At 35.3% G+C, this 110,452-nt stretch overlaps 4 protein-coding genes and 1 long non-coding RNA gene across 10 annotated transcripts; 1 reads left to right on the top strand and 4 right to left on the bottom strand.

Moving 5' to 3' along the window:
- Window positions 1-548: 548 nt before the first annotated feature.
- LOC132279899 (probable protein phosphatase 2C 51) lies at window positions 549-75,435 on the bottom strand. Of its 4 annotated transcripts, none has more exons than XM_059781959.1 (6): window positions 75,234-75,435; window positions 73,868-74,463; window positions 73,473-73,701; window positions 69,734-69,843; window positions 69,492-69,629; window positions 549-821 (listed from the first exon to the last, which is right to left on the bottom strand). In XM_059781959.1, the coding sequence occupies exons 2-6, from the start codon at window positions 74,139-74,141 to the stop codon at window positions 712-714; spliced, it is 861 nt and encodes a 286-aa protein (XP_059637942.1). In that variant the 5' UTR covers window positions 74,142-74,463; window positions 75,234-75,435; the 3' UTR covers window positions 549-711. The 4 variants fall into 4 exon arrangements, with proteins under 4 accessions (XP_059637942.1, XP_059637941.1, XP_059637943.1 ...); XM_059781958.1 differs by having other exon boundaries at window positions 73,868-74,168; XM_059781960.1 differs by lacking the exon at window positions 75,234-75,435 and having other exon boundaries at window positions 73,868-73,964; window positions 74,060-74,124.
- LOC132279901 (uncharacterized) lies at window positions 5,179-9,946 on the bottom strand. Of its 3 annotated transcripts, XR_009471422.1 has the most exons (4): window positions 9,734-9,942; window positions 7,086-7,381; window positions 6,690-6,918; window positions 5,179-5,531 (listed from the first exon to the last, which is right to left on the bottom strand). It is a non-coding gene; the product is annotated as an uncharacterized LOC132279901 (long non-coding RNA). The 3 variants fall into 3 exon arrangements; XR_009471423.1 differs by lacking the exon at window positions 5,179-5,531 and having other exon boundaries at window positions 6,627-6,918; window positions 7,086-9,111; window positions 9,734-9,946; XR_009471421.1 differs by lacking the exon at window positions 5,179-5,531 and having other exon boundaries at window positions 6,627-6,918.
- LOC132279900 (putative protein phosphatase 2C 50) lies at window positions 71,098-73,321 on the bottom strand. Its single transcript, XM_059781961.1, has 4 exons — window positions 72,245-73,321; window positions 72,003-72,140; window positions 71,641-71,827; window positions 71,098-71,507 (listed from the first exon to the last, which is right to left on the bottom strand). The coding sequence occupies exons 1-4, from the start codon at window positions 72,345-72,347 to the stop codon at window positions 71,366-71,368; spliced, it is 570 nt and encodes a 189-aa protein (XP_059637944.1). The 5' UTR covers window positions 72,348-73,321; the 3' UTR covers window positions 71,098-71,365.
- Window positions 75,436-79,231: 3,796 nt separating the features above from the next.
- LOC132278098 (uncharacterized) lies at window positions 79,232-80,072 on the bottom strand. Its single transcript, XM_059779921.1, has 3 exons — window positions 80,052-80,072; window positions 79,860-79,935; window positions 79,232-79,695 (listed from the first exon to the last, which is right to left on the bottom strand). Exons 1-3 carry the CDS (start codon window positions 80,070-80,072, stop codon window positions 79,232-79,234), a joined length of 561 nt encoding a protein of 186 aa, XP_059635904.1.
- A 4,810-nt stretch (window positions 80,073-84,882) lies between these two features.
- Window positions 84,883-86,413, top strand: LOC132279894 (uncharacterized). Its single transcript, XM_059781950.1, has 3 exons — window positions 84,883-85,627; window positions 85,797-85,969; window positions 86,102-86,413. The coding sequence occupies exons 1-3, from the start codon at window positions 85,010-85,012 to the stop codon at window positions 86,259-86,261; spliced, it is 951 nt and encodes a 316-aa protein (XP_059637933.1). The 5' UTR covers window positions 84,883-85,009; the 3' UTR covers window positions 86,262-86,413.
- The last annotated feature ends 24,039 nt before the right edge of the window (window positions 86,414-110,452 follow it).

Raw genomic sequence — 110,452 nt, 5'->3', positions numbered from 1 at the left:
TTGGCCGAACTTACATTGGCTTGTGCACCCTCATCACATTTCCGCTTGGAGATTGGCTCTGATACCATTTGTCACGACTCGCCTACCCTATGTAGACACTGTCCGCTTTGCACACTCTTGTTTCGGTGCTCATGGTTTTCAAAACGCGTTTACACAGTTGGGAGACATCCACACAAATAAGCGTCATCAAACCTCTCCCCCAAGCTGTGTGGGACGTCACAAAAAGGATATGAGCAGTCTTTGTTCTAAAGTAATTAGGAGAATAAACATAAGAAGAGGAAGAAATATTATATAAAAATAGAAGAGAAAATAGAAAATGAAGAAAAAGAAAGAAACTAAGCAATCACAATTTCCCAATTAAGGCACCAAGGCTGCAAGTCCTCATTTCCATTCTACTAGCTTCAAAAGAATGATTATATCATCTTTAGAGCACTAAAGTAATAAATTTTCACCTTAACCCAAACTAACTTCAAACTTAATTAAAATTCAATAAAAGAAGCTTAAACTTGAATATGATTCGAACTAGATCATTTCTACGACAGCAAGTATAGTAACTCTCCATAATATGAACTGTTAATTTATTACAGTTGCATAATAGTTACGTCAATGCTCTATAATATTGCCAAACTAATTTGATCACCATGATTATAGAAAAGGGCATGGTTGTACAGATGGCTGGACAATGCCTTTCTTCGTTTTGATCTATGGCATTCATGTTTTCAGAATTAAGCCACTGTGCTTAGGGCACTTGATCTGTGCGGACTGCAGTATTGCACTTGACTTGACCCTCATTCTGTTAGTTCTCAGGCCCTTTAACCCTCCTTTATACAAAAAAAATAAATAAAAGTAGAAAGTCACTAGAAAAGTCCACTGCAGTAACTTAAAATACTTCAGAGTTTCAATTATGAAAAGTTGAAACTGTGCAAAAACAAAGTTTATTTTAATACAAATCATTTTTTAAAAATAAAAAATAAAAGGACCTAAGCTCATATGGATATGTTTTCTTCAAGGAAAATGACTGCCTGCCTGAATAGGGTCCAGAGCCTTAAAGTTAGAGAAGGTCGTAGGTATTTTCAAACTGGGAAATGGCTATGGTATCATAGTGCTCTTGACCTCCATGCCCTTAACCTGTGCATCAAGTTGTATTGCCAGACTTTGCCTCCCTAACTGGAATGTTGTTTTCTGCTTCTTTTTCATACAGTTTGTCTTATGTGTGTGTGTGTGTGTGTGTTTTGTCATCTGGTCTATAGTTTGATTAACAATGTAGTAACATAATATGATGCATCAATCTTGGTGAAAAAAAATAACGTTATATACTATTTCATCACATTTATCTAGATGCCTATATAATCAAATTACTTTGAAGAAAATAACCTCCTGCCATAAGGAGGGGGGATTTTGCTGAAATTTTGTATTCAATCATAATTTCAGGGGAATAGCAATGTCTATATTTTGCATTGACATTCCATGGGCTCGGCATTATCAGGGAAACACTGTAAGTTCTCTTCATTTTTTAATCAAACTTCTGCAATTTCAAGCTTATCAACTTATAACATGTCATCTTTTATGTAAGTGTGTGTGTGCATACATTTGTATGAACATACAACAAGATGCACACAAGGCATCTTGTTTCGATTCTGATAATTTTGTTTTCTTTTTGGAATAAAGAAATGTTCAGATGCAAAATTCTCTCAAATCGTAAAAAGCAGAGATCCTCTTCATCTAGGGTAACTTTCTGATATCATGAACATTATTTCATAATGTAATCACATTTTATGATTTCTACTTTATGTTTTGTTTAAAATGGTTACTGATTCGCCATAAATTTGTTTGCAACTTTTAGGTTTCCTGATGTCCTGCTTGTGAAGTTAGCACGCCAACTATTAACCGCAAATCCTGTAAGTCATTAAACTTGGAAAAAAATTTCATCTCATTTTAAAGAGGGAAATGCAAGGATTGAAATGCCACCTTTCATAGCTTTATTAAAATGTCGATCATGACATTAGAGACTCACCAAAATTATTATTTTTGTTGTGTGCATAATGAATTCTTTTTCCTTGATGATTACTTTGGTTTGTGAGTCATTGAGCCATCTCATGGAAGAAAAAAAAAAAAAAAAAATCAGCATACAGTTTTTACTCTTTTTAGAGAAACAGAAATGTTTTTGAGTAAGTCCTCATAGTTTATTAGAAAAAAGAAATCCTTATGTAGTGTCTTCAAATTATTAGCCAACAAAAGTAAGTAATAAATATATGCTAAAGAATATCTAAAATGCTAGACATTTCAAGTCTTTCTATAAAGCTTGAGATTCATTTATATAAGCATTGAATGAGAAAGTCAACAAACAAGTAGCCTGAAAATGAAATGGACGAGAAAACACCAAAAATCAATGGTATATTGACAAGGTCATACAAAATTAGGTTTTTACTATCATGGTGGATTAGTAAAAATTAGGGAATGATGATCAAAGTGAACGACAGATTGAATGGACAGCAAGTTTTTGTATAAGAAAAGGTGATACATAGAACAGAAAATTATAATGGAAATGAAAAAAGAAAGAAAGGGAGTCCATCAAAAGGGAGAGCACAACGCGATCACCCAAAGCCCTTTTTGAGGGAGGCCACATTGTTTTTGGTAAGAACCTCTTAGCCATCTTAAAATATATTCCTCAAAAGAGCATAGGAAAGGGGAAAGAGAGAAAGAAATTGAATAGAAGATGGAGAAAAAGAAAGAAGGAAAGTTGGTGTAAGCTTGACTTTAAATGTATTAAGAAAGAGGAGAGAAAAGAGAATGAAAAGAAAAGGCTTAGGGAGAGAGGACATGATATGTATTCCATGCCATGTGTGTTTAAACTTCAAAGGCAGAAGTGGGAGACAATGAGACAGGACAAAAGAATTTAGATCAAGTACTCAGAGAGGACCTGATAACTTGAACCTATCAATTTGCATCATTTTCTTATGGATCATATGTCAAATGAGGTTTTGAAGCTTATAATATGATTAAAAAACTGTCAACTACCAATTTAATGAGTGAATTAACTTTACTTTTTAAGTTTTCTAAAATATTGATGAAAAAATAAGAGAAGGAAAAGATAAGAGAGGGAGGGTGCAGAAAGTCTTTCAATCTTTAATTTGTGGAGGAGCAATAAGAGGCGAGTGAAGCAAAGAATGGGAGTGCGAGGGCACTGAAGGATTTGTCTTGCACTTATAAAGGCAAACATACTTCACAGAACAGAACAGAACAGAACAGGAATGCAAAACACAGAAACATAACGGGGTAACAAACATAAGTACACTTGAACCAAATACCTCAGGAATAAAGGCTTAAGGCTAAGGCTACCAATTACCTTAAAAGCTTATCTTGTTAGTAAAATGACTGGTAAGGATAGTAAGAATCAACTATCAAGCAAATAACATCTAGCAAGCTTTTACACACTTCCTCACGCGCCATCTTGTCTTGTAAATGTGAGGGAAACGGACAAAATGGAACATAGTGCAAATCGGAAAACGGTCGAGCAACAGACATAGAGGTTGAAACTCAAACGGTAGACCTCAGAGAACCAAGGTTTTGATACCATGTTAAAGTTCCAATCTCCTCAACAACTTAAGCAATAAGAAACAGACAACCCTCTTACTTTTACTTCCCTCTTCTTCTCAAGCATCCTCATTTTGCTCTTCCTTGTGATTTCCTTTATATAATTATTATCTTTCTTTTTATTGCTGAGCAATGTGTGGGAGAGGGGGAACTGGTAATTATATGGGATTCACTTACAAATTATTAGTATTTCGACATATTTACATCTATAACTTCAATTAGTTTTTATACAACTTTTTCACTGTTTGGAAGATAGAAAATCAGAAATACAAAATCCAAAAATTGAATGCTGAAAATTAAAAACCAAGGCCCCGCCCCCAAACCACCCCCCTGCGGCGCCCAATTCGGTAAAAATAAAATTTAAAGTACATCATGCTTTGTGTAGGACACTTTATGTGGACTAACAATCATGAAAATCAGATAATTTTAGATTATGTAGGTTTTTGGTTTTACTAGAGTAGGAGGAGAAGTTTTCAAATGAGATGCAAAATTTTTGCCTTTGCCTATTTTGGAATTGGATCAGATGCTAATTCTTAGGGCCTATCTTCAAATTTGGTAACATGTGATGCAAGAGGTGTCATGACGTGAGGTCAGCTGGAGTTAGAGGCAGAAGTTGAAGGAATTTGATAGACCTCCATGTATTTCTAAAAATTCGCTAACATTCTCAAGAGGTGGAACTGTAACCGAAAAGGTGATTATAATTAGGGAGGAATAGGTTAGTTTTAGAAATATCAAATTTATGAGAGACTGGTCTAAGCTGAGGTGAGGAAGCCCAGAGTTGACGGTAAGGAATAATTATAAGGATAATGATTCTAAAGTTCTTTCAGTTGAAGAAGATCCATCTGTACTGATAAGTGGTTGAAATCAGGTAATTTACGGTGGTTTGAAGTATTGGCAGTACGTGAGGGATGTCTTTGTCATTTCCACTAGGTTGTGGGTTTGATTCTCATTTTGCATTATTCCTCAAGTAGCTTGGTGGATTCTTGCCAAGCTAATTAATATATTGATTCTCATGACAATATATTAATATATATATTGTGTTTTTTTTGTCTATTCTTCTGTTTATGGTCTTTTCCCTTCTGATATGTGCATAACTTCTAATTTTTGCACATGATAAATTGTGGCCGTGCAGGGAAAAAAATACTCAGAGGATGAGGCTGAGCTCTGAGACTGGACCTTCCTTCTTTTTGTATAATGTAAATACATAGTTCGTATCAAACTTTCTCAATTGATTTTGTTGCTTTAGTATACAAGGACAGTTAAATCTTTGTAGTCATTTAGATAATGCATTACAGAATCAATAATGATGGAGAGGACTAAGATTAGTTCCTTGCATTCCCAAAATCTGACAATTCCTAGTCCAATTTTGAAAAGATTGGGTGTCTGTTTAAGGGTTATAAAAAAATTGTACAATTGCATAGGATTCTGACCACGAAGGCTCTAATTTCTGTCTGTCTTATAGAAGCCCATTATTAGAACATACCAATGAAATCCAAAACGGACGCACATCTTTTCACCGTCTGATTTGCACACTCACGTTTTTATTAGGAAATCTAGTGACCCATAAAAATAAACAGTGAAAAAAAAAAAACCATTCAAAAATCAATTTGAACTTCTATTCAATCACATTGTATGTTCTGAACATCTATATAATGGAATTGAGAACTAATAGATCATAATTTAATACATTAACCAAGCGATCTATCTATACCGATAAAGTCTAAAGAAAAAAAAAAAAAAAAAAAAAGGGCCAAAAACAATCAATCTATATTCATTTCATCATGATTCATGACATCTGTTCATGGGTGAAACCAGCTGATCTCAGGGGCACCACAATAACAGATAAGTTATCGGCATCGCCTTCCAAAAATGCAGTCCAATAAAGGCAGTCAGAATCCTTGGTCAAGAAGGAACAGTGATTTTCAGTTACATTAGAACTGCAGTAACATAAAAAAATAAGTTTAACAAATTAAATATGAATCTAAGTATTTAAGCAGACTTTTGAACATCACAACTATAGTTTGGGTTACATATACTTTTTTTTTTTGATAAGTATATAGTTTAGGTTACATATTAAGTTCACTTTTAAAAGAACAAGCATGAGAAGATTTACTCTCTGTGGGCAACATTTTTTCTTACAACATATTGAAACCTAAAATAGACTAACAATGGTTGACACAAAACAACCAGAATGCATATACGGAGGAGTTTAAATTCAATAAGGATCAATCACAAATCCCCAGAATTTTCTAACTGTCATTCTTCACTATGATATCTAATGTAAGAGCTTAAGCAATGTCCTGAAAAATACTTGATATTTGCTTCTTAGTTTTTACAGTTACAACAATACAGAGGTCCAAGAAAAATGGTAGACAAGGCACAAATTTTTTGAACCTCTGTCGACAGCTTTCTTTCTACATGATGTAGAAGTACAATGCATAAAAAAGGGCATAAATAAACTTGACCTTTTCAACAAGAGCTGGGATGGCAATTCGTGTTGCCAGGACACTTTTGTGTTGTGTCAACTTAATAGTATATTGTTTATATAGGTTAACCTGTGATCACGGCTTGTTTATTAAACTGGGAACTAACACTAACCTTGTAACTCGTTTAATTACTGGGTCGCGTAACTCACAACACAACATGATCCATTTAAAAAAATGTTCATGAAAATGAGGACAAAATCATTATCACCAAAAAAAAGGACGACACAATATCCATATTTGATATATACTACTATAATAATAAAATGTTTGTGGTAACAGGGTTAAAATAAGTTACATAATTAGGTTAAACTAACACAATTATGACATAATTAATTAAACGGGTCTAATTGATTTAAACTGGTTGGGCCATAAAAGACGAACAAGAGACACCTAAATAAACATGTTAATTGGATTGACACGATTATAACAAATCACAATCAAGGTCAATCAAATCCCGCTAACTTCGTGTCCTGTTGACCGGTCATGTTGAATTTTGCCACCCCTAAATAGTGAGCACACTTAAAGTCCACAAAGAGGAGCAGAAAAGAATAATTTCCCATGTCTTTTATTTTCATGATAAAGTCATGATACAATGAAAAGAAGACGGACCTCACAAGAATTGAATTATATTGCTCTGGTTTTTCATCTTTGTTAGGTTCTTCAGCAACCATGACATGTTCTTCCTCAAATTGTAACATTCCCTCATCAGCAATATATGTAGAGTGCACTGAAAAATAATCCAATAAAAGTTTAGAAGCCATCTCACTAGCTTCATAACCATTATGACCATCAAATACTGCAACCACACCAACCCTGACCTCTTCATGCCCATTTTTACCTGCACCAACATTTACGCTTAACATAAACTTTCTTTACATTTAGTCAAGTAAACTCAGACTATAAAATACAATAAAGGGAAGTTCAATTGTTGCAGTGATTTACATAATGCATTAAGTACTAGATAATGAAATAACAGCAACGATAATGATAGAGGGCTCAGATTACCAGGAAATAGGATCTGCAAATCAAGGTTACATGATAGCCGATCATCATCTTTGTGATCAAATCGTCCATGAATATATGAAAATTGGCAATTCCTAGTCCGGTTTTTAAAAGGAAGTTTAAAGGTAATCCAATCAGAACATTCTGGAGATTGAAGAACAGCACGAAGACCACCTTCAAACCATCTTACATGGTTCAGATATGCCAAAGGAAGATGGAATTGCAAAGAGAAAAGCTGCTAATAAGAGCAATACTATCTTGAATCCTTCCATCTCTAATTTGGTGATAAAACTTGACTCCTAAAAAAGATACAGACAAGACAGGAAAAGAACGTACTCGGCATTTTGTAAGTAAAGAGATGGAGAATTGAAAGAACATAAATAAATGAAATAAGAGAACACTACATGTGAAATAACAGTGGAACGAATTTTACATTTGGGGCAATTAATTGAACAGAATGAAACTTGTATATATGATGTATTCCATTTGGTTAACAATTGGTTGTCATCCAAGGGAAATTGCACGTAAGCTAATAATTACGGGATTGTGTAATGCCTGACATTCTTTATCCATATCCTGAGTTTCACAAGAGTCCTAGATTTTTATATGTTTATCTTTACAAAAATTAAGAAACACAATACACCTAAGTAATACACATCATTCCACCTCTTAATTCAATATATTTTATTCAAGAAGGTTGTCAGTCAAACATGTTATTGTTCCATATTTCTTTCAAGATAAAACTCAGATTTCGCTTGATTCACAACAGCATTAAGTTGCTTTTCTAATGTAGGAAAACAAAGTCCGGCAGGAATAGGTATTATTACATATTAAAAGAATTATGAATTCAAGTACCCATTGACATACCATGAGATGTGAGAAGTAACCAAAATTGATAGAAATATAGCAAAAAAGGTAACACATGTACACCATAACACTGATGATCATCGATGAACATCATGAATTAATGAATCAGAAGTTCTGAACGTAAATTAGAACGAATGGAAGTGAAGAAGACTATAAAATTAACTTCAAAGTTTCCTTAGAAACCTAAAGCTACCCAAAGATGCAAGAAATTTCCCAGTGAAAACAACTACTACAACTCTGCAAAACAACTCTCAAAATATATAAACTTTTAACAAAAACTAGGCTTTTCAATCTCAGTGCGACATCTTGCAAGTGGTTTCCCAAAGAAATAGATGTTGAAGACAAATATGTCCTGTTTTGGTACATGAGCAAATATGTCACCAATAAATACTTCCTATACAAGGATTCTTACTATATTACACATATTTGGGATGGGAAAGAGGAGTAAAAATAAAATAAATTAATAGTTTTAAATATTAATTTGTAATTATAATCAACCACAATAATTCATTAATTTTCTTCTTTGTTATAGAAGCTGCAAAATTAAGCACATGAAAGAATGCTTTTCTATCAACTTTCTTTTATAATATACTATCATGGAAACTTATAGCATACAGTAATGGTAGGAATGCTTGGGTAGCCACATGTTAGGTTGGAGGGGAGGGGGAGACAATTGAATTTATCCTCTTCAAAGTGAAGGCATTGAGTAAAATTGTCACTCTAATATTACAAATGGATCGAGGCATTTGTAAAACTGATACAATTATATTGTGCAAAAAATCTCCCTGCAAGTGGTGACTAACTAAAAGGATGGTCAAGAATGAAGGGCCAATTTAGTATTGGTTTTGCATTTTTGAACATAAAGATTATACAATATCGAAAACAAGTCACTTCTAAAAATTTTTAGTTTCTAATGGATTTGAGTGTTGAAAGCATATTGTGTAAAAAAAAAAAAATCTAATTTTTTTCTTTTTTGGAAAAAGAGAGACCTATATTAAGAAAAGCTGCGAAAAAGGCCCAGCATGGTTAGCTTTTTCATTGTATATCGATGCAAGAAGAACAAACCGAGAAACATCAATTACAGAATTTGAAGGTCTATCAAATATACAGACCTTTTCCTTTCCATAGGTATTTCCTGCCAGTTAGATCCTTTAACATCCTCCTACATTGTCCGACCAAAATTCCTCCTTAGTACATTAAAAATCCAGTCACTTGTTTTCAATTTGTACAACATCACAAGCATTTTAAATTGCTCTCCCATTAAGTGACAAACACTCAGACTCACCACTTAAAAAATCCCACCAAAGTTCACAAAATTTCGTTTGACAGCACTAATCAACTGTTTACTAATCAATTTTTTCAATTCCCTTCTCTAAAAGTTTTAATTTTTTTTTCTTTTCCTGCAAAAAATAGTGCCATTTATGGATTTTGAGCCCAAAGACAGACCTACCCTCCAGTGTTCCCATCCTCCATCATGTTTATTCTTCTCTTTGTTTTCTAAAAATTAGTTCATTCAATCAAAGCATATGAAATTCAGAATTGACAAAGAGTCATAAGAGCCATGAATCTAACTGAAGGCCACATAGGTATAGATTGAAGAAAAATAAACACCACCTTAATATATATAAGAAGACAAATAAATGTGCTAAACAGAAATCAAATAGCAAGTTTATTTTACCATATGATTATTAAACCAAACAGCAACCGTGAACGACCAAGAAAAAACATCATCGACATGTTAGATATTCTTATAAACTGCAAAAACGAAAGCGGCACAAACTTACCTCAAAAATCCCAGGAACAGGAATCTACGACAATCCCAGGAAGCAAATAAAGAAAGACCTAGACTTTCAAACTTCAAGACCGTCATGCTACAAGATAATTTATAGGAAAACTTCTCTGTTTCCAACTATACCTAGTAAACTCACGATTTAGATCCACAATCTATCTAGAACTGTACTAAATATTTCAAAACGGTTTAGGATAAAGAGTAGTGTCCTTATTGGGCCTCCTTTCTTATCAGGAGAAACTTCCTCCTAAGTGTGATGTGGACCAATGAAAGAATTGGAGTTGACAACTTTATTGATAAATTTTTAATTAACTTGACTCCCATTCTTAATTATTTTTCATGATAAATAGTTATTCAAAAGGTCTAAATTAATTGAAAACTTTATTATTTTTTAATATATTTTATTACTAATTTTTTATTATTTAATTATTTTATAAAATAAAGGGTCCAACCTATAATTTGATATTTTCTTGAAGAATTTTCATTCTAACCAAATACATACTATAAAATCAATTTTATTTTCATTTTTCATTTCTTTTCCTTTCTTGCTATTTCCATCTAACCAAACGGAGCCATAAAGAAAAAAAGTTGTAATGCCATAATGAAGAAACAACTAATAAGGGTTAATTTCATTGACACCCTCTCAGGTTTTGCCAAATATAAGCTTGAAATAACTTTCGAAAATTATTATCACTCATGTTGCAAACATTTTGTTCCATTTTTCACTCACATCCCAACTGTTATCTTTAGACATCTGGCACCATATAAAATGATTTAAATGCCCTTTGACTTTGTCAAAAAAAATTTAACCTAAAGAAATATACTAAAAGACTAAACTATCCCTAATTGTTTTGCAAATTTACAATATTATATATATATCTCATATATATATATATATATATATTTATTTATTTAGGTTAAAGTTTTTTTTTTTTTGACAAAGTCAAAGGGCATTTAAATCATTTTATATGGTGCCAAAAATAATAGTTGAGACGTGAGATATATGTGTGTGTATGTGTGAGTATTATATAGTGTGTGTATATATATTTGATGTACTATATATATATATATATATATATATATATGAGGTAATATCGTTACACCACCACCGTCGCAACTGGTAGTCGTCGCATCACCACCACGGCAGTGGCAATACCATCCCCATCCCATAACGGCCACCACCACCATCACACCCAACAACTAACAGCGGAAGAAAACGTGTTTTTTTTTTTTTTTTTTTTGTTAAATATATATATATATATTTTTGAAAAACAATTGAAAGCTCTTCTATTGCCTTTTGAAATATCTGACAATGAAAAGAGGTTTTTTTTGGTTCTTCGTTTGGATACGCAAAGAATAATCAAGATTTATGATGTACAATAAAAGGTTTGTATGTATATAAATCACTAAAGTAGAAGGGTAATTTTCTAAAGTTGTTTATCTATTCTCATGTTAATGGAAAACAAAATATAGTTCATAATTTTGATTGATTACAGTTTTTTTTTTTTGAATAAATTATTTTTTGAAATTGAGAATAAAAAAAAGAAGAAGAAATATAAGTTTCGCATTTGGTTTTTTGTTTTGATATTATGTTAAAATTATTAAAACCAAAATAAAAAATTTATTTTTTGTAAGTTTTTTATTCTACATAATGGCATATCAACTTTGAGAATGATTTTGTGGGCATTCTTAATTAGTTTATGAGCACATCACAGGTATTTATGATGTACTCATATTAGTTGTCTTCTTTGAATATTATAACTTTTTAATTACATTGTTTTCTTTTAAAATTATATCATTGTGACTTTAAATTTAAATGTGCATGTTACCAAATTGGAATTTTTTAAAAAATTCAAACTGTAATTATAAAAATAAAAAGGGTAAAGTACACAGACACCCCCTGATGTTTGGGGTAAGGACAAGCAGATGAAAGTTTGGCTATTTTTGGACAATCACACCCCCTTGTTAAATTTGCCATCCAAACAGGGCCTTAAAACATGTGAAAAGTCTATTTTACCCTTTTCTATTTTATTAATTTAAATTATAAAATTTTAAAATACTTAACGGACCAAATTACCCTTATATATATATATATATATATATATACCCCCACACAACAGTGACCACTAGCACCAACAATAGATCCACTGATCGTCAATCTAGGCACGGCAATACCGGAGGGAGACGAAGCAGGAGCGTCGGAGGTTGGGGGAGCAGGCGGAGAAGCAATCAGAGAGGTCGGGGCAGTACTGCCTGCGGCGGAGAAGACGACAGCGAGGACGACAAGCCGAAACGCCACACCCGACCATTCGGTCTTGAATTAGTTCAGAGGTCCCGTTATTGATCAGGAGATATATGTTGGGCATCGAGGTCTTGAATTGGTACCCAAATCGAAACCCAATTGATGAAATCAGAAGAACAACTGGGTTGTTGGTGAGAGGAGGAGCAAAATTTTCAATTGATTCAGAGGTTTGATTGGGGTGGGATTGAGATTGATATTCACATCATCAAAACCCATCTTTCCAACCAGCCTATACTGGTGGGATTAAGATTGAGCCGCACCTTGTCGGCTCCCTTCACCGGAACCTTTTATGCATAATGAAGAGCATGGACTGAACTGGTAAAATACTGCCCGGCGATGGCTTCACGGAGAGCATGGATTGAATATACCGGCGGTGAAGCTAGACTGACCGGCGAGGAGCGGGCCACGACTGTCGGCAGAGCTCTCTGCCATGGAAAAGCCGGAACTCTGTGGAAGATCATGCGTAGGCGAGGAGTGGGCCACGGCCGTCGGCGGAGCTCTCCGCCACGGCCGTCGGCGGAGCTCTCCGCCATGGACTCGTCGAAGCTCTGTACAAGAATCATACGCCGGCGAGGAGCAGGCCACAGATTATTATGTGTATATACAGATTAGAGTCAAAACCATTATGTGTACAAGCTATATTTTGGCACCATAACTTCTCCAAATTCAATCCACAAGTCTGAAACTGCTCCGTCGGTCGGAGACACACAAGTCTGAAACTGCTCAAAACCCATCATCATGAAGCCAACGTCAAATTCAGATTATTATGTGTATACTCAAAACCATTAGAATCATCAGCAATTCCGGGAAAATTATTTAACAATTTGAATGCGAAATCAGAACCATTATTAATAAAGAATGATATGGGCATCAAATCAATACCCATTATAAAGCAAAACTCTGTTTTTCTTCATTATTTGTTTGAAATTCTTTCTTCTATAATTTAATTTTGCAATAGACAAAAAAATAAGTTGATATATATTGGTTTATAATTGAGACCAGACCAATAATATATATACTCCGTATATATACACACACATTTTGGGTGTAATCCGAGAATGAATTATTCCAGAAGATTTACATATATACCAATAAGGAAAGAAAGAAAATTAAAAAAGAAAAAATAAATAACAAATTATATTTGTTAATGAGAAATTTTAAAGATGGAAACAATTTTATTGACTATTAGTTTCAATGTGTAAAAATAAAAAAAAATAAAAAAAAGGATATGATAAATTTCGTTTAAAGAAAAAATAGAAAATTCTCTTTACTTTCTAATATATATTACTTATGATCATATTTTAGCAACCACCGAACAAACTGGGCACAAATTCTCATCCCGAATCAACTCATCGGTCGGAGACACACAAGTCTGAAACTGCTCCGCTGAAAGAAGCTATATTTTGGCACCATAACTCCTCCAAATTCAATCCACAATGGTCCCTCTTCTCCCCATAAGCGCACCAATCTGTCCCACCACTGCAACCCTCTCAAAAACATTAACCAGAGCCTCCTGAGATTGTGATACATAGCACTCCTCTTCTTGTGTGATCTTCTTGTAAATAGCTGGATAGCCGATGATGTTTACACGCTCAAGGCAACGGGTTATCATAACTTTGACTCTAATTTTGGCTCTGATTTCGCATTCAAATTGTTTAATAATTTTCCCGGAATTGCCGATGACTCTAATCATACGTCGGCGGGTTCTTTCCGTTGATTATATGTGTATATACAGATTATTGAGAGATAAATATATATATATATATATATATAGAGGTTAAAAATGTAATTTCAACATTCAATTTGGTCAATATAAAAGTCAAAGGGCAGAAATGTCAACTCATTACCATTGGGGTGTCTTTGGTTATTATATCAAACTTGAGGGGGTGTGTTTGTCCCAAAATAGGCTAAGTTTCATCTGGCTGTCCTTATCCCAAACCTCAGGGGGTGTCAGTGTACTTTACCCAAATAAAAAATAAAAAAAAATTTATTTTTTGTTTTAACTTCAAATGGTTAAATTAATTTAGACACCTAAAAAAGAATAATAAAATATTAATATAGGACAGGGGCAATATATAATATGATGATTACTATACTTAAGAAGAGTTGATGTGTGAGTGACTGAGTGAGGGTGAGGGGGGTAATTTTGTTCTTATAGGTTTTAAAATAAAAGACATTAAAAAATGAGGGTAAAAAAGTCATTTCATACCCATGTTAACGGTGTTAGTAACGAAAAAGTGATTTGGGGTGTGAGCGATAATATTTTTCAAAAGATATTTTAAGGTAATATTTGGTCAAACTTGAAGGTATGTCAATGAAATTAACCCAACTAATAAAAGTAAATAGCATATGAAAAAAAATAAAGAGAAAAAAAATAAAAATAAATAAATAGAGGCGGGAATGGGCTGTGGAAAATCCAAGCTACATCAGCTTTGCATCATAGTCCAAAACATGCTTTAGTGGCATGATATGCGGGCATCACTATAATTAATATAGAGAACATATACAAAGTAACCGTTAGGGTATCCGCACCAGCCTTATAGAATTTTTGCTTTCTAAAAATATCACTTCAATTTTTCTAAGAGTTATATCAACAATTTCCAGAGCCACGTCTGTAGCTTTGGCTTTCCGGAAACAGGTGCTATATCAGGCTTTCTAAATTTTCACTCTCCAAAAAAATATTATAATTTTTTATTTTTTAACTTGTTCCTAATAGCTATTAGTGCGTAGGAGTTGGGGTATTTTTAGAAGATAAATGAATTTTTTAAAGTTTTTTTAAAAAAAGGTTAAAAAATCAAAATTTTAAAATTATTACCTTTAAGGAAATGTTTGTGTCAGCCAAACATAGCCTTAATGGCCATAAGTGTACGTGCATAACTTAAAAAAAATGAAACAAAAAAAGTTAAAAAAAAAAAAAATCAATTTTTAAGGGGGAAAAAAAGGGCTTTTTAATTTACTTTTGGCCAAAATTAAAATGTTTTTTTTGGACAAACAGTGCTTAAACAATATATTTTTCATTTAATGAATTTATTTTTTTATTTTTTTAAAAAAAGAGCTCAAAATAATCCGTATTTGAGTTTTTTTTCCCAAAAACTCATTGTGCCAAACCTGGGCACTATTCAAGACTTGGGTGCCAGAGTTAAAAAAAAAAAAACAAAAACTTGTTTGCGCCAAAACGATGTAGTTTTGCTAAAAGTAAATTCTGTGCTCGGGCATGGGCTTGCGCTTTTCCGCGAGCCCTTGGAATTAAAGACTTGGAAGTTTAGTTTTCAATTTCAGAATATATGTTTTACAAGTTTATTAACGCTTTTAAAACTTTTCTTCTTTTGTTCTAATAATATAGGTCTCTTTTCTGAAAGAAGAGAGTTGATGGGTATGGGTTAAGTAGGGAAAAAGAAAATAAGTATGTTTATGTGCATATAATATCATAACATTTTAAAATATGTACAAATTATCCTTTAACATCTCTCTACCCTAAACCATCTATCCCGTTACTTTCTCTCTCCACTCTTTTCATACTAAAACATGCTCTCGATCAAAATCTATTCCTCAATCAACTTAGAAAGATATTTTTAAGTTGGAAAGATATTTCTTTACCAAATGAATGGTTCCTTGAGCATGAAAATCATCCATTAAAAATACAAAATGATATCTGTAGTCTTGATAGAGTCCAGGAATATATTGATGGAACAGTTAGAATAAGCTTTGATGAACAACGCCTTCTAACCCGTTCCCGTCCTTCTACTTCCTCTAGACTAGATCAGGACAAAGAAAGTAACTCAGTTTCTCCTCTTGGAAGAAAGAATTCAAGACTTAACCCACAGTTCAAAGATCTCAAGTTAAAAGGTGTTCACATTGAAGAACAAATTAGTCATCCTGGTTATGAACAAACTCCTCCGGCCAAGGCTCAATCTGCACCTAATTCACCTACCCCTTCAGATTTCATTGGTAACATCAACCCAGTTGATCCCTTGTTAAACACCATTAGTAAACCTTTTAAATATAATCTCCCTAAGTTACATGAAGAATATTCCTCTCAACAAAACAAATCTACCGAATTTATTATAAGACCTAGAGGTTGTGAACCAGAGAGCATTTTGTAACCAGAAGTTTTAATATTAAGGGTTAAGGCTTTTAATAAATGAGGATCAGTTAGACTGAGGGTTAGATCAGGGTAACAATTAAAATGAACTGACCAATATGATGTATTCTTCAGAGTAGAATAATTTTACCAATAGGAGAAGCGCACAATAACTTAAAACAAGTTAAACATTAAATTAAATAAGGCGGTGTTAAACATTAAATTAAATAGGGCGGTGTATAACCAACCAATATAACAAGATAAATAACCGAGGCGGTGTATAACTGACCAATATAACAAGATAAATAACCGAATATTAAACTGATATTAAAATCAAAAAGTAATTACAAAAGGTTACTGAAATAAACTTACAAATTAATGTAACTGATAGAGGTCTGAAAAATACATCATATTGGTGAAGTATTCTACTCAGAAAGGGTAAATAAACAAGAACTGAATATTACAAATAGAATTGGATATTGAAGCCTGAATTCTCTCTCTTTAAATCTGGAAGAGTAGCCTGAATGAAGCCTGAACTCCAATGGGACTGACCACTGCATTTATAGGCGAGGCTGGAGACATCTGAGGCGTGATTCTCGGCTTTCAAAAAGTAACTTTTGACTATTTGTAATTGTTGGTGAATAGTGGGTTACTGTTCTTGTCATTTGTGCCGACGGTTACTGTAGATGAATAGTTCTTTGTCGGGAGCACTGTTGAAATAGTGATTCTGCCGACAGTTACTGTAAATAGTGACTTGGACCTGTTACTGTAGCATTGTTGACTTTTCCTGAAAATCATCAGTAAGGATCATCATAGGGATTTTGACTATCTTGGAAGACTGAGACATCATATAGGTTAACCGGGTGACTAGACTCAGCTTCAGAAGATGCATCATCAGCTTCTTCCTCTTCTTGGGAGAGTTCTTGGAGGCGATCAGTTAAGGAAGCAGCCATTTTCTTGAGCTCTTCAATCTCCGATTTTGGAGTTTTCTTGGATTTGGAGGTGGTTGCAGAAGAAGAGGTCTGTTTATGTTGAGTTACTGGTTGTGGTTGTGAAACTACTGTGACTGGTGTTGTGACTGGTGTTGGTGACTACTGGGGAAATTCGCCCTCAATGTAACCAATGATTCTGTCAATTTGGAATGCGTCCCACCATTTAACATAGTGACGACGGATAACTCTGGTACCTTGGATATCATATTGCCATTGAAAATCTGTAATACCCCGTATTTTATTAAAAAGTTTAGTTTATTTAAATTCATTTATGTGTGGATTTCTTTACCTATTATCGTGCATGCTACATTATTATATTAAGTTCATTTAATGGTGCATGTAAATTAATTGTATATGTTAAAATAGTAAATTTATTCATTTAATTGTGCATGTATTATTATTAACAATTTTATTTGTTGATTATGTTTAATTAAGCAATATTAGTTAATTAAAGTATTATATTTATGTTATAAAGTATTATGATGATATAATGTATTCTTATGTAGTAATAATAATAATTATAATAGTTATTAATAATAATAATAATATAATAATATTAATTGTAATAGTTTATTAATAATAATAATAATAGTTATAATAATAATAATAGTATTAAATCATAAGTCATGATGAAATTAGAGATTAGGATAGGATTTCATTAATATTTATAGGTAAGACTTGAAGCCATATGGTTGGGAATGTGGTGAGTTTAATGTAAATTTAGATATTTGTAATATTTAAATTATATAAGTTATTTATATATAGAAGTTAGCCCTTTAGTTGAGGATTCACATAAGTTGAAGAAGGAAATAATAAAAGTGAGTTCTTGTATAAGACCGAAAGGAAAAGAGAGAAAGAAAGGAGCCTGGACCAGTGTAGGGAATTTACCCGATTACGCGCAACCGGCGGATTTATTTTAAATCCAAAAAGGCAAGTTATTATCTACTTTTCCCCTTTGAGTCCATAAATTATTCATTACATTTATTCGGCTATTTTTTTGAGGTTAGAAACCATGCTAGGACAATGAGAAATTAATTATTTAATTTATTAAAATAATGAGATATTAATTACTTAAGGGTTAAATAATTTATTATTAGCCTAGGTAATTATTTGAAACTTAGGAAATTGTTATTTAAGGCTTTAGAATTTTTTTTAGAATTTTTGGGCAATTTTCGGAATTTTTCTGTATTTTCCGGCGACCCTCCGGCGAGTTTTCCGGTTGCCGGCAATGGGGGAGATGACCGGAGTGATCCGGTGTGTTGCGGCGTACTGCAGGTTGGTGTGCGCGCACATCCTGGCCCTTGGGAGTGTTAGATTGATCTGGTGCATCGCGGTCCATGTTAGCGCGATACACCCGGATCAATAACCGTTGGATTAGGTGTAAGGTGATAGATGGATCCGGTGTAGCGCGCTTGCAGCAAAGCCCATGCAACCAACGAATCAGGATCCGCCACGTCTGCAGTAGCCTTCATCGCGCGCGTGGGAGCGCGTGCGCGCGCGTGGCTGATGCCAGACGCGCGTGGAGGCGCGTGTAAGCGCGTGCGCGTGTGAGGAAAGTGGCGGCGCGTGTAGGAAGCTCTGGGAGGCGCGTGAGGGCGCGTGTGGGGTCTCTGCAGCTGCTGAAAAAGTCCAGAATACCCCTAAGGACTGATTTGTAATTTCCAGAGTCTTCGACTTGCATTTTTGGGCCTCGGGTTGGTATTTTCGGGATTAGCGGGACATTAAATTATTATTGTACTACCCGTTAATTATTATTATGTCCGATTACTATTTCTAAATATTAATTGTATCATTTTCAGTACGGGTCGCTATTAAACAGATGTAATTAATTTAATGACATTGTTAAATATTAATTGTGTCATTATTTTATTAAATGGTATTAATGGTTAATGTTCAATTAAATGATTACCTGGTTTTATAAATTGTCCATTATACATTACGGGATTATTTATGTTGTTAATGATATACAAATCATTATTACTATGCTGTGTGCATTTCAGGAGGTAAATGGACTGCTAAATAAATTATGTCGCATTTATATTATATGGATGTGTTGCCATATAGAACCATGTGAGCTGACTAATAAGTTGAGACTCATTTATACCTTATGCATTCGTTGCCATAGACAGATATGTGGCTGTCGGGGTATGTGGTTTAATATTATTGGCATGTGTTGCCTAATTTATATGCTCAGTATATCCATCAGTACTTTGAGAGGTGTTATCATTGTGTAGTTCGTTATAGTCTGTGTTGCCAGTACCGTGCACCATGTATAATAGCTGATTTCCCGGGTAGGGAAAGGCGACACTTAACCACCTAGTGTGAGTCTAAGTGATCACCGTCTATTCTGGTTGAGGTCATGTTATACATTGGATAGTTCCCTTAGGATGTATACAGATATAGTACTCATCCGATTCTTAATGATTAATTTATTTGATTCTCTGATTTGGGTCATAGTAGAGAGGACTTGCTCGTGGGGTTGACCCACCATTGTTGTTATTTCAGGATACGGTCAGTACCCGTTCCAAGGTTGAGGTTAGCAGTGTGGGACCACCATCCGAACTCATCTACTCTTACGATCCAGTTCAGGGTAGAAGTTTTATGTATTACTTCAGTTTCAGTTTTTATTTACTTTTGACGTTAAACTCTCAGGGTTATATTTAGGGATCCTTGACATAGGATTTCCAAGTTGTAATGAAGTACTGTATTAAATAAAGGATGGATGGATGTTGTATTATTTAGTGTTCCTAACCTGTCTAAATTCTTTTATTATCATCATTTTGTATTCCATGCTTGTATATTGCCAATTGTTTTTGATATCCCTCGTTTTTCGTGTATAAGCCTGATCAACTTATGCATAGAAAATGTGGGGGGTGTTTACAAAATCCAAGTAATTTTGTATTTGCAGGAGAACATGAGGAGGATAGGGAACTAAGAATTGTGTTTACTGACTTTGTGCACAGTGTGGAAATATTTAATTTGGTTGGCAAGAGTTAGGGGCAAGATTTTCGAAATGGAGCCATACTGAGACCACCATTTCAAAAACCAAGGAGGGAGTGGAGTTTTGTAATTGAATTGGTTATCAAAATTGAGAAACCAAGAATGTGTAAATGACTCATTTTGGTGAAGCAGGATGGTGAACTAGGCATTCATGTAGTTATGGTAATTAAACACATAATCATTATCAGGCAAGGGTTTGCATTGAGCATGATAACCACCCCATTCTTCTAAGTACATGATTTTTTGTATATAGAGAGAATGGTAGAGAACCTTTGTCTTATCAATTTTATCAAAAATTTTGTTAATACGGATGGATTTGGTGGAATACAGAATATTTCTGTAATATAGAAGTGACTTGAAGGGATGACTGGAAAGGTAATGAATATTAGGAGGAAAAAAGGACCGGGCTAGTTCAATGGGGTCCTGTATGTGACTAAGAGAGGGCTCAATGTAAAATAAGCCATAAACTGGTTTTTCAATGTAGTCACTAGGTGCTTTTGAGGTAGGCCTTGTGGCAAATGACTGGGGGTAGCGTGTAGGAGTGACTTCGAAGGGATCAGGGGCAGGGTTAACTAGAGCAAACTTGAAGGTTGGTAACTGGGAAGCAAGGGGTTGAAATCTATTGGTGACTGCTAAGGCAGAAGATTGTGACTTGGTAACTGGGGTGTTGCCGGAGCAAAGATCAAAAGGTTTAACTCGGGGCCTCTGGGGAGGCTGTCTTTCTGCCATCAGATTTCTGCAAGAATTCTCTGGTAAGAAAATTTGGAATAGAATTGTTACTGCCTTTGATATATTCTATATCAAAATCGAATATACTTAATATAGCTTGCCACCGGGCAAAAATTTGTTTAGAAGCAATATTTTTAACATCTTTTTCTAAAACATATTTTGCACTTTGACAATCAACTCTGAGTAAAAACTTTTGATTCAAAATATCATCTTGAAATTTACTAATACACAAAACAACAGATAAAATTTCTTTCTTAATAGTACTATAGTTACTTTGTGCTTTTGTCCAAACACCATAATGGAATCGAACTAATTGTTCAGGTGCATTTGGACTGACTCGCTGCTTTAGGATGCCACCATATCCAATGTCAGAGGCATCAGTTTCAATTATTTTAAAAGAATCAGTAGTCGGAATGCCAAGACAAGGCAAAGACTTGACATAACGCTTAATAGATTTGACTATATCAGTATGGACAGAAGTCCATGGAGGGGGGTTACTCTGAAGTCGATCAAATAGGGGTTTACAATGCTTGCGAAAATCTTTGTAAAAATCAGCAATGTAATTTAGAGACCCTAAGAATCTCTGTAACTGTGATTTCTCTAAAATTTGATCGGGGAATTTATCAGCAAATTGAAGAGACCTATCAATGGGAATAATTTGACCTTGATAGATATGGTAACCAAGAAACCTGATGTTGGTTTGGAATAACTTGATTTTTGTAGCAGAAACAATAAGACCATTTTTTTGAATTGTGCCTAGAAACGATTTCAAATGTTTCCAGTGTTCATCAATGGACTTGGAATAGATAAGAACATCATCAATATAAACAATGGAAAAGTGACTATAAGGATTGAAAATATCATTCATGATATTTTGAAATTCACTAGGAGCATTTTTTAATCCGAAGGGCATGATTGTCCATTCATAATGACCAAAAGGAGTAGTGAAGGCAGTTTTGTATCTGTCTTTTTTGCGGAGGCGAATCTGCCAAAAGCCTGATTTCATATCAAATTTGGAAAAAATAACTGCTTGACTAAGACGACTAATAAGATCTTTTTTATTGGGAATAGGATACCTAATCCACTCTAAGACCTTATTTAGTGGTTTATAATTGATGACTAAGCGAGGAACACCTCTTTCTAGTTCAGAATTTTTCTGAACATAAAAAGCTGGACATGACCAAGGTGACTTGTTTTTCTTAATAATCTTCTTATGTAGAAGATCATTAATTTCTGTTTTGCAGAATTCCATGACTTCATGACTCATTTGTATTGGTCTGGCTTTAGTAGGAATATGCCTTCGCTTGAATCCTTTAATATAAGGTAATTTCATAGAATGTCTTTTTCTATGCCAAAAAGCAGTAGGTAGATCAGAACAAACTGTATTTTTAATTTGTTGTTCAAAATCTTGAATTTTTGTTTGGAGAACTGGTTCATTTAACTGAACGTCAATTCTTTTGCAATTAATTTCTTTCTTCAAAAAACTCAACTATTGAGTTTTACTTTGAAGTAAGTTGATTGATTTAGACACGGATGAATCAAATACTGATTTCAATTCGTTCCTGGAAGGAGGACTAAGAAATTTGAAGTGAACTTGGTGTCCGAAAGGGCGAGTGACTAATCCTTCATTGTCAGTGGTAAATGGGTAGAGGAGGTAAATGAATGGAACACCTAATATGAGCTTATCAGTCATATTTTTGACCAAGACAAATGATGTCTTAAAACATATATTGTTCTGGCAAATATGAGCTTTGGAAAGCTTGTATTTTATGTCCATTTTACTACCATTAGCTGAGCTTAGCCTTTCGGAGGTTTTCTCATAGTATTTAGTTGGTATGAGGCCTTCCTGAATGCAATTAAGATCAGCTCCTGTATCAACCAAAGCAACGACTTCAAGTTTGAAATCTTTGTTGATGATAGGAGTAACTTTAGTATACCATTTTTGAAATGAAATGTGACTCAAAGTTTGGAGTTTGTTAGAAGATTCAGAATCAAAAGAATTTGAATGTTTTGATTCTGAATGAGTAGAAGTTTCTTCATCAGAGGACTCAGAAGAGTCTTTTCCTGTAAAGGAAAAAGTAGAATGTTGTTTTAGTTCTTGTATATCATTTTTCATGACTTGGTGATCTGTTTTGAGATTCTTAATCTCATTTTCGACTATGTTAATTTCTGTTTGCAAATCTTGGATAGTAATTTCTTTTGGTCTGTTATTAAATCTTTCTAAAGTTTTATATAGACTAAAATTAGGCTTACTAACTGTCGGGGCTTCAGGTTCTGAGTTACCTAGTAATACCTTAAGTTTTTTAAGATATAGATTTTTTAACTCAAGGTCATCAACTTTACTGATTAAATCAATAAGTAGATGTTCTTGTTCATCATTTTTTGTGAGAACATTAAGTGACTTAGTAGGATTACAGCAACTATCTTTGCATCCTAATGTAATATTGGGTGAACTAGGAGAAGTATCAGATGATTGTAAGGAGGAGCCAGCTTCTGGATCGCTACTACTGTCATCGGTGTCTTCTAACTGAAGAATTTGGTAAATAGATTCCTTAATATTATTAGGGATTTGTAACTGATTGATCTTTGTCTTTGCATAATAATCTTTTGCAAAGTGACCTTGACGACCACACTTGTGGCATTTATCTTTACTAATATTTGGGTTACTAGGGGTATTCTTTTTAAAGCTCTTTTTCCTAAATTTCTTTTTAGGTTTAGGCTTTTGAGAATAATATTCATTTTAAGGAAAGACTGGGTTCCTATTCTTGTAATTTCTACGGTAACCTTTGTAATTTTGCCAATGTGATTTAGGGTTTTGTCTGGAAGGAGTTATGGGTGGAAGACCATTGTGATACCCCTCGGATCCGAGACATGGGTTGATCAGGCCCAGGCCCAAACCCGAGGGAATATCAAAACAATTAAAGTATTTTAAAGCGAACACAGATGACAAAATGAAATAATAAAGATGGAATAAAACTGAAAGAAACATTAATTATAAAACCCTCCATGCATAACTGAAATAATAAAACTCCAATCCTCCCAAAACTTCAAGGTTACAACTTGGGAATCCACTGGTGGACCCCTAACCAAAAGTTCAACTGAAACTGAAAATTTAAAATAGAAAATGCTAGAAACATCGAGAAAATCCTACGTAATCAGATGAATGTGAGACTGTCCTTGACAAGCACAATCAAGCTCTAAGGCTGGAACCGTTCTGTACCTGAAAAGAATAATAAAGGAGTAGGTCAGACCCACGAGCAAGTTCTAATCTAACTGCAATCCATACAATGACCCGATACGCAGATACACCGTAGACACCTCACAATATCTATCTAGTCCATAAGTATAAATATATCCACACTAAGGGACATTCACTAGTCTATAATAGGGGTCTCAACCTGAATAGAAGGTAACATGCTAATACGCACCCAAAGGTAGGCATGAGTACCTAGACCTAACAGGGTACACCTCAACCTATTATAACCAGCTATGCATCCACCGCATATACACACCCTAACCAACGAGTCTGAGACTCAAGCTCAGCTCGTGGTACCATAAACATATATATAACATCCATCCAAATCCAGGGTATGTAGTTCAAATATTTAATAAACTGACATACAACAAACCAACTGGTTAGTCACCCAACTTATTTAGTTGATGTGACTTAACCTCCGTCCATTAATCCAAGAAACCACTCAACTTAGTTGCAGTTGACATGTCTTAACCAAAATTAGGATTCAACATTTATAAATCCATTCCTTAAATCCGTTAGGTTAGGTTTAGGTGTTTGGAGCTAAACCGTCACCAGTATGTCACCGTCCCATACCGATGCATACTATCCTCCATATCCAGGTAAATTACAATGTAATGTATACATAATGAACAAGTAATTTACAGTCCAAAACCACCATCCAAATAATTGCAGAAAAATATTTAAGATTTCAGCAATTTAAATCCCAGAATTAAACCATGTAGTTGCAGGAAACAGTTTAATAGTTTACACAACTAGCATCCAAAGCATGCATAGACCCAATCCAATATATCAATGACTCTCTCATGCATTTAGAACAAATTTTATAATCCCATTATAGTCCAACAAATTGCTAAATTAACCTAAACAATTTATTTCGTCCCATCCGATAACAGTGTACTAAGTCATACGCTTTTATACTGTTTTATCCTTTCTCTTAGAGACTTAAACCATGCATCAACTAGTTTAATCACACTTAGAATCAAGTAATTAAATCCTCTGAAAAGTCCCCACAATCCATTAGAAGCATCCCAAGGCTCAAACAGTGTCCAGAATACTAAACAGTGCCTTAAAACTAAAAAAAAATAAAAATTAATCGTATATTGCAAAGGGAGCCTGCTCCAAATTTTGGGAGCAGGCTCTTTCAGCCTAGAGCCGGCTCTAGGAGTCCTTAGAGCCGGCTCTACTTGTTGTGGGAGCTGGCTCCCACATCCATAGAGCCGGCTCTCACCTCCTTTGAGAGCCTCTGTCCCCGTTGCTTCGTTTCAGTCCATCTGCTCCTTCTCTGATCAATTCTTACCACTCTGTTGGTTTCTAAAATAGATTTTAAGCATCTTATTAACACCCATGAGCATCCCAAAGGTTTGATAACAACCATTAGAATCAATTACAGAGGTTAAATTGGCTACCGAACTAACACGCGTTAGAAACAAATCTGCAACTATTTTGCAATAACAGTTCTAGTCCAACCCCTCTGTTCCTCTTCACTATTGATCTTTAGAGTCCTATAACACCCCATAATCATCCCCATGATTTATTTACAGAGGTTCAAAACAATTATAGAAACTAAAATTGCTAACAACAAAACATGTTTAAACAGAGAACTGAAACATGACTTGCAAACATTTAACAGAATTTATTTTAACACGCAGAGATCATCAATATTTTATATGGTAAGCATTTAAGTTCTGATTTAATAATTAATTAAACCCTAGAGATTATCTAGGTGCACAGAACACAAGCCAGATGGAAGGAGGAAGAGAAGAACTTGCCTGTAGTTTTAGACTCAAAACTTGTCGCCGTCGTCCTAACTTCCGGCAACCACAAACTACCTTCTAGCCTCCTCTGGTTCTGGTCTAATCCACCAAAATTCTCCCTTGGTACTCACTGTTCTTCTCCTTGACAATTCTTACAGTGCCTCCGTTCACAACCCTTTGTGCTAAGAACTTACTTCACGTTTATGTAATCGGAATTATGATTGTAAACCCTAGGCTAAAGCATAATGGTTGTATTTAAAGGTTTAATTCTAAAACCCTAATCCTTGTAATTTTAGAGACAGAGCCCTAATCTTAATCCTAGTCAGCCCATAAACAAAACCTATGATTAAATTCTATGTTGATGCCCAAAAGAAACTGTGAGTCAATTAATGTATTTAAAAACTCACGTAACTTAATTTTAACATTACAAGAATTATAGTAAGTTAATTTCCTAAGTTTAAAACAGTGAATTACAAATAATACAATTAATAATTTACGAAAATAGACACAACAATTAAGAATTTAAATAAACCAAATAATGCACATAAAACCAATTTAATTCAAATTTCAATAACCAATTAAGCAAATGAAAAACAATAAAATAAATAAAAATGCAATAAAGACAATAAAATAAATAAAAATGCAATACAATAAATATTAAAAATGCCGAGACTATCCTTTTAAAATTAGGGGTATTACAACCATATTGTTCGCAAAAGGTTCCCATTTCATACTTAGCTTTTTTCCTATCATCTCGTAATTGGTTACTAATTTTCATGTCAATACACATCCTTAATCCTTCCTTCTGGATTAAGCTGATGATATTGGCATATGTGAGGTTATCATAATCAATGTTACCTGTGGCTTTACTAAGAGTATCTCGAATTTTATGAGCAAAAAGGTTGGGTAAACCATTAATGAATTTTTCTTTCCAAAATGGTTCATTACTGTCGTCTCTTAGCATAACTCTGGACAGGAATACATCTTTATACCATCTGAAATCACTCATGATTGGTTAGCTGGTCATGTATTCTAGAGGTGATGTTACTAGGAGTACCTATAAAATGGTCAACTATGATGTAAACTAAGGTATTGACTCCGTCAGGAATGGCTCGGCCTATGGTTTCATCAAAAATAGGAATACCATCATTATTTTTTTGAATAGCATTTTTGATTCCTGTTCGAGAATCTTCAGTCAGATGTTTTTCCCACCAAGATTTTAACATTCCTGAAAATCCTAAAGCAAGAAGATCAACTATTTCGGGTTGACTAAAATTATGTGTGGTAACATAATTATTGGCCACCATGGAAATATGACTGAGTTTATTAAGGATTTCCTGTTCTGATAAACCATCAATATTCCATTCATAGAGTTTATCAGAGGAAACAGAAAATTGATTTTGAATATTTCTTTCCAATCTAACCCAGTATATATATATATATATATATATATATATATATATATATATATATATATCCTTCTTTCTTTCTCCTCTGACTCTATTTATACATGTATAGAGAGAAGACTGAAGATTAAATTTTTAGATTGGAAAAACTGAAAAAATTAGTTGTTTGAGGTACATAAAGATTCAATAAGAATTCGGATGGTTAGATGACTCAAAGTAGCCGGTGAAAAAAGACTTACGAAAACTTTTTTGATAAATCATTTTTAGTCATTTGGAGTAAAACGATTTTCATGTAAAGTAATTCTTAATCTTGAAGTCTCTCAAACACCGATAAATGAAAAAAAATATATATATATATATTACAATCACAGGGGTTCAATGTGTACAGTTTTACGAAACATTAAACAGGTTTGGATAGGTCTAGGCCTATTAAAGCTCTTTGGCACATATGATTATAGTTGACGATTGTTAGTGACTTTGTTTTGCATTGCACAAACAGTGTTAAGATAAATGACCGATATATTAATCACAGCTATTTCCATCATTTCCACAAACAGTTCAAATCAAATAATTTTTAAGCAAAGCTAAATGTTGGCTTCATTTAGGGGTGGTAAAATGGATCAGAAACTATCAACCTGTCCATATTCGTTTGTTTTTTAATAGTTATGAATGAACCATATTTAAGATGGATCAAAAATTGATTTGATAATTTTTAACCACTTAATTTGAGGACTAAGATGGATTGGATATGATTACCCATATTTTACCCATCACATAATAGATGCACAACACACATCTATTATATATTACACTCAACTCATTTCTCTCTCTCACGAAGGGCTGCAAATGGGGCTGGCCCAACACAGTTCGGTCCAGCCCATATTCTGGTTTCACGGGTAAAATTTTTTTTTTTAAAAAAATTATTGGAGACTTTGGTTATTTTAATTGGAGTTTTATGTCATTTATGGGAGCTTTGGGGGTTTTTGTGCAATTAGATAAAACTATGGGAGATATATTAGAGGTCTTTGCGTAATAAATTAGTTAGTGGTGGAGGTTTTGGTATTTTTATAGAATTTATTTAGTGGACCTTATGTGGCATTTTCTTACAAAGTCTTGTGACACATGCCCCCATTCATGCACCCCTTGCCCATGACTCCATCCATTTATCTTGCTATACACCATGCCAATCTTATCACAATGCTAGTGCATTCCAAATTGTTCTGCCATTATCTCAACTATTTCATCTTGTTGCCTAAAGGTAGGGTTCTCTATAACTCTTGTTGCTTTGAGAGCTTTTTGTTTGCAAATTCTTTTATTATTTCTTTTGTTGTATTTATATTTAATTGAGGATTACATTTGAATTGTTGGGTTACTATTATAGACATAGGGGTCTGTGTATTGGAGTTGTGTGGTTGGAAAATCGGGGGTTAAACGATGAGATTGTAAGTTATACCAACTTGTATATTTACCATGTGTATCAATGTTCTTAAGATCATTGGTTAATTAATAGGTTTATGTTTGAATTGATTTCTGTTTTGTGTCTTTACATTTGTACGAGCTCAAATTGATGAGAAAAATGACCTTATCGTATATATTTCCACGCCTATATTACATTATGAACAACCAAGCGAATTCGCCCATCGTACACATTTCTACATGTGTATTACCTTGATTTGCAGATCCTATTTCCTGGTAATCTCAGTCCTCTATCATTATCGTTGCTATTATATCATTATCTAGTACTTAATGCATTATGTAAATCACTGCAACAATTGAACTTCACTTTATTGTATTTTATAGTCTGAGTTTACATGACAAAAAGCAAAGAAAGTTTATGTTAAGCGTAAATGTTGGTGCACGTAAAAATGGGCATGAAGATGTCAGGGTTGGTGTGGTTGCAGTATTTGATGCTCATAATGGTTACGAAGCCAGTGAGATGGCTTCTAAACTTTTATTGGATTATTTTTCATTGCACTATACATTTATTGTTGATGAGGGAATGTTACAATTTGAGGAAGAAAATGTCATGGTTGGTGAAGAACCTAATAAAGCTGAAAAACCAGAGCAGTATAATTCAATTCTTGTGAGGTCTGTCTTCTTTTCATCGTATCATGACTTAATCATGAAAATAAAGGACATACGAAATTATTCTTTTCTGCTCCTCTTTGTGGACTTTAAGTGTGCTCACAATTTAGGGGTGGCAAAATTCAGCATGATCAGTCAACATGACACGAAGTTAGTGAGTTTGGATTGACCTTGATTGTGATCATGTTATAATCGTGTCAATTCAGTTTACATATTTATTTAGTTGTGTCGTATTCGTCTTTTAGGGCTCAACCAATTTAACTCAATTAGACCTATTTAATTAATTATGTCATAATTGCTGTTTAATTAAGGGGGAAGTGCAGAAAACACACCTGAACTATAATTTTAGTAGCATTTTTACCCCTTATTTAAAAAAGTGTGCAATAAACACCCATAATCTTTTGAAATTGTACAAAATTATCCCTTTGTGCAATAAATACCCTTAAATTATTAAGGCAATACCCATTTTACCCTTTTAATCTTACGAAAATACCCATCCTTCTTTCTATACTCTCTGCCGTCTTCTTCTTCTTCTTCAACCACCGCTTGATGGTGACCATGAAAGCCATCGCCCACAGTGACGTTGCTGCTGAAACAGAGCTTCGTGTGATCAACGGCAGTGGTGAGATCCACCTACCAACCACCACAACGACATCAGAAATGCCAACCACCACTCTCCACCAATCACCATCAACCATCGTTCTCTCATCTCTGTATCTTCGCAAAAATTCATGGTAACTAAAGCATGGTACCTTCGCCGGACTTTCATGGTCACTAAAACCCCGTTAGATCGCCGTTCATCTGATTTATAAAACTATCTATATTTTTGGTGTTTGGTCCTCAATTGGGTATATATTGTTTTAACACATAGGGTTTCCTATATTTCAGTATATTTTACAAGTAAAAGTGTTTTATTTCTTCCTCCTCCTCTTTGTTTATTTTTTATATTTATTTTTGAATTATGACAATTATTTGGAGTAGCTAAATATGAAAAGGTTGACACTTAATTTGGAATTAAAGGAATACCATCTGACAAATTCTACCATTGTTCATTATTGCAACTTTTTGAAATTTAGAACAAATATATTGAAACATGTTTTAGTTGTGTTGGCATCTCTTTTCAACATTATTATTTATAATTTTAAATCAATTAAAATGTGTTTCAATATATTAATTCCGTATTTAAAATTTAGCAAAAGCCCCTACAGTAAAGGATCCGGAGTCTGGGCTCGGAGTGTTAACAGGCTTGGGCCTATCGAAGACTGGTCTAATGTGTCATATCAAGTCTATGTTCTAGGAAGTGTAAGGACCCTATTTGGGAATATGACCACATTACAGCCCCACTGGCCCATATGTCTCTACCATATTAAAAAACGAAAAAGAAAGAGAGAGAGAGAGAGAGAGAGAGAGAGAGAGAGAGAGAGAGAGTAATTAAAACCTCCCAAAGAATCTCCATTTTTATCAAGGAATTCAGAAGGAGCCATATTTTGTTTCATTGACATATATATATATATATATATATATTGTCAAACAGGAATCTTGTGCATTAATAAGAAAGAAAGGGTTAATGGTTATTCTCAAGTCGTGAGTAACGTATAAATTAGAGATTTAAAATCCTTTCTTCAATAATAAAATATGACAATTGAACAATTTTTACTTTTTTGATGTAGTTGAAAAATGATCCCACTCAAATCAAAACAGTAGGATGGTCTAATTTTATTTTCAAATAGTATGTATTTTATGACGTGAACAAATAACCACTAAAGGTCATGGTGAGTACAAGCATGCAAATGTAGAGAGATCTAACTGTACTTTGAATAAAATTGTTTGGCTCACAAAGTGGTTGAATGTCGCTCTATGAATGGCTTACTTGAAATGCAGGCGTGCCAAAGTTCTAATGGACTTGAATATTTCTTGCCAAGCTATTTTTATCGGGTTAGGTCAAGGGCAGAATCAGGATTTCATTTTAGGGGGGCGTAATGTATTTGACGACGAAAAAAAAAAAAAAAAAAAAAAAACCACCATAGCAAAATCATAAAATTCTCAAGTAATAGCATAATATTCTTGATATAATTTAATACCAATACTGATTTAAAGTAAAAAAAGAATTACCTATGTATGTTGAGATACCAATTGAATTTTAAGCCATGCCAAATTAATCATACTCTATCTCTAAGCACTACGTGAATCCTAACAACCAAAGCAAACAAATTTTATTTAATTATTTATATCTTAAACTAACAAGGAAACAAGATGTTTTTCAATAATGTGAATAAAAATTTAAATAAAAGAATTCATTATTCAAGTGAAAAGAACAAAATAATATAAAAACCAGAAGTTTACTTGACAAATATAAGAACCAAAATATAGATTCTGATAATATTTTCATTGAATGCATTACAACTGTCCTTGACGGGATTTCATTTTTTGAAAGCGCTGCATGATAGCCTCATTATCTATGCTCCTAAATATATCATTCATAAATTGATCTCCCATATCCAACCAAGCTATTATTCATAAATTGATCTCCCATCCGATTACGCAATTCATTCTTTACAATATTCATAGCAGAAAATGCCCTTTCCACCGTGGCAATCGCAACTGGTAAGATAAACCTCCTTTTTTGCCTCTACCATTTTTTTTGCAAGAGTAGAAATCCCTTTCAATCCTTCAAAACTACTATTAGGGCGCACATCAAGAATATAAGTCTCAAGTTGACTATGAAGTTCTTTCAGCTGGAATGTAGAAAATTTTTTAGGATAATATTCAGCAAAGCGAATTATCTTTTGCTTGTCAAAAGTAAAGAATGAATCATTTGGATATAAACATGCCATACAAAGAAGTAACTTGGTATTAGTCTTATTGGGGGAGAAATCCACACGCTCCGATACGACACCGTTTTCCTGCAAAGAAAAGAGTAGAAGATCTATGAATCTTGACGGCACCGGTATGGTGCCTGCCAAGAGCTCTCCGACGATCAAGTCAGTCATCGGAGGTTTAAAAGAAAGGCAGGAATTTAATAATCGTTTTTTGTCGTACCTCTATTGAATGGTAGGATCTCATTCCTATAGTCGTTCTCCCTTAGTTCATTTGCAGGATCAGAGAAGATCCGCTTGTGCGAGATCAGAGGAGATCCGTTTGTTGCCAGATTTGTTGGGGATATGATTTACCCCTTTGACTTCCTCAAATTATGCTAAGGTTATCCTTACCCTGTTGAACCACGCCATCTTTCATTATCTTTGATAATGAAATATTATCATTCTTATCCAATGGAAATATCATCATTCAAACCTCGGAGGAGGTCTAGCGGCTGGTCAACACTTAGTTGCCTCTATCATTAGGTCAAGGTAGGTTAGGTTTATTTTTCCCTATCAGTTGTCCCCTATTCCCAAGCTTGCTCGTCTAGCTTTGGGAATGTGAATTTTTTTTTTTTTTTGGCCCTGGGCACTGTTCCCTCGGGTATTGTTTACTTGAACGGTAATTTTATTTTATTTATTTATTTGCCTTGGGCACTGTTCCTTTGGGAAGAGTGCCCGCTGGTACTGTTCACTTGAACAATGATTTTATTTATTATTATTAAAATTTTTTTTTGCCCTGGGCACTGTTCCCTCTGGAAGAGTGCCCGCGGGTACTGTTCACTTGAACAATATTTTTTTTTTTTTGGTACTCTTCCCTTGGGTAATGTTCCTTTAGGTATTCTTCCCTTGGGTACTCTTCCCTTGGGTAATCGTCCCTTGCGTACTCTTCCCTTGGATAATCGTCCCTTGGGTACTCTTCCCTTGGGTAATGTTCCCGTGGGTACTATTTCATTGGGTAATCTTCCCTTGGGTAATGTTCCCTTAGGTAATTTTCCCTTGGGTAATCTTCCTAATGGTGGAATTAATACAGATACCAAATCAAGGTTCTGTTTTGGAAGGGTATGGATTCAAACCCATGGTCAATGACTCTTAGTGATGTAAAACTGGATTTTTCTTTTAAAAATCCGATCTACTAGTTGTAAACTTTATGGGTTTCAATTTGCCCATCCCTTTGGCAAGGGAATAAATTTTACGAGTTTCACTCAGCTCATCACTCCTTTAATAAGGGAACGAGCTTCACTCAGTTCGTCCCTTTAGTAAGACAATTAAATTTTACGAGCTTTACTCAGCTCGTCCCTTTAGTAAGGGAATTAAATTTTACAAGTTTCACTCAGCTCGTCCCTTTAGTATGGGAATTAGGTTTTACGAGCTTCACTCAGTTCGTCCCTTTAGTAAGAGAATTAAGTTTTACGAGCTTCACTCAGCTCGTCCTTTAGTAAGGGAATTAGGTTTTATGAGCTTCACTCAGTTCGTCCCTTTAGTAAAGGAATTAGATTTTTGTCAAGCGTCGGGAATGCCAAGTCCTACTAAGCTAAACATGCTTGATGATTACTTTTTTGCCCTTTTTTAATAAGGGAAGTAAATTTGCTCGAGCGTTGTGAGCTCACCCTTTAATAAGGGAGTAGTTAACCCCTCGTCTCTTTACAGAGGGAAGAAGATGAAGTTGACTCTTCATTCCATTATGGAGGAATGAGGTGTAGTCTGAAGGAGGGTGACCCTTTTAATACGAGAGATAGTCATCTCGTCTCTCTAGTAAATGAAGGAAACTTTAATTATCTCACCTTTCTGTGTGGAAGGAGTAGTCGGATTCTTATCCCTTTAATGAGAGAATAATGTGTTGTTAGCCATTGGTCCCTTTTAATGAGAAAACCTTTAATAAGGTGTAATCGGCCTCTTGTCCCTTTAATAAGGGAAGTAGATTAATACGAGCTTAATATTACCACATAGGTAGGTAACTGAAAATGTAATATTTTATTGCGTAAAAACTGAGGGTCATCTATCTCATTGGTGATGGTGACTTTATTGGAAAACAAAATAACACGTGAGGGAGCTACCCTCTATTTAAAATGTTGAACTGAGATGCCCCCAGTCTTTATTTTGAATGACTTGCTAAGGCTAATTCCAACTGTGAGACAATTGTTAGTCGGTATACTTATCTGAGTCCTTATCACAATATGTCCTATCATTTTGGCTGAGGAATGATCTCTTATAATTGGTATCCTTTTCATCCCCGGTGAGAGGGGCTGGCCTCTTCTTGTCCTCTCCTTCTTTTCCCTCCCGTGTATTCATGACGTCTTCAGTGTTCATGTGTTTCTGCGCTCTGATCAACAACTATGCCATGCTAGTGGGAGGTTTTTTTGATAAGGCAAACAAGAATCTGGAGGTTTGGAGTCCTTCTATGAAAGCGGTCAAAGCCACCTTATCGTCTACCTCTTCTACCTGCAACATCTCTGTGTTGAATCGGGTGATGTATTCCCAGATCGACTCTCCCTTCTGTTGTTTCACGGTAAGCAGGTAGGTGGCCGACCTCCTATGTCTCTGACTTGCAATGAAGTGGCTCACAAATTGCTTACTTAGTTCTTTGAAGGTGTTGATGGTTCCTGGCTTCAGCTTGTTAAACCAAACTCTTGTCGATCCCTTAAGTGTAGTGGGAAAAGCTCAGCACATGATTTCATCTGGCACAGCGTGTAAATGCATAAAAGCTTGAAAGGTCTCCAGGTGATCGAAGGGATCTTTGGTCCCATCAAAGCTTTCGAACAAGGGCATCCTTAACTTGCTAGGCAGGGGGCATTTCATAAAGACGGGGTTAAACGGCAAATTGGTCCTCTGCACCAGGTCATCTATGGTGGCAGGACCTTTCCCTTTCATAGCTTGCATTACATCTTCCATTTTCGCCTTGAGATCCTTGATCTGTAGGCCGAAATAGGCAACTTTCTCTATCTTTTCCTTAACACAGAAGGTTGTGCCTATTTGAGGCTGGGGATTCCGCGGAGGCGGGGAAGGAGGTTCTCTGTATCGGTTTTTGACTTGGCTTTATTCTGCCTTGAACTTGTGAGGAGGATCATTTTCTCAGTCTTTCTCATGTTGTCCCCCATCATTCAGATTGGAAGGATATAGGTTGGATAATTCTTGTTAAGGTAGTGGTCCCGCTGGGATAAGATGTTATAGGATTTCTGCATTTTGCTGGATCAACTGGTCCATACCCATTCTAAAATTAATATAAGTTAAAGGTCATTCAAAGTTTGGACCTGTAGTTCTAACGCTGTAAGCAGTTCCTGGTCATTCGGGACGTCTGGGTGTTCACCCGACCCTTTTCTTTGACTGGATCCTTACAACGATGTTTCTTTTCCAGTTACCATACCGAACCGCAAGTGCATATACCCAACCGAGTAATTTATTAATTTAAGGGAATCGTCGTTTCCCACAGACGGCGCCAACTGTTGGGGGAGAAATCTACACGGTCCGATATGACACCGTTTTTCTGCAAAGAAAAGAGTAAAAACTCGATGAATCTTGACGACACTAGTGTGGTGCCTGCCAAGAGCTCTCCGACGATCAAGTCAGTCACCGAAGGTTTAAAAAAAAGGCATGAATTTAATAATCATTTTTTGTCATACCTCTATTGAATGGTTGGATCTTATCCTTATAGTCGCTCTTTCTCAGTTCATTTGCGGGATCAGAGGAGATCCGTTTGTTGCCAGATTTGTCGAGGATATGATTTACCCCTTTGACTTCCTCAAACTGTGCCAAGGTTATCTTTACCCTGTTGAACCACGTAATCTTTTATTATCCTTGATAATGAAATATTATCATTCTTATCCAATGGAAATATCATCGTTCGAACCTCGGAGGAGGTCTGGCGGTTGGTCAACACTTAGTTGCCTCTATCATTAGGTCAAGGTAGGTTAGGTTTATTTTTCCCTATCAAGTCTCACTAAAATGACTGTTTAACTCTTGAAGTTGCATATTTATCACAGAATAAAACAACTTAACACGATAGTAATGCAAGTTTCTCATTTCTTTCACATTCTGTCGTCGTCGACCTTGAGTAAAGAAAATGTCATCATGTTGGAAACATCAATCCCATGTCTCTCACAAAATGAAGAAACTTCTTCGAGTAAATAATCCCATCCATCATCCCTCATCATTTGTAGTCGTTGCTTACATTTTTTAACTAAACACATAGCATTCACGATATCTTGATCTTTTCTTTGTAGTGCTTTTGATAATTAGTTTGTCATTTCTAACACTGCCTTCATCAAATGGAGACTAAATACAAAATTAAAGGATTGTATTGTCCCAAGTAGAATAGTTGTTTTACCTCTTTGATCGGATCTAAATCCATCTGTTTCGATAATCTAAAGAACATCAATTACAGATGAGAACATTGTAATTAAGCTCATTAAAGTACCATAATGTGAGCTCCAACGAGTGTCTCCTGCATGTATAAGAGAAGTACTCTGATTTAAGCCTTGCCCACTTAAAAGTTCACCATTGTTAATTCCTTCAATAACTTTTGCAATTTGTTTTTCTCGAAGCATATCACGATGTTTACACGAGGCTCCAACTACATTCACCACATTAGCAACAAATAAGAAAAAAAGTGAAAATCTGACTATGATTCTTTGCTACAAAAACAAGTGTAACGACCCACTCCACCACATGGTATGATATTGTCCACTTTGGGCCTGAGTCCGCATGATTTTGCTCTTGAGCTTCATCCCAAAAGGCCTCATACTAATTGGAGATGACATACTTACATATAAGCACTTCACATTTCCTTTACCCAGGCAATGTGGAACTGTGCACCCATAGCTCGCTAGTGTGGTAGCCTGACAGTGTCTCTCGCACCCACCCACGGGATATCCGCCCACAAGGTCATCACAATCCACCCCCCTTGGAGGCCCGACGTCCCCGTCGGCACACTTCCGGCTGGGTCAGGCTCTGATACCATTTGTAACGACCCACTCCACCACATGGTATGATGTTGTCCGTTTTGGGCCTTAGCCCGCATGGTTTTGCTCTTGGGCTTCACCCCAAAAGGCCTCATACCAATTGGAGATGACACACTTACATATAAGTACTTCACCTTTCCTCTACCCAGGCGATGTGGGACTTGTCCACCCGTAGCTCGCCAGTGTGGTAACCTGTCAGTGTCTCTCGCACCCGCCCACGACACACCCTCCCACAGGGTCATCACAATCCACCCCCCTTGGAGGGCCGACGTCCTCTTCAGCACACTTCCGGCTGGTTCAGGCTCTGATACCATTTATAACGACCCACTCCACCACATGGTATGATATTATCCACTTTGGGCCTGAGCCCGCACGGTTTTGCTCTTGGGCTTTACCCCAAAATGTCTCATACCAATTGGAGATGACACACTTACATATAAGCACTTCATCTTTCCTCTACCCAGGCGATATGGGACTGTGCACCTGTAGCTCGCCAGTGTGGTAGCCTGACAATATCTCTCCCACCCGTCCACGGCACACCCGCCCACAAGTTCATCACAATCCACCTCCTTTGGAGGCCCGACGTCCCCGTCGGTACACTTCCAGTTGGGTTAGGCTCTGATACCATTTATAACGACCCACTCCACCACATGGTATGATATTATCCGCTTTGGGTCTGAGCACGCACGGTTTTGTTCTTGGACTTTATCCCAAAAGGCCTCATACCAATTAGAGATAACACCACCACATATAAGCACTTCACCTTTCCTCTACCCAGGCGATGTGGGACTTTTGCACCCGTAGCTCGCCAGTGTGGTAGTCTGCCAGTGTCTCTCGCACCCACTCACGGCACACCCGCATACAGGATCATCACAATCCACCCCCCTTGAAGACCCGACGCCCTCATCGGCACACTTCTGGCTGGGTAAGGCTCTTATACCATTTGTAACGACCCACTCTACCACATGGTATTATATTGTTCGCTTTGGGCTTGAGCCCGCACGGTTTTGCTCTTGGGCTTTACCCCAAAAGGCCTCATACCAATTGGAGATGACACACTTATATATAAGTACTTCACCTTTCCTCTACCCAAGCTATATGGGACTGTGCACCCGTAGCTCGCCAGTATGGTAGTCTGACAGTGTCTCTCGCACCCGACCACGGCATACCCGCCTACAAGGTCATCACAATCCACCCCCCTTGGAGGCCCGACGTCCCCGTCGGCACACTTCCGACTGGGTTAGGCTCTGATATCATTTATAACGACCCACTCCACCACATTGTATGAAATTGCCCGCTTTGGGCTTGAACCCGCACGGTTTTGTTCTTGGGCTTTACCCTAAAAGGCCTCATACCAGTTGGAGATAATACCACCAGGTTCAAATCCCCACTCCATCATTAAGTTAAATATAAACAATTAATTAATTTATTTATTGAATATTATTTTTTTGGATTGTGATGACTTTGTGGGCGGATGTGCCGTGGGCGGGTGCGAGAGACATTGTCAGGTTACCACACTGGCGAGCTATGGGTGCACAGTCCCACATGCCTGGGTAGAGGAAAAGTGAAGTGTTTATATGTAAGTGAGTCATCTCCAATTGGAGGCCTTTTGGGATGAAGTCCAAGAGCAAAACTGTGGGCTCAGGCCTAAAGCGGATAATATCATACCATGTGGTAGAGTGAGTCATTACAACAAGAGCCAACTGAAGCTGGTGAGCAAAGCAATGAACAAAAAAGGTACATTCATTCTCTTTCAGAATAAGCGTTTTGAGACCGTTGAACTCGCCTTGCATATTGTTAGCCCCATCATAACCTTGCCCACGCAATCTATAAATGCTCAATCCATGTGTAGAAAATACATTATCAATCGCTGCCTTAAGTGAGAGAACAGTTGTATTTGTAACATATACCATACCAATAAAACGCTCAATGATACTCCCATTCTTCACATAACGTAACACAATAGTCATTTGCTCCTTTATTGATACATCACAAGACTCATCAATTAAAATAGAGAAAAATGCATCTCCAATATCTCTAATAATAAAATTGATTATCTCTGTTACAATGGAATTAATAATTTCTTTTTGAATCTCGGGTAATGTTAATTTCATATTTGTAGGAGCATTTTCCAATACGACAGCTTTAACATCCTTATTGTGATGAGTATGAAATCTCAAAAGTGTAAGAAAGTTCCCTTGATTGTTTGAATCGTTAGCTTCATCGTGGCCACGAAATATAAGTCCTTGCTGTAAAAGAAATCGGATACAATAAACTGATGCAGTCAAACGAGTTCGATATTTAATTCTAGCTTGGTCTGACTGCTTAAAAAAAATTGATTGAATGTGTTGCTTTTGGTTCACCAAAGCTTCACAAGATCTATAAGCTTGGTTGTGGGCACTATTGGGACCTCCAACATAAACTTTGAGTTTTTACTTCTTCTTCCAATTTGAAAACCCCTCACCCACAAAGGAGTCACCTCCTGATTGTTCTCCAATATCTGGCTTGAAAAGGAAGCAGCATAGGCAAAATACTACGGCTTTGCTTAGATTGAATTTCAGAGAATAGTTCTCAAGAACAGTTCTCGAGAACAACTTTCAGAGAACAGTTTTCAATTTTTTCATATTTCAAGCATGTTTGGTTAAGAGAATTTACAAAACAATTTCCGAAAAACAAAAACTCATAAAACTACTTGGTTGTAAGTTTTTTAAAATAGTTTTCTGAACTAAAAAAATAAATAAAAATATTATTGTACATCACTCTTTTATTTCTTTAATTTATGATATTAACTATTAATGTGTGTGTGTGTGTATATATATATATATATATATATATATATATATATATATATATATATATATATATATATATATATATAAGTGTTGGAGGTGAATTCATTTTAGCAAGTATACTTAATAAAAGTTGCACAAATACAATATATCAAGTTAATTAAAATTTGACCAAATTTAAATACAATAAAAGAGTTACATTAATTACTTCAAGTGTCATATGCACTTTTAGTTGTACAAACATTAATTTTAGTCATACATAACCAAAACAAAATATTAGAGAATTACACAAATAGGTAATCAAAACAAAACATTGGAGAATTATAAAAATAACTTCATCTACCATTGTCTTTGAATGATGCCCACATTTGATTTGCCAGATGAGTTCTAAGGGCTCCTATTTGTGGTGCACCATCATCAGATAAATTAAGTGCATTAAGTAGACCAGCATTACTACTGTTACCATTCTGTGTCCATCTTGATTTTCCAAGAACCTAGACAAAACAAAGTTGATGTGCTATAATTAAACTAAAAAATTGAAGAACAGTTTTTTGTAACTCCCAAGACATAAAACTGTTTTTTGTAAACCCTTTTTTAGCAATGGAATTAGTCAAAAGAACACCTTTTTTTTCTTTCTTTTTTACTGGGGATAAGAAGCAATTTTAACGAAGAATGACCTATAATTAAACTTTCACAATAATCTTACACAGAATTTCCTTCATGCCCATAAAGTAATCCACCTCTGAACAAAATTTCTAATCCAAATTGATAATGCTAATCTAACAGTTAAGAATCAAACAAGCTTTAAATATTTAGAAACACCAGTAAAATAAGATAATGCAACACCATCAGGTATCATCATTAAATTATAAATGTGTTATTTTTCAAGTTTTGCCTTAGTTGTTTCCTTTCCTTGAGGCTGGAATCAGTTTCATACCGAGTAATTATATGGTGCTTAATGCAAATATGCTTTCTAAAATCACAAAGTATTGATAATAGTTCATTTCTTCTTTTTCTTTTCTCATACTGTATCGTTACCAAAAATTTCTAATCGTTTATATAATGTATTAGTTTATATTGTGTTGTATGGAATATTTGAACTCACTGAGAGGTAGCTGTTTGAGAATTTTTACCATACTTGCCTAGTAATTTTATGCAATGCAAATCATTATATTGCTGCACTTTTTTTGGAGTTCTTATCCAGGCCTCCCTAGGTTACTTGTTACAATTGAGGAACTCATTTAAACATTTCGTGTGTAAATTATGAGAAAAGTTGTTTCCTCACTCTATCATCCTGTTGGTTTGTTAGCCTAAAACTATTTATTGGCAGACCCGCAATGGAAGCAGAGAGATGTTTTTAACTGTAGATTTCAAATCCCTGTTCTTATGGTGCTAGGCCAGGTTGAGACCCTCAATCGTGCCCATAGAGTCAAAGAATGTCTAATAGTGCCAATGATGTTTGGGCACAGAAGTCTACCTTATTCCAATCAACACCCGGTACCGTCTCTTAGATCAGGTATGTAACTATATCATACCAATCAATTAAAAAATCATTTTAATCAATCTTGAAATTTTAACAAAAACAAGAAGTTGGCCCAATCCGTTAGTTGATGGTTAACTCCATCAAAATAATTTTTTGCAATACCTCAAGCTTTTAACATAAAGTTGTCTGATAAGTGCTTAAATGTTGCACATTTCAGCACCTAAACTAGGGTATTTTAGTCCTTGCATCTATCTTATTTTCATGTTTTAGTTCTAATTTATGTTTTTGTCAATTTCAGATCAATAAGGTTTAAACGGACTAATTCCAGTTCATTAAAGCCTTTTTGGAGACAAGTAAAGATATTCGGAAAAATTCAGAAAATGGCAAAAAGTGGTCGAGGCCCATTGTTCGTATAGTGTGTTTATTCTTCAAAAGCGGTCAATTCTACCTTTTTCGTGCCTTTAATGATGTTTCCAAATATGAAGAAGTAAACCAATTAGCCCGGGGCCAAAATGGAACTAAATTAGGTGTAAAAGAAAATCCCAGATCGATCTCCCACTATTCACAGAACTAAAAATGCCCTTGGGGGATCGATCCCCAAGGCTTCCCCCAGCACCTGGCAGCATTGCAGGATTGATGTTTACTTGACTACGTGATTTTCTTGTTTTGGGCTTATTTTGTAACTTATTGGTCTCCAATAAGGCTTATTTAAGGAAACTAATACCCATTAGTTTATGGGGAGTTTTTATTATTATTTTATTATTAAGTTTTTTTTTTTCTCTGTAATCGATATATCGATATTCTCTCTGGAAAACACGAAAAGGAAGAAAAAAGTTAGGGTTCTTGGAAAAAGCACAGAGAAGAAGAAAAACTCAGAGAAGATGAAGCAGATGATGGAACTTGTTCTGTCTTCGAATTCATCAACCATGAGTGGCTGATTCTTCTACTTAGGGTTGGACAAACCCTAAGCATGTAACCTATTCTTTCTCTCTTTTCACTTTTTGGGGATTAATTTATGTAATTAGTGTATAGTCTTGAATATTATGAATTAAATTCTTCTAATTGATTATCTGTATTAATCTCATATTGTCTTATGTGTGGTTGATTGATAAAAAAATTTTACGCTTGAATTATTTGTTAATTGATTCTTGTGATGGCTATGCATGGTATAGATTAGTTGTAATTGTGTTTCAAATTGATGAAAAATACTTCTACTTGATGGATGGCACTACATGTTTAGGTTAATTCATTGTCTAATTAGTTTTAATTTCATGTTTAATTAGTTTAATTGCAATTTAATTTTTAGGTAAGTATACCATCTATACTTGTGTTTGAATTTCATGTTCTTTGTGACAAATGCATTACCCTCTTAATTGATGTATGTTAAAATTGTAACTTGAATTGAGGAGTCATGCTTTGGATTGATGAATTATACTACACCTAGTTTAATTGTCATTAAGTAGGTAATTCAAACTTGAAATTGATGATTCATGCTTTTCTTTGCAAATGCTAACTACATTATAATTACGTAGTATTTTTCCCCCAATTAGTTGAAAGTTAGTGAGTTAGGAAATGTACATAGTGGTGAATCATACACCGTAAGTCTCTTTCCAATCTCTTAAACTCTATTTCTTTATTGCAATCATTTAGTTTAAAATTAGTTTTCATCATAAACAAAACCCTTTTAGCAATCACATAAGCACTAAAGTAGAATCCAATTCCGAAAACTAATAATTGTTTAGATCTCTTGGGACGATCCCTACTCACTTTATACTCCATAGTATAAGTGCTTAGTGGTTTTATAAATTATAAAATATGATGCCCACTTGACATTATTTCTAAACCTAAAGTGATGTGCATTATTTTGTGCACACGCTAGGTAGCATCATTGTCTCCTCTCTCTTTCTTCCAAATCCCTAAATTGAAAACCAAATCCCTAAACTGAAAACCCCAAATCCTTAAACTGAAAATGAAATCCACAACAAAACTCACACAACCAACAAAATCCATCAATATTTCCCAAAAAAAATTAGAAATAAAATTAAAACAAAAGCTTCTCAATAATCACAAAAGCAATTAATATAATGGATAAAAACTGAAAGAAGGTTCTAGAAATTTTAATCCACAAAATACTAATACAAATGCAAAGAGAGACTGAGAGAGAGAGATTGAAGGATTACCTAAAGAAAGAGAGCTTGACGAACCAGATCCACCCTTTTTGTGTAAATAACGATCTTTAAGAATCAGATCTACCTTCTTTTAGTTGCAGAGAGGTTGAAGAGAGAGAAGATGCCGTTGCAGAGAGGTTTAAGAGAGAGAAGATGGGTTATAGAGAGGTCGAGCAGAGGCAAAGAGGTTGAGGAGAGAAAAAATGGATGTGTTCCAAGTTAATGTCGAAATGGCTTTGCTTTAAACTATCATCATTTATCTCTATAGAAGAGTTGGTGTCATTTCTCTCTATAGAAGATGTCAACTCTGACTTTCTTTTACATAATTGATCAATTTTTTCTTGCATAACTATTTAAAAAAGAAATCGATTATTTAGGGGAAAAAAAAGAGAAGAAATTTATGATTGTAAATTGCAATCACGCGCTCTATTTATCATATTAATTATTAAGGATAGATGTTCCCAAATGCAAATTATATTTCTTTTCAAATTTTAGAGAACTCAATTATAATATGTGGGATGTTGAGATGTGACGAAATATGCAGATAATCAAGAATAAAATAGGACAAAAAAAATTAACTATTGATCTTATGAAATGATGAAAGTGAAAACTAGAGATGGCTCACACATCTACGTAACAAAATCTTTATACGAATAATTCATCAATGAATTGATAGAAAGCTAGATCAATATCAATATATAGTTTGAGAAAGTTCAAATTATAACTCTTTTCATACATCACTACTGTAATACCCCTAATTTCAAAAGGATAGTCCTGGTATTTTATAAATTGTTTAAATTGCATTTATATTTGTTTAATTGTTTATTTGTTAATTTAATGGAGTTATGTGATTTATTTGTTTGTTTTTTATTTATTTATTTTTTAATTTTATTTAACTGACATTTGTTTAGTTAGTACTGGTTTAATTATGTGCTTATGTGGCTATTTAAATATACAGTTTTTTTAATTTAACTGTGGTCCGTGTTTTGGTTTCCATATATATTAATATTAGGGTTTTAGTTTTCTTTTAGGATTCACGTTGAGCTGACTTGTAGTTGGTTTATGATTTAATTTAGGGTTTCAAATAAAACCTATAAATACCTAAGTATACGTCGGCCAAGGGTTTTGTTAATCCTATTCACGTAACAGAGAGATACAGAAAGTTGTGAGGGCAGAGAAACAGAGAGGGAGCTTGAGTAATTTACAGAGAGGCTTAAGGAGGAAGGAGTGGAGTGCTTCTGGGTTGAACCAAGAGCACCGGAGGTGGTGAACGGCAACCTAGGACGTTGACGAAAAATTCAGAGACGACAGTTAGAGATTTAAAACCAAAGTCTCGAAGGCAAGTCTCTGTTCTATTCTTTCCCTTTAATCTGTGTTCTGTGCATGCCTAGCTAGACTCCAAGGGATTATTACATGCTAAAATTGATTAGTCATGCATGCTTAATTGGATTAAAACAGAGGGTATATGTTTTTAGTTTCAATTTCTTATTTTGAATGATTCTGAAATTCTTGATGCATAATTTATGTTTAAATTTAAATATTTGCATGTAAAAATATCTAAAATAACTTAGTATAGACGTATGGGGCTTAGGTTGAAGCTTAGAGGCCTTAACAATGGAGTTTTAGGGTTTACAGAGGCTGAACAGACGGAGAACAGACAAAGAAGACGATGTCAGCATAAACTCAGCCAACTGAGTTGGGGACTCAGCCGACTGAGTTGGCAGTTCAGCCGGCTCAGTTGGACCGTGACCTGGATCCTCGTTTTAATTGCCCAGAATTGTTTTGGAACCTATTTTAAGTAATCTAAATGGGTTAAATGGACTTTGGATGGTTCTAAAATGCATAATACACTTCTTATGCTTAGGAAATTTGACAATACGGATATGTAAATAATTTTTACAAATTATTTAAAGGATGAATCAGTATAAAAGTATACAACTTAGCATACTGATAATGGATGGAAAGAACCAAATTGCTTTGTTAAATTTTGGGTAACATAATGGATTATAATAAGATTATAAATCTTATATTGGATGCATGATAGATCATTTTATTTTTAAGATTTAAACTATGCATGCTCTGGATGTTCATTGTTGGAATATCAAATTCTCTAGTGCAATTACATGAATTAATGCTGGGATTTATATTGCTGAAATTTTAAATACTTTTCTGCAATGATATGGATAATGGTTTGGATTGTAAATTACTAGCTTATTATTATGTTTTGTAATTTACATAGATATGGAGGATTGTATGCATCGGTATGGGACGGTGACATACTAGGGACGGTTTAGCTCAAAACGCTTAAACCTACCCTAATGGATTAAAGGATGGATTGAAAAATATTGAATCTAAATTGCGATTGAGTCAGATCAACTGCGACTAAGTTGAATGGCTTCCTGAAGTAATGGATGGTAGTTAAGTCATATCAACTGAATAAGTTGAGTGACTAACTAGTTTTGTATATTGTATGTCATCTCAATAAGTATTTGAATGACATACCCTAGTTTTTGACGGACTTTATATATATGTTTATAGTACTACGAGATGAGCTTGAGTTTCAGACTCGTTGGTTAGGGTGCATATATGCAGTGGATGCGTAACTGGTTAAATTAGGTTGAGGTATACCCTGTTAGGTCTAGGTACTCATGCCCACCTTTGGGTGCGTTTTCACATGTTGCCTTCTATTCAGGTTGAGACCCCTACTGTAGTCCAGTGAATATCCCTTAGTGTTGATATATATATGTATGGACTAGATAGATATTGTTGAGCTATCTAGGATGTATCTGCGTATCGGATTACTGTTTGGATCGTAGTAGGATAGGACTTGCATGTGGGCCTGACCTACTTTTTATTTTTTAGGTGTCCGTCAGTTCTAGGGTTAGAGCTTGGACGTGCAGAGCAGATACAGATATTCATTCCTCCAACTACGTATGAATCTTTTTTATGTTTAGCTTTAGATTCTATTTCAGATATTATAGTTTCTATTGGGTTTTAATAAGGGGTCCACTGGATGGATTCCCGAGTTGTAAACTTATGAAGTTTTGGATTAACGGATTTAAATAATTATGTTTTGAAGATTTTTGTTCTAGTTTCTTTCAGCTTATTATTTTTATTTCTTATTACATTATTTTGTATTCCGTATTCATTTTAACATATTAATTATTTGATATTCCCTCGGGTTTAGGCCTGGGCCTGATCAACCCGTGTCTCGGATCCGAGGGGTATTACAATTACTCAGTCTCCTAAAAATAACTCTCTCACGCGTCTACAATGTCAAAGTCATCCTTTACCCTTCTTTTCTTTAAACTTAATACACCCTCCAATTATATATAACACAGCCAAATGGCCCAAATACATATTCCCTATCTTTGGATAGTATTCACAGAATCACACACACACATACTTCTCTCTCTACACACACACAATCACACACACACACTAATACACACATGAGTTTAAATACATAATATACATTTATGAGTTTCTTAAGTGAATTCTTGAACTTTATTTTGGATTACTTCACTAGCTTTAATTCTTGATTAATTCACAATAAAATGTTTCCTGCAAAATTTAAAAGTTCAAGGATGGCTGTAGCTAGTGAAGGAATATCTTTGGAAAATTGGAGCAGACGCCCACATGGGCCACATGGGTTGTTGCTATTGTTTGTTTTGTTTTAATTTCGATTTCAAATTTTCAATTGTCATCAAACACATCATCTATCTCATATGACAGGCATGAACCATTTCAAGATCGATATGTCACATATAATATTATCACGTTATATAAAATCAACATAAATTCGCTTATAAATAATAAATTTTGTTATATATATTCACAATTCAAGTAAGATCAAAACTAAAATAGATGTGAATCATGTGATTGATGTGAAATTGTGACCAAAAAAAAAAAAAATAGGCTTTCCAAATTGTATATAAAAAAAAAGAAGTAAGTTTTACCTAGGGAATCAATGACAGAATGATAGCAAAACAAGGCTAATTCTCTTTTGATTTTGTTGATGGAGTTTAGAAGAATCCGAATAGCAAAAGTGGATGTAAAGTGGAATATATTACTTTGCCTTTCCAGTTTCCCGAAACAAAAAGAACAGCTTATGAAGTTATGCCGATCTCTTATCCTTCAATATTATATAAGTTGAATGATTGAATCACCCCTCAATATGTAAACAAATTTTTTTTTAGGGGGGGGGGGCAAATTTGAAAATTTTATAAAATTTATATATAATAATAATAATAATAATAATAATAATAATAATAATAATAATAATAATAATAAAATTTCGGGGGGGGGGGGGGGGGGAGGCGCCCCCGTAGGCACTGGGTCCCTCCGCCCTTAGGTTGGGTCACCGACCTAATGTAATTCAGGCGAAAGTTGGAGAGTAGGAACGACCCTCTCCTTAAGGTCGTTATTGTCTTTAAGAAAGCACTTTAAACATTCAAGATATGTATTAATTAAAAGCAAATTAATTGAGTAATAAATATACCTGAATCTGCAAACCTTTCTTTATTGAACATGAGTGATTACAATGACGAATGAATTACAAACTCTTAATTAAAATGGAAACTAAAGTATTGAATGCTGAAAGATGAACTAAGTACTAAACTGATAGTAATAAACTGAACTTGAGCAAATAAAAACTAAATGCTAAGTGATATGAATGCTAAAGGCTTAAACTTTAGAAATTGTGCTGAACCCTTCCTTGTGAGAATTTAGTGGTTATTTATAGAGGTTTCAGCCTGGTGCTGTCTCTTTCAATCCGTTTTTGAAAAAATTAATTGGTTGCAAGCTGAAAACGACTTTTTCTAACCATCTTGCTAAGCTGGTCAAGTTGATTGACTTGCACATCTCTCCATGGGCAGATACAAATGTGTCTGGCATAGTAATTTTTACTAAATGGTGCAAATTCTTTCATATCTAATGATTTTGGTCTTCAGGCCATTTTCAATTATCTACACCTGTCATGCTTGGCTTGATATGTACATTGGCTTGGAATCATTTGATTGCTGACAATTCTAATTTTCTTCATCAGATGTAGGTGAGAATCTTCCATCTATAGTTCTGAATCTCTAGACCTCTGACATGGTCAAGTTGTCATTTTCTATTTCAAGTTTTCTTTAAGTTTCCAGACCAGACTTGTTGGGTTCTTGAAACATTGAGATTTACATTCGGTCTTCATTTGAATTACACCAAATATTCTTCAAATGACTAAGACCCGAAGAGATATTAGATCCATCTCAATATGAGCTTGTCCATCAATTAGGCGTACTCTCGATCATTGGTAGAGACTCTCGACCCTTGTAATACCCCGTAATTTTAAAGAATGTATTTAAATTAATTTTGTGTTAGGTTAATTAATTTTATTTATTTGTGCATACTACATTATTTTATTAAATTCATTTAATTGTGCATGTAAATTAATTGTGTATGTTAAAATAGTAATATTATTCATTTAATTGTGCATGTATTATTTTAATTACTTTTATTTGTTGATTATGTTTAATTAAGCAATATTAGTTAATTAGAGTATTATATTTGTGTTATAAAGTATTATGATGATATAATATATTATTTTGTAATAACAATAATAATAATTATATTAGTTTAATAATAATAATAATAAGAATATAATAATAATAATAATAAAAGTTTATTAATAATAATATTAGTAATAAAAATAATAATAGTTATAATAATAATAATAGTATTAAACCAAAGTCATGATGAAATTAGAGATTAGGATAGGATTGCATCAATGGTTATGGTTGGAATTGAAGCCATATGATTGGGAGGATGGTTAGTTGATGAAAAAATAAGATATTTGTAATATTTATATTATATATTTTGTATATAAATTAACTAGCTTGCCTTAGAAGAAAATAAAAGGGAGTTAGAAGCAAAGTATAAATTCTAGAGAGCTATTTTATAAGAGTGAAAGGAAAAGAGAAAGAGAAAGAAGCTTGGACCGGTGTAGGCAATTTTACCCGACTACGCGCAGACCGGCGGATTTATTTTAAATCCAAAAAGGCAAGTTATTATCTACTTTTCCCCTTTGAATTAATAAATTAATTGTTTAGCTTATTTTTATGCATAGAGCCAAGGTTTGGAGGTTAATAAATTATTAATTTTATTTTATTAAATTAATGGAATTTTAATCATATAGGATGGTATATATTTATTTAATGTCCTATGAAATTAATAATGGCTAAAAATAATTAAATAAGACTTTAGGGATTTTTCTAGAATTTTCTAGATTTTTCCGGGCATTTTCTGCAATTTCCGGCGACCTTCCGGCGAGTTTTCCGGTCGCCGGCAGTGGGGGAGACGACCGGAGTGATCCGGTGCGACGCGGCGCACCATAGGAGGGTGTACGCGTGCATCCTGGCCATTAGTGGAGTCTGATTGATCCGGTGCATCGCGGTCCATGATACCGCGGTACACCCGGATCCGTGGACGTTGGATGAAGGAGATGTAGGTGGATTGATCCGGTGTGGCGCGCACGTAGGAAATCTGATGCAACCGACCAACCAGCACACGCCGCGTCAGCAAGGCACCCCTAGTGCGCGCGTGGCAGCGCGTGCATGCGCGTGGGACTCTCCAGACGCGCGTGGGAGCACGTGGCTGATGCCAGACGCGCGTGGAGGCGCGTGGGAGAGTGGGGAAGGTTGGGCTGCGCGTGGGGAGGCTCTGGGAGGCGCGTGAGGGCGCGTGTGGGGTCCCTACAGCTGCTGGAAATTACCAGAATACCCCTAGGGCCTGTTTTGTAAATTCCAGAACCTTAAAACTTGGATTTTTAGGTACTGTGTTGGTAATTACGGGTTTAACGGGCCACGAAATTATTGTTTTAACACCCGTTACTTATTCTTATGGCCGATTAATCTTTTCTAAGCATTTATTGGCTCGTTCGCAGTACGGATACTAATGTGATTTATTTAAACGACATTGTTAAATATAAATAGTGTTATTATCGTATTTAATGGTATCAAACATTACTATTAAATTAAATAAGGCCATGGTTTTAATCAGATAAATTATCCATGATATCTTATAGGATGTTTATACTGTTAATTGATATATAAACCATGAATATTATGCTGTGTGCATTTCAGGAAATAAATGGACTGTTTAATTATGTCGCATTTATATTATATGGATGTGTTGCCATATAGAACCATATGAGCTGGCTAATAAGTTTAGACTCATTTATACCTTATGCATTCGTTGCGATAGACAGATGTGTGGCTGTCGGGGTATGTGGTTTAATATTATTGGCATGTGTTGCCTAATTGACATACTCGGTATATTTATTAATATTGTTGACATGTGTTGCCTAATTGATATGCTCAGTATATTCATCAGTACTTTGCGAGGTGTTATCACTGTGTAGTTCGTTATAGTCTGTGTTGTCAGTACCGTGCACCATGTATAATAGCTGATTTCCCGGGTAGGGAAAGGCGACACTTGACCACCTAGTGTGAGTCTAAGTGATCACCGTCTATTCTGGTTGAGGTCATGTTATACATTGGATAGTTCCCATAGGATGTATACAGATATAGTACTCATCCGATTCATAATGATTAATTTATTTGATTCTCTGATTTGGGTCATAGTAGAGAGGACTTGCTCGTGGGGTTGACCCACCATTGTTGTTATTTCAGGATACGGTCAGTATCCGTTTCAAGGCTGAGGTTAGCAGTGTGGGACCATCATCCGAACTCATCTACTCCTACGATCCAGTGCAGGGTAGAAGTTTTATGTAGTATTTCAGTTTCAGTTTTTATTTACTTTTGACGTTGAACTCTCAGGGTTATATTTAGGGATCCCTGACGTAGGATTTCCAAGTTGTAATGAAGTACTGTATTAAATAAAGGATGGATGGATGTTGTATTATTTAATGTTTCTTTCCTGTCTAAATTCTTTTATTTCCATCATTTTGTATTCCATGCTTGTATATTGCCAATTGTTTTTGATATCCCTCGTTTTTCGTGTATAAGCCTGATCAACTTATGCGTGGGAAATGTGGGGGTGTTACAACCCTAGTTGGTCGAGAACTTTTTTAGGTCATAATGACTAAGAGATAAATGCCTGAAACTCCTGATCATGACCATAGTTGGCTATGATTCTTGGTCATAATCATAGAGACTGAGAATAATGGTCGAGACTCCTGATCATAACCATAGTGATTAAGAGTCTTGGTTAAGACTCTGGATCATGACCATAGTGACTCTGAGAGATAATAGTCGAGATCCCTGATCATGACCATAGTGATTGAGAGTCTTGGTTGAGACTCTGGATCATAACCATATTGACTCTGAAAGATAATGGTCGAGACTCCTTATTATAACCATAGTGACTGAGAGTCTTGGTTGAGACTCTGGATCATGACCATAGTGACTCTGAGATATAATGGTCGAGACTCCTGATCATGACCACAGTGACTGAGAGTCTTGGTTGAGACTCTGGATCATGACCATAGTGACTTAGCATCTTGATCATGGCCATTTTTCTTATGCTGCGTTTGGTGTGCATGAATAGAATGGAATACCCATTCCAACTATTCCTTTGTTTGGTATGCAATTTAAAGTGGGAACGGCCATTCCATTGGAATGAAAATCCATTTCACAATTAAACTTATGGAATGACAATTCCATTCCCAAGTAAATTTTTTAAAAAAATCAACTTCCCAAAAAACTCTCATGTTCCAAATCTAAAAATCACCATTGTCTTCCACCACAACCACCTTTACCTCTCACCACCACTATCACCGCCTTCCACCACTGCCATCGACTTTCACCACCACTCACCGCTTTCCACTACTACCACTGTCTTTCACCACCGACTCCCATTCCTTTGCCCCAACCATCGCCGCCGCCGCCACCTTTCACCACTGCTACCGCCACCACCTTCCACCATCACCACCGCCATCACCACCACCATCGCCGCCAACGCCCCGCCTTTCACCACCATCGCCGCCGCCATCGCCCTGCCTTTTACCATCACCACCACCACCGTTGCCACCTTCCATCACCACCTTTCGCCACCACTACCATCGCCACTGCCACCATCTTACACCACCGCTGCCGCCTTCCATCACTACCGCCATCACCGTCTTCCGCCACCACCTTTCACCACCACCTTCCACTACCTCCGCCGCCGCCGCCGCCACCGCCACCGCCATCTCCTTCTACCACCACTGCCGCCGCCTTTCACCACCGCCACCGTCATTGCCTTCCACCACCTTCTATCACCACCACCGCTACCTCATTCCACCACCGCCACAACATTCCACCACCGCCACCTCCACTACCAACACTATTGCCACTGCCTTTCATCACTGCTGCCTTTCACCAACATCGCCACCTTCCAATAGCACCACCTCCACCACTACCGCTTTCCACCTCCATTACTATCTACCACTACCACTATCACCATTTATCTTTAAAAAATTATAGAAGAATGTCATTTTGTTAATTTAATTTATTTTTTACTAACAGGGATATTTTGCAGAACTTAATTTGAAATTTATTACATACTAAATTTAATATTATCCAACCAAACATTAGAATAGTTATTATCATTCCATCTCTACATATTTCATATTTACAACCAAATAATAGAATGAGAATGACCATTCTATTCCATTCCTACTTGTATTCCATTTTATTCTTGCATACCAAACACAATATTAATTCATGACCTTAATTCTGATCACCGGAATTTTTGACCACATGGCATGATTACTTCGGATTATATTTTAGGTGTTAACAACTACCCCCAACCAAGGGTGGATATAAGGGTGGGCTCAAGCCCACTCCAAATTATTATTATTATTCTTACTATACTAATTTTAGCCCAGCAAAATAATAATAATAATAATAATTAATAGAATTAGTTTACCCAATCAAGTCCAAATCAACTCAGCCACCATATTAAAATAAAGGCCAAGCCAAAGAAGCCCAGAGCCCAAACCAAGGCGAGGGCCGACCCTAAACCAAGGCGACAAACTAGGGCCTCAAAATTTATGGGCCCATGGATGATGGGTCACCAAAAAAACAAAATACAGTATTACGTATTTTTAGGGCAAATCATTTCAGCCTCTCCCCCAATCGCCTCCATCTCTATTCTCGTTATCAACTCTGAACTTGCTCTCTCTCTCTCCCTGCAACCGCAAGCTACAAAATCTACAAGAATCAGAAGTTCAAAACCCATATATTTCAGTATATCTATCTGTCTTCAAGAATCAAAAGTTCAAAACCCATATCGGCATATCATTTCAGATTGTTCAAAAAATCAAAACCCATATATTTCAGTTTCCATTGCCCGCTGTTCTAGTTCGGGTTCGCCGTTCACAAACTTCAGCCGCTGGGCCGCTGCCTCTCAACTCTCAAGCTTGCCCCCCTCTCTATCTGGAACTGCTAACTTGTGTTTTAATTTTTTTTCTAAATCAACTAATCAAGGTCTGTAATTCTTGTTTTGCAAACTAAATCCTATTTGGTGAAATTTTTTATGATATATTTTTTTACAATATAAAGTAACAAAATTTGCATTGCATTTTGAGGTAATCACCGCAATATTTCAGCAAAACAAATATATATATTTTAATTTCTATAACTTCTATTTTTTTTTTTTTTTTTTTTTTTTTTTTTTTTTTGTGTCAAATATGTCTACAAGAAAATTTGAAGCTGGGCATGAAAAAAGGAAAAAAAAAAAAAAAAAAAGAATCTGAATTGGATTATAAATCTGCAGAGATTGAATCTTAAACAATTTTATCAACATGCCAAGCTTTTTGAAGATGAAAATCTTTTCAGAACTAAAAAAAAAAAATCATAACAAAAACTTTGACAAGCAAAAGTACTTAATATAGGGTAAAGCTCTAAAGTTACTTCTTGAAAATTAAAATACTTACAAAAAGCATGCTTTTGAGTGAATTCCATAGTGTTGGAAGGGGCTTGCCATGAACTACCTCACACTCTGCTTCCACTAGTAGATTCTCAAATAGGATTAGTAAATTGATCAAAAGAAGAGATAGGGTACTGAGTGGTGAATTGTTCAAAAATAAATTGGTAATTTTTTTAATTAATTACCCAGATAGGATTTTCGATGCTTTAATCAGTCAATTGTCTAAAAAAACATTGTTAGTTAACCAAAATTGAATTAAACAACAGTCGACTTTGGTTGATATATTTTGATTTAGCCCATCCCATTGAGAAATCCTGGATATTTTGTTTCACATAGAAATACAATCTATGTAATGCTCGAATGATATATTCAATCTTTCTGCCATATTTTTAGTTTCAAATTTTGGTTTTTGATTTTCTTTTGTTATTAGAATGCAGAATATCGGGTTATTGATTTGTTAATTTTGAAAATTATTCCTAAACTGATGTATTATACTTGTTATTGGATTAATTTAACATAAGAGCAGAGTATAATATGTGTTAATCATACCTATCCGTAATCACATCTCTTTCTACGGATAGGTGTCCAAACATTTTGACTGAAAACATAGTTGAGTTGGGTTGATATATGATACAGATAGTACTTAGATGGTGGTGTTTTAATTGTTATTAGTGAGTTTGTGAAACCTCTTCCTCACAACTTGAGTGTTTTCTTATTTTTAGGGTTAGCCTTTGGCCTTAACATTTAGCAAGAATAAGGTTCAAGAAACATGCCTCCTCAGTCATCAGGTAACAAATTCTTACTTTTTCTAAAATTTTAATTGGCATTTTTAGCTATTGGTTACGTTAATTTATTCATGTTTTACATACTGATTTTTTGTTTTTGTTTTTGTTTCTACATATATATATATATATATATATATATATATATATATATATATATATAATATTGTTATGATGTGATGCTTGAACAATTTATTAATGGGAATTAAAGACTTGGAAGTTTAGTTTTCAATTTCAGAATATATGTTTTACAAGTTTATTAATGCTTTTAAAACTTTTCCTCTTTTGTCCTAATAATATAGGTCTCTTTTCTGAAAGAAGAGAGTTGATGGGAATGGGTGGAGTAGGGAAAAAAGAAAACAAGTATGTTTTTTTTTTGCCTAACTAATTGAATTATATAAATCCCTTTACCGTTGTATTAATGATGTTGGTTTTAAAATGACCAATTATGATAGGAAGTCTCTTTTCAGTTTATCTTAATCAAATGTATATCCATGCTTATTCTAGATGACGATCTTAGATGAGGATGTTAATGTCAACGTTATGAGGATGTTGATGTCAATGTTGACTCTAGTGATGACGACTGATGATGTTGATAATATGTTGATGCACTCCAATTAAGTCAAAACACTTAGAATTGAAGGAAATTTAAAGTTAAAGACATACTATTGAGCATAGTGTCTAATTCTTTTAGTTACAAGAATCTTTGGTCACTTCACACATGATTTTTCAGTTCCTGAAATTCTGAAACGATGGTGTGTAATATGATTCATCTACTTGGGCTCTCTTCTTTTTCATCTCTCTAAACCCTAATTTTATCTGTGAAAAAGAAAAAGAAGACTATATGCAATTTTAATTTAACTTTATTAGTTCGAGCATTATCAGAATTTCTGAAATATTGAAATTGAAACAACAAAGAAGAGAGAGTCCACCAATAAGAATTACCCACTTAAGACAAAATAAGCTCTCTGAGTGTCTTGACTAATATTGGCATGGGAGACTTCTATAGATATGGAGTTGTAGAGAGAATGATATATGGTTGGGGGCACAAAAGTGTACGACAACTGTGAACCAACGATAGGGTCGTGAGCTTTTGGCTTGTTTCATGCATCGGATCTAGGATGGTATGAATCTGATATATAAATTTAAAGAGATGCAAAGTTTATGGAGGATATTGAATGCATAGTGTTTCCTCGAGGAGTTATGATGAATATCGAAGTTACTGAGAACTGGTCCCTGGATTTCATTACTCTAAAGCCATATTTCGCCATTATGGCATTTCAGACCCTTCTTTTATGATTATCCAAATCAAGCCGCCTCCTATAAAAGTGGATAGACCATTTAAATTTGATTTTCCAGATGATCACCAAAGTTTTTTTGCTGGAAAGCTTCGAAGTTGCTGCATTAGAGTTTCCCTGATATTATAGTTTCTCAAAAATTGAATATAGAGGTGCAACTCGGGCGGGCCCAACTTGAGCCGAATCTGAAAAATTTTGGGTTTGGGTTGTGTAAATTGCAATTCAGTCCGGACTTCGGTTAAAAAACAAACCCAATTTCATTTCGGGTTGCTGTGTCGTAGAACCCGAATACCAACCGAGTCCGTCCCAAATTATAAAATCCGATGGGCCAATGTGTGGCTAAATTGTCCATTATAATAATTGAATGTAGCTTGCATGTGTGTAATTCATCTTGCACAAAGCAAGTTTCATTTCTATCCATGAACAATCCTGATATATATGTATATATATTTGTGTTTGTTGCATTTGATTAGTTATTTAGTGGGTTCACTTGTTTGTAACATATATATGTATATATAATGACATATTGAACTTATTAGCTTTTAATCCATTTGTTATTATTTCATGCCAATATCTTCAATTATTTTAGTTGGAAAAAGTTATGGTCATTTCATTTCTTACTACAACCACCGAATTTAACTCAAAATAGCAACCCAAGTTGGAAGCCTAAATTCAACCACAATTTCAGCCCGAGTTACATGCCCGAATGCAACCCGAGCTTAAAAAATTAAGGATGGGTTGGCTTCGGGTTGATTAGCTCAGGCTGGATTTGGTTAGGGTTGACGACTTCATATGAGCTTAGTAAATTAGCATGTAGTCTCTGTACCGGATTATGAGAAAAAAAGCAAAGAAAAAGGGGGCCTCCTGAAGAGATTATATGAGCTTAGTAAAGATGAAGGGTGGTTTTACAATCAAAAAGTAGAGTGCAATGGCTTAATGAAACCATTTAAGTTAGACCTACCTTATCATTCCAAGTCGTTTGCTGGTCTTGATGTTAAATTGGTAGAAATAAGACTCTTGTCCAAAAGTGGCTTTAGAGGCTCTCTAGGGATATGGATTCCCTTTGCAACATAGTTATTCAAAGTATATGGATGTAACCATAGTGGGAATGACATTGAAAGTCATTACTGCCAATACAAATTCTATCACTTAAGGCTAAGTTATCTTGTTATGTGAAGCTTAGGGTTGGTGATGGTTCTCTCATTTAGATACGGAGGATCCTTGGATTCATTTCCTCATTTAATTGCTTTTCTAGGTAATAAATTGATTAAAAAGCATTTATTCTTCAATTCTTCATCTCCCCATTGCCTTTCTTGGAATTTCAAAAATTTCTGCAATTTTAATGACATTGAGAGTGAGGGACGTTCTTCTCCTTATAAATTTCTAAACTAGGTATATATTTCTGACTTATTCGGTCTTACAGTCTAAAAGGCATCTTTTCCCATCTTCATTTTTTTTTTTTTCTTTTTTTCTTTTTTTTTTTTTTTAAATTTCTTATTGTTCAAACCAATATACATTACCTTTTTCTTTGATATCAACTTGGTCCTTCAAAGTTCCCTCCAAAGGATAAACTCTGCTTGGATATATTGGCAAGGCAAATACCTTGGACATGCTCAAAAGAAAGAGTTCCTAGGAGCTTTATAACCAAACATCATTTGATGCCTAAGAAGGATTGCAAGACATAGAATCATATGTCTATACATCATTTTGTATTCTAAAACATTTTGGCCTATAGTCAATATCAAGTGGCATATGCTCCTATTATGTTCCCTCTCCCCTCAAAAGTACCTTTTAGGATTTGCTGGAGATAATGGTATGTATCTTCTTTGGAGGTTTATGTGTGTAACGACCCTAGCTGATGCCAAAAATTAAAAAAAAATTCGGCATAACCTCCCCTAAAAATGGACCTTCAACAACCTGTCCCAATACACAAAACACATAAAATCATCTAGCATCCCATTCATCCATTCATTATACCTTAACATAGTTCCTTTCATGGTGGAACATCCACACACCAATTAATCTAAATTATCATAATTACAGTCCCAAAATACAAGATTAATATTTAAAGTCCCTGTCTTACAACGTTACATGATACAATTGCATGGAAACATATACCATAATTCCACTAGTTTCATTTACATCAAACAAAAGATAAGTTCGTTCTTAAGTTACAAGGCCATGAATACTAACTTAGTTACTTTTCCACAACTACGAATATACATAGAACGGTCAAAATACAAAATAGCAAACAACCTTCTAACAATTTTCAAGCTTGAGGTGGATTGTCGTCCACTAGTTCATTTCTAAGACCTGAAAAAAAATAATATAAACAGTAGGGTGAGCATAAAGCTCAGCAGGTGACACTTAAGACACACATCTTGTGTCTTTGTGAATCCAAACAAAGCATAGGCCAATGGGAAATGGGGATCATACAATGTCGAGAAATAATACAGCATAACGATTCAATGTCAAGTATATCTAATGCAATGGTATGAGATGCAATGCATGCTAGTGTCGCTCCCCATTTTCATAATCCAAAACATCATTTCCAAACTGTTAATACAGCCCGCCCTTTGGTAGCCCCGCCGCGACACGAGAGGAGGATTGGCTAGTGTCTCTGACCCTTGGTAACCCCGCGGCGTCATTATAGGGCCTAGCTAGCTCAACCACGCTAGGGCGACTCCCTAGTCCCCTCTAGGCTATATTAACCTCTGGCCCGTTAGTAACCCCGCAGCGACCGGGTTTCGCATAAAACCATTTCATCAAAAACACTTCCTTAAAATTTTCCATACTTATTTCAAGAACAATTTCTCCCATTTCATGCAAACCCAATGGTATGTGCATGTATATATGTTCTATACATTCAATGTCATGGCATTTAAAATTCTACACCATAAAATTAAACATTCAACATATTCAACATCTCCCAAGTAATTATTAACACATTAAGATATAACAAAATACATTTAAGCATGATTTACACATAAAACAACTCACATTCAAATACATGAATTTCTCTAGACAACATTTAAAATAATCATTGATACAATTAACTTCTAATTAAGCATGCTTGGCACAACAAATGATTATAACTCACAATGGAACAAGAAGGTAGTGGATTAAGGTGTCCCTACCTCAAATTTGCACAAAACCCTTAAAATGGGTCTTGAATTTCGAACTCCAAGAAGGGCACCAAATCTGGAATTATTCGTATGGATGCGTAGAGCTCGTCGTGGGCTCAAACGGCACCTTAATCCGATAAGAGATGAGAGAGAAATTAAGCCTTGAAGTTTTGAAGAACAAAAAAATAAAAAAAAAAGAGAGCTACTGGACGAGAGAGAGTGTGATATGCAGAGAAGAAGAGATAAGTCATTATATTGGCTTATAAATCATGTGGGCCCCACAGGTGAATAAAATTTTATTTAACTTTAACATATATATATATATATAAAGTCAAAAACATTACATTCTCCCTAACTTTAAAAAAGATTTCGCCCTCGAAATCAAGCCATACCTGAGAGAAAAAACAACTCTAGATACTTAGAGCGAACCTCCTGTTCGAGCTCCCAAGTAGCCTCATCGACTTTATGGTGTCTCCAAAGGACTTTCACCATTGGTATCGTCTTGTTCCTCAACACCTTTTGTTGTGTGTCAAGGATCTGAACTGGTCCTTCCTCGTAGGAAACATCCTCATCAATGTCTACATCAACCCAACTCAAAATGTGAGATGGATCTGGCTCGTACTTCCGTAACATCGATACATGGAAAATATTGTGGACCCTATCCAACTGTGGTGGCAAAGCAAGTCTGTAGGCAACCTCTCCTACACGGTCCAAAATCTCAAATGGTCCAATGAATCGTGGAGACAACTTGCTACTTTTCCCGAATCTCATCAATCCCTTCCGTGGAGAAACCCGAAGAAAAACGTGGTCTCCCACCTCAAAGGATAACGACCGCCTCCGCTTATCCGCATAACTCTTCTGTCGGCTCTGAGCTATAGGTAACCTCTGTCTTATCAACTTAATCTTCTCAGTAGTCTCGAGTACAATGTCAGGTCCTAAGGCAGCTGTCTCGCCTACCTCAGTCCAACAAACAGGAGACCTACAAGGTCGACCATACAACGCCTCAAATGGAGCCATCTGAATGCTCGCCTGATAACTGTTGTTGTAGGCAAATTCAATAAGTGGAAGGTGATCCTCCCAACTACCACCCAAGTCAAGCACACATGCCCGAAGCATATCCTCCAAAATCTGGATAGTACGCTCCGACTGACCGTCAGTCTGTGGATGGAATGCCGTACTCAGGTGCAACGCTGAGCCAAACGCTGCTTGAAGTCCTTCCCAAAACTTTGAAGTGAACTTAGCATCCCTATCTGAAACAATGGTTACTGGAACTCCATGCAACCTTACAATCTCCTTCACATAAAGAACACCAAGCTTCTCTGCATCATCTGTTACCTTAATAGGCAAAAAGTGAGCCGTCTTGGTCAATCTGTCAATGATGACCCATACGTACTCATTGCCCCTTCGTGACCTTGGAAGACCTGTCACAAAATCCATAGCAATATACTCTCATTTCCATTGCGCTACAGGTAATGGTTGCAACAAACCGGTTGGTCTCTGATGCTCGGCCTTCACCTGCTGACAGGTAAGGCATCTAGTCACAAACTGTGCAACATATTTTTTCATCCCGTTCCACCAATACTGACATCTCAAATTGTGATACATCTTGGTACCACCTGGATGAACTGCAAAGCGGGAAGTGTGAAACTCCCGTAAACGTCCTCACGACAAACAGTAGGAACCACCAACAAACCCTTGAACCGTAGACCCCCATCTGTATACAAAGCCCAATCTTTCACTGTCTCACCACTGGAGATCAAAGCGTGAATGGCATCTAAATCCGGGTCCTGTCTTTGTGACTCAATCACTCGTTCAACAAGAGTAGGCTGAGCCATAAGACTAAACAAGAATGCCGGCTCGCTGTCAACATTATCATCAAAACAATACAATCCCATCTCTGCCAAATCCTTAAGCATCTTCCACTTCCGAATAACTAGACAGGCCAAAGTTCCACAAGATTTTCGGCTTAAGGCATCTGCTACCACATTTGCCTTGTCCGGATGATACTGCAAGTCAAAATTATAATCTTCCAAGAATTCAACCCATCTTCTCTGTCTATTGTTCAAGTCCTTTTGGGAGAAAAGGTACTTGAGACTTTTATGATCCGAGTACACCTCGAATCTTTCACCATACAAGTAGTGTCTCCAATACTTCAAAGCAAACACAACTGCTGCTAACTCCAAATCATGAGTAGGGTAGTTGTACTCGTGAGTCTTCAACTGTCGAGACCCATAAGCCACTACTCTACCATCCTGCATCAACACACACCCTAAACCATCATGTGAAGCATCACAATAGATCACATAACCCAAGCCACGCTCAGGTATCACCAACACTGGAGCCGTAGTCAATCTTGTCTTCAATTCCTGGAAAGATGACTCACAGGCTTCATTCCATGCAAACTTAATCCCTTTCCGGGTTAAACGGGTCATAGACGCTGCTAAACGGGAGAAATCTTTCACAAATCTCCGGTAGTAACCCGCTAGACCAAGAAAACTACGGATCTCAAACACATTCTTGGGTTGCTCCCAATTCAAAACAGCTTCAATCTTTGATGGATCAACTGACACTCTGCCTTCTGAAACAACATGTCCCAAAAACTTCACCTCTTGTAGCCAAAACTCACATTTCTCATATTTGGCATACAACCGATACTCCCGCAAAATCTGTAAAACAATACTTAAATGGATCTCGTGTTCCTCCCGAGATCGTGAATACACAAGAATGTCATCCACGAAAACTACCACAAACTGGTCCAAGTAATCGCGAAAGACGCAGTTCATTAAGTTCATGAATGTCGCTGGAGTATTAGTCAAGCCAAAAGACATAACAAGGAACTCATAGTGTCCATACCGTGTACGGAATGCTGTCTTTGGGATATCCTCATCCCTAACCCGTAACTGATAATAGCCAGACCTCAAGTCAATCTTGGAGAAACAACTGGCTCCCCTCAACTGATCAAATAAATCATCTATCCTTGGCAAAGGATACTTGTTCTTGATGGTGGCGCGATTCAACTTCCGATAATCGATGCACAACCTCAAAGAACCATCTTTCTTCTTAGCAAACAAGACCGGTGCGCCCCATGGTGATACACTCGGTCGGATGAAACCTTTCATCCTCAAATCATCAAGCTGTCTTTTTAATTCCTCCAATTCAACTGGTGCCATACGATACAGTGCCATAGAAATCAGCGCGGTACCTGGCATTAACTCAATAGAGAACTCCACTTCTCGGTGTGGAGGCAACTCTGTTAAATCCTCCGGAAACACATCCAGAAAATCACGAACAACTGCAGGATAATTTTATTCCACAACATCATCCTCTTCGGCTATAAGGGTAGCCAAAAAGTAATCACCACGACTCCGTCCACGAATTCCATAAAACGATGAAATGTGGGAATCACTCCGATCTCCCACGAAAAATAAACAGTCTCCCTCGGGAGTACAAACTGTAACCCTTCATCTGAAACAGTCGATCGTGGCATGAAAAGAAGCTAACCAATCCATCCCAAGAATGACATCAAAGCTAGTCATTTCTAGGAGGATAAGGTCAAACACAAAAGTCTGCCCGGCTATCACAATGGAACAGTCCCTCATGACTCGGCTCAAAGACATTGAAACTCCAACTGGCGTATCAACACATAACGCCCAATCCATAAAACTGACCTCTAACCCCGATGCAAGTGCAAATGATGATGAAATGAAAGAATGAGATGCACCAGAATCAAACAAAACACGGGCCCAAGAACCAAACATTGGAAATATACCTCGGAGAACTAAAGATCCAGGAGATGCATCAGTCGGTGCAAGGGCAAAGACACGCCCCTGCGGTGCCTGTGCCTGTGAACTACTAATCTGAACACCAGACTGTTGTGCCGACACAGTAGGAGTATCCCTCCTAGCTGGTCGTGAACCCTGAGAAGACAAGGCAGGCTGTGGTGGTGGCGGCGGTGGTCTGAAACCTGATTGAACCGTAGCCGACTGTAACAGCCTCTGCCGTGACCCTCTGCCACTAGTGGTGCCTGCTCCCTGACTCGGACAGTCCCGAATCAAATGGCCCTGCTGGCCACACCCATAACAAGCCTTCGGAGCTGAAGAAACTGAAGTCAATCTAATAGGACAACTGGACTTGTAATGCCCAGACTGCTGACATTGAAAGCAAACAACTGCATTCCTATCAGACCCAGCTGACAACGGAGTGGTAGGAGCAGATTGTGCAGACTGCTGTCCCTGAAACTGAGATGGACCGCCCCTGTTCCTTTTCCAAGAAGATCCTTCTGAAGATGGCCCTGCACCCCTCTTTTGCTTCAACTGCTCTCTTCTTGCATCCTTCTCTTTATTATCAACTTCCAGCATCAAAGCCCTTTCCACTGCTTCAGAGTAAACCTTAATGAACTGTGCTGTGATCAACGGCCTCATCCGATCATTAAGACCAGAAACAAACTTCCGAGTCTTATTAACTTCATCTCTCACCATTTTTGGAGCAAAGTGAGAAAGTGAAGTGAACTTGTTTTCATATTCTGCCACTGACATGTTCCCTTGGATAAGGTTATGAAACTGGTCTTGTAACTCCCATCTTTTGGAAAGCGGAAAGTACTTTTCATAAAACAATTCCTTGAATTTGTCCCAACTCATCTCTTCTACCTTGTATCGGCTCGTAACCGACTTCCACCATAATTTAGCATCCTTAGTAAACTTATAAGTAGCTAGGATGATCTTCAAATGATCCTCTGTCACATCCATAGAAGTCAATTGAGTTTCAACTTGCTCCATGTAGTCATCTGCTATCATTGGATCTGCACCACCTTCAAACATAACCGGCATCAGCTGAGAAAACCCCTTAATAATCTTGAGACACTTCTGAGCTGGCGTCTCCTCAACTTGAACTGTAGGTTGTGGTGCCGACTGCTACTGAGCAGCAATCGTTGCCCTCACGACATTTTGCAACAAACGATTAAACTCCAGTGCCACAGAACCTTCACCCACTTCTACGGGTGCTTCAACATTATCCCTCCTTGTAGGGACAGCTCTCGGGGGAATCAAGTCCCTAAGAAGTGTATCCTCATCATTTAGCTCCTCCGGATTGGAGCTGGAGCTCTCACCAACATCACCCCTAGTCGGTCTAGGGCCAACTTCCCTAATTTCCTCACGCCGTGACATCGTTCTATAAAACAAAGGAAACAATTCAATAACGATAACACTAAGGTCCAACCGTGAACAACCCAACGCAAAAACATACTGTACAAACATTTAGCATGTAATACTATGCAATGAACACATTAATGTAAGCATATAAACACATAAGCACGTAAGTAAGTAAGCAGTTAAGCATGCTTTTCACATAGCAAAACACTTTTCCAAACAAGGAAATAACAATGCAAATGACTTCCCAGACAACCCTAGGCAAGCCTCTACCCGTCGTCCTAATGATATTCGAACCATCGCTCTGATACCAAATTTGTAACGACCCTAGCTGATGCCAAAAATTTAAAAAAAAAATCGGCATAACCTCCCCTAAAAATGGACCTTCAACAACCTGTCCCAATACACAAAACACATAAAATCATCTAGCATCCCATTCATCCGTTCATGATACCTTAACATAGTTCCTTTCATGGTGGAACATCCACACACCAATTAATCTAAATTATCATAATTACAGTCCCAAAATACAAGATTAATATTTAAAGTCCCTGTCTTACAACGTTACATGATACAATTGCATGGAAACATATACCATAATTCTACTAGTTTCATTTACATCAAACAAAAGATAAGTTCGTTCTTAAGTTACAAGGCCATGAATACTAACTTAGTTACATTTTCACAACTACGAATATACATAGAACGGTCAAAATACAAAATAGCAAACAACCTTCTAACAATTTTCAAGCTTGAGGTGGATTGTCGTCCACTAGTTCATTTCCAAGACCTAAAAAAAAATAATATAAATAGTAGGGTGAGCATAAAGCTCAGCAGGTGACACTTAAGACACACATCTTGTGTCCTTGTGAATCCAAACAAAGTATAAGCCAATGGGAAATGGGGATCATACAATGTCGGGAAATAATACAACATAACGATTCAATGTCAAGTATATCCAATGCAATGGTAGGAGATGCAATGCATGCTAGTGTCGCTCCCCATTTTCATAATCCAAAACATCATTTCCAAACTGTTAATACAGCCCGCCCTTTGGTAGCCCTGCCGCGACACGAGAGGAGGATTGGCTAGTGTCCCTGACCCTTGGTAACCCCGCGGCGTCATTATGGGGCCCAGCTAGCTCAACCACGCTAGGGCGACTCCCTAGTCCCCTCTAGGCTATATTAACCTCCGGCCCGTTGGTAACCCCACAGCGATCGGGTTTCGCATAAAACCATTTCATCAAAAACACTTCCCTGAAATTCCCCATATTTATTTCAAGAACAATTTCTCCCATTTCATGCAAACCCAATGGTATGTGCATGTATATATGTTTCATACATTCAATGTCATGGCATTTAAAATTCTACACCATAAAATTAAACATTCAACATGTTCAACATCTCCCAAGTAATTATTAACACATTAAAATATAACAAAATACATTTAAGCATGCTTTACACATAAAACAACTCACATTCAAATACATAAATTTCTCTAGACAACATTTAAAATAATCATTGATAAAATTAACTTCTAATTAAGTATGCTTGGCACAACAAATGATTATAACTCACAATGGAACAAGAAGGTAGTGGATTAAGGTGTCCCTACCTCAAATTTGCACAAAACCCTTAAAAATGGGTTTTGAATTTCGAACTCCAAGAAGGGCACCAAATCTGGAATTATTCGTATGGATGCGTAGAGCTCGTCGTGGGCTTCGTTTTGCCTCAAACGGCACCTTAATCCGATAAGAGATGAGAGAGAAATTAAGCCTTGAAGCTTTGAAGAACAAAAAAAGAAAAAAAAAAAAGAGCTACTGGACGAGAGAGAGTGTGATACGCAGAGAAGAAGAGATAAGTCATTATATTGGCTTATAAATCATGTGGGCCCCACAGGTGAATAAAATTTTATCTAACTTTAACATATATATATATATATATATATATATATATATATATAAAGTCAAAAACATTACAATGTGCTCTTACATATTTGTTTCAGCATACAAGAGAGAGCAAGTTTATGAATTAATCCAATGGGTTTATTTATTTATTTTTAGATGAAAATGGATTTTGAATCTTTAGCACAATCTAAGGAATAATTATAAGGATAATGATTCTAAAGTTCTTTCAGTTGACGGAGATCCATCTGCACTGATAAGTGGTTGAAATCAGGTAATTTACGGTGGTTTGAAGTATTGGCAGTATGTGAGGGATGTCTTTGTCATTTCCACTAGGTTGTGGGTTTGATTCTCATTCTGCATCATTCCTCAAGTAGCTTGGTGGATTCTTGCCAAGCTAAGTAATAGACATGCTAGAGACCTTTGGGCAACAATTCCGTCCACTTCAGCTGGACCTTTATTTGTTTTAAATTGTTTTGGTTTAGTTCATTCTAATAACAATGGTATTGTCATAATGCCACAACCTAAAGACTAATATAAATATGAAATAAGGCTAAAAAAGTGCTTGAAGTAGAGGTGGAAAAAGACTAAACACTTAATTTAACTGGCAGAATATGGAGGTATCACTATAATTATGAAAGTAAACATTTGCAACGTAATCTATTTCAGTTCTTTTATTGTTAAACGCAACTCCCCCTCAGATCAAAAAGTTATTGAGTTATTTGCATATATATTAAGTGCAAATCAAGTACAAATATTATTTACTTACATATGCAAGGGGTAGAATTGAATTTAGTTTTCTGAGCTCTCTTAAGGTATTCCTGGCAACTTTAGGCTTAGGGGTCTTGTTTAGAATGATGGAAGCACTTTCTTCAATTTGTGCATGCTTTTCTGGGAAGGTGAAAGGTTTTTGTGCTCTTTTACAATGTCTGGGTTGTGATGGACAACAATTTTAAAGATCATTAAAATGAAGAAGATTCATCTGCAGAGAAATTATTATTTTTTTCATTGGCAACACACACACTCACTTTTGCACCTATGGGGAGTTGAACTCTCGACCTTCTACTTTGGAAGGTGAGGAAGTACCACTAGGATACAAGGCCCTTGGTCATCAGAAGAGATAAGTTGTAGAAGTCGGGTGTTCATGGTGGTTAGAAGTATTGACAGTACACGACGGATGTCATTGACATTTTTACTAGGCAGTGATAAGATTCTTTGCAGTGCATCATTCCTCAAGTAGGTGGACTTCTTGCCAACTGATTAGAATATATGCTGCAGATTTTAGGCACAATTTCGACCAAATTAATTGGGGCTTTTCCGTTGTTTAGTTTATCTTACTCTTGTTATTTTACATTATCCTTTTATTATGTAAGCTTTGTGTTCTTGCCATAATACTACTTCATTGCAGGAGAAACGCTTGACTGCAGAGGTTGCTTTGCAGCATCCATACTTCAAAGTAAGTTGAAGGAAATGTGAACTTAATTTTTTCAGTTTCTTATCTATATGCAACCTTTTTCTTTTCTGCCATATATCCTTTTTGATGTGATATGGTGATCTCAACTTCTTTATCCTTCATTCTGATATAGCTTATGGGAATGTAAAAGATTTTGTTGAGTGATTCTCAATACAATTCCAATTACCCCACCCTTCCATGATTTACTTACATAATTACAATTCAATGAGCCGTACCGAGATGTTAGGAAACATTCAATGTTGTTGGATAGAGAATCCTTCTATCATCCATATGACTAGTGACTGGCAGATCTATCCTGTCAATAGGCATCCCTAGCTTTGAGCAATGATGCTTCGCCAAGCTGTGAAGGATCGTGTCCTTCCTTTTGGAATGGCCATCTTAAATTATCGGATCTTCTGAACAGCACATTTGGTTTGGTTCTAAAAGCTTATCAAACATGAGAATGTAGACTAAAATAAAAGCTTGGGATGTTATCATTACATGTATTAGCAACATGACAGCTTAAATTAGCACTCAGTTTGTTTATAATTATATGGTAATAATGTATATGCGATATTTGAGATTCAAAAAGTTAATGTATTCAGGAATATATATATACATGTGTGTGTGTGTGTATATATATATTGTGGTTTTTTTTTTTTTTTGTCTATTCTTATGCTTATGGTCTTTTCCCTTTTGATATGTGCATAACTTCTAATTTTTGCACATGATAAATTGTGGCCGTGCAGGGAAAGAAATACTCAGAGGATGAGGCTGAACTCTGAGACTGGACCTTCCATTTTGTATAGACTGGACCTTCCTTTTTGTATAATGTAAATACATAGTTCTATCAAACTTTCTCAATTGATTTTGTTGCTTTAGTATACGAAAAAAAAAGGACAGCTAATTCCTTGTAGTCATTTAGATAATGCATTACAAAATCAATAACGATGGAGAGGACTAAGATAAGTTCCTTGCATTCCCAAAATCTGACAATTCCTAGTCCAATTTTGAAAAGATTGGGCGTTTGTTTAACTGTTATTGAATACCCCACCCAATCAAAACAATTTCATTTTCTATCCTAGTATCAAAATAAATGGGATGTTTTGATTGGCCAATGTATTCAATAACTCTGGTTTGGGGTTATGGTATATCTTTTTCTCGGAGCAGGCAAAGTTCTGACCATGATGAGCGCTTCACAAAATCAATAATGAGGAGTGAATTTAAAACTGAACTAAATGAATGAATGAAATTAAGAAAAAGAGAAATGCTAAACCTTCCATCTCTTCATGAGAATGAACTTTTTCAGAGCAAAGCAGGGCCTTGGGATGACCAACACTGACAACTAACATATGACCGTGTACCATAACTACAATGGTGGCTGTAGAAGCTGAACGAAGATTCTTTGTGACAGCTTCCTGAAAAGGATAGATTACCATGCAACAGTTAGAAGAAAGAAATTTTGACTACTATAAATTTTTTGTGAAGAACTCGAAACAAGGACTACAAGTGATCTACTTGCCTCAGAGAATGCTAAATCAATATCTCGAATTGTTCTCAACAGTGCTTCTTTCAAAATTCCCATATGTCTTGATTCATCCGATGAAACAGATGGGCTTCCATTAGAACTGCAATAACATAAAAATATAAATTTAACAGATTAAATATGAATCTAGGTATTTAAGCAAACCTTTGAACATCACAAATATAGTCTAGGTTACATATTAAGTTCACTTTTAAAAGAACAAGCATGAGAAGATTTACTCTCTGTGGGCAACATTTTTTCTTTCAACACATTGAAACCTAAAATAGACTAACAATGGTTGACACGAAACAACCAGAATGCATATACGGTGGAGTTTAAATTTCACAAAGATCAATCACAAATCCCCATAATTTTCTAACTGTCATTCTTCACTATGATATCTAATGTAAGAGCTTAAGCAATGTCCTGAAAAATACTTGATATTTGCTTTTTAGTTTTTACCATTGCAACAATACAGAGGTCCAAAAAAAATGGTAGACATGGCCAAACTTTTTTGAACCTCTGTCGACAGCTTCCTTTCTACATGATGTAGAAGTACAATGCATAAAAAAGAACATAAATAAACTTGAACTTTTCAACAAGAGATGGCAATTCGTGTTGCCGGGTCACTTTTGTGTTGTGTCAACTTAATAGTATATTGTTTATATAGGTTAACCTGATCAAGGCTTGTTTATTAAACTGGGAGCATAACACTAACTTTGTAACTCGTTTAATTACTGCCTTGTGTAACTCACAACACAACATGATCCATTTAAAAAAATGTTCATGAAAATGAGGACAAAATCATTACCACCAAAAAAAAAGGACAACACAATATTCATATTTGATTTATACTTAAATAATAATAAAATGTTTAGTAACAGGGTTAAAATAGGTTACATAATCAGGTTAAACTAACACAATTATGACATAATCAGATTAGTATAAACTGGGAACATAACACTAACCTTGTAACTGCATTCTCTATTTATGGCAAGGTTGGATTGATTGGCAAAGAGGTTCGAATAAGACCTAACCAAAGAGTGTTTGATTCGGTCTTATTCGAATGAGACCTAACCAAAGAGTGTGATCCATCACTCTCTAAATTGTTTACTTAGTTTGGTGGCATAAAATCCTGACCACGATGACTCCACTCCACTCATTGGCTTTAAATTTCTGTCTTATACAACAGTGTTACAAACCTAAAAACACACATCTTTTCACCATCTGGTTTGCGCGCGCACCTTTTCATTAGGAAATCTGAGTGACCCATAAAAATAAAGGGTCAGTCAACTTGAACTTTTATTCCATCACATGGTATGTTCAGCCTTTTTTATATCTACATATACACACATCCATCACAAAACAATATTGATGGAATTGATCATAATTTAATACAGTAACCAAGCATCTACACTGATAAATATTTGTAATGATTGTCTATGAAAAGAAAGAAAGAAAGAAACAATGATAATCTATATCCCCCCATCATGAAATCTTTTCAGGGGTCAAACCAGCTGATCTCAGGGGTACCACAATAACAGATGAGTTGTCAAGAGCATTGCCATTAAAAAATGCAGTGAAGTAAACGCAGTCAGAATCCTTGGTCAAGAAGGAACAGTGCTTCACTTTGGAAATAGGTAAAACATCACACAGACCATCTGCGGGGTCAGCCTTTGAAATACGCCTGTTGCAACTACCAAGTAGATGTCGTCGGCTGTTAGAGGTTGCCAGTCAGCCACTTCATGTTCTTCTATAAAACCATTACTGACAAAAATGAAAGAACACCAACACACAAATGAGAAGAAAAAAAAAAAAAAAAAAATCAACCCAAATAGTGAAAAGTTGAACATAATTATGGGGATCAAGTTAAGTTGTCACTAGTTGTTGGGAACCAAACCTCTTTAACGTAAAGCCAATAGCTGGAGTTGTATTATTGAAACCGTCCACCAGAGGCCTATCCCCAAAAGAAAAAACTAAACCATCGGCTGGTAAAACGCGAGCTAAAAGGCGGGCTCGTTCATCTTCTTTCGTAGGAGGGGGAACTCTTGTCAATTCTTTAAGAGAAAGGTAAGACCCTAAGATACCTGTTATTTTGGGAAGACATTAGTCTAAAAAATGCACTAAGTCTGAGTTGTTAAGTTTATGTTTTTTTGTGAATGTACAATTCGTTAAATTATAGTATATCACACACAAGTGATGAGTGAATTTATAACTGAACTTAATGAATGACTGAAACTAAGAAAAAAAAAAATGTTAAACCTTCCATGTCTTCATGAGAATGAACTTTTTCAGAGCAAAGCAAAGCCTTGGGATGACCAACACTGGCAACTAAAATATGACCATGTACCATAGCAACAATCGTGGCTGTAGAAGCTGAACGAAGATTCTTTGTGACAGCTTCCTGAAAATGATAGATTCCCATGCAACAGTTAGAAGAAAGATATTTTGACTACAATAAAAACTTTGTAAAGAACTGGAAACAAGGACTAGAAGTGATGTACTTGCCTCAGAGAATGCTAAATCAATATCACGAATTGTTCTCAACAGCGCTTCTTTCAAAATTCTCATGTCTTGATTCATCCGATGAAACAGATGGGCTTCCATTAGAACCGCAATAGCATAAAAAAATTAAAAAAAAAAAAAAAAATTTAATATGAATCTAGGTAATTAAGCTGACTTTTTAACATCACAACTATTATTGTTTAGGTTACATATCAAGTTCACTTCTAAAAGAACAAGTATGAAAAGATTTACTCTCTGTGAGCAAATTTTTTTCTTACAACACATTGAAACCTGAAAATAGACTAACAATGGTTGACACAAAACAACCAGTATGCATATACTGGAGTTTAAATTCAATTAGGATCAATCACAAATACCCAGAATTTTCAAACTGTCATTCTTCACTATATATCTAATGTAAGAGCTTAAGCAATGTACAGAAAATTTGTTGATATTTGCTTTTTAGTTTTTACAGTTACAACAATATAGAGGAATAAGAAAAATGGTAGACAACGCCAAACTTTTTTGAACCTCTATCGACGGCTTCCTTTCTACATGATGTAGAAAGGTACATTGCATAAAAAGGGGCATAAATAAACTTGAACTGTTTCAACAAGAGCTGGAGTGGCAATTCGTGTTGACGGGCCAATATTGTGTTGTTTCAACTTAATAGTATATTGTTTATATAGGTTAACCCAATCACGAGTTGTTAATTAAACAGGGAACATAACTCTACCCATGTAACTCGTTTAATTACTGGGTCGTGTAACTCACGGCAAAACATGATCCATTTAAAAACGTGTTCAAGAAAATGAGGACAATATAATTACCACCAAAAAAAAAAAGGACAACACGATATCCGTATTTGATCTATACTTGAATAATAATAAAAAATGTCAGTAGTAACAGGGTTAAAATAGGTTACATAATCAGGTTAAACTGACACAATTATGACATAATTAATTAAACAGGTCTAATTGAGTTAAACTGGTTGAGCTCTAAAAGATGAACACGACACAACTAAATAAACATGTAGACTGGGTTGACACGATTATAACACGACCACAATCAAGGTCAATCCAAACCCGCTAACTTCGTGTCATGTTGAATTTTGCCACCCCTAAATTGTGAGCACACTTAAAGTCCACAAAGAGGAGCAGAAAAGAATAATTTTGCACGTCCTTTATTTTCATGATAAAGTCATGATACGATGAAAAGAAGACAGACCTCACAAGAATTGAATTATACTGATCTGGTTTTTCATCTTTGTTAGGTTCTTCAGCAACCATGACATTTTCTTCCTCAAATTGTAACATTCCCTTGTCGGCAATAAATGTAGAGTGCAATGAAAAATAATCCAATAAAAGTTTAGAAGCCATCTCACTGGCTTCGTAACCATTAGGACCATCAAATACTGCAACCACACCAGCCCTGACCTCTTCATGCCCATTTTTACCTGCACCAACATTTATGCTTAACATAAACTTTCTTTGCTTTTTGTCATGTAAACTCAGACTATAAAATACAATAAAGTAAGTTCAATTGTTGCAGTGATTTACATAATGCATTACGTACTAGATAATAATATAACAGCAACGATAATGATAGAGGGATGAGATTACCAGGGAATAGGATCTGCCAATCAAGGTTACATGAAAGCCGATCATCATCTTTCTGATCATCTCGTCCATGCATATATAAAAATTGGCAATTCCTAGTCTGGTTTTTAAAAGGTAGTTTACAGATAATCCAATCAGAACATTCTGGAGATTGAAGAATAGCACGAAGACCATCTTCAGTATAAACCATCTTACATGGTTCAGATATGCCAAAGGAAGATGGAATTGCAAAGAGAGAAGCTGCTAATAAGAGCAATACTATCTTGAATCCTTCCATCTCTAATTTGGTGATAGAACTTGACTCCTAAAAAAGATACAGACAAGACAGAAAAAGAACGTACTCAGCATTTTGTAAGTAGAGAGATGGAGAATTGAAAGAGAATAAATAATTGAAATAAGAGGACACTACACGTGAAATAACAGTGTAAGGAATTTTACATTTGGGGCAACTAATTGAACGGAACCAAACTTGTATATATGATGTATTCCATTTGGTTAACAATTGGTTGTCGTCCAATGGAAATTGCACGTAAGCTAACAATTACGGAATTGTGTAATGCCTTGAAAGAAAATAATGCCCGACATTCTTCATCCATATCCTGAGTAGAATCCTAGATTTTTATATGTCTATTTTTACAAAAATTAAGAAACACAATACATCTAAGTAAAGCACATCATTCCAGCTCTTAATTCAATATATTTTATTCAAGAAGGCTGTCAATCAAACATGTTATTGTTCCATATTTCTTTCAAGATAAAACTCAGATTTCGCTTGATTCACAAGAACATTAAGTTGCTTTTCTAATGTATGAAAACAAAGTCTAGCAGGAATAGGTATTATTACATATTAAAAGTAAAATGAATTCAAATACCCAGTGACATACCAAGAGATGTGAGAAGTAATCAAAATTGATAGAAATATAGCACAAAAGGCATTGAGTAAAATTGTCACTCTAATATTACACATGGATCGAGGCTTTTGTAAAACTGACACAATTATATTGTGCAAAAGATCTTCCTGTAAGTGGTGACTAACTTAAGGGATGGTCAAGAATCAAGGGCCAATTTAGTATTGGTTTTGCAATTTTCAACATAAAGATTATAAAATATTGAAAACAAGTCACTTCTAGAAATTTTTAGTTTTTAATGAATTTGAGTGTTGAAAACAATTTGAGTAAAAAAAAAATAATCAATTTTTTTTCAATCTATATAAGAATACAAATAAATGTGCTAAACAGAAATAAAATAGCAAGTTTATTTTACCATATGATTATTAAACCAAACAGCAACCGTGAACAACCAAGAAAAAACATCATCGACATGTTAGATATTCTTATAAACTGCAAAAACAAAATTGGAACAAACTTACCTCAAAAATCCCAGGAACAGGAATCGACGACAATCCCAGGAAGCAAATAGAGAAAGACCTAGACTTTGAAACAATGATGATTGTATGTAAAACTTCAAGACCATCATGATAGAAGATAATTTATCCGAAAACTTCTCTGTTTCCAACTATACCTAGTAAACTCACGAATTAGACCACACAATCTATCTAGAAATGTACTAAATATTTCAAAACGGTTTAGGATAAAAAGTAGTATCCTTATTGGACCTCCTGTCTTATCAGGAGAAACTTCCTCCTACGGGTGATGTGGACCAATGAAATTTTGACACCTATCTAAAATTTATGTAATGGTAAAAAGGGATTTGAGAAATGGATCAAACCGTTTTTAATGGTAAATCGAATCTCAATTTATAACCTATTTGAAAAATCACGCCTCTCAGAACTCCATCACCATCAAACATGTCATTCCATGGGGTGATTCATCTTTAATTTTTAAAAAAATTAAAGACAAGTGTTAAAACTTTTATTGGGTTTATATTGAAATAACCATAATAATTGAATTAAAATATGTTATGCATTAATAAAATTGAGCTAAAACAGTTAATGAATTAAATAGTCTTATTATTTAGTCCGATAAATAAAAACCTACTAATTCAACCGAGTATGGTTATTTATGTGTCAAATATAATAGGATCGTGTTTATGTGACTATTTAGGTGTCAAATATAATGAGGCTCATATTAAAAACATAAAGTAATTAATTATTTAAAAAGTTACAGTTTCGCATTGTAAGAACTTATGAGATAAAACTGTGTCTTTGATCATTAATATACATGAATTATTTGATAGGTATTTATTAATTGTTATAATGATTAATATTTAAAACTAATAATCTATCTGGAAATTTTCAAAGTATTGTATTAGAGTATGATGAAACTTGACGTAAAAAAGGAAAGAAAAAAAGATGATGATACAAATATAAATGGAAAACTAAAAAGATAAGGAAAAGGTTATGGAAAACTAAAAATAAAGAAGGGAAAAGAGACGTATTAATGAAAATAAAAAAGATTAGTAATAATATAATTTTAAATCTCGTCAATAATAATATCATTTTCCTTAAAAATAAATTGAGTTTTAAAACACGATATGCATAATTATGATATAAGAACTCAAATTCGTTAATTTATTTTTTTGATTACTGAAAAAATAGGGTGGTTTGGCGTAAAATATAAAATGGACTTCTAAAAAAAGTGAAAGTCCGTTACGAAGAAGTCTACAAAACTTGCTTTTTAAATTCATATTTTGGAAGTCAAGTGGATCATTTTAAGTAACATATTACATTAACGATTTTACCCCAATATATTTCCTAAAGTAATTGATCATATCTCACTAGATTAAGGAAGAGTTGCACATAATCATGTTTTTCTTCTCAAGTTCATAATTTCTAATAGAATATTTTCTTAATTAGATTAGTTGCTCATTGATGTAGCAGAATTCTTTCTGGGTCATGTCGATACACAAATGCCCATGAGACGCCAATTGCCGAAAAACTGAGCTTGGACATCATTGGAGATGCCAGAAGTTGAATCAATTGATCGAGCATCTCGATTGCAGCGCTTGGGAAACATGGAAGCTGCCGGCAAATGATGCCGGAGACCTCCATATTCGGTGCTTTCCGGTGAAGATTGGGACCCAAATCAAATTACACCAAAACCGACTAAGTTTCACCTCTATTCCGCCATCACCAATAAATCGCCATAGTGCCACCACCGCTACCGCTTAGCCACTGTCGCGCGAACACTACCGAACTCTCTTAAGCAATCTCTCTAAGCAAGGTCTCTCTCTATAATAATGAAAGAATTCTTATGAGTTAAGCAAAAATTATTCAAAGTTATGGTTGTGAAATTGGGAGAGAAGCACACACAGAATAAATGCACTATGCTATTCTCCAATTCTTCTTCATCCAATTCCAACACTGCCCTATTATTTTTTTCTTTTTTTCCGATCTAGATCAATGTTTCAGTACGTTCCTCTCAATCTTGAATTGTGTGGACAAATATCTTATTCAACAAATATCTTAGCAATTTCAATTTTAATGGGATTCTAATTCTCTAAACACAGCAGCCATATATTTTTTCTGTTTATCTCATTCAATTTTCATTAAATAGTCTACTGGGTTATACCTGAATTTCAAATATTTGAACAGGCTCTTAAGAGCTTTGGACATCAATATATCAATTTATTACAATATTTTTTTTCCACTGAAAAACATCTTCTTTAAAATAGCGAAATGAAGTATCATATATATATATATATATATATATATATATATATATATATATATATATATTCCCAAAAGCTAACATGGTTACTGCAATTAAAGATTAATTTTCTTAAGTATTTAAAATTGATAGTATTGATGTGTAGTGATTAATTGTTTATTTAAAATTAGTTTTTAAAGTCTGGGGATGTTTACATTATTTGAAATTTATTATTTTTTTAAAATTATAATTTTTTTTTTTTTTTTGGATTACAAAATTGTTGTTAATATGATTCAATACTATGTCAAATGTAGATAAATATTATAAGGATTTTTATGTAAATTTGTAATTATTTAATAGTAGAAGGACTTTGTAACCAAACACATATTATGTGAATAAAATAAATTCTTTTAAATAAATAAACCAAACACATATCAAGGGAACCAAACACCTTTTGATTTCCAAATTTTTTCATACAAACTGATTTACAAATTGATGTTGGTTACTTGAGTGGGACGTTTGTAATTTTATACTATTAACCATGACAAACTGGACAAATTGGAACTATTTAGAAATCCATAAATTAATGTTGCTGATGTACTTGTTCCGTAGTAATAGGATTTAAGTTTAGCATTCTTTAACCATTGCTTCATACTGTGGGCCATACAAGAAAAAACATGCAAATGCCTGTTCGCTTTTATAGATCCTCTCGAGAGACTCATTCTATTTGTTAAGAAAGAAGGATAAACAAAAGCCACAACAATCAAACATCACATTTGTTAAGACAATTTTTTAAATGAACTTAGTTTGAACACTTTGATAGCCTGGATTGAAAGAATTCCATCAACATTAGAGGTAAAATTTTCGTTACATTTTAAATTATTTAATTAATTATCTACATTTGAATTTTGATATAACAATTTCACCATAAATTGAAGTTTTTACAGAGGAAAATATATATATATATATATATATATATATATATATGTATAGCTAGATGTACAAAAAGACGGGGCAAACAGTTTGATCTACCTACCGAGAAGATTATATAAGTACGTAATTAATTAATTTTTTTTTTCATCAATGTAATTAATTTTTTTAACCCTGTATTATAAAATATATTTTGTTATATTGCTTATTATCTATAGAAGTTATGTTAAAGTATATAAATTCTTATTCAATTTGATTTTAATGCATAAAGATGAATGTGTTGAAAAAAGTTGGGATAATTTTTTCTCTCTCAAGTATGTTACAGATGAGTAATTAGGAGGTCTACAAACTTACATATCATAAACAGACAAAAGGTGAGTTTTTCTTGTTTTCAAATACATCTTTTTGAATTTTGAATTTTGATAGTGCAAATTTTTAATCTATCTCTTGCCAGAAAATTAATTTCCCGAGGAAAAAAAAAAAGCACTTCAAATCATGATTAAGTTCACAACTCATATTCTTGTTGAAATTTGTAATACCAAATTATAAAAACCCATACGTTGAATGAATGCATCTCTGGATCATATGGATTAACAAATTAAAACCTAAATTAAAGAAAGAATAATACACAAAAGCCAAAATTATTAAAATATATATAGTAATTAGCATGCCGGCCATACAGTTAATATCAAATGTCCCCTTGCATATCAACATAATTAAAAAAAAAAAAAAATGTAATTAATAAAATTGAAACCCTAGTTTAAACACATATTGGAAGCTCATCTCTGGTTTGGATGGAGCAACCACTACGAGCTGTACATGCACATACCTAATTATAGTAGGTACCATGATATGGATATGGAGGCATCTGTGGTGAAAGCCCATGATATGGATATGGAGGCATCTGTGTTGAAGGCCTTCTCAAGGGGTAGTGTTGGTAGTGTTGGTTTGTACCTGCAGTACCACCACCCCAATATGCATGACGTTCAGGCATTGCCCTTCTGTATTGGTTGTATTGGTAGGGTAGTTGATCTATTAATGATCTATTATAACCATATGGACCATAGGGTTGTTCTATTGATGATCTACACCCGATGCCATAGGGTGGTTGATCTATTATTGATCTATTATAACCATATGGATCATATCCTCCGTATTGACCTGCCGGCGGCAGTGGTAGTTGTGGTGGCTGACTTTTGATCTTCACCCACACCAGCTCTGCATGCTTCCCCGATGCCGCTAATGCCCTAAGAAGCACATTTGGTTCCACCTCCCCAGTAACTTTTGCCGTCCCTTCATTCGCATCTATAGTTACAGAATACACTCCTACAAAACCATATATATATATATACACACACCCGGCCACATACACGTTAGTAGGTTTGATTCTAATTCATTAATATAGTATAACTTCATTGATCGATATACATATATATTGAAAAATAATGGGGATTTACCACAAACGGAACCCAAAACTTCCATCACCTTAATCTTACATGCCTCACAACCCGCATTCACTTTCAGAACACAACCCTGCAAATCACATATGAGACATACAAACATAAATATAAATTTTTATGTAGAGAATTAATTAATGAGAAAGAAATATATATATATATATATATATATAATCAATTATTGCAACGTACCATGTGTGCATAGGTCTCCATTGAGAACTAATTCGAGGTGACTCGGTCCAAGAATTGATTGATCTTGTTTTGCAGTAGTTTATAGAGAGAGTAAACAGAAAGGGAATTTTGTAGGGAGGGTTTATTTTTTATAGAGGGAGAATGAGTTTCATATAACGGAAGCAAATCTAATCATAGAATTTACCATTTTAAATTCAATCAATAAGGAAACTAAATAAACTATAATCAAATTATTATAGGTAAGGATTCAAATTAAATTGGGTAGTTTCTTCGACTATTCGATAATTTTTTTTTATATCTATAGTACTCCAATTCAAATCTTTAATATGGACTTGCCAAAATAATGTTTCCGTACTGAAACAATGTCTTTTATACATATATAATTATGGACAATATTTGGGTCTTTTAGGATAAAGTTCATCTCTCATGGTTCAATACAATTTAGACACATATTTAAAATTTTAAAATTTTTAAAAATAATCATTACCCATTTTTTTTACGGAGTTAGCTTTTCTCGTAAATTAATTTTTGGTTAAAGGTAGCTATATTTATATTTTGCATTCTTCCCAAGTTTTCAACACCTACAAGACACAGGGTTAACGGTGAAGTTTGGCTTTAGTTTCCTTTAATATACAAGTATTATTTTATAGTTGTTAATTCAATGGGCTTTATATAGTTTCCTTTAATATAGAAGTATTATGTTATAGTTGTTAATTCGAACACTACCCATGTAACTTGTGTTTTATTAAATTGATCGTGATATATTTTAACTATATATAAAATGAAAATATAACAGCAAAAGCTACAATATTAAATGAAATAATTAGGAAGTCGCTAAATCTTGCATTTCATCTTAATAACTTTCGAAATTAACTTATCCTACACCCCTTAGCTACTATAAATATAAATGTACAAAACAACTCCTCCATTTTTTTTTAATAGTTAGATAATATTTAATTTTTATATATAACACTCTATTTTTAAACGGTAAAGAGTGCGGATTAGAATTAAACAGGTATGTGAGTTTCTTGTTAATAAAAAAGCATATATGTCCAAATTGAATGTGGGTATTTTTGTGAGTTCAACCGTTAGAAATCAGCCTTATAGTTTTTCTAAATTTTAATTTGTATGTATTTTCAGATATATATATATATAGATACATTTTTTTTGAAAATTCAAGTCAAATTATAAAGTATTAACAAGTCTCCGTACAAAGCCCAATGGATAGTTAGCCGAAAGCTAAACAACCAAAGGCCCAAACTCGGCCCAAAGGTCTACAAGACTTAAAGAGCCCAAATCAGTTACATAGCTGTTACAGAAGTCCTCAAAATCCGGTGACCATGGAGGATTGACTCCAACATTTGTCGACAACTGTCAACGTAGAGCGATGTCCGGCGGTGGGCTTTGTACGGACACTTGTTAATAAGGTGGTGCTATTCCTCTATAAGCATTGGTATAATTGTTATTTTATTCACTTTCCACAAAAGATAATATTATGACCGATAATTATAATTTCAATGACATTGAAATGTCGAAAAGGATATGAGGTTGAAGAAGTTTGAATAGTCTTTTATCTTTATATAATGATTTGCAGGAAAAAGTAGAATTTCTACCATATGACCCTGATAACGAAAAATAAATATTAGATTAAGGGAGTACAAAGGATTTAAATTGATAACCTGAATAATTATAAAAATAATCTCTTACACATCAGTAAATAGCTAAATAAGAAATTTATTTACGCCAAATATAATAACGGTTAGATATGATTATATCAAATGGTCAGTGTGAATGACAGTTAAATATGATTATTATATATATTTTTTAGTAACTAATTTTTTTATACATTGAATTATATCAAAGCAAGAGATCACACGAAAATATAAGAAAGACAATATAATTATATAAGAGAATTAAATGACTTTGTGTGTATATTCTCCTCTGTTTCATGACACTTCAATTTATGTCGATTTACGACAATCAATTCTATCTAAAGGAATTAACAACTTGTGTTACTTCTACTTGATATAAGTTCTCTATATGTAATCTATTTATACATGAAATAACAACTTGTGTTCCTTCTATGCTTGGTAGAAGTTCTCTGATATATATGGAAAACTTCTACCAAGCATAGAAGTAACACAAGTTGTTAATTCATTTAGATAAAATTAATTGTCGTAAATCGACATAAATTGAAAAGTCATGAAACGAAGGAGAAGTGTGTACGATATCTCCAAGTATAAATATATTTCTGTATAAATAAATTACATATAAAGAATTTCTACCAAGTATAGAAGTAACACAAGTTGTTAATTCCTTTAGATGAAATTGACTGTCATAAATTGACATAAATTGAAATGTCATAAAATGGAAGAGAAGTGTGTACGATATCTCCAAGTACAAATACTTCACCATCATTTATTTATTATGGAGTCAATTTCCTTTTTCTTTTCTTTATCAGGAAAAAAAAAAAAAAAAAATTCCTTTTTCTTTGTCTTGTTTCTCTCCGAAAGCAACAGTAATAATCTATATACATATGAAATACTAATACATTGCAAAATATTGCCAACATAGAGGCATGATAAGCACGTGCCGTGGGGGCCCATTTATCAACAATCTCATTTCTAATTGGAAGATGCAAGGGAATGAAACAAAAAGACTTGTTTACAAAGAAGAGGCTGATATTCAAATGGCCAACCAAATTAGAATCTCCTCCTTCACACAACTTGTTCTATATATAAATTTCAATATCTCATTCTCAAAGTGGTCCATACCACTATAAACACTTTCTATGTTGCAGATATCTCAGTCTTTGGAGTCATCACTAGCCTTTATCAAGATTGAGATGTAATAATTATACTTCTTGTAAGTGATGAGCTATTTTGCAAATTGAGGCCTGCTATTTGATTTGGACCAACTTGATGTTTTTCTGTTTCTACCAATATAATGCGCCTTTCTCACTCCAACCCTAAGATTCCATGCTCAACACCAATAATTTAGCAAGGGAACTAGGAATGTTTAATTGTTTAAAAGTCCATATATTATGAGATTTTATATTAAAAGCCATTAGCAGTGAGAGTACCCACCAATTTTTTGAGTGGATGTGTTCGTGTTCGAGTTTCTCTCCTTTTTAATTTGCAAAGAAAAAAAAAAACAAAAAAAGATTTTGTAATTAGAACTTAATTTTTTAATCATCGACAGATCATATATATTTCCATCTACATTACGATCGAACAATTCGAGAGTGATATATGTATTCGAGGGTGATATATGTATTGTGTTGTACTCCTTATTGTTTTACCTGTAGTGTTTTCTTTTCGAAAAGCAAAGGCCAAATTTTATAAAATAACAATTTTATCCTTCTCTTATTTTTTCCTTTTTTTCACCTTAGGAAGTAGAAGAGATACTATTAAATTACAAAATCCTTGGTAATTTTACCTTTCTCTTATAAAAGATGTAATATAATATGAAGGTACAGTGACATTATTCACTTTTCACACCTAAAATTACTTTTTCGTCATTGACAGCTAATAGATTTAGGAGAGGACAAAATAATAATGCTGAATTATACATTTATATATAATTTATTCAAACCTCAAAAGAAGTCAGTGCAATTTACTCATATACTTTTTCAACGAATTCAAACAAATGTCTATAGGGTTAGTAGGACTCAAACTCTCACTTTATATTTAGAGAGATAAAAATCATACCATCTGTATCAAAGACAGTTGGTCACACAAGTCATATTTGGATATAAATTAACCATCATGATTTTGTATAAATCATGTATTATCTTTAATAGTGTGGTAGTGGAGAGATTGGACACTTCATTGCGAATGAAAAATATTCTCCCATGAATTCTATGGGCTATATCATGGCAACCATATGTTTCCCATATACCTGTGTGCGAACAATATTTGTCCCTTCAGTGTTGCCAAAATCTAAAGACACATTAGGAAAGGATTCAAGAAAAAATATCTAGGTTATGTGAAGAGACATTATTCGCCCTCAACGTGCAAGTTGCCAAGGAAAGTACAAAAGATTTTTTTAACAACCACCCACAAAAATCTGGCAGGTGGGAATGCATACAAAGTCGTCCACCAAGAGCACTAGAGCAGCCAGTCAGTGACGTGACTGGTCACACGCCTTTGATTGAACCCACGACTCCAACGAGACACCGTTAAATCGAGTCCATGGGTTCCACCACTTATGCAAATGGCTCGCGCCCTTCACCACCTGGCCCCTCCCCGACGAAGGCCAGCCACTAAAATGCTTGAGTGTCAATTCCGTGAATACACAGAAACTCAAGTCCTATTGTGTTACCGCAGCTGAACCGCGGAAAAGTCCTCCCCTTTCGCTATCTCTCTCACCCCTAGTTTATTGCCAGCAGTTTTGGGCAGTATGGGAAAAAGAGAGATTTCGGCTGCACGTGATTGATCAAATCAGGACCGTCGATTATCGAGCCAAGACGGTTTTCGTGGGTCCCAATTCATGTGATCAAGCATTGTGGGTCCCCAATATGTTAATAACTATTAAATTATATTTGTGACTAAATGTGATTTTAATCGATTCAGGACGGTCGGTTTTTGAGTCAAGATGGTTTTAATGGGTCCTAATTCATGTGATTAAGCACGAGGAGTGGGCCTCGCGAAAAGAAATACGGACCGCGTAGTAGTCTCTGTCAAGTGAATATACGGGCAGGCCCATTTGGAACAAAACACGTGCGTCGTAGTCTATCAAGCCCTCCAACCATATGAAAAATCAACGGCGGAGATCGACTCTCACAAGTCACGCCTCTCTTCATTCCTGCTATAAAGCTGCAAAGAGCTGCTTTCTCAATGCGTTCAATGATCCGACTAAAAATCAATCCCCCAACTTTCTCGGAAACAATCTCACTCTAGGGTTTTCAACTTTCACACAAATTCAACAACTCTTCGTAAGAAATTTGAGGTTACACAATGCTTCTTCGAAGCGCTTCCACGCCGGTATTGAATTCATGGTTACCGCACACGAAAGAGTCTTCGCCGGAGCCAGAAATTGTCGTTCATGTTCCCAAGGCTCGACTGGTTTCGATGGCGTCAATGTCGTCGTCTTCTTCGCTGTCTTCGAGCTCTGATTCCGTGAAGAAGATGACCAGAGCGGTGTCAGAGACCGACCTCAGAGAGCTCTCGGTTTTGAAAAAGAGGCCGTTCAATAAGAGCTTGGGTGGGCTTTCGACGATTGAGATGGAAGAAGAGGAGGGAGAGGTGGGACCCGTTTCAAGATCGGCGTCGTTGGATCGGTTGCTGTTTTCGAGTATTGGGTTGGATGAAGCGGTGCACGAGGGCTGTGCAGTTAGGGATAGGGATGGGAAGGGATTGGCGGGGCTTGCTGTGGGTGGTGGGGTTGGAGGCGGCGGTGGTCGGATCGGTGGTGGTGGTGGTGGAGCAGGAGGTGGATCGGACGGTGATGGGAGTTCTGGTTTCTGGGAATCCAATCGTGGGAGCGATATTACGGACGTTTATTATCAGAACATGATTGAGGCAAATCCTGGAAACGCTCTTCTTCTCGGCAATTACGCGAGGTTCTTGAAAGAGGTATGTTATAATATGTACAAACACAACATTTGAGATTGAAGTTGTTAATATATCAAATTGTTCAATTTGTGATTTTTTTTTAATTATCAATATAACTTTTTTTGCATTTTTTCCTTAGCAATGACGGTCAATTTCTCTGTTTTAATATGTTATTTGGAACTGAATACAGGTACGAGGGGACTTTGTAAAGGCTGAAGAGTATTGTAGCAGAGCAATATTGACGAATCCTAGTGATGGGAATGTTCTGTCACTCTATGCTGACTTGATTTGGCAGACACATAAGGATGTGCATCGTGCTGGGAGTTACTTTGATCAAGCAGTTAAAGCTGCCCCTGATGACTGGTAAGAATCGTAATCATATTCGTATTGTATTCGTATTGGATAATTATCACATATCATATAGTACTATTGTTGAGCATCTTCTTAATTATCTAGGCTTCAGTTGAATTGATTCATCTATTCTTACCGATGCAGTTATGTTTTGGCTTCATATGCTCGGTTTCTTTGGGATGCTGACGAAGAAGATGATGAAGTTGAAGCCGATAGAAGTAAGGAAACCAGTAATATTAATTTATTACAATCAAGTTTCTTTCAAGGAGCTACACCACCCCCTCCTTTAGCTGCTGCTTCTTAGGCCCTATCAACATCACCTGTTAATTTAGGAGGACAATTTTTTTTTCTTGACCTTTTCCTTATATTTTTTTTTTGTACCCTGGATAGCTATTTTCTTTTTGCTCCTGACATGTAAGAAAGAAATAAATGGTAATATAAGAAATTTTCATCGCACCCTTCTCTTTTTACTTATTTTTTTAGTAAACAATGTGCTTGATTAGTAGTCATAGTGCATGTAGAATGAATGATGTGGGGGAGAGAGAATGGAAATGAGGATGGAGTAAATAAGAAGTGGAGGTATGTTGTAAGAGTAGTGGATGCTTTGACAAATTTTTAATAATCAAATTTATCATTTAAATCACTTTGGTCGAGCAACACATTGCTACGAATCAACTATGTAAAGTTGTTTCATAAGCAATCTATAAAAGGTAGTTGTGGCATAAGCAATCTAAGGCAGTCATAAACCATCTAAGGTAGTTGTTATGGAAGTGATCTAAAGTAGTTGCGCAAGCGATTAAAGGTAGTTGTTGCATATGTGATATAAAGTTGTTGCGAAAGTAGTTGCATATATGTGATATAAAGTTGTTGCGGAAGTAATCTAAGATATCTAAGATAGTTGTGACGTAAAGTTGTTGCCCAAGCAATTTAAAGTGGTTGTTGCATTGGTGATGTTGCACAAGCGATTTAAGGTAGTTGTTATATAAGTGATGTGAAGTTAGGAGATGACTGGTTCTTCTTTAAATAATTATGTGACGTTTTTAATTTTCGGCAATTTTTATTTTTTTAGAATTTAGTCGTCGCAAGGGCATTTTTGTCCTTTTATATTTTTGCGTACGAGATTTTTAGTTGGGTCCATTTGCATTGTGTGTAATTTAATTTCTATAATTATGTGGTGTTTACTTGGTGGTGCATGTAATTAAATGTGGATGAGGTGGATAATGAAAGTAAAAGAAAAAGGGAAAAGAAAATAAAATTGATGGGACCACCATTAACCACATAAGTGGTCTAGAAACCCATTTTGGCTTTCTCATTTTCTCTCTCCCGTAGCCCTCCCTTTCTCTCTTCTCTTCTTCATTCTTTTTTCTTTTCCATTTTGTTACCAAACTTTGAGTTTGGATTCCTCTCTCATTACTTAGAGATTTTGGATATCGTTTGAGGCAAATCGGAGAGCACGGTGAGCTCTACGCTTAAGTACCAGCAAATTCAGATTTGGTGCCTCCTAGGGATTTCGAAATTCTTGACCCATTTATAGGGTTTTGCTCATTTTGAGGTAGGGGCTTCCTAATTCACATTATTCATGCACCTTTGTGAGTTATTCTACTTGAATTGTGTTATAACATGCTTATTGGTATTAATTGAAGCCTAAAATGTATTTTGTATATATGTGAATATGTGAAGACTTGTCTTGATTGTGCTATATGAGAAGCATGCTTATATAATGAGTTTTATGCCTATTGTATTGTTCACATGTTATGAATGGTATATGAAAGCATGCCCTATTGTATTTTGTGATAATCCATTATTGTCTAAATATTAAAAGTATGAGAACATGTTTACTTGTGTTATGTCAAATTCTTCATTTTCATAGTATTGTGATCATGAGACATGCATGTAAACCATTGGGTTGCATGAAGGGAAGAAATTATTTTTGAAATGAAAATGGGGAGTTTTGGGAAAGAATATTTTGATGAAAGTATTTTGGAAAACCCGGTCGCTGCGGAGTCACCAACGGGCGGGTAGGTTAATGTAACCTAGAAGGAATTAGGGAGATTGCCCTAGCGTGGTTGAGTTATCTGGGCCCCATAATGACGCTGCGGAGTCACCAAAGGTCAGGGACAGTAGCTAATCCTTCTCTCGGCGCTGCGGAGTCACCAAAGGGGGTTACATTAACAGTTTGAAAGCGATGATTCTAATTGTGAAAATGGGGAGCGACATCGGCATGCATTGCATCTTATTATTTGTGTTGAGAATGATAACCATGTTGTATTTTTCCTATGTTGAATTAAGGATGATAACCATGTTGTATTTTTCCTATGTTGAATGACCCCAACTCCTATTGGCCTATTTTTTATTTTGGATTCACGGGGTCTCATGAGGTGCGTTTTAGGCGCCACCTACTGAGCAAATTACTCACCCCACTATATTATTATATTTTTCAGGTCATGGCAAGAAAATGGTGGATAAGAATCCTCCGAAAGCTTGAAAGTTGTTAGAAGATTTTTTGATATTTTGTATTTGGCCATTACATGTATAATCATAGTTTTTGGAATATGTAAATAAGTTTACAATTATGGCCATTGGAAAATGTAATTAAGTATTACTCACTCAAAATTAGTTTTGTGTATTTTAAGTAACGTATTGTAAATTACGTTATCAACGTGGTGGTTGTTATTACAATTTGATGTTGAAGTATATAGGGTAATGGCGTGAGTGGTTGAGCATCAAGTGTTTGGTTTTTCTTTGTACAGTGGCAACCGAGTCTGGATAACCCAAACCAGTCGACATGTGGCATCCATACAGTAAGCATTTTGAACGTGAATGAGCCAAAGTCATACGTCAACCGGTATCTTACAGTGTGGTAATCTTGTACACGTTCCAATCTTGAATGAGCCAAAGTCATACGTTAACCGGTATCTTACAGTGTGGTAATCTTGTACACGTTCCAATCTTGTACACGTTCCAAACCAGTCGACGTATGGTGTAATACCCCTAATTTCATTATTATTTTTATTATGTGCTTAATTGTTTTCTTTTGTGGTGATTTAATTTATTTAAATGATATTTATTTTTAGTTATTTGATTGGAATTACTTGTTAGTGTTTTAATTATTTAATTGGCATTAATGGTTTAAGTGTAATTGGTTTAGTTATTTGATTAGAATTACTTGTTAGTGTTTTAATTATTTAATTGGCATTAATGGTTTAAGTGTAATTGGTTTAATTATTCTATGTGTGTCTTATTTTATGTGTGTCTTATTTGGTTTAATTGGGTTTACTAATTATTATTTTGTTCAATTAGATTATTTGTTAAGTATTTAATGGTGAATAGGGTAATTAGGTAAATACATCTAACTAGGGTTTTAATTACAGTATAAATTAGGGTTTTATATTATAGCCGTCGTATGTTTCTACGTTAATTGGATGGGCTGGTTAGGATTGTGAGCTGGACTTAAATGAACCTAGGGTTTAGGAAAACTCTATAAGTATAAGGTAGACGTCTATGTAGGGTTTTTTTTAAACAAAGCACACGTTTTGTGGAAGTGGAGAAGGAAAAACGCAGTTTTTCACATTCTGCCAAGGTTTGATCAAAGCTCCAATCCCGCTTCGTCCGTGGTCCGATCGAGCTGAATTTTGGAGGAAAGGTTCATGACTCAGTGACGCACAATCTGAACGGTGAAGATCAGAGTTTGACCTCGGGAACAGTGATTCGTACTCGTGAACAGTAACTGGGTCGCACAGGTTTTTTTCATTCTGCCCAGATTTCATCAAACATCCGATCCCGCTTCGTCCGTGGTTCGATCGAGTTGAAATTTGGAGGATAGGTTCATGACTCAGTGTTACACAATCTGAACGGTGGAGATCAGATTTTGAGTTCGGGAATAGTGTTTCGTACCAGTGAACAGTAACCGGGTTTTGGAACTCGCCGGGATTTTTTAAGAAGACAACATTGAAACTTTGAACAAAAGTTTCTGAGGCAAGATTCTATCTTTACTCTTTCCCTTAGGCTTCATACTCTTTGCACTCTTAAATGATTCCAGGATTAATGAAGATTAAACCAAACTAAAATGATATCTGTTTTGCTATGAAATTGGTAGTTACAGTAGTGTTGTATGCTTGTTCAACCTAGACTAAGCATGTTTGTGGATGCATTGTGGTTCTGTGGTTCACGTTTTTCCTTACCACTACTAGTATAAATTATTGGAAGGATAGGTCTAGATGATAGCTATCTTAACTTCTATAATAGCAACTGTTGGAACTTAAATACTAGGAGGATTTGAGTTTAACACTAGATCGGTTTTGTGGAACACTATAATTTGAGCATGTCTACATACATACTGTGAATATTGTTTTGATGCTTACATTATCACAGTTAGTATCAACTGTGGAGGTTAGGATTTTGTGATACATACCCTACATATCTGTATGTCATTTGTAAGGTGTTAAATGGAAGTTTTAATTAATTCTGTCTTTATATCAGACTAAAGGGAACAACTTAAATTGGGCATGTATATGTTGTTGTTGTGACCTTGTTTATCAATGCTTATTTTATCACTGCTAACATTGAATGTTGGATGTTGGAATTTAGTTGATATATACTTGATTTATTGGTATTATTGACTACTGGAGGATTGGAAAGTAGGCACCGGTATGGGACGGTGGCATACTAAGGATGGGTTTGATTTTTAAATCAATACCATTACCCACCTACTTGAAATAAGAATGGGATTAACTAAAAGTTAAGTCCCGTGGATTTGTATTATCATGGCAACTACTTGTTGAGCGGCAATACCAGGGATTTTGGATGGATTTTATATATGTACTGTTATGGTGCCTCGGTATGAGCTTGAGCCTCAGGACCGATGGCTAGGGAGAGTATATGCATCGGGATGTGTAGCTGGCTACGATGGTTGGAGGTGTACCCTGTTTAGGTATAGGTACATATGCCCACTTCGTGTGCGTTTTAGCATGTTACCTCTATTCAGGTTGAAACTGGCCTGTAGTCCAGTGAGAGTCCTTTAGTGTGACTATATATATATTTACGGACTATTAGTTATTGTTGAATTTTTTAGGATGTACATGCGTATCGGGCCTCTGTTTGGATTGTAGTAGTATAGAACTTGCGCGTGGGCCTGACCCACTTCTATTTTTCAGGTACACGACAGTTCCAAGCTTAGACGTGTTCGTGCTGAGCAGAGGTCTCTATTCACTCTTTCAATGATGTAGGGCTCTCTCTATAGTTTTATTTCTGGACGTTTATTACATTTGTTCTATCTTCCGTTTGGATGTTTAATAGGGGTCCACTAGAGATGGATTCCCAAGTTGTAAACTGATGGAGTTTTGGAGTTTGGGTTTGATGGATTTTAATAATTATAATATTTTGCGGATTTTATTTTTAGTTCCTTCCAGCTTTAATTTCATTTCTTAATTTATTTTGTATTCCGTGTTCATTATAAAATATTAATTGTTTGAAATTCCTTCGGGTTTGGGCCTGAGCCTGATCAACCCGTGTCTCGGATTCGAGGGGTATCACATTGGCTTCCCATACGTCGACCGGTATCACGTTCCAAACCAGTCAACGTATAACTCCCCATACGTCGACCAGTATCTTGGCAGTGGGAAAACCCACTGTTCATACCCAAACTAGTCGACGTATGGTGTGGAAACGTCGATCGGTTTATGCCACTCAAGTAGTATGTATTTAATTTCCCAAATTACACTTTGGCACCCACTTGAAGTTGTAAATAACTATTTTATGACCCACTAAAATGCCATAATTATATTTTAACCCCCGAAAGGACTATATTGCCCCGAACTTTATTTTATTTACTATGTGATATAAGTTAATGACCGTTGTACCCTTGAGTCTCAATTTATTGAATTGTGGTAAATTACCATTTTGCCCTTTTCGGGCTTGATATTTAAATTTAATGTGAAAAGACCGTTTTACCCTGGGATGATTTTTGGGTGGAGTAAGGACCCGTTTATTGATCCGGATCCATGAGAATTTGGGTCGTTACAGAATGGTATCAGAGCGATGGTTCGAAAATCTTAGGACGACGGGTAGAGGCCTATGTAGGATTGCGTGGGAGGTTGTTGCATTGCATATAAAATTATTTGTTACGTGTTTTGATATTTGAAGAAGCATGCTTATTTGTCTAATTGATTATGTGTTTATAATTTGGAAAGCATGCTTACTTGCTTACTAGCTTATCTGCTTAGTTGTTTATGTGATCACATGCTTATATGTTTATAGTTTTGAGGGCATACCGAATTGCTAAATGCTTACGTGTTTAAATGCTAAAATTTATGCTACATGGTCATGTATGAGGATTAATTAGATAATTTAACCGTGTAACGGAAATATGAAAGGAAAAAAAAGCCTGTTGATTGTACATGAGGAGTTTGGTGACGAGAAGTAGTAGACACGGTGTGTGCAGTTCTAATTTAGATACTAATATGACAAGTTATGGGCATGGTATATGCAAATGTGTTTCGTGTATTATTGTGGGCTTCATTCATTTTGTGTATGTATATGCGTCCACATCCTTATGTAGTTATACGGTTAAGCATTGGAGTGATTGTTAGTACATTAGGGTATTCGTCATGGTATTGACGGTTGGGTAGGTTTTGACTTGAGTAAGTGAGGAGCTCGGGTGCTCCAAGGTTGTTTGGGTGCCGGTTCCTGTCGAACAAATGGCGTGGGCTTCTAGCTCGTGGATTGAGCTATTTAGCGTGTAGTCATCCTGATCTTTTATTGCATTCTTTGCGGTGCTTAGAGCACGACTGTAGAACGGGTTCAAACTTCTTGGCTTAATGCCTTTATTGTGTGTAAGTGTTCAAGGTCTTGAGTCAAGGTTATATGATTGTGTTGTATTTGACATGTTTCTTTCCATTTTTAGAGTCATGCCTCCAAAGAGACGTAGAGAAGCAGATAATGGTAGGGAACAGAGCGAGTTCCTTGATTGGGACCTTTTGGTTAAGAATCTGGTTGAGGCTATGACAAACTTTGTACGTGCAGTAGTCATAGAAACTCAGAGGTCGATGGTGCAGTCAGAGAAATCAGGGGTTAAGGACGGATCAGGAGATAGAGACTTGCGGAATCAGGTTAAGGAAGTGGAAATGTTGTTTGAGAGTCATGTATGGAAGGTGTTGAAGAGTGATTCTTCTCGCTCTCCCGTGGTTTTTACGTCACCACTGGAGACATCCCCTAAGGTCGAGAAGGATTGCTCTAGGTGCAAGCAGACAGGTCATTTGAGAGCAGAATGCCCTTGGGATCGGCCTAGTTCTGGAGTTTATTTTACATGTGGTCAGCCTGACCATAGGAAGAAGGATTGTCCCAAAAGAGGTGGAATTCTAGTTAACGGGGTAGGTTCAGGGCAAGGACCGACTCGACCTTCAGTATCACAGATTAGTGTTCAGCTTGATGAGCCACGGGAATGGGAGACTCAGGGTCGTAGAGACAATTCGGTTGTTTCTCATGTTGAGTCACCAGCGAGACCTCCTGTAGTCAAATGTATGTGATTACATTTATTTCTAGCATTTTATTGGTGTATTCCTTTGGTAAGTGTTTGGTCTAACGAGTAATGGAGATGGTGATGGTAATGGCAATGATGTTGAACTTAGGACATGAAGTTTTCTTACTTAGGCACATTGTGATACCCCCGAATTTCCGGATGCGGGTTGGCCAGGCCCACGCCCGATAACCCGAGGAAATCAAATCAATTAGCAATAATCGAACACAGAATACAAATAAGAAAACAAGAATAAATAAATTACTGAAAAGAAACTAGAATAATAATCCAAAAACCTCATAATAAAATTTAATTAACAAAGAATGATTCTAATACATCCTACTTCTCCATTTCTATTACAACTCGGGAATCCATCTAGTGGACCCCTAATATATCTCACTGAACTTAAAAGATTGGAAACAAAACCCAAGTCTAAAATATGAAATAAAACCCTGGTCATCGGTGGAGTGAATAACTGTATTTGCTCAGCACGATCCAGCTCCAAGTCTGGAACTAACAAACACCTGTAAAAAATAAGAGTGGGTCAGGCCCACATGCAAATTCTTCTCTAACTACAATCCAAACAGTGACTCGATACCCAGATACACCCTAGATATCTCAACAATAGCTATCTAGTCCATACATATATATATATCCACACTAAGGGACATTCACTGGACTACAGTATGGGTCTCAACCTGAATAGAAGACAACATGCGAAAACGCACCCAAAGGTGGGCATGAGTACCTAGACCTAACAGGGTACACCTCAACCTACTATAGCCAGCTACGCATCCATTGCATATACGCACCCTAACCAACGAGTCTGAGGCTCAAGCTTATCTCGTGGTATCATAAACATATATATAAAGTCCGTCCAAAACCAGGGTATGTAGTTCAAATATTTATTGAACTGACATACAATCAATAAGTTAGTTAGTCTATCAACTTATTCAGTTGATATGACTTAACTATCATCCATTAATTCAGGAAGCCACTCAACTTAGTTGCAGTTGATTTGACTTAACACAATTAGGATGCAATATTTTTAAATCCATTCCTTTAATCCATTAGGTTAGGTTTAGGCGTTTTGAGCTAAACCGTCCCCTAATATGTCACCGTCCCATACCGGTGCATACAATCCTACATATCCATGTAATTGACAGAATATATTTATTCAGCAATTTAAATCCAAAACCATGTAAAAATTACAGACTATCAATAACAGTACAGCAATTTAATAACTAAAACCAAAAACCAGGTAATTGCAGAATAGTTTATACAACATTACAGCAATTACAGTTCAAAACCATAATCCAATTACTTGTAAGATAATATCTAAGATCCCACAATTAACATCCAAACTATGTAAATTACAACCTATAAATAACAGTATAACAATTTACAATCCAAAACCATCCCAAATAATTACAGAAGACTATTTATAGTTTCAGCAATTTAAATCCAAGAGTTAAACCATGTATTTGCAGGAAACGGTTTAAAGGTTCAACAACTAGTATCCATAGCATGCGTAGATCACATCTAATATATCAATGACTCTATCATGCATTAAAAATAAGTTTTTAAATCACATTATAGTCCCATAAATTGCTAGATTAACTTGAGCAACTTAATTTTCTCCATCAGGTAACCGTGTGCTAAGTTGTATACTGATATTCTGTTTAATCTGTTAACACAGAGCCCCAATAAGCTACAAGTCTAATTGTTATTCAAAAGACTCCATCACACATTTAAACTTTAATTTAGAACTATATTATATAGCCCCTTAAATTGTTAAATTAAAATTAGACAATAAATTTCCTTCCAGCCGTTACCCGTAAACACAATTGTTAAATTAGCACACTGTTAATTTCCTTCACTTAGAGGTCAAGCTTACTCAATTTAAGGACTTAATAACTCTCAAATCCAACCTTCTAATCCCTCTGTGAAACCCCAGAGTCAATAGAAATGTTCCCATGCTCCAACAACATCCAAACAGTTCGTAGAATTTTTTTTTAGAAAATTACTATTTGAAAGAGCCTGCTCTAAATTCCAAGAGCAGGCTCTTTTTTGAGCCTGGAGCCGGCTCTAAGAATGTAGATCCGGCTCAATGAGTATGGGAGCCGGCTCCCACATCCATGGAGCCGGCGCTCACCTCCTTTGAGAGCTTCCAGTCCTCGTTTGCTCCGTCCTCGTCCTTCTGCTTCTTCTCCGGCCTATGTCCACCCTTCAGTTGATTTCTAAAACTTATCCTAAGGTCTTATTAATACCAAAACAGACTCCCAATGGTTTCAGAACAACAATTTGAAATCAAATAAAGAGATTTAACTAAGCAATTTACTAGCATGCTTAAAGAGCAAAACTGGAACAGATAAGAACGAATTTATTTCAGACCAATTTCTCAGAGAACCGATAATGAAATTTGACATATAATAATCATGCAAGATCCATTTAAGACTTAACAAATTCCCTAGAGTCTAAAATTACAACCGGGCTAACAAGCTTTTCCAACAAAACTGAAAACAGATGTGTACGAATTCTGTAATAGATTCAATTACAACCCAAACAGATTATCAATATAACATACAATTAACATGTAAGTTTTAGTTTATAATTTATTTAACCCTAGAAACTAACTAGGTGCACAGAACACAAGCCAAAGGGAAGGAGAAAGTAGAAGAACTTGCCTGTAGCTTTGGTCTCAAAACTGTGTTGTCGTCTTCCTAATTTCCGGCAACCACTGACCACCTTCAAGCCTCCTATGGTTTTGGTTTAATCCACCACAACTCTTCCTTGGCCCTCTCTGTTCTCCTTCTAAGTTTTGTTCTGTTTTTCTCTCGTTCAATTCTCTCCAAACTCTCTGTATTTTCACTGTGTCGTGAATAGGGTTATCAAACCCTAAGGACGTATAAGTTATATATTTATAACTAACTCCAAATCCTAAGTCAATAAAAACCCTAGATGTAAATCCTAATTAATTATGTCAGCAAGTCCATAAAAATACTAAAACCCTAAAAGATAATTCATACACTTAATTTAATTAAACAGTTACGTCCATGCAAGAAAATAATTAATAATACAATTAAAGTAAGCATAGCAACCAAAAATACAATTAATTTAATTAAAATATACTTAACCAAATAAGGCAATTCAAATACAAAACTAACAGTTTAAAACAAATAAACCAATTAAACATTTAAGCAACTAGCCACATAAAAAAAAAAAAACAATAAAGATAATTAAAATTCCAATTTTATCCTTTTTAAAACTAGGGGGTATTACACACATCGATCACTTTAGAATGAGTGGATTAAGTAGTTGGTTAAGCGTTTGTGAATGATTATGTCGTTGATGATTCTAAGGAGACAAATGGGTGTTGAGTATTCCGGATCTTATGCACATTTTGTTTGAGGATTTGTTGGCATGACATTGCCGTATAGAGATTTTTTTCTAAGTGATATACAGTGATCATTATGGGGAGTATCGAGGGTAATGTTTGTTCTTTTGTTGCGATGATTTTGACTTAAAGATGTTTGAGGAAAAGTCATTTAGTTGTGGTTTGATGGTCAGGTGGGACGATAAGTTTGGATTGTTGTTTGGGAAGAATAGTAGTTGAGGTGTTATGACGTGATGTTTGGTATTGATGAGCATAATAGTTTGAGGTATGATCCGAATGTAGGTTGAAAATTGTGAGTGTTGTTGTGTGCTGACGGATATGTGATGGGATTGTGCATCAATCGAGGTAATGGTGGACAGCTTAGTCTTTAAGAGCAGATCGGTAGGTGTTGTCATGTAGGCATCTTTTCTTTGAAGAGTCAGTGAGTCATTGTGATTGAGGTCACAGGTCTTGTGTGCACAGCGATTGAGGCAGTGTCAACTTCAAAGGGTAGAGGTGGAACAAGTGATAATGTGTCGTTGTTTTTCATAGAGTTTTTCATTTGGAGATTGTCGTTGCAGTGATGGTTCCTAGTGTCAGTATGTTAAGGTTCATCTGATTTGATTTGGTTAGCATAGTGTTGCGGTGAAGTATGTGCGAAGTTTTTGTGTTGAATGTGCAGGACGGTCCGGTAATGGGAGAGGTCGCTTAGATTGGTGTTTGTGGTTCCGTATGTGCTTCCTAGTTGGTCCATCTCCCTATGTATAAGGAGTTTACTTCATCTCACGTGGTATTGGGTGTCCATGGTTGGACGATTGATGAGTAGTGTGTGACAGATTGTCGAGTGCATTCAGGTGTAAGTCGTCAGTCTCTTGTGAGAGCGGGCTTGTTACCCTTTCCGTTTGTTTTGGTCCTGACAAGGACATTAGTTGTGGTGAGTCTTGTCCGTGGGTGGACGGACCTGTGTGTGGTTTATTATGTTGTTTGGGTTCAACGGTAGGAACTTTGATTGAAGAGGTTGACTCATTCCCATGAAGGGAGGTGGAGTCTTTGGTTTATGTAGTGTTCGTTCTGAGTGTGGTTTTGGTTTGTGGAACGTGAGGCACGGGTGACCGAATAGGGATTTTGTTTCGGTGTCGGATTCTAGTGGTGATGGCTAGGGATTTTGTCGTGAACGATAGATTGAGGATGATTGGGTGATCTGATGTGCGTTATATACTCGGATGAGTATATAAGTATCGATGTTACCTTAGAATTATGTGATTAAGGAAGTTAATGTGGGATTCCATTGAAGAATAATGAGATGATTAACTTTGGTTTTGAGGTTTTAGGCATGAGACGGTTGTCGGGTGCGTTTTAACGAAGTAAGACTTGAATCGAGTAATGATAAGTCGTTTACTTGATATTGGTGTTATGAGGAAATTAGAGATTTTTTTTTTTAGTGCTGATCGATGATTGTGACGTTTGGTGTTGTGTTACTTTTAACTTGTTATGGTTGTGTGATAGAGGAATGATTATCGTATTGTTTTTTAGCATATTGTTTTGTGACTACGTGATTATTGAGGATATGTAGAGTGATGGATCGATTAGGGAATGGATTTTGTAGTGGTTTTGTGGATTGCGTAGGGTTGTGTTTGAGGTTTAGACCTGAGGACAGGAACGATGTCTGTGTCGAGATCGGATTGAGGATGAGAATGGTCTGGCCAACCATTTCTCCTGAATCAATCATTCTTTGACATGATGTCGGGTCAAAGGTCAATGATCGTTCTGACTTGTAGGTGATAGTGAAAGTATAGTACCGTACGCTGTGTTGGTTTGACAATATGGACTTACATGATTTATTTTGAGTGACGAAAGGTGTTTGGTGGTATTGGGTGTTTGATAACAGGTTAATGGTACAATCATTGATTTTTGAGAATCTCATTTTGAGGATTTGTGTTCAGAATACAGGGTAGTACATTTTATTATTTTGGTAACTCATGATTGTGTGGTTGTTGGGAGATTCATCATTTACTTATCTTGAGGTTGATCCGTATGATAATTACCGGTTGGTATGATTGGTAGTCATCGTATGATCATGTAATTCTATAGCCGTATGTTAGAGGACGAGTGTTGGTTGGACAGAGATGTATTGATTTGAGTTTGAGTCTGATCCTTGTTGGGGTTTGGGTTATCCTTTAAAGGGGCGACTTGAGATAGGACGTTGTTATGTTTGGGGGTCTTACGACCATTCTTCTTTCGAGCCTTGTATAGCAGTTTAGAGAGGACCAGTGTGATTCTAAGTCGAGTATAGAATTCAGCAAGTTTGGTGAGCAATGTTGTGAATGAGGGGTATCCTCATAGGGTGGTGATCACCGGGTTTTCTGACAGCAGGGTGTGATTGCCTGTTGACGCCGATTTCAAAAGTAATAAGGATGTCAAGTCCCTTGTCTTAGGGTTTTGTGAAGTGTTTCTAGGGAAGGTATGTGTTTGTGCCCTCTTCTTTTTAAGGAGGGTAGATTTCGAGGACGAAATCTCTTTAAGGAGGGTAGATTGTGACGTTTCCGATTTTCGGCAATTTTCATTTTTCTAGAATTTAGTCATCGCAAGGGCATTTTTGTCCTTTCACATTTTTGCGTACGAGATTTTTAGTTGGGTCCATTTGCATTGTGTGTAATTTAATTTCTATGATTATGTGGTGTTTACTTGGTGGTGCATGTAATTAAATGTGGATGAGGTGGATAATGAAAGTAAAAGAGAAATGGAAAAGAAAATAAAATTGGTGGGACCCACCATTAACCACATAAGTGGTCTAGAAACCCATTTTGGCTTCCTTATTTTCTCTCTCCCGTAACCCTCCCTTTCTCTCTTCTCTTCTTCATTCTTTTTTCTTTTCCATTTTGTTACCAAACTTTGAGTTTGGATTCCTCTCTCATTACTTAGAGATTTTGGATACCGTTTGAGGCAAATCGGAGAGCATGGCGAGCTCTACACTTGAGTACCAGCAAATTTAGATTTGGTGACTCCTAAGGATTTCGAAATTCTTGACCCATTTATAGGGTTTTGCTCATTTTGAGGTAGGGGCTTCTCAATTCACATTATTCATGCACCTTTGTGAGTTATTCTACTTGAATTATGTTATAACATGCTTATTGGTATTAATTGAAGCCTAAAATGTCTTGATTGTATATATGTGAATATGTGAAGACTTGTCTTGATTGTGCTATATGAGAAGCATGCTTATATAATGAGTTTTATGCCTATTGTATTGTTCACATGCTATGAATGGTGTATGAAAGCATGCCCTATTGTATTTTGTGATAATCCATTATTGTCTAAATATTAAAAGTATGAGAACATGCTTACTTGTATTGTGTCAAATTCCTCATTTTCATAGTATTGTGATCATGAGACATGCATGTACACCATTGGGTTGCATGAAGGGAAGAAATTGTTTTTGAAATGAAAATGGGGAGTTTTGGGAAAGAATATTTTGATGAAAGTGTTTTGGAATGACGCTGCGGAGTCACCAAAGGTCAGGGATAGTAGCCAATCCTTTTCTCGGCGCTGCAGAGTCACCAAAGGAGGTTACATTAACAGTTTGAAAGCGATGATTCTAATTGTGAAAATGGGGAGCGACATCGGCATGCATTGCATCTCCATTACATTTTATTATTTGTGTTGAGAATGATAACCATGTTGAATTTTTCCTATGTTGAATTGAGGATGACAACCATGTTGTATTTTTCCTATGTTGAATGACCCCAACTCCTATTGGCCTATTCTTTATTTTGGATTCACGGGGTCTCATGAGGTGCGTCTTAGGCGCCACCTACTAAGCAAATTACTCATCCCACTATATTATTATATTTTTCAGGTTATGGCAAGAAAATGGCGGATGAGAATCCTCCGAAAGCTTGAAAGTTGTTAGAAGATGATTTTTTGCTATTTTGTATTTAGCCATTACATGTATAATCATAGTTTTTGAAGAATGTAAATAAGTTTGCAATTATGGCCATTGGAAAATGTAATTAAGTATTACTCATTCAAAATTAGTTTTGTGTATTTTAAGTAACGTGTTGTAAATTACGTTATCAACGTGGTGGTTGTTATTACAATTTGATGTTGAAGTATATCTTAATTTATGTACGTAAGTGTAATGGTGTGGGTGGTTGAGCATCAAGTGGTTGGTTTTTCTTTGGACAGTGGCAAGTCTGGATAACCTAAACCAGTCGACGTTTGGCTCCCCAACCAGTATCTTACAGTGTGGTAATCTTGTACACGTTCCAAACCGACGTATGGCTTTTCATACATCGACCGGTATCACGTTCCAAACCAGTCGACGTATGGTGTGGAAACGTCGACCGGTTTATGCCACTCAAGTAGTATGTATTTAATTTTCCAAATTACACTTTGGCACCCACTTGAAGTTGTAAATAATTATTTTATGACCCACTAAAATGCCATAATTATATTTTAACCCTCGAAAGGACTATATTGCCCGAACCTTATTTTATTTACTATGTGATATAAGTTAATGACTGTTGTACCCTTGAGTCTCAATTTGTTGAATTGTGGTAAATTACCATTTTGCCCTTTTTGAGCTTGATATTTAAATTTAATGTGAAAAGACCGTTTTACCCCCGGATGATTTTGAGTCGGGTAAGAACCTGTTTAATGATCCGGATCCATGAGGATTTGGGTCGTTACAAATTAATCTAGATATGAAGAGAAACAAAATGATTGGATTTGTAACACTTTCCAAGACTAAAGAGTGCCAAGGAAGAGTAAGAGGATCAATGGTTTTTATGGTATTATAGATTTGTTATTTGTTTACCTATTATAATCTGTAATATTGTGGCTCGAATTTGGTCCCGGGTCGCGTTGACGACTTGTTGGATGGAAAAAAAATTGAGCCGTTTTTTGTTTTTGGGTCATGGACCCTCATTAGTCTCTTATAGCCTAATATATAAGGGCGCTTAGAGTTTGGAGTGGTGGAAGAAAGAGACTCTGAAATTCAGAAACTGAACGAGGGGCTGAAAACTTATAATTTTCGATTTGACACATAGTGAAAATTTTCGCTGGATCCCAACCGTAAACGTAGGTTGTTGTCAAACCTTGTATAAATCTTTATATTATTTCTGTGGCATATTTATTTTTTTGTCTTGATTATTGATTCAACTTGAGGTCGTTGCTTTTGTCGTAATATAATCCATTCGTATTGCTCTTTCTAGTTATTGCCCTACTTGCATGAGGGAGGAAGGGTAGAAACAATAAAAAAAAAAGTAACATAATCTATTCTTATTGCTGTTTCTAGTTATTGCCCTACTTGCATGAGGGAGGAAGAGTAGAAACAATAAAAGAAGTGAAAAGTGAGGGAAGGAAAATTTGATTATGTTCTTTTGTTTTATTTGGAAATGGAAAGTGGAAGTTTTTTTTTTTTTAAAATCCCTTTTGTCATCTCTGTAGGAGAAAACAGAAAGGAGTGGGAAAGTATAAAAATAGATACTGGAAGTGATACTTTAATTTATTTACCTTTTAAGATAAAGAAGAAAAAGTGGATGGGCTTCTAAAATTTTCTTTCCTTTCATAACTTGTTTGGATGAAAGAAGAGAAGAGAAGAGAAGTGAAGACAAAAGAAAAGAAAGCCAAAAAAAGAAGATTTATACTAATATGTAGGGGTGATAATTCGTGTTCATGGATTATAATCGTGTTGAGTTGATATAAGGGTATTCTATTCGATAGGTAAATCCAAATTCGATCCATTTAATAACTTGTTAGGAATCCTTAGTATTAAGCCGACCTATTTATTAAACGAATTAACGTGTTAATCTGTTTAATAATCTGTTTATCAAAATGAGAAAAAAAAAAGAAGGAAAAAGAGATATATTGTTTTCCTTGGTTGAAAAGATGAAGTAGAGGGATTTGAAAAATAATAATCTCTTTTCTTTCGTGTCCTCTTTCAACTACTTGACATAGATTAACAAAAAATTGTTGAGGAGTTGGCTTAATATTATTTATTTATTTTAACTATTTGATGGAAGCCATACCAGGCTTTTGCAAGAGTAAAATCTAAACGTATCCGCGAGGAGTTAGCTTGACAAAATTCTTAATCTATTTGATAAATTTGAGGCTTTGGTAAATTAAAATCTGGAAACAACACAAGCCATATATGCTAAATTTCAGAAATAGTTTAGAATTGTATGAGTAGTTAGCTTGAGAAAATTCTTCATCCATTCGACAAATATGGGGCTTAAATCTGCAAGGCATCTTTATGTCTAATGTGCGGTGTGGGACACAGACTGAAAACACTACTGCACTGTACTGGTGTAAATGTTCTTGCCCAGTCTGGGACCCTAGGTATGGCAATATGATATTTTTCCTATGAAGATATTGACAGAGTTACTATAGCTCAATAACTAGTTTTCACTAATATTTTGTTAATAAAATACAAACTGAAAATATCATATGAGTGACGCTGGAAACTTTGCCTGATATTGATTCAGGTGGCAATCGATCTGACAAGTTGAAAGCCTTACATACAAATCAGGATGTATAGAAGAGGTCCAAAAGCATGCATCCTGATTCGAGGAAAAAGACATGTTTGAGGAGTTAGCTTGGCCAAATTCTTAATCTATTTGATTGATATATATATATATATATATATATATATATATTGGTCATTGGCGAGAAATACACACACACAATTCACACACCCACCTTGTTTCTTTGGAGTCTCACCATCCACTTTGGGAGATAGAGGAGATGATACTGGACCACAAAGCCCTTGGTCTATTTCATTGATTTGAGGCTTTGGTAAATTAAAATCTAAAAACATCACCAGCCATATATGCTAAATTTCAAAAATAGGTTAGAATTGTATGAGTAGTTAGCTTTAGAAAATTCTTGATCAATTCAATAAATATATGGTTTAAATCTGCAAGGCATCTTTCTGTTTACTATGGTTTAAATGTTCTACCCATTCTAGGACCCTGGGTATGGAAATATGATCTTTTCCCTATGAAGATGTTGCCAGCTTTACTGGAGCTGAACTTAAAAAAAGCTTTACTGGAGCTGAATAACTAGTTTTTACTCATATACTGTTTTCATTAATAAAATACAAACCGAAAATATCAAATTAGTGAGGCTGGAATTTACAAATCATGATGTATAGGAGAGGTCCGAGCATTGCATCCAACAGTTCTATTGGAGTGAGCAACTCATTATAATAATAAACTCGAGTTGATGAGATGGCTCCATGGGAGCCATTGGATGCGTGCTCGGACCTCTCTTTTAAGGAGAAAATTGTATTGATACATCTCAGTGTGATATGTGCTACAATCACCGTGGGGTATTGAGAACAACTTTATAGCAGACTTTGTCTTGTGGCTCTTGAAATAATGGACAACTTGAGCTAAAAAATTGAGCAACAAACAAATGCATCTGTCACTTGTTGATTGTGATATGAATTGACCCTGAATTAAAGATATTCAGCAAGAGTCGTTCGTTGTTGATGATGTTTGTTTGGTCTCAATTGTTAAAAAGTATCATAAGCTTGTTCTCATTGTGAAAGTGACAGGGAAGGGCTAATGATAATCTAAAGTAACCATTATAAGTACCAAATATTGCTTGCAAATTTTACCTCAAAAGATCACAAAGACAACCTGTTAAAACTTTCACCTTAAATTAGCTTTCAGAACCTGACCCCACAAAGAAAAAATCAAAAAGTTAAAAGTTTATATTATATTTATGAATTAAAAATTATTATTATTTGTTAATCAAGATTAAAGGCTTCTTTTGATTTTAAAAGATGTTATAAATTCTTATGTATTCGTGGAACAGGCAGCATGCATGCCAATAACAATTCTGTATGCAGCTGGTATTTACATGCATCTCTCAAAGAGTGCCTTTTTTGAATGAACATCATAAAATTCGAATCTAAAAGAAATTCACAAGTCCAAAAAAGGTTTGTTAGAAATGCCTACTTTGATTTTTAGAATTGGTTCAAAGTCTACTGGTTAGTCTGTTTATTAAAATTCTATAACGAATAATGGCGAATATAAACATTATGTGGGTTTGCCGACAGATGTTTCAGTAAACAAATAGTCTTAATCAACTCAATCAACGCAAAAAGAGGGAGATTTTTGCTGAAAGCAGTAGCATTGGATGATTGTCAACAAGTGATTAGTTGTTGAGCACTTTCTAAGGATTAGATTTGTCTTTATCATCGCTTTCTTTAAATTAATGGAATTTTATGGAAGAGGTGTTCAAAGTTTATCTAAAGGCAAATACCTGATTTAAGATAAATTGTGCTTGATGAAGTAGCTCCAGTTAAAATGTAATCGAGTAACCAACAAAACCATACCTGGTTTGTGTAATCATGTTCTAAATTCCATAAATTACCAAGCATTAGTACATCCTAGTATCAATATTAGCCTGAAAAGGTTTCTTTCAACTTTCTATTCTACATATTTAATCTTTACATGGAAAAATATTGAAAAGTTTGTCCTTTTAGGGGTGATTTTGGGAATTTGATTGAAAATATTTCATTTGATCTCCTTTGTGAGATATACAATGGAAGGCAAGCATCCACCTTCCAGAAAATGCTGAAACCCCTTGTTCAGATGAAGGTGGAATTTAGTCTTACTCATCTTGTTATGATTACACACAAAGTATAGCATTTGATCTGAGTTCTCTTATTATAATTTCGTAGAGACTTTACTAGATAAGCTAAATAACACCATCAGGAAGACACATTAATTTCTCCACTTGTTTGATTTTATAATTCATTGTGATCAAGAACTCAAAAATTTTAAAATCCTGAATCCTGATGTGAAGGGGTTTTGACATTGCTCAAGAACTCAACTTGCCGTTTCTTCCTTTCATCCTTTGATCAACTTTTTATATATTGTGTATCTACATATATATGTGTGGTATATACATATATATCTGTGTGTGTGTGTACTTTGGTTGGACAGTTTTACTGAAATATTTCAGAAAAAATTCTTGCAAAGGCAGTGGAGACAACTGCTATGCAGGCAAATTTCAAGGGGACGCCATGGTGTTTTCCTCAATGCTCTCAACCAATTCTGATTTTTCTATACAGATGGAATCTATTTTAATGACATTTTGTTCATCACTATATAGGAGATTTAAGAAGCTGTGGTTAAGATGCTTTGGAGGAGCCTAATTCTTAATGCAACCCCCTATGGTGGAGTTGAAGATGGTAACTTCTTTTTCGGTTATCCTGGATACTATCAGGGAAACTTTAATTTTAACATTTATTCACTTGTCTGAATATGTCTAGTTGTATGATGGGCATCTCAAATATTGCATTAGTTCACATTGCTTCAAACTCTCACTCTGCAGGGTTCTGTGACATTTTCAATTAACATTTCTCGACTATAATTTTTGCACTGGCATGGCTCCTAAAATCACCGTCTTATCTTGATGATTGTCATGATAGCATGCTGTCAACTACTTGATCTATTATTGTCCCAGCTTGAGTTGTCAGCATAATGGTTTATTTAAACACTTAACGATCCAAATTGGTGTTGAGTTTTGCTACTGAATTTTTTTCTTTGCTCGATAGATCTTCAAGAGAAGAGTTTCATGCTTCCAAAGTTTATTTCTTGCCTTCTTAAATGCTGATCAGATATATCAACTGGGTAAATCTGATGTCATGTTGGAATGTTTTGGCCTGCTTGGATTGTCACTCACAAAACAGTTCTCAAAAACAGAAAACTGTTTTCAGAGAACTAAAAAAGACAGTTCTCCAAAAACAGGTCTTTTTTTTTAACTGAGTTTTAATAAAACAGTTCTCGAAAACTGTCAAACAAGAAGAATTTTGCGCAGTTTTCTGATTTTCAGTTTTCAGAAATTGAACCAAGCAGGCTTTGTGTTCTGAAATCAATAACCTTCGATTTTAGGATTGCTGTTGACAACTTGCCTACTTGGTCTTTTTCCTGATCTCCTGTTCATATGGTTCGGCGTGAAGTCTATCCAAGTTTTTGGAAACCTAAAATGAATGTCGGTTTCGCTGCATACATACATTTTGTTTGTTTGATAATGCTTTGGGGATAATTTTTCCATATGCACGAAGTTTTTTTTATTTCTATTGATTCATGGTTTTCCTGTATCCTTGTTCACCGAGTTTCCTATAAAATTTTGAACTTGGGATTATTAGTATTGTCTTGCAAGTTGAGGACCCCCACGTTGTTCTAAACTTAGAAGTTGTGATATCTCATTAAACTTAGCGATGCCATCTCTTCTGGTGGATACTTGGCACTAGGAAGAAATATTCTGTTGAAACCATGCAAAGTTGTGGTAACATTTCTTCTTTCGAGTTCATAATCTTATGGTTGCAATCTCTAATATCCAAGAAACCACAATTATAATTTTAACATGAAGCTGTTTGGTCTTTTCTTAATTTAGATGCTGCAGTAGGTCTTTTCTTTCATGGTAGCCTTATCGTATATGGAACTCATTGCTAGGTTTCTCCCCGTTTCCTCGTATGATATGCAACATATGTTTCACTTTCCAATTGTCTGGGTAAAGTCAAGGACTTTGTACTTCCTTACTTGTTATTGATCTTCGGGTCCCTGACCTTGCTAATGTATAGTTTATAATCTTAACCGTTTCTGTTTAGTTCAGCTCTTTAGGTTCTCTTTTCTGTGTGTACGAGATAGTTGAAATCTCATTAAAATAAATTTGACTTAGTCCAATTTATATGTAGTTCAATGGCAAATATGACTTGTACTGGTTTCCCTTTTAATCTAATGGGACTCTCTTGTCTTATCTACTTAATTACACCATCAAAATGTGAGGAGATTTTTTTTAATAAATACGTTGGCAGGGTTAATTAACTTCTCTCTTGGTTAAGGCTTTAACTTGCTGTTAATTCCTTTTCTCTTCTTTTCCTCTCTTCTTCTCTATTCGCTATTTTTTGACACCTTGAACATGATATTTTTTTGATAAGTAAATAGAATTATTGTTATTTACACATTGAACATGATATTGAAGCAGGTTATCATTATATTACCTATCTTCCATTTGTGTCTCTCTCCTTCTTTTCCTCATTGTATATTCTTCCTTCAGTTTGCTACTGTTTTTATGTGTTTTGATAGCTATAATCACTAGATACCAATGACACAATTGATAGACGCACAACACTGTTTCATGGCTCTGTTTTTTATTTTTTTGTTAACTTTTCTTTGATTTGAATCTAATACTGTCTCAAGATATAGTGCTCCATTTTGATGGCATGAACTGCATCTACCTGTTGGAGATAAATTAATCAGTGGTCGAGGTGAACAAGTGAGTAGGAGCAAATGTAAAGGAAGGCACCATCTCTTTGAGCTATAATTGGCACTTAATAATGTTGTGTCCCAACATTTTTGTGCTCCCAATTAATATCTCAAGAGCATTTAACTCTTCTCCGGTGGACTTTAAATGTCAAGAAGAGGGGTATTAACTGTATGGTTGTATCAGATGTTATGTATCCTAGCTTTCTTGTCTAATCCTGGTGGTTGCCTGGAATGTCAGATGATATTATGACGGTAGTATTGTTTCCAAATTTTGACTCAACACACTCTCTCTCTTTTCGAGGATAAAACTTCATTTTTGATCCTAAAAAAACGAGGCAACAAAAAGAAAAACAAAAACACAAAGGTCACATACTCACATATGATGCCTTTGCACCATGTTTCAGTTGATAAGATCACAAAGACTCGTTGATGATGGATTTTCGTCTAACAACAAAATAATTGGTCTTGCAACAGAATGACAAGTTTATTTAGTTGAGTCTCCCCTGAAATCTGAGTCCAACTGATTGAGCTTTCCTTTGGGTTGTATTCTGTATATCTTGCAATGTACTTAAACTTGTTTTAGCTTTAGATTTTACCTTCTCATCTTAATATCCTTTATTTGTAGGTACAGCCAACAAGAGCAAATTCTCCAATGTAGGGCAGCTGGAACTGCACAACTCTTGGTAGAGCGGTCTTGAGTCTAGATGAGAGTCACCCCGAGATGTATTTCGAAAGGTTAGGCTCCTTGGCACTTGAGAAGCCACTACGAAAATCTTTACCGGAACTTCCTGCTGAGAAACCTGTATTTATTGTTCAACGGAGAAATAAAATGCCACAACTCGTACCCAACATGTAGAACACGGAGGTATGAAGCAGGAGGCAGGGCAAACTCAGGCCCATGGTGAGCACGAGCCTTGCTTCACGGAGCTAGAGTTGCAACACGCTACTTCTGTGCAATCAAGGCAGCAGCAATCGTAACTGATAAATGTGCATTGCATCTGCGTAGTGTCAATTCCAGTTTGTCACTTTGTCTTGATGAGAAGAGGAAGTTATGATTATGGCCTGTTTTACTTGTGGTTCATAATGTTCGCCTGTTCATGGTTTGTGACAGATTAGAGGTGTTTCTACTTTTCTGATTGTTTGTTATCCAGATAAACTCCCAAGCTCAACTTTCCTGCATTGTCTTCTCACTTTAACTGCCTATTTCACTTCTCAAATGTCCCTTGGAAAATTGTTGAATCTTCCCTCGTCGTTATCCGTGTTTGAGTCTCCCTTCCCCCTTCCCCCTTCCTTGTTCAGAAAAAACAAAAACAATAAGAGAACTCTATTTTTCTGCATTGACTATAGAAGGAAAATATTTTAGGGAAAACTACATATAAGTACTATTTAAAGCTTTAAATAACAAATTGATCAATTTTAAAAGTTAATTTTTTACATTGATTGAATTAAATAAAATAATTACAAATGCATCAAAAATTATTACTAAGGTCCAAAATGGCCTCACACTGTTATTACAAAATACAAAAATATCCTTCTTAAAATTATCTAATTTCAAATATTAAAATAAATAATTAAAATTTAGTTTAACTAGCAAATAAAAATTCTCCATCTCTTCTCTTCATCGTCCATCGCCATTGGATTATCCTTTGGAATTGATATCATCTGATCTGAAAGGTAAGAATTGAAAAGGGAAGCTCTACAAGTTTACTATGGAAGTAATAGTATATCACATAGAAGATTTTTCAATTGTTACCTAAAAAAACTATTATTATTGTTAATATATTAGAAGATGTCAAAACGGGATTTATTAAGGATTTCATATCCTAGCAGTAGGTAACTGAAATATCCACTTGCATTTCTTTTTTCTTGTTCAGATGTCTCTAGTTGTTGTTCCTTCTTCAATCAATTATAAAAATTGATAATCTTCTGCAATAACCCTAAATTCATAAGATATAACATACTTCTAAAGCCTACAGAGTCCTAGATCTGAGACTCTTGAACAAAAATATGACATATTTATATTTATATGTGGTGTGAAGAGAGAGAGGGAGGGGGACCTAGAAGACTTACGAAGTGGATAATGCCCTGGACATTGGTGGTTGATTGACGATGAAAGTAAGTGATAGAGAATTAGTATTCGCTGGTCAAACTAGTATTTAATTATTTATTTTATTATATTGAAATTATATAATTTTAAGTAGGATATTTTGGGATTTTGAAATAAGATTGTGAGGATATTTTAGACCTGAGCAATAAATATTGATGTATTTGTAATTATTATGCTTAATCCAATTAAAATAGAAAATTAACTTTTAAAACTG

The sequence above is a fragment of the Cornus florida genome, unplaced genomic scaffold (assembly GCF_030987335.1).
Source record: "Cornus florida cultivar Cherokee Brave unplaced genomic scaffold, ASM3098733v1 CherokeeBrave_3.0.0_Hap2_Chr10, whole genome shotgun sequence".
Classification (NCBI taxonomy): domain Eukaryota; kingdom Viridiplantae; phylum Streptophyta; class Magnoliopsida; order Cornales; family Cornaceae; genus Cornus; species Cornus florida.
The sequence above is the reverse complement of the archived record's forward strand: the minus strand, read 5'-3'. Positions and strand labels throughout refer to the sequence as shown.

Bases quoted from the DNA above. Each gene is read 5' to 3' on its own strand.
- LOC132279900 (XM_059781961.1), bottom strand. From the start codon at position 72,347: ATGGAAGCCCATCTGTTTCATCGGATGAATCAAGACATGAGAATTTTG. The intron at 71,828-72,002 runs GTTTAACATTTT...CCAAAATAACAG, and splicing joins TTCTCATGAAGACATGGAAG to GTATCTTAGGGTCTTACCTT. The intron at 71,508-71,640 runs GTTTGGTTCCCA...CATTTTTGTCAG, and splicing joins ATTGGCTTTACGTTAAAGAG to TAATGGTTTTATAGAAGAAC.
- LOC132279899 (XM_059781957.1), bottom strand. From the start codon at position 74,141: ATGGAAGGATTCAAGATAGTATTGCTCTTATTAGCAGCTTCTCTCTTT. The intron at 73,702-73,867 runs GTAATCTCATCC...ATGTTGGTGCAG, and splicing joins TTGGCAGATCCTATTCCCTG to GTAAAAATGGGCATGAAGAG. The intron at 69,844-73,472 runs GTCTGTCTTCTT...ATGTTATTGCAG, and splicing joins TATAATTCAATTCTTGTGAG to TTCTAATGGAAGCCCATCTG.
- LOC132278098 (XM_059779921.1), bottom strand. From the start codon at position 80,072: ATGGAGACCTATGCACACATG. The intron at 79,936-80,051 runs GTACGTTGCAAT...TGTGATTTGCAG, and splicing joins TGGAGACCTATGCACACATG to GGTTGTGTTCTGAAAGTGAA. The intron at 79,696-79,859 runs GTAAATCCCCAT...ATGCGAATGAAG, and splicing joins AGTTTTGGGTTCCGTTTGTG to GGACGGCAAAAGTTACTGGG.
- LOC132279894 (XM_059781950.1), top strand. From the start codon at position 85,010: ATGCTTCTTCGAAGCGCTTCCACGCCGGTATTGAATTCATGGTTACCG. The intron at 85,628-85,796 runs GTATGTTATAAT...AACTGAATACAG, and splicing joins ACGCGAGGTTCTTGAAAGAG to GTACGAGGGGACTTTGTAAA. The intron at 85,970-86,101 runs GTAAGAATCGTA...TTACCGATGCAG, and splicing joins AAAGCTGCCCCTGATGACTG to TTATGTTTTGGCTTCATATG.